Source organism: Lissotriton helveticus, chromosome 4_1 (genome assembly GCF_964261635.1).
Source record: "Lissotriton helveticus chromosome 4_1, aLisHel1.1, whole genome shotgun sequence".
In the NCBI taxonomy this organism is placed as follows: Eukaryota; Metazoa; Chordata; class Amphibia; order Caudata; family Salamandridae; genus Lissotriton; species Lissotriton helveticus.
Window position 1 is genome coordinate 436,146,982 of NC_136063.1, and position 144,179 is coordinate 436,291,160.

A 144,179-nucleotide genomic window follows, 5' to 3' on the forward strand; every position below is an offset into this window, starting at 1 on the left:
ATTTGCGCCCTTGTTTACTGCCCCTCTTAACACGTGCCCAGTTTCCCCTTACTGTTCGGCGAAATGCTGTCCCAATTAATCATCAACAACTCTAAAATCCTGAATATTGGTGACTTTAATTATTGGCCCACAGATGAGAAGGAGAGCACCAGCTCCTCAGACTTCACTGACCTCCTATCCGGCATGAACTGCACTCAACACATACAGTCCGCTACACACGTTAAGGGACATATCCTAGACCAAGTTTGGACCTCCAACCTGGAAATCATCTAACCCCTAATCTGTCCGTGCCCTTGGTCAGACCGCCACATTATTACATTCTCACTGGCCTGCATCCCCCACATAAAACAGGTGCTCACAGGGAATCATATGGCAAGAAGCTGGAGCAGGGCCAATCTCAACGAGTTCTGCACCTTACTTAACGCCCCATTTCCTACTGAATAGGACTCCTTAGATAGTCAGGCTACCAGTATTAAACATTGGCTTGAATCAGCCAGCGACTTCGTCGCACCCTTTAAGCGAATCAAACTTATGCGCCCCCACGACGCCCAGCGATGGTTCTCGGACGAACTAAAAAATAAGAAACCTTTACTCAGGCAGGCTGAACGTAGCTGGAGACGAGACTACGCCCCAGAAAAAAAAGCTCCATTTGTGGCGCTGCTTAAAGACTACAAACAATCAATTCTCCTGGCCAAAACTACATATTTCTCCCTGAAGATCACCAATTCTGCTACCAAGACCAAAGACATATTCTCCATATTTGAGGAGCTCTCACACCCGGACAGAGTAACAATTAAGCCCCTCCCTTCTCAAACTCTCTGTGACTCCTCCAACCTATACTTCATGGAAAAGATTGCCACAATCAAAAGCAGCATCCCTTCCCCCACACCCCCTACCACCCCTGTCACCACCATTAAAAAACCCCAGGTAGTGGACCAAATACCCCTGATGTCCAAGGATGAGTTTATTGCTCTATTAAAAAAGGTTGGTTCAGGCTCCCCCACAGATTGTTGCCCATCTCACATCCTACAAGAAGTCTTTGCCACCTGCCCTAACCCCCCTCTTGCACTCCTCAACAATTCTCCCAGACTAGGCTCAGTTCCCGACTCCTTTAAGATATCTGAAGTCATCCCTATTCTGAAAAAAACCCAATGCTGACCCTTCCCTGATGAGCAATTTTCGTCCCATCTCGCTGCTTCCTTACCTCAGCAAGCTGCTTGAGGCTCATGTCACCAACTTCCTTAGCTCTTTCATTGAAGCAGGTTTTAGGCCAGCACATTCTACTGAGCTAGTGATTCTCTCAGTCATGGATGAACTTAGGAGGGGAGCTGAACATAACATCAGTCAGGCCTTAGTGCTCCTGGATTTGTCGGCCGCCTTTGACACGGTCGACCACAACATCTTGATCGACCGTGTCGGCGACGCCGGCATCCAGGGGTCGGCTCTTAGGTGGATTTCCTCCTTCCTCAGTAACCGACACCAGGCTGTCCGCCTTTCCAACTTCTCTGCTGAAAAAGTTAAGCTGACCTGCGGTGTCCCCCAGGGATCCTCCCTTTCCCCCCTTCGTTTTAACCTGTACATGACTCCCCTTATTCGGTCCCTGCGCGGAAGCAAGGTCACCGCTTTTAACTACGCAGACGACATCCAGCTGGTGTTCGACATTGACTCATCAGATCACTCAATCAACAACTTCCAGTCCACCATGTGCCTCATTAGCGACTGAATGGTGGCCAATCATTTAAAACTCAACCCCGACAAGACTGAGCTGATCCTGACTGGAGGCCCCTCTAACCCGTGGAATTCTAATTTTTGCCCCCCCTCCCCCTTTGTAGGCACTCCCCCCTGCCCTGCTGAATCTGCAAAAAGCCTGGGGGTTATAATCTGTAAAGACCTATCCATGAAGTTCCAGATTAGCAAGTGGTATCATCCTGCTTTTTCCACCTCCGCAGAATTCGAAAGATCTCTAGATTCTTGACCACGGAGGCCTTAACCCTTGCTCTTCTGGCCCATGTCATCTCCCTCATTGATTATGCCAACTCACTTTACGTTGGCATCCCTGCCTACCAGCTCCGCCGTCTGCAACTTGTACAGAACCAAGCCGCCAGACTCATTTTCCACCAACCTAGACACCATCATGTTCGCCCCCTGCTTAAAAGTCTTCACTGGCTCCCGGTGGCCAAACGCTGCGAATTCAAACTAGGCTGCATCACCTTCAAAGCATTGGCCGGCCTTAGCCCAGCCTTCACTTCCTCTTTGATCCACCGCTATCTCCCCTCTCGTAATCTTCACTCCTCCCACTTGGCTCTGCTCACAACTCCCACTTTCAAACATAAGAAACACGGTGGTCTTAGATTCTCTTTTCTTGCCCCCTTCTGTTGGAATTCACTCCCCCTGGAACTTAGATTAACTACATCCTATACCCACTTCAGATCCTGCCTGAAAACTCTGCTGTTCTGTCAGGCCTATGAGTAACGCAATCCCCTCCTCTCACTCCTTTGCTGCTGGTTCTGCTGCCCCCCGTTCACAGCGTCATGAAACCATCAGGTGTAAGTGCGCTTTAAAAATAATTTTAACATAACATAACATAACATAACATAACATAACATAACATAACATAACATAACATAGCATAAAAGAGTGGTGAAAGCAAGCATCCATGCTGAGTTCCTCTCCTTATGTCAATGGGAGTAGTTAGGGAACAATTTACTCGAATACAGGCTGCGGAATCAGTGTTCAGTAGACGGATTCATTGTCTATCGACTGGATGGATGTTGTGACCCCTTCAGACTATCTAAGTCACAGCAAATTGGCGTTTGTGCTCACCATGTGCTCTAGCTGCAGCATATTTGCCCATTTGCTTGGCCTCTCTGTTACCCAAATCATAAAACTCACCAAGCTTAGAGTGTACCCGATTTAAAGTATGTTCATCCTTTGTAAGAGTGTGAGACGTTCAAGACTAGCATTCGTACATTTAAGATGTGGCAGAATACGACGTATTGACTGCAGCATACTTAGCTATACTTAGTCCACAAACATACACTTTAAAGGTGCCCCATACTGTCTCTAAGTGTTCAAGAGATCCCATATTATGTTTATCCTATTGCCTGATAGTAGAAGCAACCTCAGACCTAACCACAGTATCAAGTAGTGATACTGATGGAAATCTCTACAAGAAGTAGAGGAGCTGGGGACACCTATCAGGCAAATACAAATAAATAGAATGGGAGTGGTCATAATGTGTGCATGCTAGGTGTGTGCAAAACGGGATCCAAGATGCTTTATCCCAGGACAGCAGTATTACAATCAAAATAAAAATGTGTATTATGAACTGTAGAGTGGAATATTAATTCAGTACCTTTAGCGTTTCATTGGCTCCATATGTAAAGTAAATGTTCTTGCTCAATTATACAGCATATCTCTTGTGCAGTGGCAGACAGTCTTCTGGGCATCCAAGTCGATCTATTTATTTCATGGTTCAATGCACAATTAACCCTCTCCCCCCTCCTCCATATTAATGTGCAGCATTGAAACCTGGAGCTCACCTGCTGGAGTTCACAATAAAATTGAAAATTATCATAGTTGGGATCATAGGTATGAGAAAAAAGTCCGCTCAGCAAGCACATGATCACCGCTTATCTACCACCGGGGTGTAGAATTGTGTTAACTATACACACACCACATCCTTTTCTGATCCAGAGCAACACATGGGAGCTGAAGGATGCTGTATAGCATTGGTCTCTCGCCTGTGAATTAAACCACAGGCAGATTATTCTGTGAGATGTGTCCAGTGGCGGCTGGTAAAGAGCGGGTGTGACGGAGTGGGGGGTGTATAAAAATAAAAATAAACGTACCTTGTCACCACGCCTCTCCTCCGTCGACTCTCTGCGTCCTGCTGGAACAGAAGCAGGAAGCACACAGTCCCCTCTAAGCCAATCACAACGCTGCTATCAGTAGCGTCGTGATTGGTCTGAGCGCCTTGGTTCAGTGCTCAGACGGGGACTTAGAGCCTGTGCATGTTCTCCAACCACCTGGGTGGAGAACATGCTAAGTGCGTATGACTGTTTGGCCTGTCCAAGACGGCGGGCCAAACCGTCATGCGCACATACAGAGTGCCCACCACTCCTTCCCCTGCTCTGTGAGCAGACCAGCCCATTCCTGTCCCGCTCTGGAAAACTGCCTCAGCAGGGAAAAATAAAATAATCATAACATTGAGTTATCATTTTATTTTTCCTTTTTTTACACTGCTGAAAAGCAGTAGGGCGAAGCTCCTCCGCCTTAACAGAGGAGCCACCACTGTGTGTGTCTTGACTGAACACCATGTTATTAGAGTGTCTTCTCAGATAAGCCAAGGTATTGCGGACCTTCCTATGGGGATTTAATCCCCTAATGTTCCACATGATTAGCCTTAGCAAGGAATTATTAATATATATTGCCATGTCCTGCAAAGTGTTTGCTTCATACTTTTTCTTTACCTTGCCCATCTACTACCTACAATAATCAAATAGTCTACAGTGAGATTATGTTGCACCCCTCCACTTGAAAACGTAACTCCCCGCCACCCTCATTGCAAATCCCAACTAGCAGTAAAAGACATCCCTTCCTAGAACAACCTTTAACAATATAAGGTAAAGTATTGCAGAACACTCTTGTGGTAGAGTTTGACAAGCCCATAACCCTTCATCGCCTGCCGTGGGTCTATAAACCTGTGTGCTCTGTCTTCCCAGTACTATACTAAGTCAAGTAGCGTACTACGTACTGTATTCTATATTCATTGATTGAAGTTTCTTTTAACAGGCAAAAACAGCTAAGCTTCTACTTGCAGGGTCAAATCAGGAAAAAGAGAAATGTCAGTGCCGGAGTTCAGCATTGACCATAGATTACATGCTTTTTGTACAGCGGTGTACCATTCCCTGTCGCTGAGCAGTCTGTCAATGATAGGTGCAGACTGAGATTCTGGAATTGGACTCAGAGCCAAGGAGTGGTGCACTCTCAAAGATCACAATTTCGGTGTTATCAGTGTTAAGCTTTAGGCAGCAGAAGAGCTCAAAGCATTCAGAATGGTTGTGAGTATGGCGTTTATGGGTCGCAGTCCTCTGGAGTTTGTCATTGGGAGCGACAATAGCCTTATGGAGAAATAACTATATTCTGTTTTATTTCTACCTATTATGGAGGTGTTTCTCTTAAGGGGGGGAAATAAATCAATTTAGCCAATGACGCGCTATATAGTATGCATACATGTGTGGGAGGCAACATCTGCTGGAAGTGATATGAGCATACAGTTTACCAGGCTTCAATCTCAGGTGTGATTCCCCCATATCAATTTTTTGATGACATTCTTGACCTGGGAGAGCTCCGAGGAATGCATTAACAAGAGCAACACCCCAAAGAAGTCATTGTAATGGGGAGCAACAATCATCTTTAATATCTAGACTATGTCACACATTTATTTATTGAGCTGTGTTCAGCATGTCACAACATTCTGTTTTTCATGATCAGTGATGTCAGGTTGTCTTGTATCATCATTTCCAGTCTCATGTTAATAAAAAGTCCCAGGTATTTGAGACCCCTTGGGCCCATCTCATGTTATAAGGACAGAGACTGGTCTATGTGCATCAGGACATGGACAAGGCCTTACACTTATCCCAATTGATCTTGTGTTATGAAAATATCATGAACATTGTGAGAAAAGTTGCATGGGCAGATCAGTGCTTGTAGAAAAGCCACAGTGTAATAAATATACTTACTATGCTTGCTAAATTCATCAAAATATTTTTTTCTGATTTTGTAAGATTGGAACCCTTACTAGGTTTGAATTGATGTTGCTCTAATCTTTCTTTACTAATACCTCTAATGTGTCCAATATCTTGTAAGATGCTGGTGGCATGAATTTTTTCAATATCTTTCGTTGTGCTCATTTTGTTTTGTTGTATGAATGTGGACACAGAGATAACAGAGTCAGGACCATCCAAAGGCACAGAATTTTTTTTATCCAAGGACCAGGACTAGGGACAACCATCAGATCTAAGCACATCCAAAACATTAGGACTAGGACAAAAACATGCAGAGGAAAAGGAAAAAGGCAGGAAAAACTTGAAGAGCCAGAAAACCTAATTATTAACATTTCTTCTCACAGTCTAACACAGAAGCAACTAAAGATATTTTGAACAAAGGTGCATAGTTTGTGCCCACATGCAACATACATTTTTTTTTAAACTGAGATTGCTTTGTTTAAATTGAGGAGGTCATTGAGATTATGCCATTTCTTTGAAAATATGATTCCACCAAGGAAAGAACAGAAGACGCCGTATACTTGGAATTTATTAACAAAAGCACATTCATGCCACCAGCATCTCACAAGATGTTGGTCACATTTGAGCTGTTAGGAAAGAAAGATTTGAGCAACATCAATTTCAAACCTAGCAAGAGTTTGAATCTTACAAAATCAGAAAAAAATATTTTGATGAATTTAGCAAACCATCCTAAACTAACTTTCCAGAGAACAGACAAAGGAGGGGCCTTAGTGGTCATGGACAGAACATATTACAGTGAGAAGGTTTCTGAACACGTCATGGATGAAAGCACATACTTAAAATTGGAGATCATGATCCCACCCTGGAGATCACAAATATTCTCAATAAAATATAGGATAATGAAACGGATATGAATTGGATTAACACCAAAACTAGGGCTTTTCTAACAACACCTTTCTCGAGACGACTGAAGTTATACATGTAACTGAAAACACATAAAAATGACACGTCCCCTCCTTTCAGGCTGATCATGTCTGGCAGTGGATCATTGTTTGAACCTTTGGGAAAATATGTTGACCACTTTCTACAACCCATAGTGTAATCTTGGTGCTCATACGTACAGGACACTACAGATTTGTTTAGTTGAGTGGGTTATCCTTGGAGAACAAGGATAATTTGATACTGTGGACTATTGATGTTACCTCGTTATACACATCTATTCCATTACAAGAAGGAATGGAAGCTGTAGAGTGGGCATCACCTCAGCCAACCTCACGTCAAAGCTAATGAAGTATTCCTATTAGAGATGTTAAAGTTTTGTTTGCAACATAGTTATTTCAAATGGCAAGATGATTTTTTTCTGCAAATCAGTGGTACCTCCATGGGTTTTGGGGGTACACCTGTTTATGCTAACATCTTCACTGCAAAGTTTGAACAAGAAAACAGTTTTTTTAGATGTAGCATGGAATGATCATTTGGCATTCTACTGCAGAGACATTAATGATATTTTTTTCATCTGTTAGAACACAGAAGACACTTTGGTCAACAACATGATACTACTGAATACCAATGAAACAAAGAAATGGTACGCAGTTCTTAGGTGAATAAGTTGTCACCTAAATCCACCCGAACAAGTGTGTCTGGTGTAGGAAGTAAAAGCAGGGGCCACAACAGGGTAGAAGGAGGAGGGGAATTCCAAGCTAGGTGTCATGCTTTATCATTTGAGCCTGCTCCTCGTTGGGCCGGCGCTGCAATGCCCAACGGGCACCCTTCACTTACCTTTCTTACACGGTCCTGAAGAATCGCCCTAGATCTCTCCTAGACAACTTGATGGCGAGAAACATGTTGACCACTAGGGAGTAGAGTAGAGTTTCTTGTACCTAACATAGAGAACACACTACCCTCCTTTGTCTTTTAGTCTAGGTAAGGTACCCAACTGAATAAAGCATCATTGAGGAATCCTTGACCTATTTTAAACTCACCTCATGGACATCTACATGAGATTAGGCCCTCTCACCCCCACTGCACCCTTACGGCGGAACAAAAGATCCCCGACAAAGAGCCCCTGAAAGGGTGCCCGTTGGGCATTGCAGCGCCAGCCCAACGAGGAGCAGGCTCAAATGATGAAGCATGACACCTAGCTTGCTGGGCGTGTGAGAGCCCTAGTTCCACAAGGAGGAATTCCCCTCCTCCTTCTACCCTGTTTTGGCCCCTGCTTTTACTTCCTCCACCAGACACACTTGTTCGGGTGGATTTAGGTGACAACTTATTCACCTAGGAACTGCGTACCATTTCTTTGTTTCATTGGTAATTTGGGCAAGTACGCTGGACCTTTTCAAAAGCCCTTTCAACATCTCTGTTGGCCCCCCACATCCCCCTTTTTTTGATAACTACTGAATACCAGGAATGCTCAGATTAAATGTACTCATACAATGAGCAACACCAGTCTGGCTTTTTTGGATGTATGGATTGAAAAAAATAACACAAGTTTGAATACAAACAGTCTCACAGCCTCCAAAACGCCGGGACACTTTTAGCAGCGGTGCACTCCAGGGTCGGAGATACCCTGTGTAAAATATCCTTGCTCACCGAACGCCGAACACCAGCGTTAGTGCACTCCTCCCATACATAAATTACTGACGGCAGTTCATTTCAGTTGAAGAAAAAAGATTTATTCCATAAGCATAAGGATTTAAGAAAATTCCCTACGCGTTTCAGCGGACAACCGCCTTGATCACGGGTAATTTTGTAGTGAAATCAATCGTGAATATATACATGATGACGTGCAACATGAAAGTGAACAAAGAAAGAGGACTACCTGATCAAAATTATGACGGCATCTTATAATGATAAAGTAATGTCGGCGTGCAAGCAACAAAGTAAATGCTTCTATAAATCATACATAACAGCTTTTTAAATACATATAACATAATCGCAAATTGCTTACCCTAACAATCTACTTCCTAGATACAGTAAAATTAATTGTCAAAGTATATCCACGCATCACGAGCATTGTGTGCGACACAGACATCGAAATTGCTTATTTTGCGCGATAAAGCCGCCCTTCTTTGCAGTATTATCGTTAACAATCCATTGTACAAGCCTAGTATAGTTACAAACTGGCATATCACCGGCAAACCGGATTTCTCAAAATAACATTGGTTTCTTGTGCAGACCCAAGTGGGTTATAATGATGTACTGGCTAAACATTGATTTGCACTAAATAGATACCAACATCATGGATCAAGCTTATACAGTAATTAAACCTTTGTGGATCCATACAACATATGGAACAACTCATCACAATATATTACTTAAATGTCAGAGTTACCTTGACTAAATAATCAGCAAATCATCACTTTCTCTGTAAATCTATATTCTGCCCCAGTTGGCTATGTTCCAAGGTCTTGTCTTGCCAAGTACAATAAATTTAGGATTTTGAATGCATATTCACCTGTACAGACAAAAAAAAGTAATAAAGGGCAAAATTAGGCTAACGCAATCAATCTAAAGGCCTCAGTAATAGACAGGAATAGACAGGTAGTAAAGGAAATATTAAGTGTATTAAAAACAATTAAAACAGATGTCACTGTAGGCAGACATAACGAGAGAACTATTGATTACATTTGAAGTTGCCAATTGATTACACACTAACAACAACAAAATTAAAAATGACAAATACTGAATGATGAAGTTTATCTTCCTTAGCCCACCATATCAGACAGCATTTACAGTTTTACCAAACAGTAAGCTCCGAAGTAGACCTAATCTCCTAAATGCCATGATAATTCTTCTTCAGAATTAAGACCCATTGGAATTTTAGTATCCAGCTCTAGGATATATCTGAATTCCAGTTGACGCAATTTACGGATTCTATCTCCTCCCCTACTCAAGCTAGTAACCCTGTCAATAACAAAGAATCTCAGTAAATTGCAATTACTTGTATGCACCTCTTCAAAGTGTCTGGCCACTGGCGATAATTTATCTTTATTTTGAATCTCCCTCATGTGTTCCAAAATCCGTTTTTTTGCTTGGAACATAGTACTGCCTACATATTTTTTAGCACAAGGGCAAATTAGTATGTAGACAAAATAATCTGATTGGCAGGTAAGATGTTTTCCTATTGTTCTTACAGTATCGCTAGTAGAATAGTGGACAGACTTGACGTTTGAGCGAAACTTGCAAGCTTAGCAGACCATGCAGGTATAAAAGCCTTTTACATCATTGGCACTGCTGTTGTTAGTGGATATTTCATTGTGGCATATTTTGTCTCTAAGAGAATCAGCCTTTTTGTATGTTACATCAGGAGCAGAACCTATTGCATCTACTAATGTAGGTTCCATACTTAGTATGTTCCAATGTTTGCTAAGACACTTCCTCACTTGCCAGGAACTAGAATGATACGTGGTAACATACCTAATTGTTTCCACATTCTCATTAGGTTTGGAATTCTGAGTCAATAACTCCTCATGAGTAACTTTACTAGCCTTGAGAAGTGCCTCTTTAATCACTTGCTGGCTGTAGCCCCTCTTCAAGAAACGTTCTGTCATCCAGATCCCTTGTGAATTAAATTCACTGTCTGTACTGCAGTTCCTCCGAGCCCGGAGGAACTCCCCAAAGGGTATACTGCCTATCAATGTCTTGGGGTGTTCACTTTCTGCATGAAGCAGAGTGTTTCCTGCAGCCATTTTATCGAAAGAGTTTGGAAACCAATTTGCCATCTTCAACTTTCACAAAAAGATCAAGAAATTCAATACTTACAGTACTCATTTTACCTTCCAAAATTAAATTGAGCTCATTTGTGTTCAACATTAAGATGAATTTATTAGCTAATGCCTCTGTCCCGTCCCAGATGATAAACAAATCGACAATGTATCGTAGCCATAATTTAACATGGCCACGATACAATTCTTGCGAATTGGACACCTGCTGCTCCCAACTTCCCATAAAAAGATTAGCGAAACTGGGAGCAAAACAGGTGCCCATCGCTATCCCCTGCTTCTGTCTGTACAAGATCTCATTAAATATAAAGAAGTTGTTCTCAAGACTGTTAGAAAGGCGACCCCGGGGGAGGCAGAAGAGGTCGGACTGACCAACCCTAGGTCCACCTCTCCTTCGAGAAGTAGCCGAGCGTTACGGAGGGGCCTCCTGAATGAGGGCCCTCTCCGAGGATCGTACAGCCAAGTAATCACAACACTACAAACGGACACCACACAAGAGATCAAGTTCTTAAGCTTTTATAAGTAGAAAAGGTTGCTGGTTCTTGGCAGTATATACAGATGGATCGAAGGATCCGTAAAGTCTCGGAAAGGGGGGTAGGTAGCGGGACAGTCTAGCTCGGGGCGGAGGAAGGGATACCCTACGCACAGCTCTCAATCCTCGAGCTGGGGGGTTCCGAGGGGTTCGAGCCGCGGCAGCGCCAGCAGGCTTTCAGATGGTTCAGCAAGGTAGGCCGCGGCAGCGCCAGCAGGCTCTCAGATGGTTCAGCAAGGTAGGCCGCGGCAGCGCCAGCAGGCTCTCAGATGGTTCAGCAAGGTAGGCCGCGGCAGCGCCAGCAGGCTCTCAGATGGTTCAGCAAGGTAGGCCGCGGCAACGCCAGCAGGCTCTCAGATGGTTCAGCAAGGTAGGCCGCGGCAGCGCCAGCAGGCTCTCAGATGGTTCAGCAAGGTAGGCCGCGGCAGCGCCAGCAGGCTCTCAGATGGTTCAGGTTACCGGGGATGAGTTCGTCTGGTGTCGGCCGTGACAGCGTCAGCAGGGCTTCCAGTCCAGGACACAACTGACGTCCTAATCCAGGGCTGGCCCAGATATAGGACTGGAGTCCTTTGATGTCCAGACCCTCGCGCCTAGGGGTCAGAAGGGCCGGGATGATGGTGTCCAGACACCCAGCAGGGGGGTGGAGCCAGCGCCCAGGGAGGCCGGAGGGCGATTGAAACCAGGCATCCGGGGACGGCTGGAGGGCCATCGAAACACCCTTTTCTCCGGGATCTGTCGAGTGGCCACTCGACCACCTGGGTGGATGTTGGTGCCTCGATGTCTGGGCTTCGCTGGGGCCTGGGCCGGAGCAGAGGCCACGTGGTCGTGACATGGTGGGCCCAAGATGGAGTCGGGCGCGGCCTCATGCTTAGGTCGTGAGGGGCCCACGATGGGGCCAGGTCGATAGTGGGGGTCCGGGATGGTGGCCGGACCAGCAATGTTGGGGCGTGCAGTGTCGGGCAAAAGGGCTGCCCGATGCTGGGTGGAGGGCCGATGTCGTTCTGGGCTCGCCATGCGGAAGGAGTAGGACCACGCCATGAGGCCGGGTCCAACACGCGTCCCCCCCAGCTGAAGGCAGGGGAGAGTCACCCATCTTCTTGGGGATTCTCCTCGCCGAGGCGGAAGAATCGGGACAGGCCGTCAGCATTGGCGTGGTCGTTGCCAGGGCGATGCTCCACAGTGAAGTCCATCCCCTGCAGCGAAATGGACCAGCGCAGCAGTTTCGGGTTTTCTCCCCGCATCTGCATCAACCACCGCAGGGGCCGGTGGTCGGTCTGTACTCGGAAGTGGGTGCCGAAGAGGTAGGGCCGGAGCTTCTTGAGGGCCCACACCACGGCGAAGGCTTCCCTCTCGATGGTGCTCCATCGCTGCTCTCGTGCCAGTAGGCGTCGGCTGATGAAGGCCACAGGCTGGTCGATGCCTTCGGAGTTAACTTGGGACAGGACCGCCCCGATGCCGTGCTCTGAGGCGTCGGTTTGGACCACAAACTCTCTGCTGTAGTCGGGGGCCTGGAGCACAGGGGCGGTGCACATGGCAGTCTTCAGAGTTTCAAAGGCTGCCTGGCACTCGGGGGTCCAGTGCACCTTCTGTGATAGTTTCTTTGAGGTCAGTTCTGTGAGGGGCCCCACAATGCTCCCGTAGTTCTTTATGAATCGCCGATAATATCCGGTGAGCCCCAGGAAGGCGCGGACGGCGGTTTGGGTGACCGGGGGCTCCCAGGCCCGGATGGTGTCTATCTTTGGTTGGAGGGGAGCCACTTGGCCGCTCCCCACTTGGTGTCCCAGATAGGTCACGGACCCTTGGCCTATCTGGCACTTACTGGCTTTGATGGTGAGTCCGGCCCGCCGAAGGGCCGTCAGGACTGTCCAGAGGTGGGTCAGGTGCTCATCCCAGTGGAGGCTGTACACTGCAATGTCGTCGAGATAGGCGGCGCTGTACTCCTCTAGACCGACCAGCACTTGGTTCACTAGTCTCTGGAAGGTTGCGGGTGCGTTCTTCATGCCGAAGGGCATCACTTTGAAGTGATAGTGGCCATCTGGTGTCGAGAAGGCCGATCGCTCCTGTGCACCAGGGGTAAGGCCAATCTGCCAATACCCCGCCGTGAGATCGAAGGTGCTGAGATATTTGGCGGCCCCCAGGCGATCGATCAATTCATCCGCCCTGGGGATGGGATGGGCGTCGGTCCTGGTGACGGCATTCAGTCCCCTGTAGTCAACACAGAACCGGAGCTCCGGAGCGGCTCCGGGGGGGGGCGGCTTTAGGGACCAGGACAACGGGACTGGCCCAGGGACTGTTGGAGGGTTCGACTACCCCCAGAGCTAACATCTTGGCCACTTCGGATTGGATGCAGGCCCGGACCCGGTCGGGCACTCGAAAAGCTCGGTGTTTTACAGGCGGGCTGTCTCCTGTGTCTACATCGTGGACACACCACCGGGTGACCCCCGGAGTGAGGGAAAACAGATCCGCAAACTGCCCCAGCAGCTTCCGGCAGTCCTGTTGCTGCTCTGGGGTCAGGGAAGAGGAGAGCGTGACCCCTTCGATGGAGCCGTCTTTCGCGGTGGTGCTGAGGAGATCTGGTAGGGGTTCGGAGTCGTCCTCAGCTCCGTCATCGGTCGCTAGCAGCAGGCTCAGTTCAGTGCGTGCAAAGTGTGGCTTGAGCCGGTTAGCGTGCAGAACCCGGAGGGGGTTCCGGGGGGACTCCATGTCCACCAGATAGGTGACTGGGCTCTTGCGCTCCACCACTTTGAAGGGCCCCGTCCATTTGTCCTGGAGGGCACAAGGTTCGACCGGGGACATGACCCAGACCTGCTGGCCCGGCTCGAATTCGATGGACGAGGCGTTCTGGTCATACCAGCGTTTCATCTCCTCCTGACTAGCCTCCAGGTTGGCCTCGGCAAGTTCCCGGAACTTCCGAGTCTGATTGCGGAGGGTCAGGAGGTACCGGTAGACATCGGGTGGGGCCTCTATAACTGCTGTCTCCCAGCCTTCCTTGACCAGGCTGAGGGGGCCTCTGACCGGGTGTCCGTACAAGAGTTCAAAGGGGCTGAACCCCAGGGACTTCTGGGGTACCTCTCGGTAGGCGAACAGGAGGCAAGGTAGCAGGACATCCCCTTTGCGCCGGAGTGGTTCTTCTAAGCCCTGGATCATCCCCTTCAATGTTCTGTTAAATCGTTCCACTAGTCCATTTCCTTGGGGATGGTACGGGGTGGTGAATTTATAGGCGACCCCGCACTGTTGCCATAGGGACCGCATATGCTTCGAGATAAAGTTGGAGCCTCGATCACTCACGACTTCTCGGGGGAAGCCGACTCGGGAGAAGATGCTCATGAGGGCTCGGCCCACCACGGGGGCTGTGATGGTTCGGAGGGGAATGGCTTCGGGATAGCGGGTAGCATGGTCAACCAGGACGAGGATGAAGCGGTGCCCCTGCGAGGTTCGAGGGTCCAGGGGCCCTACGATGTCTATCCCCACTCGCTCAAAGGGGGAAGTCACCACGGGGAATGGCTGGAGCGGGGCTTTGACTTTCCCCCCGCTCTTCCCGCTGGCTTGACAGGTCGGGCAGGTCCTGCAGTGGTTAAGCACATCGGTGCGCATTTTTGGCCAGAAGAAATGGGTCACCAGGCGGCTGTAAGTTTTGTCCTGCCCCAGGTGCCCGGCGAGGGGCACATCATGTGCTAAGTTCAGGAGGAAGTCTCTGAATCGGAGGGGTACGACCAGTACCCGGCCGGCCCCTAGTTCAGCAATCTTTTGCTCACTGTAGAGAAGGTTGTCGTCCCAATAGATCCAGTGGGACCCCGCGGGGTCTCCAGCTGCTTGGATAGCGGCTTGCTGTCGAATCCCTTCGAGGGAGGGGCAGGTTTTCTGTTCCTGCCGGAACTGTTCGCGGGTGGGGCCACCTTCTTGGCGCCATTGGGCGAGTTCTGGGAGGTGGTCCAGCTCGGTGAGATCTTCTTGGTCGGGCCCTTGGGGGCCGTGTTCGGGGTCGGCGTCCTCGGGGACGACGGGCGGCGGAGGGGCGGGCCACTCCGGCTCCTCGGGGGGAGCTTCCCCCGCTGGGGTGGAGGCTCGGGCGGTCATGGAGCGGGTGGTGGCACAGACCCACTCGGGAAGGCCTAGCATCCCCAGGTGCTCTCTCCGTTCGACGTTAGCCCAGGGGGAACTTTCTAGGTCGTTCCCAAGGAGACAGTCCACGGGGGCATCGTCGCGGACAGTCACTTTCAGCACGCCCGACACTCCCCCCCACTCGAAGGGGATGCGGGCCATCTGGCACAAAGTCTCGGAGTTATCTGCGGACCGGACTGGACACAGGACGTTAGGAAGGATCTGTTCCGGGGTCACCAGATGGCAGCGGACCGCTGTCACGCTGGCCCCAGTGTCACGGAGGGCTTCGGTCCGGCATCCATTGATGGTGACCCACTGGCGGTATTTCTGGGTGTTGCCGGGGATCGGGCCTCGGGGGATCAGGTCGTGAGTACCCAGGCATGCTAAGGTCATGGCGGCGGGCTCCCACTCGGCTTGCTCGGGGTTGTCGTCCTCCTCCTCACTCCTTTCTTCACCCAGGGCAGCGGCTGCGATCTGGCGGTTTGGGGGACCGGTGGTGCCGGGTCGCTGATTCATTGGGCAGAGGGGGTCATTCGCATAATGCCCCAGTCGCTGACATCTGTGGCACGTCACGTTCGGGCGGGGCCCCGGTCTGGCTGGGGGGCCCCCTCTCTGGCCCAGGGATGGCAACGTGGAGGTGGGGGAGGACCCCTGGGGGACGTCTCGACCCCGGCTCTGGCCTACTCCGCCGCCTCGTGGTCGGTGGTTCCCCGGGGATCCCCGGCCGTAGTCTCCCAGTGGACTCCGGGGAACTCGGGTGCTCACCCATCTATCCGCCTCGACAGCGAGTTTTCGTGGCTCAGTCAATTTGCTGTCGAGGAGGTGTTGCCGGAGTTCGATGAAGCAGTTATTGGACAGATGTTCCCATAGAATGAGGTTGATCAACTGCTGGTAGGTGGTGGCCTGGCAGCCTCTGACCCACCCCTCGAAGGCTCTGCTGTAAAAGTTCACGTACTCCACCCACGTGGTACCGGGGATTTTCTTGCAGTCTCTGAATCGCTGCCGGTACATCTCGGGGGTGAGTCCGTAGCGAGTGAGGAGGGCGGTCTTCATGTGCTCATACGAGGTCATCTCAGTATCAGGGAGCTCCAGCAGGGCGTCCCTCCCTTCGTTGATAAACTTCCCCCACAGGCCGGCGCCCCAGTCCTTGAGGGGTACTCGATGGGCGGCCATGGCGACCTCGTAGGCTTTGAACCACTGTTGGATGTCGTCGTTCTTATAGTACTCTTTGACGACATCCTTGGGTATGTGCACCTTCGTGTCCACCGGCGGGGGTGAGGTCTTACCCCCGGCGATGGCAGACTCGTTTGCCTTGGCTTTAAGTTCCATTTCTTTGAGGACGCGCTCGTGCTCGAGCATGAGTTTTTTCTCCTCGAGGGCTAACTTCCTTTCTGCCAGTTGGATTTCTCCTTCTTGTCTGAGTCGAGCAAGATCCAACTCGTGGAGCCGGTTCCTCTCTCGTTCTCGGGCGTCTTCGTGGGAGAGGCCCGTGTCTGGGTTTGCGGGTCTCCCTCCCGCTGGGTTCGTCTCGGCCTCCGGGCCGCCGTTCGGGCCCGGGTTATCTTCACTCGGGGGTGGCGCCTCGCCGGCGTCCACCCAGGCCTGCAGGGCCGATTTAAAGTCTTCTTTGGTGCTTAAGCCAGTGGTAGCGATGCCTAGCTCTTTGCAGAATTGCTTTAGCTCCTTGTGACTGTAGTCTTCCATTTTCTCTTTCTGGAATTCTGTGTTCATGGTCGTAGTGGGTTTTTCTTGGTAGTGAGTGAATTACTCTCTGTACGATCTGCGTGGGCTCGGATCCCGGCGCTTGCCACCAATGTTAGAAAGGCGACCCCGGGGGAAGCAGAAGAGGTCGGACTGACCACCCCTAGGTCCACCTCTCCTTCGAGAAGTAGCCGAGCGTTACGGAGGGGCCTCCTGAATGAGGGCCCTCTCCGAGGATCGTACAGCCAAGTAATCACAACACTACAAACGGACACCACACAAGAGATCAAGTTCTTAAGCTTTTATAAGTAGAAAAGGTTGCTGGTTCTTGGCAGTATATACAGATGGATCGAAGGATCCGTAAAGTCTCGGAAAGGGGGGTAGGTAGCGGGACAGTCTAGCTCGGGCGGAGGAAGGGATACCCTACGCACAGCTCTCAATCCTCGAGCTGGGGGGTTCCGAGGGGTTCGAGCCGCGGCAGCGCCAGCAGGCTTTCAGATGGTTCAGCAAGGTAGGCCGCGGCAGCGCCAGCAGGCTCTCAGATGGTTCAGCAAGGTAGGCCGCGGCAGCGCCAGCAGGCTCTCAGATGGTTCAGCAAGGTAGGCCGCGGCAGCGGCAGCAGGCTCTCAGATGGTTCAGCAAGGTAGGCCGCGGCAGCGCCAGCAGGCTCTCAGATGGTTCAGCAAGGTAGGCCGCGGCAGCGCCAGCAGGCTCTCAGATGGTTCAGGTTACCGGGGATGAGTTCGTCTGGTGTCGGCCGTGACAGCGTCAGCAGGGCTTCCAGTCCAGGATACAACTGACGTCCTAATCCAGGGCTGGCCCAGATATAGGACTGGAGTCCTTTGATGTCCGGACCCTCGCGCCTGGGGGTCAGAAGGGCCGGGATGATGGTGTCCAGACACCCAGCAGGGGGGTGGAGCCAGCGCCCAGGGAGGCCGGAGGGCGATTGAAACCAGGCGTCCGGGGACGGCTGGAGGGCCATCGAAACACCCTTTTCTCCGGGATCTGTCGAGTGGCCACTCGACCACCTGGGTGGATCTTGGTGCCTCGATGTCTGGGCTTCGCTGGGGCCTGGGCCGGAGCAGAGGCCACGTGGTCGTGACGTGGTGGGCCCAAGATGGAGTCGGGCGCGGCCTCATGCTTAGGTCGTGAGGGGCCCACGATGGGGCCAGGTCGGTAGTGGGGGTCCGGGATGGTGGCCGGACCAGCAATGTTGGGGCGTGCAGTGTCGGGCAAAAGGGCTGCCCGATGCTGGGTGGAGGGCCGATGTCGTTCTGGGCTCGCCATGCGGAAGGAGTAGGACCACGCCATGAGGCCGGGTCCAACAAAGACAAAATTGTATCATCTGTAATAGCATTTCTGTATGTCTGAGATATGAGATCGAACGAGAACTCAGATACTTGCGGCAAGCCAGAATACCATCATGATGTCTAATGGAAGCGTAAAGGCTGCATACATCTAGGGTAATTAAGATATAGCCTTCCTTCCAGACAAAATCTTTGAAACTGAGGTGGCGAAGTGAGCTAAAGAACGATGATGGACTCAACCCAGATCTGTGACGGAGGTGAGTGTCTAAAAAGTTTCAGCACTCTGTCCATCATCTCCTTGTGTTTGATTTAACTTTCTAAAAGTGGCATTTTTAAAATTGTGATAAAAAATCCGACTTTACCATTTTTCATTTTAATTTCATGGATATCAAACATGACCTGGCTTCCTGATCCCAATCAAAAGTAAACACTTAATAAATGTAATAAGGCAACCTAATGTTATCCTATGGGTAAAATATTAAAACCAAGTTATCATGAAATCATAAACCTGAACCGAAAAAAGATAAAAGTGTGATTCCAGCCCAGGCATATTTGACCTTGCAGGCCTTTAGCATTTAAATTACAAGCCCTCAGTATATGGTATACTTCTCTACAAGGGACCTATAATTAAATTAAATATGCCAATCTGGTGAAAGCCAATCAAACCATGTTTAGGGGAGTTAGCACAATCACTTTAGCACTGGTAAAGTGGGCAGAGGCCTAAGGCTAACAAAACGCATTTTAGCACAAAAATAGAGGTCAGTAGGCAAAATGTTTAGGGGTAGACCACTGTTGGAACTGGCACGTTCTGGTTGGCAGAGGCGAGGCTCTAGTCAGGCATAACCCTCCACTCCTATTAGGGGCAGGAATTTACAATCACTGTATAACCTGTGTGTAGCTTGGCACTGAGAAGTCAGGCTTAACACAGAGGCAATGTGTAAAGCAATGGCACAGCACACAATAATTACACTGAGCGTATATAAAATTAAAATTTGTATTCAACACACACATTAACTAACACAACATGAACATAAATCTCGGCATAAATCACATTTGGAAATATCTCTAGCAGGGCCGGGCCCAACCGTGTTAAAATTGACATCAGTAGTATGCACACTTGGGGAAAATTCCTACAGTACCCCCCAGCAGCTTTATGCAGTGCAAAATGTTGTCTGAACGAGGCCCACCCTAGCAATTATTCTAATTCAATACCACTACTAGGTTGCACCCCAGTTCACAATGATCTCAGAAATGTGTACATACAATATTACAACACTTTTAATAGCCCCGCAGACCAAGGCTGCACGGGTAAAAACCAATGTTAAATGAAAAAATGCTTTTGGCATGGAAATAACATGTATGGTAAAACCGCTGTGCGGTGTCAATTATCACAGGCAGTCACTGCCACACACTTACTCAGCACCGATAAATGCTACAAATATCAGGAAGATCTGTTTGGAGTGCACTCGCACACACACATACACAGCACCCTAGGGTGGTGAACTGATATCCGGGAGGTCAGTTGATAATGTACTTGCAGACCCCTTGCCCAAAGCCCTCCTCCATCCTTCAGGTAACCCTGACTACCCTACATCCATACGCTGGAGAGAAAACCTTCCCACTGATACTAGACCAATCGCGGCAGGAGTGACACTTAGTCAGGATCCCGGGGAAAAGGTGGGAGTAGGTAACAGGCTAATTAGGCAGCAGTTGACAAATGGAGGTTTGGCCTCTACTCTGTAAGCTCAGTCAAAGGATTCCACACTGTGCCTTCAGGCACCAGCCCGGTTCTGCGAAGCTCGGAGTGGGGGTCATGCAGACTCTTGACCTGCTTCCGACCACTTTAAGAATCGTCCTTTAGCCCAGTCAATTACTCTCACCACCCAGACCTGACCCGGGCAATACTACCTGGCAACACAAAGTCATCGGGATGGGTGAGGAGAGGCTAGTTGGTCCTCTGCACTGAGGGCACAAACAGGAGCAATTGATTAATGGGGGATGAAGCAGTGGAGCCTCTAAGTCAGAAGAAGGAGGCTCCCCGTAGACCACAGGTTGATCAAAGTAGTGCCCAGGCAATCAGGGCACTCCGGGAACACGAATCGGCTCCTCCGGACCTCCCTGTAAAGGGAGGCATAACGTCTAGTTAGCTTTAGTATGAGTCGTACCAGACAGCTCCGATCACACATAATGCAGAGTAGCAAACTCAGCACCTCCATGTAAATGAGTCACAAGGTCTGGTGTGTGTTGAGCTGAGTAGCACCAGACCATTCCAGTCACACACAAAGAATAGTTATCAATTCTGTACCTCCCTGGAAATGATGCAAAACATGTGGTGCACGCTGAGCTGAGTTACACCAGACAATTCTGGTCACACACACAGGTGCAAGTTCTGCATTGCCACACGGGGTAGAATGAGGAACTGATACGGGTACTCTCCCACCTCTGAGAGTTGCAAACTCTGCATTAGGCACCGCATACAATGACCATGCAATCGGTGTGTCGCACACAAGAGAGATACCGCACAGTCGACCAAGTGGGCCATGCAGGGTCCCACAATCGATGAATCCGCTCACCACCAACAAGATGCTTATGCATATCAAGGTTGCACGATGCAGGGGCCACACTCCTGAGATGTGGGCAGTGCTTTGGGGGCCCCGCTCCAGGCAGTCCGGTCTCAAGGCACAAAACATAACTCCACGCTCACACAGCACTACCAGTGGGAATCCAGCAGACGAAGGGGGCACTTAAGAGGGCCCCGCTCTCCAGGTGTCACAGGTAGATGGCATAGGTCCCTCACCGAAGGTCTTTGATGTCCCTGAGACCTCCACAAGAGAACAGGGGGCAAGCCAAAAGCACTATTGGAGATCACACTTCAGGGTGTTACAGAGTAGCAGGTAGTCAGCCCAGGCCAGTCACTATTTAGGACGGGCGCATGGTCCCTTCCAATGGCAATAATCCTGCTTGTGCACAACAGATTGCTCTGACAGTGTGCACCACATCGTTTAAGGATCTCCTGTCCCATTTCCCCACAAGTGTATCCCTACCCTGCTGAAATTTGGCACCACTAGTTATACTGTAGTGTGCCTCTGAAGTGGAGGGTGGTTCAGGCGGTGCCCCTTTGAACCACAGGTGTCTCCCCTAAATTTCAGTCCTGTATATCATGGGACCATGGAATGTAGAGGTTAATCTTCAGTGGGACCATGACCTCTTTCTCCAGACTATCCAGCCAGGCTCTCAAATGGCAGAGGTCTGTTGTTCCAGTTGTCTCTGAGGAATGCACAGATGTGCTCCCCCATTCTCCAATGTGGACTAGAATCAAAGTAAAAAGCACATAAAGAGTTTTAGAACAGAGAAATGCCCACTTTCTAAAGCTGGCATTTCTAAGCTAATAATGACAAATCACTCTTTACCAGATGAGAGGGTTTGCCATTGTGAATCCAATGATAGGAAACATTATGAGGCTGCTCCACTGTTCACCACAATTGTAGCTTGAACCATTACCCCATGTTAACTTATGGGAAGAGCGAACCTCATAGGTCATGAAAACACACATGGGTATTGTTCTCTACCTGGTCAGGGAACCCACATGTGTACATGCCCTGCCTTTCACCTTTCACTTGATTCACCCCTTAAGACTTACCCTAGGGGTGCTCTAGTGGTAGTGAAAGGCATCCTTAGCCTTGGCCTATGATTTAGAAAGGCCAACCTGAGCATAGGTATAATTACACACTCAGTGGTCAGCAATGGTAGGCTTGACACGTGTTTAAAAACACCATGGTGCAAGTGTGCACACACAGGACTGCAATGGCAGGCTGGAGACATTTGTTAAAAACACCATATGTGCAAGTGCTCACACTCAGGCCTGCAATGGCAGACTTGAGACATGTTTAACAACATCAGGTAAGCACCACTTCTTAACATGTGTAGGAAAAGTGTGCACACTTTCACACTGCATTTACAGTGGGCAAGTGCCCAGTGCCCTAAGGCCCCTATAAGAGAAGCATCACAAACCAAGTGTTGTCCCACGGGAGGAGCCGACCTCCTAGGTAGGGAAAACCCACATGGAGGTTCATCACCTACGTGGACAGGGAACACTCATATGTATCTGCCTTGCCTTTCACTGACCATTTGCTTTATCCCTCAGGGCTTGCCCAGGGGTGCTCTATTGGTGGTGGAAGGCCTACTCAGGGTTGGCTAGCGAGTTAAAAATGCCAACCCTGAGCATAGGCGCAACTGCGCAGTCTTGATGTCTGCAATGACAGGCTTGATACATGTTTGGGAGACAATTCTGGTGGGTGGCACAATTAGTGCTGCGTCTCACCATCAGACAATGCAATACCTGACCTGGATATGTGGTGTACCTTTTTACAGCTCTCCCATTGGATTACAGTAGGAGAGCATCCAGAGTCCTAAGGGCATGTAAAGAGAATTGGCAAAATTCAGGAGGAGAAAAACAAAACGTTTTAGAGAAATTCCCTAAGAAGGGCCATGTCCAACAACCACCATAAGGCTGACAGGTCTAACACCTGTCAATAAGTAAAATGATTTTATTTTTGCAAACGCATAATTGGGGTCTGAATCAATCCATATTTTATGTACAATAACAGGGAACGACCGTCTCATGAAATTGGCTAATTCACATTCGTAGAGCTTTTAGTGAAACTGCCTTGGTTCTGATGGATTGTGGGAGTAGTTGGTACCAATTATGATGCCTACCCAATTCCTCGTCTACTTTGCTGACTAAGATGGTGGTAAATGTGTTTCTTGAATGAGGGCATTAGAGGTCTTCGAATGTTAATAGTTCAGTATTATTTTTTTCTTTATAAATGGGATAGCACATTTATATTCAGAGAACGTATAAAGACCTGAACAGGGACTGAAATGGATGCATACTGGTGGTCTCGCATTGTTTCTGTATGCGGACATACCATGTGTCATATGTGTGAACAACATAATTGTGAAACTTTGGAAACACTACCCTAGGCCGTGGAGTATGTACACTAATTAACTCACTGGACAAGAGAGAGAGGGGCCCCACAAACCAAGGGGACGGAGCACCATAGCAACAGTACAATCAAATCTTCCCTTAGGAAGGCAAGTAAATACACCTAGAATTCATCAAGCATTCAACTCACAACGTTGTAATAATGTACTCATCTAGGTTATACATTAACAATCCTTCATAAGATCCTTCAACGAATAATAATAATGTTTACAAACAATGAAGACTTCACATTGCAATAATTCAGATGCACCCGTATTGTACTGCGGGGAGGGGTCTATATATACAAGTATATTCAGATGATATACTTGACAACGAATACGGCATTAATGCTCTGTGCGGATTTTATATCTATGTGGTATGGTTTATGATTGCAGCCCCTAGATCTGTGTGGTCAGGTTGTGAATTGAATTCTTGAAGAATCTTAGATGTGTCTGCTTGACTTCCCAGTGGGGAATTAATTTTACTATATGTACAGTAATTTACTGAACAGAGGAAAGCCTAAGAGGCAAGACAAAGAAAGAATGGAGACGGCCATTGAATTAGAACAATTTCTGAGTGCAGAGCACACTTATGCCCTAATTATGGGCGGGCCGGATATATATATATATATATATATATATATATATATTTTTTTTTTTATTTCAACGTGTTTTATTAATTTTTATACACAAACACATTGGCAATTCTGCTACAGGATTAGCATAGGTTCCAATCGCTTTTAGACATTATTATTCTTAGCTAGCCCTACATGTCATTATCAGTGAAGAAGAGAGAAAGAAGACAGAAAAGGGCAGGAAAGCAAGGGGTGAAAGAAGAAATAGGGGACAGGCACCTGAGAGTTGCATTGCTTATTAGTTACATCTGACATACAGTGGGGATGTTGTTACACAGGATGTCATACATACAGGCGCCGAGGGGGCCACATTGGTTGCGACCAGTAGGGCCCAGTTAAGTTCCTTTGATAGGGTAGAGCTTACGTAGGGGTGCCAGGCAGTGCCTCGCCGGTCTGACTCATTTTCATGGGGGCCCAAAAGAGTCAAGAAACGTGTCGAGGGACTTCCACATCCTTCTGGGGGCCGGTTTCCAGGGTATCTCTGACCCCTCCACAAGGGGTTGGAACTCTGAGTTGTGTGGAGTTTCCAGGTTCGAAAGAGTCTGATCACTTCTATGCTTGATAACATCCAAATATCAAATATCGAACCTGCTGAATTTAAAACGGTAACCGAGTATGGTATTTAGGGTGACATGCAGATTTTGGTACAGTAAGCCCAAACTATGCATCTTATTCTTCAAAAGCACCGAACCCCAGGGAACTGGATTTTATCAGTGTGCTAAATATCACCTTCCACCAGTGAACTCGTAATGAGGGTCTATTATTATCCAAATGCTCAAAATAGACCTCCCTGGTCACGGGAGATGTTATTTCCTTATTTTTCTTAAGTTGACAATAATAATCACACTCATACTTACAGAAATGTATATGCATACAGACACACATGCACACTTACATAAAGTAGTGTGGCACATACACAAAGTAATGCACACAGACAACCATGCATGTTAAGTATTGACCTCAGACACAGACAAAGTCACCCAAAGTAATGAACAGGCAGAGTTGCACAAACGCTCACTACTATCTTCTAAGAAATATGGTTATAAATATGTAAAAGAGGGAATATAAAATAATGAATCTCACAAACCAAAAATACAGAGGGTCTCATCTCACATCATGTATGGCACTAATCTTTTCCCCGTTAACAACAAGTATGACCAACACAAAGGGGTCGATTCCGATCCGGGAAAAAGCGCTCCGAATAGCGGTTCGGAGCGTTTTTCCCCGTACGAGTCGTACCCGTTGGCGTCCCCGTACGAATCAGCAAGTACGATCACAATCTAAAGCGTCACTCCTTACGACTCATAAAAAACGCCCGCCGAATCGAAAGTCCATACGAATTGCATTCGGCTGACGCTCGACGCAACGTCCGAATGTAAAAAGAGCGCGTCTCCCGAACCAGGAAGTACGATCCATGTAGAACACACTCCGTACGGCTCTTTTTCTACGAGAGCTCAAAACTACCGTAAAACCACACTCCGGCACGAACCGCACCCCGGTACGCGACAAGCAGGACATGAACGCCATCGTCCGTCTCATCCCTATCATGTACGGCCAACACCTCGTACTTAGAAACCGACGACGGCGCAGAAGGTGAGTACAACAAAATCCAACATACCTGTACGTGTTGCCACACGCGCACATCTCCATTGCACGACTGTCATCTCTGGGTACGTTGGTCCACACACTCCTGCACTTCATCTGTGTAATACGTGCAGCATGTACGCCATCCAGCTGGGGTACGGTACGTCAACGACCTCGGGGTACGGTACGTCACCGCACAACACCAGTGCAATACGGAGGCGTGCCGCACCTACGTCATCGAAGTACGTCACCGCACTTCACCAGTGTCATACGTGCAGCATGTACGCCATCCAGCTGGGGTACGGTACCTCAACGACCTCGGGGTACAGTACGTCACCGCACAACACCAGTGCAATACAGAGGCGTGCCGCACCTACGTCATCGAAGTACATCACCGCACTTCACCAGTGTCATACGTGCAGCATGTACGCCATCCGGGCTGGGGTACGGTACGTCAACGACCTCGGGGTACGGTACGTCACCGCACAACACCAGTGCAATTCGGAGGCGTGCCGCACCTACGTCATCGAAGTACGTCACCGCACTTCACCAGTGTCATACGTGCAGCATGTACGCCATCCAGCTGGGGTACGGTACGTCAACGACCTCGGGGTACGGTACGTCACCGCACAACACCAGTGCCCAGCATCAGAGTGTGTGTGTGGCTAAGACCCCCACCAGTGCCCACCAGTGCCCACCACTGCCCAGCATCAGAGTGTGTGTGTGGCTGAGACCCCCACCAGTGCCCACCAGTGCCCACCAGTGCCCAGCATCAGAGTGTGTGTGTGGCTAAGACCCCCACCACTGCCCACCAGTGCCCAGCATCAGAGTGTGTGTGTGGCTAAGACCCCCACCAGTGCCCACCAGTGCCCAGCATCAGAGTGTGTGTGTGGCTAAGACCCCCACCACTGCCCACCAATGCCCAGCATCAGAGTGTGTGCGTGGCTAAGACCCCCACCAGTGCCCACCAGTGCCCACCAGTGCCCAGCATCAGAGTGTGTGTGTGGCTAAGACCCCCACCACTGCCCACCAGTGCCCAGCATCAGAGTGTGTGTGTGGCTAAGACCCCCACCAGTGCCCACCAGTGCCCACCAGTGCCCAGCATCAGTGTGTGTGTGTGGCTAAGACCCCCACCACTGCCCACCAGTGCCCAGCATCGGAGTGTGTGTGTGGCTAAGACCCCCACCAGTGCCCACCAGTGCCCAGCATCAGTGTGTGTGTGTGGCTAAGACCCCCACCAGTGCCCACCAGTGCCCAGCATCAGAGTGTGTGTGTGGCTAAGACCCCCACCACTGCCCACCAGTGCACACCAGTGCCCAGCATCAGAGTGTGTGTGTGGCTAAGACCCCCACCAGTGCCCACCAGTGCCCACCAGTGCCCAGCATCAGAGTGTGTGTGTGGCTAAGACCCCCACCACTGCCCACCACTGCCCACCAGTGCCCACCACTGCCCAGCATCAGAGTGTGTGTGTGGCTAAGACCCCCACCAGTGCCCACCAGTGCCCAGCATCAGAGTGTGTGTGTATAACACCCCCCCACTGCCCAACAGTGGCCAGCCATTACAACAAAAACCTAACATTCTTAACCACATTACCACCAGGAGATTGACACATGTCAACATAACTATATTTTAACATCATACCACCTCCCAGGCACACAGCAGTCACAGACTTTTTCACACAAACTCAAGTTCAGAAAAGGAAAATAATAGCTTTATTCAGCTGGTTCCAAATATAAAAGCAAATAAGAGTCCTCGCTCATTAAAGGCCAATGGCCAGTCCAAAGATGTCTCTGCAACAGTCTGTGCCTCCATGGGTGTGCACACACCCAAACTTGCCCGCTGTGGTAACTATGGGGGCACCATCTGTGGAATCCTCCGGCACCGCATGGACAGGAGAGGGAAGGACAGGTGGAGTGGGTGCAGGTGTAGTGGATTCATCCACACTGTTATGTTATGTTATGTTATGTTATAATGATTTATTGTGTGCACAGCTACTCCAGCCAAGGAGCGTCCCGGCGCATAGACAAGGAGAAACATAACACAACAGAAAGAGGTAAAACAGAAAAGGGACAGCTAAAACAAAAAAGTTTTTATTGCTCTCCGGAAGGTCATGAGGTCCTCTAGTAGGCGGATTTCAACTGGGAGAGAGTTCCAAGACAGCGCAGCTTTTACTCTGAAGGAGCGACCCCCCATAAGACTGAGTCTGAATCTAGGGACTACAGCAAGGGCTTGGCCCTGAGAGCGGAGGGTGCGAGTGGGGACATAAAAAGAAAGACAGCTGGACAAAATGTCGGGCCTATCCCTCTCAAAATCTTAAAGGTCAAACAAAGGACCTTAAAGAGAATACGCTTCCTCACTGGGAGCCAGTGTAGGGAGCGAAGGACACCCGCCACCGGGCAAAATCTGGGCAGACCGACAATCGCTCTCGCCGCAGCATTTTGAACCCTTTGCAGGCGAGTTGGGGCATCGCCAAAAGTAGATTCAAAAACCTGGCTGCACACCGCAGTCAGTGCAGAAAAACTACCACCTGAACCCGGGGACACATTGGGGGTGGAGGTACAGGCTGTGAGTCAGTTCTATTGGGTGTGTGGATGCGTGTGTGAGGTGTCTCCCCTCTCCCTGGGTGTGTGCCTACTTCCCCTTGAGAATGGGTGCGTGGAGCTTTGAGCTTCTTATGCTGTGTGTGTGAGCTGGGTGTGTCTGACCTGTGGCGTGTGCGAGTATGCTGTGTAGGTATGTGAGAGGCAGAGGTGGATGGGTCTGAAGGATGGGGGGGGACAGATGCTGCTGGGTGTACAGAGCTGCCGTCAGTGTTGACTCCATGGCAGCCACACTCCGACGTAGATCAGACATGGCCGATGACATGCCCTCCATGAACGACACCACCTGTGTAAGCAGTTGTGTATGTCCATGGAGGACAGTCAGCATGGATGTCTGACCTACTGCAATCTGCCGGAGTAGGTCCATAGTCTCAGCACTGAGGGCAGCAGGGGACACAGGGGCAGGGGCTGCGGTGCCGGGAACAAAGGAGACACGGGGTCTAGCACGGACCCTAGGGACACTAACGACTGGGAGGGTGGAGATGGTACTGGAGGAGGGGAGGGCAGACAAAGAAGAAGATGTGACCATTGCTGCATATTCCCCCTCCTCCTGAGAGTCTGACTCGGAGTTGTCGGCATGGTAAGATGTGTCAGTCACATGTCGTCCGGCCTGCAGACTCTCCTCACCCTCCGTGCCACTGCCTCCCTCTGACTCCTCATAGCATGTGGCACTGTCGCTGGGTCCCTCTGCCTGGTCCGTGCCTGTGTCTCCTTCAGATTCAGATGCTGCTGCTGTGGGCAAGGAGAACAACAAAAACATATCAGTCCCCTGTACACATCAGACATATAAGCTACAATACATTTTGCCTCATTTCTAAACATGGCATGCATTATGAGTCACATTACACAGAACTCTGCACAATGCAAAGTCTAGTTGTGGCCAATTGTGAGAGACACAACGCTCAATGTATAGTAGGATACAAGCAAGAGGCAAGGAAAACACTAGTATGAGAGACACAATGATGATCCACAGCCTGACAACAGGATAGCTGATCATGCATCCCAGCTCATTTCCCCACCCTGCCACCCAAACCCAGACCTGGACATGTTTGAATTGCTTACACCTTGTGCCACATGGGAAAAGTCCTGCCTGAACTGAAATCTGATGCCATCCTGGGACATGAATCAAGTGTTACATCACCTCACACTGGCATCACAGCTGTTAACACCCAAAGCCACATTGTGTAGCTGACCATCATTATTAGTTAGACACAACAATCTAAGTATTTTGCGAATATGCACACACGCACTGCCCAGTGTGACTATGCATGAGCCCAAAATATTGCACATGTACATTGTGCACCTGTATCCAACACATGACAAATCGAAAGAGTACCATGGACAAAGGCCACTGAGGCTGACTCGTGCAGAAAACACATGTTGACACTCAGGATACGTGCCAAAGTATTAAGAATGGCAGACACAGTGCACATGTGGTGCTACATGTAATGTACCAACAGGTGTCACAGACCCACCTCCAACATGATGATGTGCAAAGGAAGATGCATACGGAGACATGGCTAAAAGTTTAAAGAAGCTGCTGCAGAAACTGGGACATTCTAATGCCAATGCATGGAGTGCCTGTCTGACCACACCACTCAAACTATGGGAGTGTTACCATGCCTTGGAGCACTGCAGGGAGCATGTGACACATATGACAACAAACAGACATGTACCTACCCCCTACTTGCTGCTGTCCCTCCTGCAACTTCTTATGGAGGTCTGGGAACACCACTTCCAGGACCCGGAGCATGTGGGGGGTGAGGTGGCGGGTGCCGCCATGCCGGCATGGAGCTTCCAGATGCAGCTGGACTCTGGCGATGCGGCGGGTCCAGCACCGGATGTCCTGCCACCTCTTCTTGATGTTTCTGAGCCTCCTGCGAGGCCCCCCTCACTCCTGACAGCCCTGGCGATGTCCAGCCAGATTTCACCCTTCTCATAGGTAGATACCTGTCACAAATGTAAAGTAAAAGAGCATCAGTACACCTGGTCCATGTCCAAAAGACACACATATGTGCACAAAATACTTTATGACGACAGGGCATCGTAGCCTCCACACATTTGCATCATTGTCCAGGAGTATGTGGCCTGTGAGCAAACACGGCTGCAGTACATGCCATTGGAAGGCTACAGATGACATGACGTGCGCTAAACACTCTTAGAGCATGGCACTCACAGAGCAATGTATGCTACATCTGGATGCACTGCAGCCCCTGACACGCTGTCACACACCCCACTACAAGAAATAACCCTCTTGACACAACACTGTACACCCTGGCATTCACACCCAACAACATTGCATCTAAACACCATACATACACAGTGGCCATTATGTCACACGCACAACAGGTGCACACTCCAAGGTATTGCACACATCACTCACCTGATCCCCTGGTCTCCCATACAGCTTGCTGTAGTTTGGCAGGAGGGCATCCAGCAGGGCCTTGTTCTCAGCATCAGTGAATGCAGGTGCCCTCTCCATGCTCAGCAAATCAGGGTCCAGAGGATTCAGAGACAGCAGCTGTGGTTACCACACCAATGTTGTGCAGGCAAGTGCCCTCACACAGCCACATGCTGCCTTATATCTGTGCTGCAGAGGGTCTGTGAGTCCAAGGAGTAGTGTGTGATAGGCCACCATAGTTAGCATCCTATGTTCCATCCAATCACATCACACATAAGGCCATGACACACATATGCATGGTTTGAAAACTGAGCCTGAGCTGAACAACAACATTTGCAACATTGTATACTTTTGCCCAACTGAATTTCCTACAACACCTGTAGGAGCCTCAAAAAACTCTGTATCCATGACAACCTGGTTGCATTTTGATCAGTACACTGTTCCCCTAGATGTTGGCTATGTATTTATTCAAATTCCCACACAAGTACGGTGACATTGCCGTTGCGTATGCAACCCATCCAATGGTGTTACGAGGCGTACACACGCACGTACCATTGGGGTACGCTTGGCTCGCGTATGGCTGAAATGCAATAGGGAAACGAGGCGTACACACGCACGTACCATTGTGGTACGCTTGGCTCGCGTATGGCTGAAATGCAATAGGGAAACGAGGCGTACACACGCACGTACCATTGGGGTACGCTTGGCTCGCGTATGGCTGAAATGCAATAGGGAAACGAGGCGTACACACGCACGTACCATTGGGGTACGCTTGGCTCGCGTATGGCTGAAATGCAATAGGGAAACGAGGCGTACACACGCACGTACCATTGGGGTACGCTTGGCTCGCGTATGGCTGAAATGCAATAGGGAAACGAGGCGTACACACGCACGTACCATTGGAATACAGTGCATCAGACATGCTCGAGTGTACGATTGTGTAGGCTGCATCCCTGTCCTACCCCATGTCACCATTGGGAGAGTGAGTCCAGGAAATCACATAGCAGGGATGTAGTCTACACTCATGTCTAGGATGTGGATGCATACATCAGCATGGCATCCATACATCAGCATGCCCAAGGTGTGGCAGACATAGAAGAAGCACAGGGACTGTGACTTTGTGACTCAGTTGATGTGTGAAGAGCTGGCGAGACATGTCATCAACCATATTTCACATGTGCATCACATGCATTCAACACTTCACACCGGAGTAAAGTCTGCAACATATTGTGATGCACATCAACACTGGAATGCCACACCATTCAGTACAGGGAACTGGCACATGATGACAGCAACATGCCCACTGTCACAGAGGTCTAATAGCCGCTCAGCATGACCCTGTGTGACCACGTCATGTGTGTGCCATGTGCGACATTGTGCATGATGTTAGCATATGACATTTACAGGTCAGTATCATATTACTCACCTTTGAATATCCCCAAGAGTCATCCTGGATATGGCAATTACCGCTCAGCACTACACTTGTGTGTCGGTAGCCATGGCCTGCGGCCCAGCATGTGATGTTGGCGTTGTGTGTGCCGTTATGACGTTGTCTGAGTACTCAGACGTCACCTCTGCGTGCACACGTCAGGAACTTTATTTCACAACACAAGCGCTGGTCCTGTATGAGTGTAAGCTTAGTCATTTTTCAAGTAAAATCATAGTACGTTCACTTCAGACCATTTCACTTGGATTGTCTGACTCCGGACGGTGCCAGTATGGATGTCTGTTTCTAAGCCTGTTAGGAATGCCAACGACTCATATTGGTGACTGACCCTCACCGTTGGTGTCTCCACTGTTTTCACGTCAAGCACAACAACAAGAGCTGCTCCAACTGCTGGGAACACACCTATGTATCCAGGTGTGATTAAACCCACAAGCCGCTCAGACTCCAGCAGTTGGCCCTACACCAATATAGCTCATGGTCTGGACGTAGGACGAGTGCCTGGGCGTGGGTGTTGAGACATCAGAGCCCCTGAATTACACATCAGTCCTCCAGGGCTGAGTCGTCACGTATCCCAAATGAGTCAAAGATAAGTCATCGCACTTCCAAATCCCCACAATGCACGTGCAATGCTGCATGTGATCCGGGTGACACCGGCCATTCGGCTCTGTCAGATTAGCTGCCGTCGTAGCCTGCACCACGACCTCCGGGCCCTGCCCTGCATGTGAAGCAGAAGGAGTCAGTGCACTTCCTCATGTCCATGATGTCCCTCAACCCAACAACGGCCTCCGCGTTGGCTCCTGGCCCAGCGGACCCGTCTGGGGGCACGAGCGCGTCTGGTGAATTGCCCCTGAAGCCATCACTCGCTTTGTCCCTGACGCAGGCGGCGCATACGTCCCGGAACCGCTGGGACAGACAGGATGTGAATGGTCACCCTGGTCCTCGCTGGTTCACCTCACAACCTCACTGGCAACAGTCCCCCAGGTGTCAGCCTTGGTGCCGTTCTTGGGTGGTGCTGTCCCCAATACCACACACTGTACGGCTCCAGCGTGGAGACTGTGCGGCTGAACACCGCTATAAATGCTGCATGGGGAGTAAAACTTCAATGAGCCTGCCGCAGCTCATTACAATGGGTGTTAATGGGTATTTGTAGGGTCATGAAGACCCAGTGGCACGTGAGTGTCAGTCCCAAGACGACAGGACAGGTGGACTGGGGGATGCGAGTGGTCTGGACACCTAGCCTGACACTGGTGATGTCTCTACTCCAAACGTGTTTGTGGATGAGTGGGCAACGTACAGTGTAGTGTTTACGTGGGTGGCCGGAGCCTTGCCCCTTCATCTCCCCGTTGCCGCCGTGAGGACCAACCTCCTCACTTAGGTCCTTCAACTCCACTCACGCTCCGCTGTGCCTCTGCAGGCCGATCTTCAGGAATGTACTGTATCTATATTGGCCAGCATGTACAGGCACGCTGCATGTTTGGCTGTAGATAGGCACGTTGTCAGACGACCACTCCCCTCCCCGGACTGACCATGTTCCCTGTCCTCCCACCCCACCCCAGAGAGCAGGGGCATCCAGGCCCCCAAATCACAGACCACATTCCTGTTAGCTCCGCTGTAGAGGGCATCCAAGAGGAATGAGCACTACGGAAACATGTCTTCATCCTCCCTGAGTCTGGGAGTGGGCTCTTCCTATATCACATGCCTCTTTGTCTGGTACCCACACTCTCTGTGGGACATGGTTGTGTAACTGCTGGCAGAGTGTGCGTTGTAGGTACGGGCAATACTTGGCCACGCCCTTGTAGGATGCCAATCACCCTCACTGTCTTTTTTCCGATGTGGCCTGGAAAGCCCCGACTCACTGGGCAGATTGATGGCATCCAGGGAGGCATATTTGTCAAAAGCTTTTCATGTATTCAAAGTCGGGATTATGCGAATAACTACTGTTCCTTACTGATATCTTGTTACAAAACGTAAGTAACTCGTCCATACAGTTCAGTACATGTGCTGTAGGAGCATCTATGTTGTGTCCTTTGCGTGATGACCTGGTTTGTAATGTACACACACCATGCCCCGTGTGTTAATTACCCACTCATATGTGTGATGGCAGCACATACCATTTGTCAAAAATCAAAGATTTATGATGTATGATGATGGTCATGTAATACTTTGGGAATGTAAACACCGCAACATTACTAAGTCAGAACTGTGCATATGATGGCACATGTGATGTATGTGTGTATTGCTGTCAGCTGTCTGGATGTGCAGACAAGCTGCTACTCACATTCACATGACGTGTGTCACTGACATGATACATTGTCATGCCCACTAAGACCTTTCCATCAGATCGTTTGTATGCATGTCATATCCATTCCACACACCACAGGTCTTTTACTTTTCACGGGGGAGTGGCTGGGAGCTGGCACATGTTACATTAGTGTGTATCCCACGCCACACTCCAAATTGTCTAGATTATTTGAAGCAGTGTTGCTTGTGCCATGTACATTGTTATTGTCTTAGTCAGACCGTTGAAGACATTTTCTATAAATTGTGTATTGCAGGGCACCCCCTCTGGAAAGGCCATTGCCTGACTTGGAAGCCATGAGGGAGCGCAATTGCATCCGGCGGTATCGCTTCAACCGACAGATGATCAAGGACCTGACAGACAGGCTGGAGGCTCACCTACAACCACGCCACAGGTATCCAACTGCGCTGACACCCAAGGTAAAGGTGATGGCAGCCCTCCATTTCTTTGCCACAGGTACGTTCCAATTCACCATAGCTGATGTGGGAGGGATGTCTCAGACTATGTTTAGCTGGGTATTGGGTGATGTATTGGCAGCTATGTTGCTGCACCTGGATGAATTCATTACATTTCCTACTCCAGAAGAGTTGACAGATGTCAAGGGGAATTCTATGCCCTGGGCCGCATGCCACATGTTATTGGTGCAATTGATGGTACACATGTTACTCTAGTGCCACCACAGGCTCAGGAGCAAGCGTATCGCAACAGGAAACACTACCACTCGATAAATGCCCTGGTGGTGTGTCTTGCCAACATGATTATCTCACATGTTTGTGCACGTTTTCCAGGATCGTGCCACGATGCTTTCATCATGAGGCGTAGCAGGGTACCACAGATGATGCTGCAGCTGCACAACCACCGGGCATGTCTTGTTGGTGAGTATACCCTGTCAGCTATGTATGTCAGTATGTCACAACTTCATGATCTGCATCATATTACACACTTATTTCCATGATGTCAATTTGCAGGAGACGCTGGATATCCAAACACGCCGTGGTTAATGACTCCACTACGCAACCCCAGGACAGCTGCAGACCAGCGGTACAACAATGCTCATGGGAAGACCAGGCGGGTGATCGAGCGAACTTTTGGACTCCTGAAGAGCCGGTTCAGGTACCTGGACAAGACAGGCGGAGCCCTCCAATACAGCCCACGCAAGGTGTGTGACATCTTCACAGTGTGCTGCATGCTACACAACATGGCAGTGGAGAAGGCCGTGCCACTCTACCTTGATCCTGATGAGCTGGAACATCCGCCCGTTGAGGATGAAGGCCTTGCCCAGGATGTCAGCGACGAGGAGGGTGAAGATGATATCCGGAGTCACCTCATCCGCAACTTCTTTTCATGATGGTGAGTCATAGCAGCTGTAATCTGAAACATCTACAATAGAGTTGCATGGGTAGCATGCTGTGTATGCAACAGACTGTATGCAAGCTCACTTGGATGTTTGGTGTGCAGTGTCACACAGGTGCAGATGTCATACAACACACATACGTGCTATGTGTGCATTTTGAATGTACAGGTGTACTACAACATCTGGATAATAAACAGGACATCGTCAAAATTACATGAAACAGAACTTGACCCCTTGTGTGCCACTCTCAACCACAGCTCGCCCTGCCTGTTGTCCGTTGGGGTCATCGTGGTCATCCTGCTATTGCTCATCATGATTGCAACGTCTGCCAAATCAACGGAGCATGCATGGACATGTGGAGAAGTCAATTTGGGTAAGGACTCATATGAGGCTGTTTAGCGTTGGTATGTTTTGAAACGTGTGGTACATGTTCATGTGCATGTAGTGAGACCATGGATACATGCAACTACAAAATGTTACTTATTACATGTATGCCCACTCCCATGACAGGATAGTCACCCCATCTGACTGTCATCTGTTGTAGTTAGAGACTCTGGTGAAATCATCCATGTGTGTAGACATTGACACTGCTACATTGCATATACCATGGCTTTACATTGTGTCAGAGGTCACAACCACGGACTCTGTGGGGAATTGCAGCCTCACTGTGTGCATTAGAATGTGACTGGATCCTCTCCTCCAGCTTGTGGGCCAGTTCCGTTTGTTTACCATCAAACCATGTGGTGTAGGTGTGGCACAGTCTATGTTCCACATGTTGAGATAACTGTCCTGTCATTCTGTTTACATGGATGCATTGCCCCTTGTTGCAGTATATCATGTCACTGTCATGTCGTTACCGCAGTGCAGCTCGAAAATACAGCAACACTAGCCTTCACAGTGAGTAGCAGTTCTGTTTTGATTCACATGATGCCATTAATGTTTAGCATGGGAAATGACAATGTTTGGGTGATGCATATGTGATTTATTGTGTAGCACCAGTGGAGTGCGGTCATTCCCATGAATCTCTAGTCCCATGCAGCATTACTGGGCAATGCTAGGGTCTCATTATGTGGCTTGGATCAACATCACTTGCACTTTAAATCTTTTAAACCTGCATATCATGTTTAGCATAGTAATGCACACTTGACAGATCAAAAGACTGGCTACTGAGTGCCTTCATTGCATGTAGATCATTAGCTTCGTCATCATATGTGATACTTACAGCTGTTGTGGGTCAAGTCAAGTTGGGGTACATGGCCCTTATGGGTACCCATAATCACATGCAGACATTACAGTTAGCGTAAGTAGCATTGCCATATGTTTCCATGAGTTTGTAAGGTCAACCTCATCTGAGCCAGTGAATGATTTGTAACAACATAGATCTCATTGCATGGTAGCTCACTTGAGAGCGTAACACATGACTCGAATGGATGACAGACTGTCCTAGGTTTTATGTGTCTGTGTCATAGCATCGGATCTCATGTGATACCATGATTACTCAACTAAAATTGTCTACAGTCAGTAAACTTCACAGGTGTGACTGGTACAGTGTAGCTAATTATGTTTTTGTAGTGTCAGTGACATGAGAATGTACTCCTAATGGTTATTTACCTCTGTTTCAGGTCTCCCTCCCAGCAGTTCCCATCCTCTCCTTCCTTCACCTGATCACCCTTTTGTGTCTGTCGTTTGTACTCAGACCAAGGGGCTATTTGGAGGTGGAACCCTTTGAGCATCACACCACACTGATGAAGTAAGGTACAGACACTCCTTGACAGGCTTGTAGCCAATAGTACTGCTGCATTACAGGTGACATCATTAATAGTGTTATTTGGAGTTCTTGCCAATGCTCATGTATGTTTGATAATGCTCTATGGGCTCCCAATGTAAATAATCATGTTGTGCATGACGTCTGACTTCTACAGATAAATGTGCCGCCTTGATGTCAACGCACATGTCCTTCTAATGTGCATGTATACTATTTAGCATGAAGTTAGCTTATGCTTGTTATGTGTTTACCTGTAAAGTGACCACACGCATGGTGTGGGGGAGGCTAGAATACTATGTTGTGTGTGAGGTAGATGGCTTTGTAGTTGCTTTTTGGCTTTGAACACACTAGCCGTAGTGTACACCTGCTGACGCTGTGTGTCTTGTGCCCCACTTGTCCGTAAGGGCTCTGATCCAGTGGCTGTGATCTTTGGTGATTACTGTGCCATTTTATTTGCTGTGACCCTGAGTGAGGCAGACACTCCTGCCTTCACATACACATGTCACTTTGTGGCTTGCAAATGCCCTTGTGGTATGTGCTTGTTTTGCAAGTTGTCACACCCCTCCTGCCAGCATGTCTTCACTCATTGCTGCTGCTGCATATACAGCCACCATGCCGCACACATTATCCAGGGACACTGAGACCTACAGGATGACCCTCCTTCCATCCATTTATAGAGCATGCTCCTGCCACCCTACACACAGACTACCCCAGACATTCACCCTCCTGCTATCACAATGCTTCTAACTCAGCCATTGCAGCTGCTATGCCTGTGTGTGCAACACATACTGGCACGACTATGGCAGATTCACATGACATTGGGTCTATGTAACACCAGGTCATGTGCCGTGTACAGCACACACACACCTTCCATAGGCACAATATTGTACAGTGTTACCTTGTCAACGCCACAGCAGCAAAAACATAGCTGTCACTGTCAGTCAAGTAGCCACAGGGGAGACAAACCATGACCACGTCTCTTGGGTGTGGTGTGATTTCCCCATTCTGGTGTAGGTATTTGTCAGATGTGGGTAGTTGTTCTGTATGCGTTGCTCCCATTACAGTAGTATAGTACTTGTAGCTACATAGGGGTAGGTCACCTATTCAGGTGTGCTTGTGTAGAGTGCTACAGCCCATTGCCCACAGTCTGTCCTGCCAACCTTGTCCTGTGCGCCATTCATCACATCCACAGTACTGCATCATGCAGACGATAGTTCACATACCTGGGGACACAGTTGTAGGTACTCCCTACGTGGCCAACTACTTTTGTCACACTGATCTGTATACCTCAAAGTGACTCTCCTGGCCCTGTCTGTGATAGCAGTTTTGGGCTCCAAACCCCCCTCCAGCATTTACTATCCCACACAGGTGTGTCTTTCCATCCATGTATCTAGTTGTTAGAATTTTCCCCCAATGTGTGTCCACACTCAGATTCTGATCCAAGTGTGTGGTTGGCTGCTGTTTGTCGGATACCCTTGCATTTCATACATTTGCACACACATATCAATTTATGCTGTGGTTCAAAGATAACTCACCACATGCGTATGAGGATTAGTATATTTATTGGGAGATCTTGTGCAGGGAACGTGAATAAGTGCTGTACAGAAAGGGGTGGAATCCAAAGTTCACTGCCGGAGATGAGATGCCTTACAGTTTCAGTCAACAGAGTCCAGGCCACAGTGCTTGGCATCATTGGGCAGACTGTGACTAGCATGTCCATGTGGGAGAGTCTCATAGGGGATGCTGTTGCACCCAGGGGCAATATGCCAGGTCCAGTGTCCTGGGAGATGTGCATGGCCCACTGCCCCTCAACGTCTTAGCCGTGGACGACCCACCTTTCTTGGGGGACCCTCAGGTGCAGGCCTGGACGATGCATGGGATGCTACGTCAGAGAGTACCTCCTCCTCCTCCTCCTCCCTCCCTGCGGCTGGTGTCACACTTTGCCATGATGTTGCTGGCCTTGTGACACAGGAAGGGTGCTGCATGTTGGCAGCTATCTGACATAGCGATTGGCTCATTTCCCGATGCACCGTCAAGAGCTGAGCCAGACTTGCCTCCACCCGTCCATAATGTAGGTCATGCCTGGCTATTTGCTCTGCCTGCTGTTCTTTCACCTGGTTGAGGGTCTCCACAAGCTGGCCTATCTCCCTGGTGTCCCGCCGGTATGCCTCCAGGATGTTAGCGAGTTCAGGCATACCGGATGCTGCAGCTGACTGGCCAGAATCTCGCCTCCGCCTTCTGCCACTCCCACCACCCTGACCCACACGAACACGGCCTGCGCTTGTGGGCACATCCAATCGACGGGCCCCCCGAGTGCTGCCAGGGTAGAGGTCGTCTGCAACCTCAGGGGCGCCCGACAAAGGGTGTCCCTCATTTTCAGACTGGCTCGATTGTGGATCATGGGCAGGGCTGTGACCTGTCTGCTGGGATGTGGTGGGAATGGGTCCAGTGGTTGGCTGAGATGTAGCTGGTACAGTTGCTGCAGGCGTTTGGGATCCAGAGGAGCCAGGTTGGTTGGGGTCATCCACAGTGCGTTGAGTGGCGTCGCTGTCGGTGGGGTCTGGGTCCTGCTGAGCCTGGGACTGGGATCCTTCTCCCCCCTGGTTGGGGGGGGCACACGTTCCCCTGTGTGTGGGAGAGACAGACACTGTTAAGGCACTATCAAGTGACATCTTGTTTAGTTATCCATTATGAGCATCACAGTTCCACAAGCTTTACATTGTTGACATTGTTCTGTTGTGTATGTAGTGGTAGTAATTTGACATGTACTCTGGGGTATTTTCATTATTCCATTATCTTGACAATAACTGACACAGCCATTGCTGTGTCTTGTATTGGTGGCACAACACATGTAAGGCATTGGTCATGTTCAGGCAACATGCAGGATACGGTGTAAATCCTTATGTCTGCGTCAAGCATGCACAGAGTTTAGATACAGCATGTTGATGTTAGAGACAGAGCATCATTAATTTGCATGACATCTACTACTTTGGATGTATTTTGCTGTACCGTGATGGCCAAACAATGCCAACACCCCTGGACCTGTACACACACTTATAGATCATGGACTTAGAACTTGGCACTACTGTAAGACGCATTACCTTGTCAATACCCATGTCCATGTTGGTACTTCAGTGCATCCACAACATTCATGTGATGGGGCACGTGCATTGTTTGAGCGCCACAATGGACTTGAGCATCTGCAATGTGCATGTATGAGTAGTATGCGTTTTCATATGAGTGAGTGTTTTGTTGTGGTACATGACAATTGGGACAGTGTTGCACTCCAGAGCCTGTCCCCAGGGGATGAGTTTCTGTAAGGCGGGTGTAGGATAGGCCATGGTAGTAGTTTGTGTGTGATTTGCAAGCGTCCATCGTTCAAGATTTGGCTGCCCCCTGATGTTGCATGCTGGCATATTGGTGGTTTTGTCTTCATGCACAGGGTGTGTGACCCAGGGGCAATATGCCAGGTCCAGTGTCCTGGGAGATGTGCATGGCCCACTGCCCCTCAACGTCTTAGCCGTGGACGACCCACCTTTCTTGGGGGACCCTCAGGTGCAGGCCTGGACGATGCATGGGATGCTACATCAGAGAGTACCTCCTCCTCCTCCTCCTCCCTCCCTGCGGCTGGTGTCACACTTTGCCGTGATGTTGCTGGCCTTGTGACACAGGAAGGGTGCTGCATGTTGGCAGCTATCTGACGTAGCGATTGGCTCATTTCCCGTTGCACCGTCAAGAGCTGAGCCAGACTTGCCTCCACCCGTCCATAATGTAGGTCTTGCGTGGCTATTTGCTCTGCCTGCTGTTCTTTCACCTGGTTGAGGGTCTCCACAAGCTGGCCTATCTCCCTGGTGTCCCGCCGGTATGCCTCCAGGATGTTAGCGAGTTCAGGCATGCCGGATGCTGCAGCTGACTGGCCAGAATCTCGCCTCCGCCTTCCGCCACTCCCACCACCCTGACCCACACGAACATGGCCTGCGCTTGTGGGCACATCCAATCGACGGGCCCTCCGAGTGCTGCCAGGGTGGAAGTCGTCTGCAACGTCAGGGGCGCCCGACAAAGGGTGTCCCTCATTTTCAGACTGGCTCGATTGTGGATCATGGGCAGGGCTGTGACCTGTCTGCTGGGATGTGGTGGGAATGGGTCCGGTGGTTGGCTGAGATGTAGCTGGTACAGTTGCTGCAGGCGTTTGGGATCCAGAGGAGCCAGGTTGGTTGGGGTCATCCACAGTGCGTTGAGTGGCGTCGCTGTCGGTGGGGTCTGGGTCCTGCTGAGCCTGGGACTGGGATCCTTCTCCCTCCTGGTTGGGGGGGGGAGGCACACGTTCCCCTGTGTGTGGGAGAGACAGACACTGTTAAGGCACTATCAAGTGACATCTTGCTTAGTTATCCATTATGAGCATCACAGTTCCACAAGCTTCACATTGTTGACATTGTTCTGTTGTGTATGTAGTGGTAGTAATTTGACATGTACTCTGGGGTATTTTCATTATTCCATTATCTTGACAATAACTGACACAGCCATTGCTGTGTCTTGTATTGGTGGCACAACACATGTAAGGCATTGGTCATGTTCAGGCAACATCCAGGATACGGTGTAAATCCTTATGTCTGCGTCAAGCATGCACAGAGTTTAGATACAGCATGTTGATGTTAGAGACAGAGCATCATTAATTTGCATGACATCTACTACTTTGGATGTATTTTGCTGTACCGTGATGGCCAAACAATGCCAACACCCCTGGACCTGTACACACACTTATAGATCATGGACTTAGAACTTGGCACTACTGTAAGACGCATTACCTTGTCAATACCCATGTCCATGTTGGTACTTCAGTGCATCCACAACATTCATGTGATGGGGCACGTGCATTGTTTGAGCGCCACAATGGACTTGAGCATCTGCAATGTGCATGTATGAGTAGTATGCGTTTTCATATGAGTGAGTGTTTTGTTGTGGTACATGACAATTGGGACAGTGTTGCACTCCAAAGCCTGTCCCCAGGGGATGAGTTTCTGTAAGGCGGGTGTAGGATAGGCCATGGTAGTAGTTTGTGTGTGATTTGCAAGCGTCCATCGTTCAAGATTTGGCTGCCCCCTGATGTTGCATGCTGGCATATTGGTGGTTTTGTCTTCATGCACAGGGTGTGTGACCCAGGGGCAATATGCCAGGTCCAGTGTCCTGGGAGATGTGCATGGCCCACTGCCCCTCAATGTCTTAGCCGTGGACGACCCACCTTTCTTGGGGGACCCTCAGGTGCAGGCCTGGACGATGCATGGGATGCTACATCAGAGAGTACCTCCTCCTCCTCCTCCTCCCTCCCTGCGGCTGGTGTCACACTTTGCCGTGATGTTGCTGGCCTTGTGACACAGGAAGGGTGCTGCATGTTGGCAGCTATCTGACGTAGCGATTGGCTCATTTCCCGTTGCACCGTCAAGAGCTGAGCCAGACTTGCCTCCACCCGTCCATAATGTAGGTCTTGCGTGGCTATTTGCTCTGCCTGCTGTTCTTTCACCTGGTTGAGGGTCTCCACAAGCTGGCCTATCTCCCTGGTATCCCGCCGGTATGCCTCCAGGATGTTAGCGAGTTCAGGCATGCCGGATGCTGCAGCTGACTGGCCAGAATCTCGCCTCCGCCTTCCGCCACTCCCACCACCCTGACCCACACGAACATGGCCTGCGCTTGTGGGCACATCCAATCGACGGGCCCTCCGAGTGCTGCCAGGGTGGAAGTCGTCTGCAACGTCAGGGGCGCCCGACAAAGGGTGTCCCTCATTTTCAGACTGGCTCGATTGTGGATCATGGGCAGGGCTGTGACCTGTCTGCTGGGATGTGGTGGGAATGGGTCCGGTGGTTGGCTGAGATGTAGCTGGTACAGTTGCTGCAGGCGTTTGGGATCCAGAGGAGCCAGGTTGGTTGGGGTCATCCACAGTGCGTTGAGTGGCGTCGCTGTCGGTGGGGTCTGGGTCCTGCTGAGCCTGGGACTGGGATCCTTCTCCCTCCTGGTTGGGGGGGGGAGGCACACGTTCCCCTGTGTGTGGGAGAGACAGACACTGTTAAGGCACTATCAAGTGACATCTTGCTTAGTTATCCATTATGAGCATCACAGTTCCACAAGCTTCACATTGTTGACATTGTTCTGTTGTGTATGTAGTGGTAGTAATTTGACATGTACTCTGGGGTATTTTCATTATTCCATTATCTTGACAATAACTGACACAGCCATTGCTGTGTCTTGTATTGGTGGCACAACACATGTAAGGCATTGGTCATGTTCAGGCAACATCCAGGATACGGTGTAAATCCTTATGTCTGCGTCAAGCATGCACAGAGTTTAGATACAGCATGTTGATGTTAGAGACAGAGCATCATTAATTTGCATGACATCTACTACTTTGGATGTATTTTGCTGTACCGTGATGGCCAAACAATGCCAACACCCCTGGACCTGTACACACACTTATAGATCATGGACTTAGAACTTGGCACTTCTGTAAGACGCATTACCTTGTCAATACCCATGTCCATGTTGGTACTTCAGTGCATCCACAACATTCATGTGATGGGGCACGTGCATTGTTTGAGCGCCACAATGGACTTGAGCATCTGCAATGTGCATGTATGAGTAGTATGCGTTTTCATATGAGTGAGTGTTTTGTTGTGGTACATGACAATTGGGACAGTGTTGCACTCCAAAGCCTGTCCCCAGGGGATGAGTTTCTGTAAGGCGGGTGTAGGATAGGCCATGGTAGTAGTTTGTGTGTGATTTGCAAGCGTCCATCGTTCAAGATTTGGCTGCCCCCTGATGTTGCATGCTGGCATATTGGTGGTTTTGTCTTCATGCACAGGGTGTGTGACCTTGTCCTGGTGTTTGTGTTTGCAGTGATCACAGGAGGGACTTGTGCTGCCTACACCTGTGGCCATTGTGTACTACAGAGGTTTACGATATGTGTGTCCTGACACAGTACAGTGTTGGCTGGAAATGGTGTGTGTGTTGCAGGCACTTAGTGGATGACTGCTGGTAATTAGGAGACATCCCTACACATTCTGCTCTATGGTGTTTGTAAGGCCTGTTCAGTGCTTGGGTGCAACTGTGTGTGTGCCCAGGGAGATGCGGTGAGGTGACAGTGGGAGGGAGGGCGACAGAGGGAGAGGGCGACAGTGGGAGAGGGCGACAGAGGGAGAGGGTGACAGTGGGAGAGTGTGACAGAGGGAGAGGGCGACAGAGGGAGAGGGCGACAGTGGGAGAGTGTGACAGAGGGAGAGTGTGACAGAGGGAGAGGGCGACAGAGGGAGAGGGCGACAGTGGGAGAGTGTGACAGTGGGAGAGTGTGACAGTGGGAGGGAGGGTGACAGTGGGAGAGTGTGACAGTGGGAGAGTGTGACAGTGGGAGAGTGTGACAGTGGGAGGGAGGGCGACAGTGGGAGAGGGCGACAGTGGGAGAGTGTGACAGTGGGAGGGAGGGCGACAGAGGGAGAGGGCGACAGTGGGAGAGGGCGACAGTGGGAGAGTGTGACAGAGGGAGAGGGCGACAGAGGGAGAGGGCGACAGTTGGAGAGTGTGACAGAGGGAGAGTGTGACAGAGGGAGAGGGCGACAGAGGGAGAGGGCGACAGTGGGAGAGTGTGACAGTGGGAGAGTGTGACAGTGGGAGGGAGGGTGACAGTGGGAGAGTGTGACAGTGGGAGAGTGTGACAGTGGGAGAGTGTGACAGTGGGAGAGTGTGACAGTGGGAGGGAGGGCGACAGTGGGAGAGGGCGACAGTGGGAGAGTGTGACAGTGGGAGGGAGGGCGACAGTGGGAGAGGGCGACAGTGGGAGAGTGTGACAGTGGGAGAGTGTGACAGTGGGAGGGAGGGCGACAGTGGGAGAGGGCGACAGTGGGAGCGTGTGACAGTGGGAGGGAGGGCGACAGTGGGAGAGGGCGACAGAGGGAGAGGGCGACAGTGGGAGAGGGCGACAGAGGGCGACAGTGGGAGAGTGTGACAGTGGGAGAGTGTTACAGTGGGAGAGTGTGACAGTGGGAGGGAGGGCGACAGTGGGAGAGGGCGACAGTGGGAGAGTGTGACAGTGGGAGAGTGTGACAGTGGGAGGGAGGGCGACAGTGGGAGAGGGTGACAGTGGGAGGGAGGGCGACAGTGGGAGAGGGCAACAGTGGGAGAATGTGACAGTGGGAGAGTGTGACAGTGGGAGGGAGGGCGACAGTGGGAGAGGGCGACAGTGGGAGAGTGTGACAGTGGGAGAGTGTGACAGTGGGAGAGTGTGAGAGTGTGACAGTGGGAGGGAGGGCGACAGAGGGAGAGGGCAACAGTGGGAGAGGGCGACAGAGGGAGAGGGCAACAGTGGGAGAGTGTGACAGAGGGAGAGTGTGACAGTGGGAGAGTGTGACAGTGGGAGAGTGTGACAGTGGGAGGGAGGGCGACAGTGGGAGAGTGTGACAGTGGGAGAGTGTGACAGTGGGAGAGTGTGACAGTGGGAGGGAGGGCGACAGAGGGAGAGGGCGACAGTGGGAGAGGGCGACAGAGGGAGAGGGCGACAGTGGGAGAGTGTGACAGAGGGAGAGGGCGACAGAGGGAGAGGGTGACAGTGGGAGAGTGTGACAGAGGGAGAGGGCGACAGAGGGAGAGGGCGACAGTGGGAGAGTGTGACAGAGGGAGAGGGCGACAGAGGGAGAGGGCGACAGTGGGAGAGTGTGACAGTGGGAGAGTGTGACAGTGGGAGAGTGTGACAGTGGGAGGGAGGGCGACAGTGGGAGAGGGTGACAGAGGGAGAGGGCGACAGTGGGAGGGGGAGACAGGGTTGGAGGCAGGTTGTTTGTGCTTGTTCACTTGCTACACTGCCTTAGTGTGTCACAAAATATTGTATCTCTGGAAGGTGTGTCCACAACATGATATTGTTTAGGAGCTGTGGTCTACTATCTTGTGTGATATTTCCCTATCCCTGTACATTGGGCATGGTGCCTGGGTGAGGCCCTGGGGCATATGGGATGAGAGCAGCCTCCTACCCTCCACCTTCCACCCTTTGTGGGTCCCACTTGCAACAAACCACTTTTAGTTGTGTCCTGCTAGGACTCATGGCCACCCACCCCATGCTGCTGGGCACTGTTGTAAGTCCACCAATGTAACATGTATTTTTTGTACACTCACCAGACTCAACGGCTCCTAATATTCCATGTACTCCCGCCGGTGGCAGCAGGGCCATGACTTTCTCCTCCCAGGGCTGGTATACAGGAGGTCTGCGGGGACCACCACCTCCAGTGTGGTGTGCAGAGGCGTAGTCCTGGTCCATTTTCTTCTTGACCATCCTCCGCAGATCATACCACCTGGCCTGGCATTCCCCCTTGGTGCGCCGGATGGGTGCAACAGCATTGACCCGGTCTACGATCCTCTCCCACAGGTGTGTTTTTTCTGCCATGCTGGTCTGTCGGACCAATGCGCCAAACAGCTGTGGCTCGACTCTGATGACTTCATCTGTAAGTATCTCCATCTCCGGGTTAGTGAACTTTGGATTCTTGGGTGTGGTCATGGTGTGGGGTGTATGTGATTGAGGGGGTGATGGTGTGTATGGATGAGGGTGTGTGTGGTTGTGATTGTGAAGGGGTGGTGTGGGTGTAGATGTGATAGGGTGTATGTGTGAAGGTATGTGGCTGCTATAGTTGGTGTGCTCTCTGTTTCGTTGCAAGAATGGGTATGTTGCAAAGGATGATGGGTTGTATGTGTGGAGCCTTTTATTGGTCAAATAGTGGGTGTGGCTTAATTTGAATTGGTTGTGTGTGTGTTATATGGGGTGGGTGTTAGTGTTGACCTCTGTTTGGCTGTGACCAGGACATTGATTCTCTATGGTCTGTACACAGGAGACATGTTCAGTGTTGTTGTGCCACTTGTTTGCAAAGTCCTTGTGCTGGTTTGGGTGTTGGCGTTATGTGTGCGTGTTGTACTTGGGCGTGCGAGTGACTGGTACGGGCCGTTGGCGGGTGGGGGTGTTAGCGTGGGGGTGTGTGCGTGGGGGTGTGTGCGTGTCATACTTGTGCGTGCGAGTGACTGGTACGGGCCGTTGGCGGGTGGGGGTGTTCGCGTAGGCTTGTTGGGGGGGTGTGCGTGTCGTACTTGTGCGTGCGAGTGACTGGTACGGGCCGTTGGCGGGTGGGGGTGTTCACGTGGGGGGGTGTGCGTGTCGTACTTGTGCGTGCGAGTGACTGGTACGGGCGGGTGGGGGTGTTCGCGTAGGCTTGTTGGGGGTGTGTGCGTGCCGTACTTGTGTGTGCAAGTGACTGGTACGGGCCGTTGGCGGGTGGGGGTGTTCGCGTAGGCTTGTTGGGGGGGTGTGGGTGTTGTACTTGTGCGTGCGAGTGACTGGTACGGGCCATTGGCGGGTGGGGGTGTTCGCGTAGGCTTGTTGGGGGTGTGTGCGTGTCGTACTTGTGCGTGCGAGTGACTGGTACGGCCGTTGGCGGGTGGGGTTGTTCACGTAGGCTTGTTGGGGGGGTGTGCGTGTCATACTTGTGCGTGCGAGTGACTGGTACGGGCCGTTGGCGGGTGGGGGTGTTCGCGTGGGGGTGTGTGCGTGTCGTACTTGTGCGTGCGAGTGACTGGTACGGGCCGTTGGCGGGTGGGGGTGTTCGCGTAGGCTTGTTGGTGGTGTGTGCGTGTCGTACTTGTGCGTGCGAGTGACTGGTACGGGCCGTTGTCGGGTGGGGGTGTTCGCATGGGGGGCTGTTCGTGTCATACTTGTGCGTGCGAGTGACTGGTACGGGCCGTTGGTGGGTGGGGGTGTTCGCATAGGCTTGTTGGGGGTGTGTGCGTGTCGTACTTGTGCGTGCGAGTGACTGGTATGGGCCGTTGGCGGGTGGGGGTGTTCGCGTAGGCTTGTTGGGGGTGTGTGTGTGTCGTACTTGTGCGTGCGAGTGACTGGTACGGGCCGTTGTCGGGTGGGGGTGTTCGCATGGGGGGGTGTGCGTGTCGTACTTGTGCGTGCGAGTGACTGGTACGGGCCGTTGGCGGGTGGGGGTGTTCGCGTAGGCTTGTTGGGGTGTGTGCGTGTCGTACTTGTGCGTGCGAGTGACTGGTACGGGCCGTTGGCGGGTGGGGATGTTCGCGTATGCTTGTTGGGGGGGGGTGTGCGTGTCGTACTTGTGCATGCGAGTGACTGGTATGGGCCATTGGCGGGTGGGGGTGTTCGCGTGGGGGTGTGTGCGTGTCGTACTTGTGCATGCGAGTGACTGGTATGGGCCGTTGGCGGGTGGGGGTGTTCGCGTAGGCTTGTTGGGGGTGTGTGCGTGTCGTACTTGTGCGTGCCAGTGACTGGTACGGGCCGTTGGTGGGTGGGGGTGTTCGCGTGGGGGGGTGTGCGTGTCGTACTTGTGCGTGCGAGTGACTGGTACGGGCCGTTGGCGGGTGGGGGTGTTCGCGTAGGCTTGTTGGGGGGGTGTGCGTGTCATACCTGTGCGTGCGAGTGACTGGTACGGGCCGTTGGCGGGTGGGGGTGTTCGCGTGGGGGTGTGTGCGTGTCGTACTTGTGCGTGCAAGTGACTGGTACGGGCTGTTGGTGGGTGTGGGTGTTCGCGTAGGCTTGTTGGGGGTGTGTGCGTGTCGTACTTGTGCGTGCGAGTGACTGGTACGGGCCGTTGGCGGGTGGGGGTGTTCGCATGGGGGGGTGTGCGTGTCGTACTTGTGCGTGCGAGTGACTGGTACGGGCCGTTGGTGGGTGGGGGTGTTCGCATAGGCTTGTTGGGGGTGTGTGCGTGTCGTACTTGTGCGTGCGAGTGACTGGTACGGGCCGTTGGCGGGTGGGGGTGTTCGCGTAGGCTTGTTGGGGGTGTGTGCGTGTCGTACTTGTGCGTGCGAGTGACTGGTACGGGCCGTTGGCGGGTGGGGGTGTTCGTGTCGTACTTGTGCGTGCGAGTGACTGGTACGGGCCGTTGGCGGGTGGGGGTGTTCGCGTAGGCTTGTTGGGGGTGTGTGCGTGTCGTACTTGTGCGTGTGAGTGACTGGTACGGGCCGTTGGCGGGTGGGGGTGTTCGCGTAGGCTTGTTGGGGGGGTGTGCGTGTTGTACTTGTGCGTGCGAGTGACTGGTACGGGCCGTTGGCGGGTGGGGGTGTTCGCGTGGGGGTGTGTGCGTGTCGTACTTGTGCGTGCGAGTGACTGGTACGGGCCGTTGGCGGGTGGGGGTGTTCGCGTAGGCTTGTTGGGGGTGTGTGCGTGTCGTACTTGTGCGTGCGAGTGACTGGTACGGGCCGTTGGTGGGTGGGGGTGTTCGCGTGGGGGTGTGTGCGTGTCGTACTTGTGCGTGAGCGAGGGGTACGCGTGTGGTATGTGTTGACCCTGCTAGATGCGAGCCGCATATTGCCGTACGAATCATTATTCAAGTGCGATAACTTTGTTCCGTACGATTCGCTGTCAGGCTTCTCGTACAGGATCGTACTTGTGTGTTTGTACGGGCTGGTTACGAATCGTACGGTAGGATTCCCGATGCATGGTCGTACGGATCATCGACTGTGATTCGGACGGTTCGGTGATAATCGTACGGAAATAGACGGGAACGGATCGGAATTCGCAGGTCGGACGTAAAGTACCCATTCGTACGGAATCGGATACGGATGCGAGTCGTACGGCAGAATGTTTTCCCGGATCGGAATCGACCCCTAGGAGATCATCTTAGGACCAAGAACAATTTCCTTTTATTTAAATGTCAAAAACCTTTACCCCAAATGCCAGGATTTTCCCGTCCATTTTAAAGGCGTTGTGCAGAAAGGCCAACTCTTCTCTATTGATGATGTTATGCTTATGTGTGCTGTGTTACTGTAATAGTTTATAAATAATTAGATTATTGTACCATCAAAACATGGTTTTGCAACCAAAGACAAAGGTCAAATAAACTGTTTATGGTCCAGGTGCTAAAAACGATGATTTGTGAGCAGACTAGTAGATAATACAAGTCCTATTAAAAGTCCCATACTAATCCGATGTGGCTGCTAATAGAACTTGTTGTCCCCATGACGATTACCAACGAGACCTGCAGTAAATCCACAGATCTCGGGTCTTTCACCTGGACATTTTGTTCTGAGTCGGATTTACTCAAGCACAATATTACTCCACCGTGGGTCCATTTGTGCGCGAGTAAAAACATTACCTAATGCAAGGCCACTTTTTCAGTTCCTTGTGTTTGTAAATCTGTGGGTCTGTTGCTTTCTGAATAGGATCCATAGAATGTGTACATGGCTTAGAGCATCTCTGATCTGCACGTGGAATGTGGAAGAAGTCCCATTTGAGAAACTTTTCATGGGCCAAGGTGTTTCTATTGAATGCTTTTGGCTGAGTGAGGCGCTGCATTGATGGTAGCTGCTGCTCTCCTTTCTGGAGTGGGGAGAACTTTATGGAGCTCTGTACTGCTTACATCATGCAGCCCCGCCACTCCCAACACACTCTACTAGTCTTGCTCTGTGAATCTTCCCATCATCTTGGCCTGGTCCTCTTTTGGATGATCTACAAAAACTAGTATTTCTGATTTGGTGCAGCAAGGTAATGTGAAAGTTCATAGCTGACTTCCATCCCGTGAAATGGTGATGTCCTACAGAAGAGAGTCAGCTGGTTGGCTCTCAAGGCTGGAAAAACTGAGATCATATTCGAAGGATCAAAAAGTCATTTAGAACTCTTGGAAGTTAAACCTTTGGCTCCTGAGGCTGACAGACTAACCACCGCCCAAGTACCAAGGGTCAGGAATCTGCACATCAGACTCCGCCATTTCCTTGGAGAGAAAGAGAAGAATGAGGGAGGGCGGAAACAATATTTTATCAAGCGCCAAACCAACTTCCCAAAATATTAGCAAGGCCATAAAAACAAATTAAAGGGAAAGGAAATAAGGTCAAATTAACTCCTTTCGTTAAGCAAGCTGCACACTCTGAAGTGTCGTTCAGAATGTCAGCAAGTTGCAGAAAGTGGTGATCAAGTCCAAATCGTAAATTGCTTAAAGACGTCTGGGTCTGGGTTACATAAACTGTCTGCATTTTGAGCATTTCCACTGAGGCAGAAGTGTATTATGTTTTGTGGGGCCATGTCATATTGCGCCATTTTTTTCAGTGGTCAGTGCTGCATTACAACAACAAAAGTCAGTGGGCGAGGTTCACAAAGAAATGCAACATTCTGCAGTCCTAGTTGTACATTAGAGTGACTCACAAAGACATTCAAGAATATGAAGTCCTATGTTGAGATTGTAGGTTCACGAATTCCTGGAATTCCCAAAAGTTGCCAGAAGATTCCCTAGGATACTGTGATAATGGAAGGTTCTCTCGAGCACTCCTGGAGAATTAGTGACATGCCCAATTAGAATAATGCAGAGGCATTCCCACATGCTTGATTGTGTAAGTATCCAAATATGCAAGCAGAACTGTTTTGGATGAACCTGCGTTTTGTAACCTATTCTATTTTTTTGTTTGCACATATAATTTATTTTCCTCACGGAGAAGCCCCTTATCCAATGCCCCCACCGACTTTGGGGGTACTCGCTTTCTACCACAGAAACAGATTTACTCCTGTTTAATCTCCAACCGTTTTCTAGGTAGGTATGATGCGAGTAAAGGTTTGTGATTACCTGTAAACTACATATTTGTGAGTATACCAAAACTTGCAGACCACCTCCTCCTAGGAAGGCCCGCTTGCCACCCGGGGGAGCAGATATACTCGCACACAATATCAAACAAAAAGCTTTACAACTTTCCACACCCCTGGTGCTTACTTTTATAGAATTTAGAAAGTGGGCTTTGTTATTGGGATGTTTGCCACTGAACATACCACCAGCATCACTTAAGTAGTCATAATTAATGGAGGCCTCGGCTCTTAAGCCAACTTTGTTGTATGAAGAAGAGGTCACTCTATTCGTTCATAACTGGGGTTATCAATGGCACTTGTTTTATTGAGTGCAGAGGTTGAGTGACTGAGTGGTTAGGTCTGGATTTCAACCTGGGACCTCCAGGGTGTACACAGATGGGCTAGCTCCTTCAACTAATATTTTAGCATCATCATTTCAGTGTTACGCTCAATATTTGTTTCTAAAAACCATGGGCCTTATTTATGAAGGCCTTGCGCCGCCGGTGTGTCACTTTTAACATGGGAAAAAGTGACGCATCGGTGGCGCAAGGCTTTCATAAATAAGGCCCCATGGTGTTAAAATTTAGCCAGCAACCAGTGCTAGCCTTCTGAGCCCATTCACTAAGATGTTAAACTTAAGTCAGACTTGCTCCTGGAAAAAGTTGTAAATTAACCCCTTCCATGCGTCGGACAGCCGGCGGCCGTCCGACGTCACGGTGGGCGTGTGCGGAGGACGGCCGGGGGCCGTCCGAACCACGCCCACGCCATAAATCACCCGCACCGCGGCGGAATTTTCGCCGCGGTCAAGGGGTTAAGCATGCACACTTTACACTTGATTCACAAAGTGTTAACAATACGAAAACAAATACACTTTAGTGTAGTAGTTTATAAATGTGAAGTGTATCAGCTAAAGTGCGCAATACTCATAGACAGTTTCTAAAGACTGTATATTTTTGGTATTTAAGTAAATATAGAGCACAACAAGAGGCATGAGCTGCAAGTGCACATTATTTTTATACACATCAAAAACTTCACTCCGTAATTCAGTTCCTGGTAGACGTGGCTACTCCTCAACTTCTCCCTTCCCATCCATCAAAAGCCCCTTGTCAGCTATCTTCATCAATCCCTGGCCGCGGCCCTGTGGCAAAGCACCTCAAACTTCTCATGCTTAAAAACTAATAGGCAAGGTCACGTTAGCACTAAAGACAGAAATACAGGAACCCATCAAAACAAGCTAAATCAATCAATAGTCCCATTTATTCCCCCTTCCCATCCTGTTTTTGATCTTGTTCCTCTCTATTTCTTCAACAGGATTGGCATGCTCTTCATTCTCAAATATATACTGTTCACCTCCGTATACTACCTCAGCTTTATGGGAAACAGAATCCGAGACTTGGCCACTTGGTCTAGGAATGTTTCATCATCAGGTCTAGGTCCTCTCTTCTTTACAGAAAACCTACGCCATCTTTTAGACAGAGGAGACACAGTTGCGCTGATTCTACTTGATCTCAGCGCAGCATTCAATAATATTTCTCACACCATACTCATAAAGACACTTACCTCGATGGGCATCGGCGGCCCTGCTTTGAGATGGCTGTCTTTATTTCTCACTCACCGCACATTTCAAATCTTTTCCAACACAGCTACCTCTAAAATCCATGCGTCTCCCTATGGAGTACCCCTGGGCTCGGTACTCAGCCCCCTTCTGTTCAATCTTTATGTAATACCATTGGCCCACATTGCTGAACATGCAGGTCTTACTCTTTTCATCTATGCCGACGACTCCCAGATTGCATTCTCCCTCTCAAACCCTGACCAGGGTTCCACTTCCCTCCTGCAGTCAGGCCTAAGGAAAATTGCCGACTGGATGAATGACAATTTGTTTAAACTGAACGGAGGCAAAACCGAAGTCTTAATTCTAGGTCAAAAACATGACCTATGGAGCTCCAAACACTGGCCCTCGGAGATGGGCACCCTCCCTCTCCCATCTGACCGTGTTCGCAATTTGGGGTTTACCATTGACAACACTTTAACTATGCAGCATCAGGTAAACAAGGTGTCGGCCATCTGCTTTACCATCCTGCGATGGCTAAAAAAAATTATCTGGATGCTGCCCTGCGACACCCAGAAATCTGTGGTCAATGCCCTTATATCTTCTCGGCTGGACTACGGAAATGTCCTTTACCTTGGGGCTAACAAGGTGGTTACAAGATGCCTACAGCTAGTTCAAAACGCCGCCGCAAGACTGTTATGTAAAGGTCACAGAACTGACCACATTTCAGGACACCTCCGTGACTTACATAGGCTCAGGGTGGAGAGTCGTGTCAAGTTTAATACCTTGAGCTACATGTATAAAATCAAATGGGGTACTGCCCCCCGGTACCTGCAATCCCTTGTCCATATTTATACTCATTCACGCTGCCTCCGATCCTCAACCCAAGGCTACTTCAACGTGCCCAAATTCAGACTCGCGAGAATGGGAGGCAGGTCCTTTGCATTTCTAGGCCCCACCCTTTGGAAGCTCTGCCCTTGAGTATCCGTACGGAAACCAGCTATGTCCGATTTCGCAGAGCCATCAAGACCTGCCTTTTCAATCAATAAAACGTCAGTAATTTTGATAACATTGGCGCCCTAGCACACTGCCTATCCAGCACCGGGAAACCCTTTTAGGGTAGCTGTCGCGCTCTATAAGCTAAATAAATAAATAAATACATTTTCTCCATAGCACTGCTCATGCTTAGGGAAAATCAAGTTCTGAGACCTTGTATGATAATTTCCCTTTGTTTCTTACTCTTCTCAAAAGTTACTTTTGTCTTAGATACAAGCAATGATCGCAGGATCACCTTGATCCCCTCGAGGCCCTAAATCAAAAGCAGCATATTATGTCTAGCCATAAACCGTCTTGTACTGCTTCGTTATGTTCTTCGAGCTAAGGGCCTGATTTAGGGGCAGTTGTATCAACCAATTTTTTAGTCGCAAACGCTGCGACTAAAAAATAGAGAAAAGGTATGTATGAAAGAAATCGCATCGCAAAAATTGCGATTCCTTACGTTGCGAGAACATAATTTCTGCGAATTTATTTGCGATGTCTTATTTTGTGATGTTCCATGTTTGCAAAAATCGCAAAGCAGAAATCGCAAACTAAGAAATCGCAATGACATGTATAAAAAATCGCAAATTGCGAATTCGTGAAAATCGCAATTTAAGAAATCGCAATTACCACCAAGTGCATGTAGGTGGTAACCAGTTTGAAAGTATAAAAAGTAACGCACAATGCAACAGAAACATCCAAAATGGCAGGACTATACCTGATAGCCAGGAGGCTGCGTATCCGTGCCCTTGCACAGAGGAGACAGAGACAGGAGCGAATATTCAGACTGCGCATCACGGTGTTCTAGCAGACTGAAGAGGACATTTATGATAAGTACAGGCTGCACCCACACACCATCTTGGACCTCATAGATGAGCTGAAACCTTTTTTTGATATCTAACACAACAAGGGCACCCATACGAGTCAGCACAGGACCTCGGGGAACATATTTTTTATAACAACAGTGGTCCCATGCAAAAAGAATGAAAGAAAACGATCAATATTGACACAATGGAGACTATATTAAGTTGTATGACTTGTCCAGCCGGACAGAGGTCAAGAATTTTTACTATACAATTTTCAAATCACAAAAGATACCTTCAACAATTCATTTAGAGTAGGGCACAAACCTGTACCCAAACGCTTACAGATTGGCATGGTGAAAAGGTAGTCAAGAGACATAGAAAGATATTTAGGCAGAAGCTAAGGATTTCTGTAAATGAAGCAATAACAGAAATTCAATTCACACCATTACAAACATATCACATTAGGTATACATTTCATGGTATATGGTGTTATAAAAGGTCGACGGCGTTTCGATCCCATTTACAAAATCAAAGGGATCATCATCAGGACAAAATGTTTGCCTAAACAATATAAGCCACAATAGCCTAGATGGAAGAAAGAAAAGGAAAAATGTACAGTGAACAAATTAGAAACAGATAGTGGAATTGTATTAAGAAAACCAATACAAGTGACATCAGGTGCAGTGAAATTTAAAAACACTCGCCGTGAAGTGATGGTTGCTCATCAGAAGGATTCGAGCAAAACCGCGAAAACAATCAGGAAGATCTGAGCGTTCGGAAAGCACAATTGTAACCGACCGGCAAGTCACATGCATAGCGTGGTGAACTTGATGACTCGACGTGAAGTGATGGTTGCTCATCAGAGGGATTCGAGCAAAACCGCGAAAACAATCGGGAAGGTCTGCACAATTATAAAGGATCGGCAAGTCACATGCATGACGTGGTGGACGAACAAGGTGGTCGGAACGTTCGGTTAGCTCAATACAAAAAGGGGGCAGCAGGTCACATGCACAACGTGGTGAAAAACTATCAGTGACTCAACATACGGCATGTTTGGTAAAGAGCTGATCGCTTCAATCCGAACTATTGAGTTTCTTTAGGAAAATAAGATTACGTGCATTCTTTGACCAGAACCCAGCTCAACCAAAAACTGCTGTCACCCCATTTCGACTCCCTTCTACCTTTTCCCCAACGTCCAGCATGATCCCCAAAGAGATTCTTACGTTTGAAAAGGTCATCCTAAAAGAAACTACCAACTTAGCCAAAATCCACATGTTTATTCCTTACAATATCTCTCTTGATGAGAAAAAGGGTATTAATTCACTACGTGACAAGAGTGATTTAATTATTAAGCCTGCTGACAAAGGCGGTGGGATTGTGTTGCAGAACATAGACAGCTATAAAACTGAACTATCACAACAAGTTTCCAACACAGATCACTACTGCAGACTCTCCACCAACCCCACTAAAGAGCTACAAGGCTTGATAAAGCAAATTACCTCCGAGGCACTTGAGACTGGTTTCATCTCCAAACACAAATTCAACTTTCTCAATGTAAGTCATCCCAGGACACCGGTTATTTACACACTGCACAAAATTCATAAACGCTTAGATAACCCCCCAGGACGCCCCATCGTCTCTGGTTGTGGGTCTGTGTTGGAACCTCTCGGTCATTATGTAAACTATTTTCTTAAAGATTTTGTACCAACCACAAACTGTTATGTCAGGGACAGTATGTTTATGATTAATCTCACTGAAAACCATCCTTTTGATCCTGATAACGAAACTTTGTGCACATTAGATGTCGAGTCACTTTATACAAACATCCCCCAAAGAGACCCCCTATTTGTCATGGAAAAGATCCTGAATAATCGGCCACGCCCACACCCTGTACCCACTCTGTTCATTATTCAACTTCTGGAGATTTGCCTCACTAGGAACTTTTTTATGTTTGAAAATGATTATTTCCAACAGGTTAAGGGGACATGCATGGGGGCAATTTTTGCCCCTACCCTGGCAATTCTCTACATGGACTGGCTTGAGTGTGATACTATCCTCCCTGCTACCAATCCTTTCCATCAAGGGGTCCATATGTGGAAACGTTATATAGACGACGTCTTTATGATCTGGGGTGGCTCTGTTGAAGTCCCCCCCCCTTTTTGCATTGGTTGAACAACAACTGCAACGGGCTGACCTTCCCTCTAACTCATAGCAAAACAAGTATCCCTTTCCTGGATCTGTGTATCCAACATTAAGATGGCTTACTCTTCACCTCTCTTTTTCGGAAGCCCACGGAGAGAAACACACTACTCAGCTACAGCAGCTGTCACCCAAGAGCCCTTAGGGACAGTTACCTTACTCCCAGTTTCTTAGACTGAGAAGAAACTGCTTTAAAAAAACTGACTACTTTTCTGAGGCGAATATACTTGCAAGCAAACTGAGATTTAGGGGTTACCCTCGACGCCTAGTTAAGAATGCCATGAAAAGGGCCTGGTACTGCCCACGTGAGACATTGCTAGAACCAAGGGCCAAGAAAACATCAGATAAATTGGTCTGTGTCACGACTTTCTCCCCCGTGTCAAATAAAATACGTAACAGTATAAAAAAGAATTGGCATTTTCTCAACTCAGGGGACCTAACACTAGAGACCCCCCTGTTCGCTTTCAAACGGAGTAAAAACTTAAGAGATCAGCTGGTAAGGGCTGCTCTCCCATCTCCGAAAACAGCTAATACCACTTTGAATGACCTATGGTTACTCCCTCCCTTGAAGGGACACTCTAAATGTGGCTTTTGTGTGGTCTGTGACTTCTGTATTGAGAGTAAGGATTTTTTTGTTTACAAAGACACCAGCAATGTACTTAAAACCTTCACAAATTGTAATAGCTGTAATCTGATTTATGCTATTTTTTGCCCATGCGACATGATCTACGTGGGACAAACGAAACAAAAGATCAAACTAAGGATCTCCCAGCACCGGAGCAGAATCAGGTGCAAAACCGCAAATGCCCCTCTTGTTGAACATTTTGTTGAGAAAGGACACTCCGAGAATGAAATCAGATGGACTGTAATCAGCCAGGTAATTTTACCTCGAAGAGGCGGAGATTTGTCCAAAATGTTAAACAAAGAGGAGCTCAAATGGATCCTGAGAACTGACAGTCTGAATTCAGGACTCAATTTACAAGAGGACTGGACCAACTTAATGTAACGTGGTAATTCATCCATGATACTTCAGTACTCGATTTTTATCTTTCTACCTCTGTTCTATAGCTCTCACTGTGCACTGTATTATAGTCTCACTCACCTAAGATGGCCGCCGCCTTGTCCTACACCTATTACTCTCACCCTGATTGGTTGACCAACCTCCAATCAGCTATCTCGTCACTATCGGTGGTTTTCCGATAAACTTCCCGTTCCGCGGCAAGCCACTGCTACAGCCAGGGAAGACATCTGAAGCCCAACCACATGGTAAGTGCAATCCACGGCCCCCAGGCGGCTCGGTGGGAACCTCCGCGGTTGTTTGACTGACCCTTCCTCCCTTTTATCGTTTTCTACCAGGCTCCCTGAAACGCGACCAAGCGCTCCGCTGGCGCGTAACCCCTATTATCCCTTATCACGGGAATGCCCAACTGATTATCCGGCTCTGATTGTGATCATGCATCCCAGACGATTGTTCGCCCATCCCGCGCTACAAATTACGCATTTCTGAACCCTGGCCGGTTGTGTCCTTAACCCTGTCCGGAATCAGTAAGAATTTAGTCCACCTTTCTCACGTTCAGCTCGGGCTGCCCGATCAAGCAAATTGTTTCACCGATTCTTTCATTATAGATGCTGTGATGACACCCACCTTGCCACCCATTTTTGCCTGACCTATATTCTCAGTGCATGCTCCAAGGTAAGCATCCGTGCACCTTGACCTCCCAGCCTGTCGTGACACGATCGGCTCCTTACCAAACACGCCGTATGTTGAGTCACTGATAGTTTTTCACCACGTTGTGCATGTGACCTGCTGCCCCCTTTTTGTTTTTGTATTGTGCTAACCAAACGTTCCGACCACCTTGTTCGCCACCACGTCATGCATGTGACTTGCCGATCCTTTATAATTGTGCAGACCTTCCTGATTGTTTTCGCGGTTTTGCTCGAATCCCTCTGATGAGCAACCATCACTTCACGTCGAGTCACCACGTTCACCACGCTATGCATGTGACTTGCCGGTCGGTTACAATTGTGCCTTCCGAACGCTCAGATCTTCCTGATTGTTTTCGCGGTTTTGCTCGAATCCTTCTGATGAGCAACCATCAATTCACGGCAAGTGTTTTTAAATTTCACTGCCACCTGATGTCCCTTGTATTGGTTTTCTTAATACAATTCCACTATCTGTTTCTAATTTGTTCCCTGTACATTTTTCCTTTTCTTTCTTCCATCTAGGCTATTGTGGCTTATATTGTTTAGGCAAACATTTTGTCCTGATGATGATCCCTTTGATTTTGTAAATGGGATCGAAACGCCGTCGAGCTTTTATAACACCATATACCATGAAATGTATACCTAATGTGATATGTTTGTAATGGTGTGAATTGAATTTCTGTTATTGCTTCATTTACAGAAATCCTTAGCTTCTGCCTAAATATCTTTCTCTGTCTCTTGACTACCTTTTCACCATGCCAATCTGTAAGCGTTAGGGTACAGGCTTGTGCCCTACTCTAAATGAATTGTTGAAGGTATCTTTTGTGATTTGAAAATTGCGTAGTAAAAATTCTTGACCTCTGTCCGGCTGGAAAAGTCATACAACTTAATATAGTCTCCATTGTGTCTATATTGATTGTTTTCTTTCATTATTTTTGCATGGGACCACTGTTGTTATAAAAAAAAAAAAAAGAAACCTTTTTTGGAGCACGTAACAGGCAGGACACAATCAATTCCTACCCATGTGCAGGTATTGTGCTCACTGCACCTTCTGGCCTCAGGGTCTTACATGAAACAAAACTTGATTTTTACTAAATTAAACGTTTTCCCCATGTGATTGGCTGCATTGATGGGACCCATATTGCCATCATACCACCAGCAGCTACAGAATATGTCTTCAGGAATCGGAAAAGCTACCATTCCCTGAACATCCAGATTGTGTGCAATGCCAAATACATAATCAATAATATTGTGGCCAAATACCCAGGCAGCACACATGACTCCTTTTTTTGACATTGTGAGATACATGTACATCTGTGTGCTGGACAGTTTGGAGAGGGATACCTGCTTCGTAAATATATCTCACACATCCATCCTTCCATACATTAGTAATTGGTCAGTGGAACATACACTTACTCTTATTTTCCTTCCATGCAGGTGACAGTGCCTACGCAGTGCGCAACTTCATCTTAACGCCATATTTAAATCCATCAAATGCAAGTGAGAGAAGATACAACAGGGCACACCGGTCAACGCGCAGCATCATAGAACGCACATTTGGCATTTTGAAAAGCCGTTTCAGGTGCATACATAAAAGTGGAGGGGCATTGCAGTACAGGCCTGAAACATATTGTAAGATTGTAACAAGCCGCGCAATGCTACACAAAATGGCAATGAGGAAAGGCGCTGAAATTGAAGTGAGTGACTCAGACACATCGGATGATGATTGCACATCTCCTCCTGGCAGGGCAACAGCAGGAGTAGGAGCAGCGGCTGGACGGCAGAGACGGTCTGAGATCACACAAAATTACTTTTAGGTAAGAAAAAAATGTAGTCTCACAAAATATCTGTATCACAGGTGCTGTGTTTAATCACACTTCACACACCTTATTTGTTTAAAAACCCATAACATGTTACAGCACAGTCATGGCACTGTTCAGTAAAGTAATTTCCAAATCATAGTTTTGTTGCATCACCATTTGAATAAGTATTGTACTGTAGTACTTCACTTTCTACGGTGGCGGCTAGGTGCAGGGCGGTGTTCTGACTGTGTGCTCTCCATTCCATGTGTACTAGCAGCACCATGTCTGCCACTTCTGCGTTTAGTGATTTGCGATGTAGGAGTAGGAGTGTTACTACTCCTGCTACAGGTCTCCTCACTTTCTCCAGAAACCATTCGGGTGCGGGCACCAGAGTTTGCTGTTTGCAATAGCTCAACTGCATTTGTGACTTTATCCAGACCTCTAGCAATATCTTGACTGCAGTGACTCATCTCCCTCTGCATGGTGATGCTGTGCCTTGTGAAGTTTGACATTACTGTACAAAGGAGGTGTACAGCCTTCGTGTAGCTATGCATACGTACATGTGCACGATGAGCAGCCCTGTTTCTTGCTGTCTCTGTGTGCTCCAGTGTAGTACCTAACTTATCTATTGCACCTGCCATCGCCATCATGCCCTCACCCATGTTTCGCTGATTACTGTTTAATTTGGTCAGTGGCCTATTTATGGACTGCAGTGCCTTATGTTGCAGGCACTGCACCTCAAGCATGTCCTGCTCCAGACCTGCGAATACAGTGGGTGTCTCAACATGAACACTACTACTCCTGGACCTTTGTGCTCTGTATGTGCGTGTTCTTGCTTGCAGTTGCTGCTGGCCTAGGCTCTCACCAGGGTCCACTGTGTCGTGGCTACTGTCTCTTGCATCTCCATGAATGTCCATATCATCCTCCAATGGAGGCAGAGGGGGCACATGTCGGCGCTTCCTGCGCACTATTGGTGTGGAGACACGTTCTTCACTGCTTTCCCCTTCATTGCCAGATTCAACATGGATTTGGGATTCCTCTCCCTCTGCGATGTTCCCTGGTTCCCTTGATTGTGCTGTGGATGTAGTGTGGGACATATGAGTTTGTGTTTTGTTCTGCATCTTGGAACAAATGAAGTTTTCTATTTTGAAGTTATATCAATCCTGACACTCTCATTTTGACTACAATCAAAACCACAATGTAAGCCTGTGTTTCATTGCTATCAAATACAAAGTATCTTTCATAAGACTACAACTCCCATGATGCATTGGGATGGTATGTGTATGTTAAGGAGTGTACCTGGACTAAAACCTCTTTGCTCAATGTACCTCTAACTACACTGTGTGCATGCAACACCTAGCTGATTTTATCTTTCTGCCATGCATCTTACCTTGAGCACTGGAAGTAGGGTCGGAGCTGTCAATATCAGCCACTCCACTAACACTCTCAGGCAGCAGAGTGGCCTCCACGAGTTCCTCATATGGTGTTGGTTGCTCGGCAGTAGAAGTACCACCTCCAGTCTTCTGTGCCTCCTTCAACCTTGAAGCCACCCTGTCTTTAGATCTCTGGCGCATATCATACCATCTTTTTCTTAACTCCTCTATGGTACGTGTGGTGACTCCAACAGCATTCACCTTCTGTTGAATATCAAGCCCGATCTTCCTCTTCCTAGGCTCTGGAACCTTCAATGCTTTCTTTCCAAAAAGCAGTTCATGGCTGCAAACCATCTCCTCAATTAAAACCTCCTGCTCCTTTTCAAAAAACTTATGCTTTCTTTTCCTCTTTTCAGCATCCATGCCCTCCTGTGGCCTTTGGGACTCCATTGCAGAGCTAGTAGTTCAGTTCAGCCTCCAAACACTCTCCTAACTGCCACTGGGTGTGGCTCAGGGAAGCAGGTGCAGGTGATCACTCCCTCTTCCTGGTTGTGATGTCATCAACCTGCACCTGCTTTGCAGAATCCCCCTTTTGCGATTTCTTAAATGCAAATTTCGCAATTTAAGAAATCGCAAAATATTCTGTGATTTTTTAGCGATATTTAAGAAATCGCAATTATTTTGCGAACGTTTACATACTTCGCGTTTTGCAAATCTGCAACTGCTAATCACAAAATTTCGCAATTACAGAATTGTAAAACGAATTCTTGATACATCTGCCCCTTAGATCTTGGCGGACAGGTTACTCCGTCACAACGGTGACTAATATCCCGTCCACTGAAATATGAACCCCATTATATCCTATGGGATTTATATTTCGGTGGACGGGATATCCATCACTGTTGTGATGGAGTAACCCATCCGCCGAAATCTAAATCAGGCCCTAAGCTCTGAAGAATCCCCTAAGGTCTGATTCCTCCTCTCCTGAAGGCAACCCAGCAACCTGCACACAAGATGCCATTATCAAAGTTTACTGCTGTTGAGTGGTTTAACTATGATCTGTTTTCTAGTGTAAGCATTGTATTCGGGTGTTTAACGGCCTTCTCTTCTGAAGCCAGTTCCACTGGTTTATTCAGTTGGAAGCTTGCCTCACTATTATTCAGTCTGGCCAACTTCATATCAATGACCACTATAGTTTTCTAAGTTAGGATGGTGTCAGAGTTCTGGGGATCTACCTCTTGATGTACCTACTGTTATTTGTTATGCCCTGAAAGTAAAGAAGTCTGTATTCCTCAGGGCTCCATTATATGTTCTGACAGCAAGTGACATTAGACAGAAATCTGGTTGCAAAACATTAATATTATAGCACCATCTCAAAGGCGGTGGTAAGCCATTTGCAAATAGAAACCTTTTGTAAATGTTGATTCAAACATTGGAGGTAGACATTGATGACATGGACCACTGTCTACTCCTAAAAAAGGGTTGTATACCTTTCAATTTTTTCTAAATGTATGCCTTTTTGCTTTAATGAAAATGGGCTGCATTTAAAACATGAAAAACGGCTTTATTTAAAAGTAATCACAGACATCGTAGTCTGCTGACCCCAGCCGGCTGCTATCTCTGTGATTGAGGCTAACCGTAGTATGTCACAAATTTTGACCTAATGCATGAATATTGATGAGGTAGGTCGAACTCGACCCACTACAATTTGGTATTGTGTGAACTAACCTATTAGTGTATGTGCGTAGGGTGGTTCACAGAATACCAAGGCAACGGTAGAAGTCTGTGCGAAAATAGCATCCACGCACACAGAATCCATTTTAGTACATTCTAAGTAAAACAATCCAAATTACGAATCATTATAAGTTACAATTTACTATTTCTTATGTGGAATTTTTGTACATGAGTCCCATAGTTTATTACAAGAAGCTGAAGAAGGAGCGTAAAATGAAAGTTAAGTGGGTGTGCAAGCTTGTTGAATATGCCTGGGAAAAATAATAGCATGATAACGTTTATACAAGCCTTTTCTGCCCATAAATCAGACTTCCTAGTGGAAAAACTGAAAAACACAAAACCCATCCTTATTCACAAAGGCACAATCAGCATATTTTTGCATGCAGAAGGTCGCACTACCTGAGCTGATTTGTGCACTTCTGAATCAGGGTCACTGGAATTATTTAATTGTGTGGGCATGTCGATTTTCGCATAATTATATATTTGCCGCATTTGCCACATAATCCATCATCTGCTGCACAATCTGTAGATTTTAACAAAATATATTTTTGTTTCAACTCGAACGGTTCAAAAGTTACTAAAAATGCAGCTACATGTCTTACTTTGCAGTGGAAGACCTTTGAAAAGGTTGAACTGGTTACCTTCTGCTGTTTATTGCTATATTTGGGTTTTAAACTGTTCCTGGTGAGGCGGACCCAATGCCCAGACAATGTTAATAAGTGTTAAAATGACAAAATAATGAACTAATACTATCACAAAATGTACAGAAAATGTGCCTTTTCTTTCTGCATAATTTACTTAACACCACTGCAAAATTTGCCCCTCACTTGCTGTATAATTCCAGTGGCCCTGCATAAAATTGGCGGAACTGTAATTTTGTTGGTATTTACTAACTTTGTAAAGCCTTTGCCATACCTAGCACAACTCTTAGCTTACACCCAAAGGAGCGATGCAATGTGGTCCAATACGTGTTGTATAAAGCACCCTTTGTTGAAACCTGTGTAACGGAATATAGATGTCCAAACGGTAACAGGATTCCCATATGAATAAAGACAACAAAACACATGAAATTTCAAAAATATTCTTTGCTTGTTTACGTGGATTTATTGAAATGTGGAAAACCCATATATAGTGGGTTAGGGGTTAGCAGGGGAAGTCAGTGAAGTTACAAAAGTATCTAACTTTCCTTGCTTATACTTGACAATTCTTAGAATCAAGTAAACATTTGTAAATCTATGTATTTGTAAAAGCTATGCATGTGTGGCGGTATTGTTTTCATTTTCTTTTAAATCAGGACCGACATATGGAGAGACTTTTCGATTAAATATCAAGTTAGACTACTACTGGGAGATGCTGGATGAACCTTTGACAAAAGGGCATGGTGGGTGTCCTAGATGATACTTTACTGCCTCAGAAGCATCTCAAGTGCATAAAGTAGAGCAACCGTTCATGGATTTGTTGGAAGGACAGGTGTGCATCCAGGATTATGGCACTTTGGTAGAAGAGAACTTCCATTTTTCATTTGATATATTTATGTATGTGTGTATATGGTATTTCTGTAGTGCAAACCTGGCCAAAGGCAATGGAGTGGAGAGGTAGCTGGGTTGAAGACAGTTATTGCATTGTGCTGAAATGTTCTTTAAAGAGGTGCTGCTTCAACTCTTTCTTAAATTAGAGCAGTTTTGGAGCAGTCCTGGTGGATACAGAGATGTTGTTACAGATCTTGGTTGGAAAAGGCCTGCTGCTTTGTTTCTTCTTTTATATACTTCTATATCGGCACTCTGATAGTGTCTTGGCTGCAGGTGGGCGAGAACCACCAGAGATGGTGAACTTGTATGCAAGATAAATGGGGAGCTGGATATATATATATATATATATATATATATATATATATATATATATATTCACTGAAAAAACCATAGGTTTCACACCAGTTATAGTTAGCTGGAAGTTTTACTCGCATAAAACCATTGAAATTCCCACGTTATAGTTAGTTGGACTCACTATAACTTGCGCGTGCAATGCACTGCTGATGACGTCACATATTACATCACTCATGACATGGTCAGTGACATCACTCATGACATCACTGATGACACCATCCTTGTGACAAAGTGACAGACCTCCTTTCACTGTAATGTAAACTTTGAAACACATATTCAAAAATAGAAACAAATTTTTTTTTAAAAATGGAGATACCCATACTAGTTACAACAACCAATTCAGTAATTCCACCATCTATATACACATCCACTCATTCACCAACAGTTCTATGTAGTCACTCATACATATACTCACTCATCATATATAGTGATACACCTATATATCCTGTTACACAACGACAGTCATCCAAAAGATACTCTCACACATATTCACACATGCAAATAAACTATTAAACATCCATTTATTTACATATACAGCTATACACACACTACCACTTTACTTCTAGGGAAACTTACACATACTTACTCTCTTAAACAATCACTTATAGAAACACATACTTATTTAAACAGGAACTCTTACAATCCCTCACTCTCACATATACTCACTTATTGTAATGCACGCACCTTTGTCTCGGAGGTGTCCTGGATCTTCGCCGCTAAAACCCTGATTCCCCCTGTCACCTCTCGGAACACAGGATTGTACACTGAATCCCAAGTTGTAACTAGGGGGAACACAGGGGAACAAAACAAGGGTAGTAAGGGGAAAAGAAACACGCTTCCTCTCTCGTCTGTGGTCTGTGTAGGACAGTATTTGTCTGCAGCACCTGGATCTATAATAAGACAAAAAATGGGAAACGTGAAAACCAACCCCCCCCCTTTGTGAATCTTCTGTGTTGTGCTATGATGATATAGAAATACAAACTACGGGTACCTTTAGTATTGTGTAACACCACTCGAACCAATATTCAAATATACCCAGGCGAACCTCCTGTGAATGTCTTGAGTGTTTCAGCACACACAGCTTCTGTATATAAGATAGGCGAATAAGGCACTGCTTCCAAAATGCCTACATAAAGAACACAACATATTATACAATCCACTCACCACGTGTCATATTAAACTGCAGCTCTAAATTGAACCACGAGTCACTAGTAAAACACCGGACTCCAAAATAATCAGTTCCAACTTTCACAAAGGAAAATCATAAATCTCCACAATATGAACTTCTACTGTGGCAGACCTTTCTCAAATAAAAAAAAATCAGGAAGCGTTTCAAACTCTTAACTGAATATACGATCCAGAAACAAGCCGTCTAGAATCGCTAGGAAATAGTAACAAGCACTAACCGCCCGAATTCGGGAATCACTGAAACAAAACGCCGGCACCCTACCTCCTCGGACGCCAATCTCAAATACCGACCCGGAACGAAAACAGGAACAGCCTAGCTAAACGCGAAGCACTTCCTACTTCCACGGGGCGGGTTATATTCCGTTTCTCTACCTTGTGCGCATGCGTGCATACTGCGCATGTGCACCAACCTATGTAGCTCCATTTGCCAACCACTGCCAACCACTATTCTCGCTTGTTCAATAGCCATTGCTCGCCAAGTGCGCTTAGCCTATTTCCCCACGCATACGGCAGGCATGACACTTATATACATCAATATTCACATGTACTAGATTAAAACATATGTAGTTACTGATAAATACACTAGTGAGACAGTCATTCACTCACTAACATACACATATACACACTCATCCACCCATACAGTCCTGCACATATGCTGTATTCAAAACATATACAAACAGAGAGTCAGTCATTCATGCATCTGTGTGCTAAGTAACACCCCCACCAAACATAGAGACACTCATATTGATATTAAAAAAAAACATCTAATAACCCATATACCTACACATGTAGCTACTCACCAACCCTTGCAGTCACTTATACACAAAGTGAAACATTAATACATATATTTAAATATTTAAACATTACTCACTAATATTTATTTTTCAGAAAGACACACATTCACTGGATGGTGTCATCAGTGATGTCATGAGTGATGTCACTGACCATGTCATTTAGAATTCCCTGTTTTTTGTTTCTCCCCTTAAAAAATACAAAAAATAAATAAAACTGTTCGGAAAAGTCAAAAAAAGTAAAAAATGTTCAAAAAAACAATAAAAAAATATAAAACAACAAAAAGAATAAAAAAAACAGTTCCTCCAATTTATAAAAAAATGCTAAATTTTTTGGAAACTCTGTCATTCTTTTTTCTCCATGGTACGCTCCCCGGTACACGTACCGGGCGCTCCCCCCGCGTAAATCGGAAATTCTTTTATTTATTTTTTTTGCCCCGCGGGGCCCTTTTATGGCCCCCACATCAAACCTAGGGGGTCAGGGGGGTCTACCCTGCCCCCTTTTGGTTATTTCCCCCTTTGTTTTGCCGCTCCGGACTGTTTGGAATGTTTACAGACACCCGAGAGCCAATCAGCTTTCCGTGCGCAAGTCGGGTAGCGCGCTTATAGATATATATATATTTTTTTGAACCTAAATTACTCAAAATCCTCTGGAGCCCATATCTTGAGACATAGCAAAGGCACATCGGGCTACCAGTCCCTACAATTTTTCCAAGTTTGGTGAAAATCCATTCAGCCGTTCGAGCTGAAAGTGAGTTCGACCGCCCTATGGAAATTAACATGGGGAAAACACGTTTTGGGACCCCCTTTTATCTCGGCCCCGCTTGAAAAATGCCCCCCAAACTTTCAGGGAAGGAGCGGAGCGCCGCGAGGCAAAGTTGAGGAAAATTTCAGGCAGATTCGTTCACCGGCGCCAAAGTTATTCCCAATAGAATGTTATGATTTCCCTATGGAAATCAATCCTAACTATAACTACCTACTGGTGACCGCCAGTAGGTAATATATATATATATATATATATGCAGCTCCAGGAAACACCATTCTGCGAGTCACTCATGTGGCGGGTGCTGCTACGCTGTGGTGTACCGCATAAATATTCACGCTCCAAAGTTCTCCCCCAAGTTCTCCCAACGGGAAGAAAAACAGCACTCTCGGGATCCTCAGCTTTTAAACGGATTTTATTTTCAAGACAGACGCGTTTCGGGAAGCGTCCCTTCCTCGGTGTCTTACAAGAACGCTATGCACGGCGCCATTATTTTAAGAGCCTGTTTCGCATGATAAACACAAGTGAGGGACTAAGCCGCGAATGTTAACATCAGCGCCATCTTTAAGGCTGTTTTCTCACACATTATCGGCATTTCATTTTTTAAACTAAGATAGTTTATCCACTTACATATGTGTGTATTACAATCTTGCCGTGGATCGGCACTGGCAACCCATGACATGGATTGCATCCCCTAAATTTACAAATTGCTTATCATGCATAATTTAACAATATCGTCTGCCCATATCCAAATATTTATATTTCGAGTGAAAATGTATCCTACTATTCGACACGTTTAAAAAGTTCTTCTTCAACTTAATTAGTGTATCAAAGCATAGCAAAAATTACTACCTTTTCAATCTAAGCCGTGGATCGGCTATTGCAGCCTAAATATGGCTGCTATCACTCTCAAATTATTTACATGGGTATATTAGGCAAACAACAGTCCCAATTTTACGGCTCTACTATACAAGTGAAACTAACCACAACAAAAAAAAATTCAAAAATCAAAACCACCACCTTTTAGCCCATCTTTACATCTAACATTTTAATGATCTAGGTTATTAACTTTAGCAGTATCAAGAGAGTCACATGTATGGCATAAGGATACCAAATTCAATGAAGCAACAATACTGTTTATAGTTAACCAGCCATGTGTCACAATTTCATATATCTAAGTTCCCATGCAAATATGAAGGTCACAATATCGTTAGCCCAAATGTGCTGACAGTTCTTCTCCAATATTCAAACCCTCTGGTGCCTTTGTTTCTAGGTCCACTATATAACGTGACTCTAGTCTCCTTAATTGCTGCAATTTATTACCTCCCCTCATTTTGTCAGGCACATAGTCTAAACAAAAATATTGTAAAAGACTCCTATCGCTGTTATGTTTGATGGCAAAATGTCGTGCGACAGGGTAGGAGAAGTCTGTGTTTGCAATAGCTCTCATGTGTTCAAGGATTCTAAGCTTTACTGGGTTGATCGTGCTTCCGATATTTCTCAAATTGCAAGGACAACGTAAACAGTAAACAGCATGGTTGGTTTGACAGGACATAAATGTATTGATCCTTCTACCCCCCTGCAACCTTTCACTTCATATGTTAAGGTACATTTGCTCGAGGCACAGGCTTTACACCTCCCACACGGGAAGAAACCCTTTGCATCCTTCAAAGTCCTAGTCTTTTTTGCCAACGGTTCAAGGTGGCTGTTGACTAGCTGGTCTCGCAATGATCGTGCCTTTTTAAAGGTTATAAGTGGGGTAAGGGGAATATCTGGGCCAATGATGTTATCTGTTTTTAGGACATGCCAGTGTTTCTTTAAAATGGCCCTTAATCTGTTTGATTTAGTAGAATAAGGGGTAATTAACCTGAATTTGCCCCCCTCCCCCTCCATCTCACGGGGTCGATTTTTCTTGATAAAGAGCGACATTCTCGATTGTTTACGTACTCGACTCAATGCTTCCTGTAAGAGATTGTCTTTATATCCTCTTTCAAGGAATCTGCCCACACTTTCATTAGCCGCTTTTTCAAAATCACTGTCAAGATAGTGTATATATATACTAGCAGCCCGTCCCAACGTTGTCCGGGTATGAAATAGAATGTGTGTAATGTGTGAATTTGGCAAGGGCAATTTATTTTAAAATCTCGCGGTAGACAACATTTTTTGTTTCATTAGAATCGGGACGGAGAAGGCCCAGCTGCAGCCCTGGTTGATGTTAGCAGGCGCGTGTAATTGGTGTAGTGATCCGCCGCCTGAGCCCGGCTACAGCCCTGGTTGATGTTAGCATAGCAGGCCCGTGTAATGTCGTTGAATGAGAGAGTTATCAGCCGCGGGTAAATACGTTTAATGAGAGAGTTGAGTGACAGCGAGTAGGAGAGGCTGCAGTAATTGTCCCCGCAAACACGCTCATTTGCGCGTTTCCCCGCTTGAGGTCCAGATGCAGGCCTGTTTGATGTTAGGAGGTGCGTGTTCCCCCGCTTGAGGCCCAGCGGCAGCCCTGGTTGAAGTTATCAGGCGCGTGTAATTAGTGTACTGATACGCTGCCTGAGCCCGGCTAGAGCCCTGGTTGATGGTAGCAGGCGCGTGTAATTTCGTTGAATGAGAGAGTTCAGTAACATTGCGCAGGAGAGGCTGCAGTAACGTTACTTACCACGCCTCCAGCTGAAACCGTTTGTCACGCCCCCAGCACACGGCCACAGCAGGCGATCTTCTGATTAATGTACGACCCACATGTCATGAAGGGCGGAACGTAGCACACGCCCCCAGCGATTCTCATGCCCCCAGCGTACCCCTTGATGCGTCGCAATTGCGTTCACATGGCATGAAGGCCAGACACACGCCCCCAGCGTTTCTCACGCCCCCAGCGTGTCACACCCTCAGCATGCCCCTTGCTGCTGCGCAGCAATGAAATTGGCGCTTGTATGTACGACTCACATGGCATGAAGGGCTGACACACGCCCCAAGCGTTTGTCATGCCCCCGCGTTTGTCATGCCCCAGCACACGCCCACAGCCCACGGTATGATGGCCGTACCACACGCACCCAGCGTTAGTCACGCCCCCAGCCCACGCCAACAGCACAACGCAGACACGCCCACAAGGGACTACTTTCCTGGCACGGTTCTTTTACCTTTTAAATGTATATGGTGGCCGTCTGCATAGCCTATGTCCTTCTGCCGCAACTGCCTTTTCCAACGCTGTATTGGGTGTTGTGATTGGTGCTGTGGCTACTGAGATTACCCGCCTCAAAGGTTTGGGCTCTCTCTTTATAATATTAGTATGGTTTCTGGAAAGCAGGCCTGTAAAATATTTCGAACACAATAAGATGCTGCTTGAATTTATGCAATTCTGTCTGGATAACAATATCTTTCCTTTTGGTAAAGAGTTGTTTAAACAGCTGACGGGTGTGGCGATGGGTACCTGCTCCGCCCCCAGCTTCGCGAATCTTTTCGTGGGGTGGTGGGAGGAGCAGGTGGCCTCGTCACCTGGTAACAAAAAATGGAACGATCTTGTGAAAGGGTGGTATCGTTACATTGACGACCTCTTTATTATTATAGAGGGGTCGGTCGAACTGGCTAAGGAATACATTGAAGTATTAAACAACAATGAGAACAACCTCAGATTCTCAGGAGAAGTTAGCCAAACAGAGGTGAATTATTTAGATTTAACAGTATTTATTGAGAATGGCAGCCTGCAAACTAAACTTTTTCGTAAAGTGACCGCTGGGAATTCCACATTATATGCCACCAGCAGTCATCCTACCAGTCTGGTCAACAGTATTCCGTATGGTGAACTGCTCCAGATAAAGAGGAACAACACCAATGACCAGGAATTCCGTAAAGCCGCTGGTAGCAGCATACAGAGGTTCAAAGCCAGAGGGTACAAAGATGGGGTACTCAGAGGGGCTTGGAGCAAGGTAAGCAGGCTAGATAGAAAAACACTGCTAGAAAATAAACAGGTGAAAACAAGTGGTGGAGAGTTCAGACTTATTACCACATATTCCAGTAATGCTTCTGATCTGAAACGTATCATGCGGAAGCATTGGAATATACTGATGACGGACAACATTATAAAGAAAGATCTACCCTCTCATCCGTTGGTGACTTTCAGGAAAGCTAGGGCCTTAAAAGACTACCTAGTGCACAGTCACCATGAAGAGTCCAAACCCAAACCTAAGTCAGAACCCTTGAAAGGCTTCTTTCCGTGTGGTCGCTGCAAGGCGTGTAAGGGAAGTAAGCGGATTGTACAGTATAGAGTTCCTGGGATTCAGAAACCCAGAAGGATACAAAAATTCCTCACTTGTACCACGCCATTTGTTGTGTACTGCTTGACATGTCCTTGTGGTAGGAGGTATGTCGGCAGTACAACAAATCCGGTGAAACTAACAATTTTAGAGCACCAGAGAGCGATTCAGAATGCAGATGTAAGTTATCCTGTGGCCAGACATTTTGAGCTAGAACATGCACGTAACAGGGACCTGTTATCCTATTTTTGTCTAGACTCTGTCCCCTTAAGTGAGAGAGGGGGTGACAGACTACAGAAACTTAGACGACTTGAGTCGCATTATATAATCGATCTGCAAAGTAAAATGCCTATGGGTTTAAACATGCACGAAGATTTGGGAGTTCATTTAATTTGATTGTTAACATGAGTTTGGTGAATGACTTTGTATATTCTGAATTTTGCGAAGATTTTCCATGAAATTGATTTGGAACATGACTAGAACTATTGATGTAATGTAAAAATTTATTGACATGTACGTAGGGATTGGACCATGGCCCATTCAGGGCAAGATAATAAGCATCGATTGGTTTATGGGTGCAGACATAGATGTATTGAACCTTTTTGTTTGCATTTTATAAGGGTATACCCATTCAGGGTTTAATCTGTTGTTTAAAATCATATTGAATGCAACGTTATAAAATCGAGATGAAAGGATGTTTATCCGATGCATATATTGCAATGATCTTTTTACCCATTCCAAGATGGCGATCATATTTTGTAATTGAGTCCTATCTCTATGTTTATATGTCATGTGACGATTTTAAATGGCAGTAGTTCACCGTGACTGGTGATTCATTACTGAAGAAGGCCGAGTGCCGAAAGCGCGTTCTTTGAATAAAATATGTGTACATACCCTGGGAGTGCTGCCATCTCATTTTCCGCGTGATTGCGGTTTGGGACCTTTTTTGGAGCAGATATTACATGTCGGGTGCACCCCCGACAAGGCAGGCACCAGCCTTCGAGTGCGGGAGGCAGGTGTAAATGGAGCAGTCATATATATATATATATATATATATATATATATATATATATATATATATATATATATATTACCTACTGGCGGTCGCCAGTAGGTATATATAGTTAGGATTTTTTCTCTATGGGTTTTTTGAAAATTCTATGTCTAATAACTTTGGCGTTTGTGGACGGAATTGGCTGAAATTTTCAGGAAAATGGCACATTTTGTTTCTGAGCAGCCCTTGAAAATTTGGGGGGGTTCGTCAAGGGGGGGCCGAGAAAAAAGGGGGGTCCCAAAACGCGTTTTTCCCATGTTAATTTCCATAGGGCGGTTGGCCTCACTTTTAGCCCGAACGGCTGAATGGATTTGCACGAAACTTGGCAAAATTGTAGGGACTGGTAGCCCGATGTGCCTTTTGTAGGTCTCAATATATGTGCTCCAGTGGATTTTGAGAAATTAACGTTTAAAAAAAGATATATATCTGTAACAGCGGACCGGGCAGCGCTCTGGTTCGCGGACTTTTCGCGCAACGGAGCTTTGTGAAGCGAAGCTGATTGGTTCTCCGGCGTCTGTCAACATTCCAAACAGTCCGTAGCGGCCGCCATCTTGTCTCTCGGTAGGATCGAGAGACAAGAGGAGGCCAAAGCGAAGGGGCAAATGACCATAAGGGGGCATAGTACATTGTCGCTCACCCCCTAGGTTTGATGTGGAGGTTTTAAAAGGGCCCCGCGGGGCAAAAAAAAATAAAAATAATAATAATCGAACAGCTGAATGGATTTGCACGAAACTTGGCAAAATTGTAGGGACTGGTAGCCCGATGTGCCTTTGCTAGATCTCAATATATGTGCTCCAGTGGATTTTGAGAAATTAACGTTCAAAAAAAGGTATATATCTGTAACAGCGCACCGCTTCGCGTACTTTTCGCGTTACGGAGCTTTGCGAAGCGAAGCTGATTGGCTCTCCGGTGTCTGTAAACATTCCAAACAGTCCGTAGCGGCCGCCATCTTGTCTCTCGGTAGGATCGAACAGCTGAATGGATTTGCACGAAACTTGGCAAAATTGTAGGGACTGGTAGCCCGATGTGCCTTTGCTAGGTCTCAATATATGTGCTTCAGTGCATTTTGAGAAATTAACGTTCAGAAACAAGATATATATCTGTAACAGCGCTCCGCTTCGCGGAGATAAAATTATATGTGTATTACCTAGCTGTTGCTAACACCAGTTAGCGACGGCTAGTAGAAGATAGCGACCATCTTGGGCCCCACTTTGCATGTGAGTGATATTTATCACTAATGACATGCAAAGTGGGCATGCCAAGATGTTAGCGACTGGAAACAGTCGCTAACATCGCTATCTCCTATTATCAACTTTTGGAAATATTCGAGATAAGGGCGAATATCTCTAAAAGCTACCACCTGCCCTGAGCAGTTCTTAGCCATGTTATCCAATGGGAGGTGGATAACATGGCTAAGAGCATTAGCTCGGTAATGCATGAATATCGCTGAGTTTTCAGCGATATTAATGCATTGCGGTCGTTTTTTATCGTATTTCCGATAAACCTTGATAATAGCAAGGTTTATCTGCGATAATTTCTGACGGTAAAAAAATCGTTGCTAAGCATCGTTAGGGATAAATATCGCTTAACTTTGGTAATATGCCCCAACGTCTGTTAACGTTCGATTCGAAGGAAATCAGGAAGTGTTGAAAAACATTGTCTGCGCCATCTTGTCTTTTTTCAAATGCCACACTTTTGTCGTGCACGGCAGCCATTTTAGATGCCTTGACCAGACCCACTCTGTGCACGCTGTCGATCCTTAGCATGGCTCCCCACCCTCGCAAACATCTCCCCCAGGCAGTGGTCACCCCCGCTCTCTGTCTTATGCATGGGTAATAAACCTCCCCCATCTGCGCTGCTGTTCCCTGAGAATCACACCCTGTGCCCGCCCGACACCTCCCTTTCGCCCTATTCACTACCGCACCCTCTGACACTCCTTTTCCTCTGTGTCCGATTGTCCAGGCTGGTCCTAGGGTATCAGCTAGCCCTGCAGATGTAGTTTATGGCCACAGCTGTAAAGAATCACCCCTCTTCAAAGGAGTTATAGTAGATCAAGGCCCACACTCGATGAGATCCGTCACAGCAGAAGCGTTGCTATTATCTGAAAACCATCCTGTATTGTGATTGGGGAGGGGACCGAGCCTGAAGCGGAAGATTCCAGGGATGACTGTTTGTACATCAAAGTTTTTACAATTATGTGTCACATTAAAAATATATAGCACTCCGACAAAGTAGTAAGATTATAAAACTTTAATAATTTATAAATATATACAAGAAAACAAAAATAGTAATAACATATAAACATTTTTAGGGAAAAACAACGAAGTAGCGGTCGGCTGTGCGAATAGTCCCAACGCAGCACAACGTCCAGATTTCCGGCGTGGGGCGTCGCGGGGGGTGGGTCATCAGTAGCAAACTGTTGTGCGAATAGTTCCAAGGCAGCAGAACGCGCCGAAATCTAGATGACACGAAAGTGATGTCTAGTATGTTGCCACCCAGCAAATAACGGCATGGGGCGTCGCGGGGGGTGGGTCATCAGTAGCAAACTGTTGCGCGAATAGTTCCAAGGCAGCAGAACGATGGCACCAAGGTGATGTCCAGTAAGTTGCCGCACTGGTTTTGGTATCCTACAATGCTGCTCCGAATAACGGCGTGGAGCGCCCCGGGGGAGGCGGCGTGAACGGGCCTCTCCAGGTGGAGTCTCGTCTGTTGTAGTGGGGCGCCCCTTTACCGTTTCAGTTGCCATTCCGTCCGTTTTTGGTCCACTGTGTCAAAAGCCGCAATTCAGCTGAGTTGCGCCCACTCTTGCGGTGCAGCGATAGGCGGCTGTCACAGGACTCTCAAAATGGCGGCAGGCTGTTTCCTTTTTGGGCCTGGTCCACTGAAATGGCCCTGGGACACCTTGGAAATCGGACGCTTGTCTGCTAGGTCTTGGACCTCATTCTCGAAAGCGTCCCCTCCGCCTTGAGAATTCATCAAAAGTTTTGGGGGCTCCGACTCCTGCAGGCTTCTGGTGGGGAGCGGCTGCCATGATTGCTCGCGGAATGACCACGACTGAGCTACGAGATGGTGGTGCTTTCATGCTGACGCCAGCTTCAGTCTGAAACATCCAGAAACAAGGTGGGGCTTTCATCGTTTGGGGAAAAAAAAAGTTTTCATCCTATGAAAAGTGTTGTTTTTAGGTCACATGATCAAGCCTTCCATCATTAGGAAACCAAAAGTAAAATGAACCAATGAAAAGTTTTATAAACAAGTCACATGACCTGTTATGCGGCATAGGGTGTAAAATTAGGAGAAAATACGTTGGCACGTGAGGCGGCGTCAGTAGCGGACCGATGTGCGAATAGGCCGAAGGCAACACAACGCGCCAAGATCCGGATGGCACCGAGGTGGTGTCCAGCAAGTTGCAGCACTGGTGTGGCCATCCTACAATGCTGAAAGTCGGCGTGGGGCGCCCCGTTGGCCTGTGAGTTTGCGTCAGTAGCGGACCGATGTGCGAATAGGCCGAAGGCAGCACAACGCGCCAAGATCCGGATGGCACCGAGGTGGTGTCTAGTAAGTTGCCGCACTGGTGTGGCTATCCAACAATGCTGAAAGTCGGCGTGGGGCGCCCCGTTGGCCTGTGAGTTTGCGTCAGTAGCGGACCGATGTGCGAATAGGCCGAAGGCAGCACAGCGCGCCAAGATCCGGATGGCACCGAGGTGGTGTCTAGTAAGTTGCCGCACTGGTGTGGCCATCCAACAATGCTGAAAGTCGGCGTGGGGCGCCCCGTTGGCCTGTGAGTTTGCGTCAGTAGCGGACCGATGTGCGAATAGGCCGAAGGCAGCACAACACGCCAAGATCCGGATGGCACCGAGGTGGTGTCTAGTAAGTTGCCGCACTGGTGTGGCCATCCTACAATGCTGAAAGTCGGCGTGGGGCGCCCCGTTGGCCTGTGAGTTTGCGTCAGTAGCGGACCGATGTGCGAATAGGTCGAAGGCAGCACAACGCGCCAAGATCCGGATGGCACCGAGGTGGTGTCTAGTAAGTTGCCGCACTGGTGTGGCCATCCTACAATGCTGAAAGTCGGCGTGGGGCGCCCCGTTGGCCTGTGAGATGGCGTCAGTAGCGGACCGATGTGCGAATGGGGCCAAAGGCAGCGCAACAATATTTTCTGATTTGAAGACACCACAAGGCGCTGAGATGCCAAGATCCGGATGGCACCGAGGTGGTGTCTAGCAAGTTGTGGCACTGGTGTGGCCATCGTACAATGGTAAAAGTCGGCGTGGGGCGCCCTGTTGGCCTGTGAGATGGTGTCAGTAGCGGACTGATGTGTGAATGGGGCCAAAGGCAGCGCAACAATATTTTCTACTATATTTTCGGAGTAGAAGACACCACAAGGCGCTGAGATGCCAAGATCCGGATGGCACCGAGGTGATGTGTAAGTTGCGGACGGATGTGCGAATGGGGCCAAAGGCAGCTCAACAATATTTTCTGAAGAGAATACACCACAAGGCGCTGAGATGCCAAGATCCGGATGGCACCTAGGTGATGTCTAAGTTGCGGACCGATGTGCGAATGGGGCCAAAGGTAGCGTAACAAGATTTTCTGTATGGAAGATACCACTAGGCGTTGAGATGCCAAGATTCGGATGGCACCGAGGTGATGTCTAGCAAGTTGTGCCACTGGTGTGGCCATCGTACAATGGTAAAAGTCGGCGTGGGGCGCCCTATTGGCCTGTGAGATGGTGTCAGTAGCGGACTGATGTGCGAATGGGGCCAAAGGCAGCGCAACAATATTTTCTGACTGACACCACAAGGCGCTGAGATGCCAAGATCCGGATGGCATCGAGGTGATGTCTAAGTTGCGGACTGATGTGCGAATGGGGCCAAAGGCAGCGTAACAATATTTTCTGTATGGAAGATACCACTAGGCGTTGAGATGCCAAGATTCGGATGGCACCGAGGTGATGTCTAGCAAGTTGGTGTGGTCATCCTACAATGCTGAAACTCGGCGTGGGTCACCCCATTAGCCTGTGAGATGGCGTCAGTAGCGGACCGATGTGCGAATAGGCCGAAGGCAGCACAACGCGCCAAGATCCGGATGTCACCGTGGTGGTTTCATAGTTGAGAGGCACTTCATCTGCAGTGGGGCGCCGAGATCCGGATGGCACCGAGGTGATGTCTAGCAAGTTGTTGTACTTGTGTGGTCATCCTACAATGCTGAAACTCGGCGTGGGTCGCCCCATTAGCCTGTGAGATGGCTGTTCTTTGGATTTGGGCCTGGTCCACTAAAATGGCCCTGGGACACCTTAGAACTCGGACGCTCGATTTTTTTTTCCTTTCCTGTACATGCAAAAAAAGGTAAATGCCCGGTATGTTACACGCTTCATCTGCCACGATGAACTCTCCAGAGGAACCGAAAAAAAATATAGTTGTGGTAACTATACCATGCATCGTCATATGGAGAGGTGGCACCAATTAATTATAGTGCTGCATAAAAGAGAGATTTGGAGGAGAACCCCTGACCTGCTAGTACATTCATCAAAGAAGTGGCACTGAGAGCTTCAGAGGCAAGGGAAACGGTCCCAAATATTTAGAAGAACTTTGGAAAGATTAAAATGACATGTTTAGATTGTGGTAAATTAATTTCATGTGGGCAGATGAGTGTTACTCTAATAAATACAGCATATGAACATCATCATAGTCGATGGTTGGTAGAGACATTTTGACTATATCCTGGACCTGCCCGTCCTCGCCCAAAATGGCGCCGGAATAAATGGGACTCGTAACTCCTTGTTGTGTACTGGTTGCAGAACCTTGAAATCACGAGATACGTATGCAGTTTTGAAGCACATGGCGGGCGGGGACGAGAATTGATTGAATATTTCGACATCCCTATTGATATTAAGTTCTGATGTGTTATTGATTACTGTACTGTTGAAAATTCGAATTAACGTCACCCATGGTACTTGCCCGCAAATGTATATCTAGATAATTTTATTGTAACTGGCCCTGTCGTATTTTAATTATAAAATGTACGTCCACCGATTCCGTAACTGTTAGACACCTTAGTTTTTGCAACCTAATGGCCCGCCCGTTACGTTCCTCTACAGTGTAAATGTCTATTCATCATATACGATTACAGTTTGCTCCGTGGCAGGCCCACGTGGTTATAGGCTCGTATTTGTATAATGAAATTTTCACAATAAAGGTTTTTAAAAGAAAACATGGTAGTAGTGTATACATTGGTAAAGTTTTTAATAATAGTCACTGTTTTAGAATCATTAAAAGGCAAGTGAAATAAAGCAGACCAATTACATGAAGGGTAAAAGGTATAATACGAAGGAACGCAGTAAAGATAAATGGTCAAGGGCTGTTGTGTTTTCTATTCCTGCAACATAAAGTGATCGATAAGAATCTCATATTCAGGCGTATCGGCGACTAAGACAGCAGGTCGACCCTCTTTTGCTCAACGGCTCCGTCATGGGACGAAGAAACGCTCTTTTTCTCGAAAAAAGAATATATTTTACTTGCAGGACAGTTGTAAAATTTCCGGGAAAGTACATTAGCCTGGAACATTATAACATATATTTAAGAGAAAATAATGTTCGGAAGTAATTAAAAGCGTAATTTTTAGGTGATATGACCAAGGCTTTCATCATTAGAATAAGAAAAGTAAAATGAACCAATGAAAAGTTTTATTAACAAGTCACATGACTTGTTATGCTTACGTTACGCGCTGCGCGCCCCGGATGACTTCCGGATGCGCTAACGCGGCGCGTCATATGACGCATTACGCGACAACGCAGGTCCAGAATATAGTCAAAATGTCTCCACCAACCAGCGGTCGAAACACAACCCCTTTCAGCAGGCTAAATAGTTCTGTTAAATGACAACAGAAAGGACAGGCAACAAGAACCATCAGTCAAAGAGGGGAGGGCTAGTTCTTCTCTACCGGGTTACATTGGGGCGCTACCGGAACTGATCGAATTGGTAGTCTACAGTGTTTCTGGATGTTTCAGACCGAAGCTGGGGTTAGCATGAGAGCAGCACCATTTCGTAGCTCCGTTGTGGCCATTCCGCAACCAATCATGGCAGCCGCTCTTTATCGTTATTTTGGGCGGGGTGGGTGGCGGAGCCGAGCTGTTTTGCAGCCATCATTGTGTGGAGTTCAGTTCATCTCACTAGTTTTGTATTTGTCATGAGGGGTTGTTCCTAATGTTTCTATTTTAGCGAGGTCAAAAAGAGATCCCATTAGTGGCCTACTGATTTTGCTCGATTCCTTTTCTTTTTTTTTTACACGATTTTTCGTTATCTGCAAAGACTAAACAGAGTATTGCGACTCTGTGTTTGTTTGTAAATAGAGAATGAACCAAAGAGAACTAATTCTAAAACAGTAAATACTTGGATAACAATCAATCAAATGGAGAGAGAAGCAGGCACGACGGATTACAACGGGGGCAAAGGCCTGCGTTAACTACCTTTCACTATCTGCAAAGAGAGAGTACTCCTAATAGAAATGAGGGGGGGGGGGCACCATTCAAAGCAGATCAGTGTGCATAAACACGAAAATGTTTTCACTTACCACGTACTTGACATTCGACAGCTTATGATATTTGCTATTAAAAAACCATTGAAATTCACTGAAAAAAACATAGGTTATAGACCATATATAGTTAGGAATTAGCATTTACAAAACCTTGAAAATTCACTGAAAAAACCATAGGTTATAGACCATATATAGTTAGGAATTAGCATTTAAAAAACCTTATTTTACTCACACAAAACCATTGAAATTCCATATATAGTTAGTTGCACTAACTATATATCGCGCACCCGCAATCCACTGCTGATCATGTCACATATTACATCATTCATGACATGGTCAGTGACATCACTGATGACATCACTGATGACATCTCAAATGACATCACTGATGACATCACTGATGACATCATTCATGTGACAATACAATGCATCTCCTCACATTTTAATATAACCTCTGTTTCACCCAGTGTTAAATACAGAGTATAATTTTTGAAACCATTGACACACCAATACTAGTTAATACATACGTACTCACTGATTCCTATGTCTACACACACATTCACTCATTCACCCATACAATCATTCATACATACAATCACTCATCTTTACAACACTATCATATGCACTCATACACCTATACAGACACTCACACTCTGCCACTCATCCATGGAGTTACTCACACACCTAGTCAGTCCTGTAAAGAATCAATCACACTTCCATTTTCTTGTCTATACAGTTAAACATAGAGCACCTTACATTTTCAAACATATAGTAACACATACTTACTTTCTTATACAATCATTGATACAAGTACACATTGATCTGCACAGAGTCACACACCTCCCAGCCAGCCACACACACACTCAGTCTCCCATACAAATACTTGGACAATCAATCAATAACCCATATAGTTAATCATATAGCTACTGATCAACACATGCAGTAGTTTACAGAACAACAGACATAATGATGCACAAATTAAGACAGTTTAGTCACTAACCCATGCACTCAGTGAGACACATTTAATCACTCACTCATACATTCAGTCATGCACCTACTAAATCCTTCGTCCAGACAGTTATACATCTACTCATTCTTCAATATCTAAAACATATTTAAACTTTACAGAAACACACAGTCACTGGATGATGTCATCAGTGATGTCATCAGTGATGTCATTTGAGATGTCATCAGTGATGTCATCAGTGATGTCACTGACCATGTCATGAATGATGTAATATGTGACATGATCAGCAGTGGATTGCGGGTGCGCGATATATAGTTAGTGCAACTAACTATATATGGAATTTCAATGGTTTTGTGCGAGTAAAATAAGGTTTTTTAAATGCTAATTCCTAACTATATATGGTCTATAACCTATGGTTTTTTCAGTGAATTTTCAAGGTTTTGTAAATGCTAATTCCTAACTATATATGGTCTATAACCTATGGTTTTTTCAGTGAATATATATATATATATTCACTGAAAAAACCATAGGTTTCACTCCAGTTATAGTTAGGTGGAAATTTTACTCGCATAAAACCATTGAAATTCCCACGTTATAGTTAGTTGGACTCACTATAACTTGCGCGTGCAATGCACTAGCACGTCTCAGCCCTTTACCTTGCTTTGTGCCGAAGTCCCGGATTTTTGCATCCATTTCGCGCTCTCTCCTCCTGGAGCATGGAGAACCCGGCCTTATGGGCCGAGCGGCGTAGGGCACGCCTAAGATCTCCGAGTTCACCTGCCTCGACCGACAGAGACACAGGACACTCTGTTTGGCGTAGAAAAGTAGTTTTATTAGCTGCAGCTAAGCACAGTTATCTAAGAAGTACCACACAGGTAGGTTCTCAAGAGACTGCCACTTCAATCTGTGGCGCACAGTCTATTATACAACACAAGTTTACAATGACAACTCCCAATATACACAAAACTGACAAATAGGAATAGTTCAAAAACAAGCTATCAGATGTCCAAAACACACCCTCCTTTCAGACCCCGTGTGCTCTCCTCCCATCAGGTTAATCAACACTAGTGCCCGTAATTCAATTTGCAGGTGGCAAAACATGTGTAGAATGCTACAAAAGAAGAGCTGTGTAACAAGAGAACACACAGAGAGAATAGTGAAGGCCAGTTAAATAAGATAAGGATGAGAAGAATGGTGGGACCCAAACAGTGGAGTAAGTCATGGATTAATCAGTCTAGACATGGCTTTGCAAACACGGCCGGACCCTGACATCAGTATTGCACACAAGGACAAAGGTTGCTCCTTGACGAGGAAAACATCGAACAGCTGAAAGGGGCAGAAAAGACAATTTTCTCCGCGTTAGCCGTGCTGCCTGAGTGAGGCAACATAAAATGGCGCCTAAACGCAAAATGCCGGCTGTAGCGAAGCGAAGCTGAAAACTACATAACCTCAGACCCTCCTTTTGCCATACTCAGGCAAAGCACAAAGGAACCAATTTCAATCTGAGTCGATATCAATGGTCATGAGGTCACTAAGATGTTGTTGCACCATCATCTTAATGTGTTCTGTCTGTTGTGCTACTGGTTTGGAGACACAGATTGTGGCACAGAGTCAACAAATAGCTGGACCACACTGTAGACAAAGACAACAAGAAAAGACAATTGCTAAAATCATTCCAAGGAAAGTTAGCACTTTCCATCCCCAAGTGGACAGTAGTCCCCAAAACCATCCCATCACAGACCAATCTTCAGTATCTTGGTGGATAGACTCAGAGATGACATGTAGCTTAGATATGGCTTGGTATACTGTAGGGGCGTTGTCAGGAATATAAATGCAACAACTGGACCCAATCAATTAGCAAACTCCTCCTTTATCTGCAAGTATTATGTCTAACACCATTCTATTCTGTAGAGTCAGAAGCCGATCCGCCTGAAGCTCAGCAGTCAAATTTTTCAAAGCTCCAGAAGTTACATTAATTGTGGCATCAACCACACGGATCAACTGTCTGATATTTTTGCTATTGGCCATCGGACCCCAAAAGGGAAGAAACCCTTTCAGAAAATCCCCTCCTTATTGCCCTGCTGTATCTTCTGAATCTACCACTCCTCTAGTAACTCTCTTCCTATGATAATCAGCAGGAGCGGTGTATGTAGGAGGGAGGAGAAAAGCTACATAACATGTTCCCGAGAAGTGTGTGGGAAGCCATGTATAAGCTTTATCATGACAGATGAAATATGTACCTTGTGAAGCCACTAATGGTGCGGGTGTAGAAGGAGTATAGACATAGTGTGGGAACAGTTGCTTCTCTCTTGCTTAGTTTTGGTATTCTGGCCGTTTATTTGGAAGCACAAACGACCTCTTTGGGGTAGTACCCAAATCGGTGCAGAACTCTGTTGCTTGAGCTTGTCAGTAAGGCTAAGAGTATAGCGAGTTATATTCCACCCATCATACGCTCTCTTTTCGTCCTTGGGAATCTTGATGATATCAGCAATCTTTGCCATAGTTACAATGCCCTTTATCAAAGAACTATGACTGAAATCCATTCCACTCCACCATTATAGGATCCACCAGAAGGGTATCGAAGTAAATTCTGGTATGCATTGGAAAACATAGCCAGATAGGCCCAAGCAGAACCTTCATATGAGAAGGGGAGGACTAGATACGGCATTCCTCTTTGTGTATTATGTGGTATGAGACCACATACCCAACAATCAGTGACATTTGCTATAAATTGGTGCTGGTGTAACAGTTGAATAAACGAATTGTTAAAATATTCCATTCTTCTCATTTGCTCGTGATCTGGGAGTGAGTACAACTTATGCGGTGAAACAGTAGTAGAGGGAGTTAGAGGGACAGAAACGGGAACAGGCACTGACTGCAGGACATGAATAATCCATCCTATGCATGCTAATAAACTACTTAAACCTACTAAAACACATAGGGCTACGCCCCAACGACCAAATAATAATCTCTTATAATGAGCTCTCTTCAACATTTTAATATCACTTCCTTTCCCTGCACTATCCATTACTCTAAAGGCGTCGCTCACGATAATCTTCCTTAATCACTTGGCTGTGATTGTTAGCCGTCCTATGACACTGCAAGTCCTGTTGACCTAGTCACTATTCAGGTCACAGCTCAAGACTCCTACCGTGACCCTGCAACTTGATGGATAAGGGAAGGAAAAACTTTTCTTTAGTAACAGAATTTAAAAAGTGAAAGTCAAAATTAATTGTCCTTAGGGGATCTTTTCCTCAAATTATATCGTTTCTTTCCAAGCGTTGTCTGGTCCTGGAATAAATGTTCGGGATCTGTTGTATCGAGTTTCAGATGAACGGGTACAGCTTCCTGTAGAACATCATCGTCCTCTTTCTCCGAGCTAGTCCAATCCAGGTGTGCACTGCTGAACGGCACAAAACTGGGTACCTGCTCAAATTCACTGTCACCAATGCCTTCTCGGACCCACTGGTCATATGTCAAAGGCAATGGTACCCTTTTGCAGTGCACACCGTGGATCCAATTTTTCTTCCCCAGGACCTTGACAGCTGTACGAGTTGTAAGCAGAACTTGTCTTGGAGGCCCCCAGCGAGGTTCCAGGTTCTTTTTTCTCTGGTAATTTTTCAGGCACACCCAATCCCCAGGCTGGATGGTGTGTCCGGGATCTGAAGAGGCCTCTGGTAAAGCGTTTTGGACCTGTTGACGAATAACATGCAATTTAGTGGTGAGATCATGCAAATAGTCAACCAACAGTGGGTAGGGGATATCTGAGTACTTTTTGGGTCTGGGGACTCCCCAGACATTAGCTGGGCGTCCAAACACAATCTCGTATGGGCTAAGCCCCAAACGAGAATGAACAGTTGTTCTAGTAGAAAGGAGTGCCAGAGGCAAAGCATCAGGCCAAGAAAGGCCCGTGCTGGCCTGAATCTTTGCTAGCTTAAGTTTGAGAGTGCCATTGTAGCACTCTACCAAACCTGCTGACTGAGGATGGTTTGCCGCGTAGAATTTCTGTCTAATGCCTAGACCTACACACACCTTTTGCATAATTTCACCAACAAATTCACTTCCATTGTCACTCCAGACAATGCGCGGCAAACCAAACCTCGGGAAGAATTCTTTCAGGAGTATTTTTGCAGTGGACAAAGCAGTGTTGTCCTTTAGGGGGTAGGCCTCTATCCATCTGGAAAAGGCACAAACCACCACCAGGACATACTTGAGATTATTGAAACGCTCCATATGGATGTAGTCTATTTGCAGTACCTCGAATGGGTACGTAGGGGGTGCAAAGTGACCTGCTGGAGTTGGAGTTCCCTTTCCTGGATTGTGCATCAAACAAACAATGCAATGTTTTCTGCACATTTAGGAATACCAGCATTCTGCCATACTGGAGCTAAAAGCTTACATATACCCCGTGCATTAATATGGGCTGGTCCATGGGCCATAGTAACTACAGGCAGTACATGCGCATCAGGTAACAACCATCGTTGATGCTCTGACAATTCCGTCCAACATCCCGTACTATCCAACATTCCTATACTTTCTCTCCACGTACTTAATTCCTTCTCAGTGGCCTCCTTCTGGATTGCTTTCACACTTTCCACTGTGTCCTCACACATACCAGCTTCTGCAACCCATCTAGCAGGCCCTGCAACATACATGCGACTTCCAACATTCCTCGCTGTTTCCTTCGCTATCTCATCTGCAAACGCATTTCCTTGACCCACATCATCAGTAATCTTTTTATGCGCACTGCACTTCACAATCGCTATTTGAATAGGCAGGGCAAGTGATTCGAGAAGGTCAGTTACCAACTGACCATGCTGTATCTTGGTTCCGTGGGAGGTAAAGAATCCTCTTTCCCTCCACAAACGACCAAAACTATGGGCGACGCCAAATGCATATTGGCTGTCGGTATAGATAGTCACTCTCTTCTCTTTCGCCAACACACATGCTCTTGTCAACGCAATCAATTCTGCAGCTTGCGCTGAATTATGTGGAATGCGTGCAGTTTCTACCACTGTATACAACGTCGTTCCTGCATAAGCAGCTGTTGTTTCACCATTAGGGAGCTTGAAACATGACCCATCTACCCATAGGATCCCATCCGGATCCACAAGTGGTGTGTCCTTAAGGTCTATTCGACCCTGCGTTTCTTCTTCAGTGCGAAGAAAACAATCATGCTGATCTTGTACATTGCTAGCATCCAAAGCAGGCAACAATGTTGCTGGATTCAGGACATTACATCTTTTTATGTGTATGTGACTAGCCAGAAGTGTCAACTCGTATCCAGACAAGCGAGCACTCATTAAATGCTGCGGTTTCGTCCTATTAAGAAGAGTATCTACTGCATGTGGCACCATAACATTAAGAGTATGATCTAGCACTAGTCCAGCGGATTGATGAATAGAAATTGCCGCTGCTGCTGTTGCTCTAAGGCAACTAGGTAATGCCTTAGCTACTGGATCTAATGTTGTGGAAAAATAGTGACACGGCCTTTGTTTGTCGCCAAATCGTTGCGTCAATACTGATAATGCGCAACCTTCCCTTTCATGCACATAGAGTGTGAAAGGTTTACTGTAATCTGGAGTACCCAACACAGGAGCGGAACACAAAGCAGTATGCAAATCAGAAAAACTATTTTGACATTCATCAGTCCAAGGCAAAGGCTGGGGCGTGTCTTTAAGTGTAAGTGTCAACAGTGGTTTAGCAAGAAGGGAAAAATTTGGAATCCACTGTCTACAGTAAGAGGTAATGCCTAAGTAAGCACGCACTTCTCTTTGTGTGGACGGTACAGGCATTCGTGCAATTGCATGACTACGTTCTGGAGTCAATCGCCTTCCCTCCTTCCACAAGAGATGACCTAAATAGGTAACCTCTTGTTGGCAATATTGTAACTTGGAAGACGATACCTTATGATGTGAATCAGACAAATGCTGTAAGAGCGATACAGTTGCTGCTTTACAAACATTTTCAGAATCTGCAGCGATCAACAAATCATCCACATATTGGATAAGAGTGGCACCTGAGGGCAAAGAAAAGGTATCAAGTTGTGACTTCAAAGCTTGACTGTATATTGAAGGACTTTCACAATAGCCTTGGGGTGCACGCTTAAATCGGAAGCTGCGGCCTCCGAGAGAGAAGCCGAAAAGATCCCTACTTTCTTCGGCAATGGGAATGCTAAAGAAAGCATTTTTAAGATAGATCACTGAGAACCAACCTGCTGAAGCAGGAATCATGGTAAGCAAAGCTGTGATATCCGGCACAACAGGAATTTGAGGGACAACAATTTTGTTGACCTCTCGAAGATCAATTACAAAACAATACACAGGTGGTTGAGAGGGATCAGTACGTTTAAGAATAGGCAAAACAGGACTATTGCAAACGTTTCCTCTAGTCTCTTCAACCACACCCTTCTGAACCAAATCATGAACAATGGCCAACAAAGCTCTCTCACCATCACTGGATATTTTATATTGTGGAACACGTGGCATATTAACATTGTCTTTAACAGTAATGACATATGGTGGAATGTGCAACAAGCCAACATCATTTGGACCCACAGCCCAAAGTGTAGCGGGAAGTGAACGCAACTCGGGTGGTAGCTGTTCTTTAGATACATACATTGGAGAAGTCAACTTATCACCTAAAGTAAGTTGCACACCAGAGGGTGAACAATACAGCGTAGCATGTAAACGTTTCAGGAGGTCCAAACCCAACAAATTTTCTTCGCATCCTGTTGTTAAGAGGAGTGGAGCTTCCAAATCGTAGGGACCAATAGAAATGGGCAAAGGACAAGAGATAGGATTTGAAACTGGGGCGCCAGAGAATCCTACAGAAACATTTGTTAAGCCAGACAAAGGTGCCCCAGGGAGTTTAGAATGCATTATAGAACTTCTCATAGCACCAGTATCCAAGAGGAATGGTTCTGTAACACCTAATGCCATAACATTAACATAAGGTCCTTCCTGATCTACTGGAACTGATATGACTCCCTTACTTTGCCTATGGCTGTCCTAGCTAGTATGGAAAGCATCGTCCCCATTATCGAAACAATAGTCATCATTGTAGTATTGTGCAGATTGAGAATTCTGCTGATCAAAATAATTCGTAGAGTCCTGAGAGGGAGAGAGACGTCGTTCCTGAGGTGGCGCACCATGACCCCTTCCTCTGGATATGGATCGAGAATCACCACGACCCCGTGGCGCCAATGATCCACCATACCGTTGCAATAAAATTGGACAAGTATTCTTAAAATGACCATCTTCCTTACAATAAGCACACTGGTTGGGGCCCAATGGAGCTCGTGGAACTGAGGGGACTGGTTTCTGCAACAACCTCTGAAACTGCAGGGGCTGTGAAAATGAGGGCTGAGCAGAAGGAGGGGGATAAGCCTGTTGCAGAAGGACTTTTGTTTTCAAATCTTTAGTCTTTTTCTCCGCTTTCTCCTTTTCCTCCTTATCCCTATTCTCATATAATTGAGCAGTAGCCAATATCTGAGCAGTGGAAGAAACAGCCCAAGAACTCTCTGATTGTTTTAATTTATTCGATAATTCTGGAAGTAAATTAAAAACAAATTTGTCTACGAACAATCGTTGTCCACCTTCAGTACTCATATCCTGTCCACTATGGTCGATGAAAGTCTCCTCAAACCGAGTAAAGAATTCAGAGACACTTTCATCCGTCTTTTGCTTACACGCCGCTAACTTATCCCAATTAACACGCATCGCAGGCATTAAAGTTTTCATCAAGTCTATTATTTTTCCAGGCAATTCTGTGATCAGGGCATCCGGTTTGGCCCCACCTACTCGACCTGCATCCGCAGCTGTAATGGCAGCCCAATCACCAACTAGAGCTATCGCATGATCCTGCCTACGAATCTTGGCCCATATTGCTTGTGGGACTACATTCCCCATGAGTAAGTCAATATCTGCCAAATTCATAATGCAGGCGTCAACAGTCTGGGACAGCTCTTTATAATACCCAGCGGGATTCTTACGAGGGTCCGGCAAAGACTGTTTGAGTGCCAATACTTCTGACCTTTTCCAAGGGTCATGTACCCAAATACGTTGAAAGTGAGCAGGAATACCTGGATTAGCACCTGCTTGAGGAACCTCATCTCTCCATATCGGAGGAACTTCTCGCATAGGATATTGTGCCGTCTTACGACGAACCGCGGGATCAGGCTCAAGAGAATTTTGAGAGAAAAGTATAGATCGAAAAGCAACAAGTGTCTGAACAGCATGCTCTACAGCAGGACCCACAATAAGTCCCTTGTCAAATTGATCCTGTATGTCGAATAAATCCTGAGGAGGCGAGTCTAGATCTATGTCTCCCCATTCCTTAATCAGAGTATTACACATGACATCAAATACATATCTCTGTGTGGGCGCGTTCCATTGAAGGAAAGTATCTAAAATATCACGTGTATTATACTGTACACGACTCATGATCCAATTATAAGCAAGGGAATCTAATTTAGTCCGTTCTTCCAAAACTGGAAATTGACTACGAGATTGCCTCCTAGACGAGGCAGGAGAGAAGAAAAGAGGTCCAAGAAAAGGTGACAAAAGACCTGAGACAGTGTCGACTAAACGCCGTCAAGCTGCAGGGGAATCTGACACTAAAACGGGGGACAAAGTATTCTGTAAGACAGAAGAGGAATCTGTAGCAAAAGAAACGGCAGATGGAGAAGACTGAGGCACAGGAGATTGGGGTACCGATATTGCTGGCAGAGGGGGTTGAGGCGGAATCACAGGGACAGGCAACTGTGCAGGAAGTACAGCAGCTGCATTGGCAGCGGGCTGTAATGGCGGTGCATTAGCTCCTAACACATAATGGCGGAGGTAATGTCAATAAATGGGACATGAAAGAATCGTCATCAGGAGTTTTACTCTTTGATACCGTAGGCAATACAGGATAGCATCTATCTATTGCCATGCGATGTTGTCTTTCTGAAACCTCAATCGCTTGCTCACCTTCGTCATTTTTAAATTGTTGGGCAGCCTGTAGAATCGACATACTCTGTTCTTTCTTATCTTTCTTCATTTGCTTAATTTCTTTCTGTTTGGCTTCCTTGCGCCATAGGCGAAAGGAGTTAAACATTGCCGGCCGGGCTTTTCTCTTGAATAAAATCGCTTCCAAATTATCCAATATGTCTGGCTCAAAGGACCCATTTTGTGGCCATTGCAAAACACCGTCCTTTTTAGTGTAACGGGTCCATATTTCACTAAAAACTATAGGACCCAGACCGTGCTTTGAGTAAAGTTCGTAAGTAGGAGTTCCAACTGGAGGAATTGGACAAGAATCCTCCAGTCGGGAATCCGCAAAACAACCACAACAACAACATTTCTTAAACTTACTAAATCCAGGCATTTTGTCCTTACAAATGTCAAGGGATTTTCAGACAATAGAGTCCCAGCACAAACGTACTTACCCCTTGGCTTCGGTTAGCGCGCTAATCGAATAACAAAATACAAAAACAAAGAGAGTGGGCGCTACCCACAAATACTTAACTAAATGCTTTTCTCACACCAACAGATGTCCGTCTATCGTCTCGCGATACCAATCATCACCAAAGGGCCAAGGCAGGGCGACAGTCAGGGCAGCAGTCGTCAGCAGCCGTCGGGAAGGAGTAGCCATGCTTCAAAAGACCTTCGGTCCACTTCGACATGCAGGGGTCGCTCACGTGGTTCGTGAAATCCTCCGGAATTTTCTTGCGAAGCTCCTCACGACTCTCGGGCAAAACTACTAGCGCTGAAGTCGCCCACACGTTGGGCCGCCAATTGAAGAACCCGGCCTTATGGGCCGAGCGGCGCAGGGCACGCCTAAGATCTCCGAGTTCACCTGCCTCGACCGACAGGGACACAGGACACTCTGTTTGGCGTAGAAAAGTAGTTTTATTAGCTGCAGCTAAGCACAGTTATCTAAGAAGTACCACACAGGTAGGTTCTCAAGAGACTGTCACTTCAATCTGTGGCGCACAGTCTATTATACAACACAAGTTTACTATGACAACTCCCAATATACACAAAACTGACAAATAGGAATAGTTCGAAAACAAGCTATCAGATGTCTAAAACACACCCTCCTTTCAGACCCCGTGTGCTCTCCTCCCATCAGGTTAATCAACACTAGTGCCCGTAATTCAATTTGCAGGTGGCAAAACATGTGTAGAATGCTACAAAAGAAGAGCTGTGTAACAAGAGAACACACGGAGAGAATAGTGAATGCCAGTTAAATAAGATAAGGATGAGAAGAATGGTGGGACCCAAACAGTGGAGTAAGTCATGGATTAATCAGTCTAGACATGGCTTTGCAAACTCGGCCGGACCCTGACATCAGTATTGCACACAAGGACAAAGGTTGCTCCTTGACGAGGAAAACATCGAACAGCTGAAAGGGGCAGAAAAGACCATTTTCTCCGCGTTAGCCGTGCTGCCTGAGTGAGGCAACATAAAATGGCGACTAAACGCAAAATGGCGGCTGTAGCGAAGCAAAGCTGAAAACTACGTAACCTCAATCAGCGCTGGTCTGCCATTACAGGCAGTGGGATCCTTTCGCGGCCGAGCAAAGCCGCTTCATATAAATTCAAAAAGGTTGCCCCTGAGAAAGGATTCCACAAGCAAAATTCATAAATCCTTTTTATTTGGACTCCATCGGCTGGTAACTGGCAGCGTGCTCATAGCTACATTCAAGTTATTACACCAACACCAGACGCGTTTCTGGAACTCCTGTCCCCTTTATCAATGGTTGTGTGCTGTGTGCCAAAGTTTGTTCTATTCCATTGCACTTAAATATATCACAAAGTCCTGCCCTATATATGCACACCATCTATATTTCTCACTTTTTGGTAGCAGAAAAGGCCACTCTCTTGTCTACCTAGCCCATTGAGAGTGTGTGTATGTATCTGTATATATGTGTGTGTGTGTGTATACGTCCGTGCCTTCTCCTATGGTTTTTTCTATGGGAGCTGGATGGAGTGCATATACACACACACACATATATACAGATACATACACACACTCTCAATGGGCTATATATATATATATATATATATATACATATATATATATATATATATATATATATATATGTATATATATATATATATATATATATATATATATATATATATATATATATATATATATATATATATATATTCAATGAAAAAACCATAGGTTTCAGGCCTTATATAGTTAGTAATTAGTATTAAAAAAAACTTGCAAATTCACTGAAAAAACCATAGGTTTCAGGCCTTATATAGTTAGGAATTAGCATATAAAAAACCTTTGAAATTCAATGAAAAAACCATAGGTTTCAGGCCTTATATAGTTAGGAATTAGCATTTAAAAAACCTTTGAAATTCACTCAATAAACTATAAGTTTTAGGTGTGTTATAGTTAGCTGGACATTTCACTCATACAAAACCATTGAAATTGCTCCTATATAGTTAGTTGGACTACCTATATTTCGCGCACCCGCAATCCACTGCTGATGATGTCACATATTACATCATTCATGACATGGTCAGTGACATCACTGATGACATCTCAAATGACATCACTGATGACATCACTGGTGACATCATCCAGTGAATGTGGTTTGCTTCGTTATTTAAATATGCATTATATAGAGCAATTTGCATTGACGAATGAGTGGATATATAAAAATAAATATTTGGATGGAGGATTTAGTAGCAATGTAATTGACTGTTTACTTTAACAATGTATAGTGTCTCACTAAATATAGTGGATAGTGACTAAACTGTGTGAATATCTGTATCACTTTGTCAGTTGTTGTGTAAACTGGTTCTCCAGTTGGTTACTAGCTATGTGAAAGTCTAAATTACTTATTAATTAGTTAACTGAGTATTTGTATTGGAGAGTGAATGTGTGTGTGGTTCGGTGGGGGGTGTGTGAGTGCCCAAAGGTGTGTGAATAGTTGATTCAGTAGATATATGAAGTTAAAACTACATGTTATAATAGTTGTTTGGGTGAGTGAATATCTTTATAGGAGTGGTGATGAGCAAATATATGTCTCTTTGGTGTATTTCCAACAAAGTAGAAAAATAAAAGGCAGTGTATATGTCAGTTTATATGTCAGTTTTTGTATATAAATAAGTATTCATAAGACTCAATGATTCTGTAAGTGACTATATGGATGACTGTATACTTGTAATAATTATTTTATAATACAGTAAGTATGACTTACTATGTCAATGAATATATGAAGTGGTGTTTGTATAAGTGTGTAGCTAAGTAAGTATGTAAGTATGATCCATTGTTTGCATAAGTGAGTAGGATAACTTCATATTTTAATAGGTTGTGTGCTGGTGTGTAATGACGATATAGGTGTATAAGTATTTTTGATATTGTTCTATTTTTCATTGACAGCATGTATGATTGAATCTACACGTAAGTGATTAGATGTGTGTATACATCTAAGAATCACTGAGTGGGTTTTTAGATACTTGTATTGCTGTGTCAATGGATTCAACTATGATACTCTGTATTTTACAAAGAGTGATGAAAGATTTTACTAGTGTATGAAAAGGTGTATGTGATTGTCATGTGGATGATGTCATCAGTGATGTCATCAGTGATGTCATTTGAGATGTCATCAGTGATGTCACTGACCATGTCATGAATGATGTAATATGTGACATCATCAGCAGTGGATTGCGGGTGCGCGAAATATAGTTAGTCCAACTAACTATATAGGAGCAATTTCAATGGTTTTGTATGAGTGAAATGTCCAGGAACTATAACACCCCTAAAAATTATAGTTTATTGAGTGAATTTCAAAGATTTTTTAAATGCTAATTCCTAACTATTTAAGGCATGAAACCTATGGTTTTTTCATTGAATTTCAAAGGTTTTTTAAATTCTAATTCTATTAGCGGATAACGTTTTATATATATTCAAACGTTTTTTAATGCTTATTCCTAACTATATAAGGCCTGAAACGATTGGTTTTTTCAGTGAATTTCAAAGGTTTTTTAAATGCTAATTTCTAACTATAAAAGGCCTTAAACCTATAGTTTTTTCAGTGAATTTGCAAGGTTTTTTAAATGCTAATTCTATTAGCGGATAACGTTTAAATATATTAATATCCTAGTGGGACCACCTGAGCAGCCCTAGGAGGGTCAGGGTGTTTCTACCCTGCCCCCTTTTTGTGTTCTACACGTTTGTTTTTCTGCTTTCTTGTGCCTCAGTCTATTAAGGCCCAAGATGGATGCCAACACTTCCTGGTTAGAAGTGTTGACAGACAATGAGCATGCAGCTTTCTCGGGAAGGCATGCTGATTGGCTGTCACTGTCTGTCAACACTAGCACAAGATGGATGCCAACACTTCCTGGTTAGAAGTGTTGACAGCCAATGACCATGCAGCTTTCTCGGGAAGGCATGCTGATTGGCTGCCACTGTCTGTCATCACTCCAAACCAGGAAGTGTTGGCAGCCATCTTATGCCTTGTTAGAACCAAGGCACAAGAAAGCAGTGAAACAAAGGTGTGAAACTCGCAAAGGGGCCAGAGTAGAAGCACCCTGACCCCCTAGGCCTGCTCAGGGGGTCCCACAAGGACCCACAAGGCAAAAATTAAAAACATTTTTTTTTTGCCTTGGGGGTCCTTGTGGGACCCCCTGAGCAGGCCTAGGGGTCAGGGTGCTTCTACCCTGCCCCCTTTTTGAGTTCTACACATTTGTTTTTCTGCTTTCCTGTACCTCACTCTACGGAGGCACAAGATGGCTGCCCACAATTTCTGTTTTAGATTGTTGACAGACAGTGGCAGCCAATCAGAATGCAGCTCGTGCACGTAGGGGTACGCACGTAAGCGTACCGTACGCGTAAGCTTAGGAGTAAGGTGAGCTGCTATAGATATATATGTGTTTTTGAAGTTAATTTTCATAAAAACCACTGGAGCAATTTTCACCAAACATAGCAAAGGCACATCTGCGTACCAGTCCCTGCAATTTTCCCATGTTTGGTGTAATTCCGTTCAGCGGTTCGGGCTGTAGACTCGTCAGACCGTCCTATGGAAATTAACATGGGAAAAACACGTTTTGGGACCCCCCTTTTTTCTCAGCCCCCACTTCACGAATCCCCCCGAAACTTCCAGGGAAGGAGCGCAGCGGAGCTGGCCAAACTTTTGGAAAATTACACGCAAATTCCTCAACCGGCGCCAAAGTTATTCCCAATAGAGGGTTGCGGATTTCCTATGGTAGCCAATCCTACTATATATACCTACTGGCTATCACCAGTAGGTAATATATATATTAACAGGTGAGATAACAACGCCAGGGGGAGGAGCAGGCCCTCGACCAATAAGAGGGCGGCAAGACGGACATTCGTAATTTTGGAAGCCTCCTGGATACTTGGGCGCTGACGAAGGCTTATACATAGCCGAAATGCATTCGCCATATCAGAAATAAAAGCTGCTTCCAAAGTCTTCCCCTTGTGGTCTCTGCTCTCTCGTAAGAAGGAGTTTTCTTTTCATATATATATATATATGCACTCCATATCTTTTTATGCAGGAAGGTAAAAATTACTATTCCCACTCCAGTCAGTGTGACAGTAGGGAAAGCGTTGGATAGCGTAGGGGGTAAAAATTACTATTCCCACTCCAGTGAATGCAACAGTAAGGAAGGCGTTGGATAGTGGGAGGGTAAAAATTACTCATCCCACTTCAGTGAGTGCAACCATAGGGAAAGCTTTGGATAGCGGGAGGGTAAAAATTACTATTCCCACTCCAATGAGCGCAACAGTAGGGAAAGCGTTGGATCGCATAGGGGTAAAAATTACTATTCGCACTCCAGAGAGTGCAACAGTAGGGAAAGTGTTGGATAGCGTAGGGGTAAAAATAACTATTCCCACTCCAGTGAGTGCAACAGTAGGGAAAGTGTTGGATAGAGTAGGGATAAAAATTACTATTCACAGTCCAGAGTGTGCAATAGTAGGGAAAGTATTGGATAGCGTAGGGGTAAAAATTACTATTCCCACTCCAGTGAGTGCAACAGTAGGGAAAGCGTTGGATAGCGTAGGGGTAAAAATTACTATTCCCACTCCAGAGAGTGCAACAGTAGGGAAAGTGTTGGATAGCGTAGGGGTAACAATTACTATTACCATTCCAGTGAGGGCAACAATAGGGAAATTATTGATTTAATAATTAAATAAATATAAATTCATTATCAATACCAATAAAATATTATTTAAAAATAATTACAATTACAAAATATGTAATAATTAATTAATTATAAATACCAATAAATATTATTTATTTAAAATAAATTACCTATTAATAATTAATTAAATTAATTTTCAATACCAAAAATTAATAAGTAATAAAAAACATTTAATAATTAACAGTAAATTAATTATCAATACACAAAATTAATTTCAATAATGACTTAATTACAATTCAATTACTTCCCACCCTATTACCCTATAAACCCACAACCCGCTCTGAATAAAAAATTAATAGAATTAATGTAATTTTCAATTAATAAAAATGAATTACCAATTAATAAAAATGTATTACCAATTAATATTTAATTAACAATAAATAAATTATTAATACCAATAAATAAGAATACATAATTACTTAATTACTATTACATTACTTCCCACCCTATTCCCCTATAAACCCAAAATCCGCCTCAGCACTAAAACCAAAATTATATTAAAAATAATTAATAATTCCTAAAAATTCATATTTAATTTACTATAATTAAATTACTTCTCACCCTATTCCCCTATAAACCCACAACCCGCTACGGAATTAAATTACGCAAAAATTAAATAACATAAAATTCATTACTGTAAAAAAATTCAAACATACATTACAAAAATAATACATACTTTTAACAAATATACTAACACTTAAAATACTATAAAATTTTTTATTTTTTTTAAAACTGTATTACAACTGTCGATATCACTAACTTCAATATTATGAAAATCAATATTTCTTACCTGAATTTCGATATTCTGCACCACTATATTTTTGCAATTCGATATTCTGTACATTCTATATAAAAAACTTGATATTCTGTCCAGTCGATATATTTTTTTCGATATTGTGACTGTTCACCTGTAAGGGTACAATGTATAGAGGTAAACATGCCGGACCAAAAGTGTGCTATGAATGTACACTGAGTAAATGTGTCTACAGTAGTACATTATATGGAGGACCCTGGGTTCCAGATTCGTAAGCCCAGGCCTGCCTAGTGAAGACATGAAGAGAAGAAGAATCCCACTAGACAGATTTGCTCATTGCTGCATTCCTTTGAGCTGGGTAAGACACACACTGAAGAGAAAAGGAAGAGACTCCCTTTACACTTCAGAAGACTGCTCTTTGATTCAGTGATAGATCACAAGGAAGGGGCCTGGGCACATTTCAAGAAGAGAGAAATGGAGCTGATAAGTAAATCATAAGGAGTAGGGCTGGGGGTCTTGGATTAGCCTTCTGATGCACATATCACTGTGGTTGACATCCAGGTGTGAACTCGGTTCACTCCAATGAATTATTTTGTGACAATTAAGTATGGGTGAAATTTGCGAATTCGCGGTACGCGAATTTGTGGTCCGCGAAACTGCGAATTTGCGGGTTTTTTTGTGTGTTCACGGGGCTTTTTGCGTGTTCGTGGGGTTTATTGCGTGTTCGCGGGATTTTTTCAGCGCAGCTACCGCGAGGTTACCCATGCGGTCGTACATGGGCTAGTTGCATGCTCGCGTTGTGCAACTGCGTGTTCGTGTCCGTTTTTGCATGCTCGCGGACAAAAAGTCTTGCGACGAAGCAAAAAATCCGCAAGCTTGCGAATTGCAAATTTTTTGACAAATTCGCGTGATTCGCGGAACGCGAATTTGTCAAAAATTCGCAAATTCCGCGAGCGGAACGGATTTTACGCCCATGCTTAGAGACAATCAGCTTATGAATCATGCCTACTGTGACAGACATCCTATATGAGGGAGGAAGAAAGAGAGAAGTGTCCACTTCAAAAGATGCATAACTCCAACATAAAATAGCAAAGCAAAGACTCAGACCCTAAATTACATTTGGTGTCTGGAACAGGACTATAAGAAGGGGAGATTGAATCCCTAAAAATATGTCATCTGCCAAGCAGCCATATGAGCTGCGTGAGAAAAGGAAGCTCTGAAATGTGTCTGCCTGTGATTAGGACTGGGGGCCAAGGCCTGTTAGTCTCCCTTCTGGGCGAGGGAACATTCCCCAGGACGCCAATATCACCTCCCCTTGAGCACCATCACCTGCCTGCTTGTCAAGACCAGTGTGCCCTGTAAGTGAGATGAGAGTGTTGAAGGGAGCAAGATCCAGAGGGGAGCCCTTCATAATGATTCCCAGAGTGAGGTGTGAGGCTGTGCACCGATCCGGCTATGGCCTGTGTGCATTATTGTTTCTGTGACCCTCGAATGCCAGTAGAGCGCTGCCTTATTCTAAGCCATACCAGAAGCACTGTGCGGGAAGCACCAGGCCTCATCACTGCCCCACCGTGACCCCATTTGCCAGAGGGGGTCACCGGTGAACTGATTTTGGTCCATGAGCTTAAGACTTGTGACTGCTGTAATCGGCAACCCCATATTCCAGGAGGGGCCACCAACGTGAAGGCGATTGCTTAAGGAGAGTTTTTACCGGAATCATGAGTACTGCAGCAACCCCGTATGCCAGGACGGCTGCCAGGACCACTTTGACCAAGGGTTTGTGTCATCGCCTGAACCAAATGAATACTGCAGTGACCAGCGGGACTAGCCCTCACACTGTGATCTGCATCTGAAGAAGGAAATGAGATGCAGAGGGAGCTGAATAGCTAGATGGAGAGACAAAGGAAAAGCTAGACGAAGGAAGTGAAGAAGGGATGGGGAAGAATGGAGGGGAAGAAGAAAGGAGGGAAGCATGGACAGAATGAAGAGATTAGAAAGGAGGAGAATGGGGAATGAAGGGAGAGAAGGGTGCAAGAAATATTTGAGTGCAAAAATGCTTATGAAAAATGAATATGTCCTAGTGTAATGTAACTGGTGCTCATGTAAAGTGGGTCAATACCTTGGGGTCGTGTTCGCGCTATACAAAACAAAAAAATTATCCCCGTTTCTAAACTTGATAATAGTGTTTAAGATGGCATGGTAGTGCTGGCGCTGCTGCTCCTACAGCTCGGGCTGCACTGTCTGCTATGCATGGGCAGTGGTAATGGGGTGTGGGCAGGGTCTTGGCATGTATTTACCAAACAATGCTGTCTGTGTTTGAAAAAAATAATGCTGTCAGTAGTGTATGTTGGTTTCTGAGCAATGGCAATAGAAGCAACCAGTGTGTTTTTCAATTTTAAAAATTGTGTGTTTAAAAACATTAGCTGTGCGCATAGCTGAAGTTAGTTTCCAGTCAAAGAGCGCTGAAAGTTGAGCTTTAAACATTCTGCGGTGGTCGAGAGAGGGACTTGGAAGAAGGTCCATATTACAATGGTGTGGGACAAATGCGATCATCACATACACACTGACCTTGTGCATCCCTGAACTCTTCCAAAGACAAAGGCAGCGTCCCGAGAGTGATGTGTGCGGCCGGCATGGCAAAAGTGAAAGCGTGCGGAAAATAAAAAGGAGCGGGTGCCATTCCCAAAGCAGCATCCCGCAATTGGTGTGCGTGTGCTGTGTGAGTTTGAAAAAAATAATGCCGTCAGCTTTGTGCGTTGGTTTCTGAGCCATTGCAATAAAAGCAACCAGTTTGTTTTACAATTTAAAAAAGCATGCTTATAAACACCAGCTGTGCACATAGCTGAAGTTAGTTACTAGTCAAAGAGTACTGATAGTTGAGCTTTAAACATTCTGCACGGGTCGCGAGAGAGGTTTGGAAAAAGGTCCATGCTACAATGAATGCGGGAGAAACGCAATCATCACATACACACTGACCTTGTATATCCCTGAGCTCTTCCTCAAGGGCAGCGTCCCGCGAGTGGTGTGTGCGGGAATGTATGATGTTACAATGCATACTTTTACAACGCATACCACACAACGCATTTTTTACAACACAAATACCATTACAACGCATACCTTTAGTACGTGTACCATTACAACGCAAATTCAATAAAACGCTATAAAAGTGCCATCACAACGCAAGACAATACTCCGCATACCATTACTACGCATATTTTTTTTTTTTTTTTTAAATTGTAACCTTAAACCTGGTACGGGATGCAGGGAAAATAGGGGTTTTGGGTGGAGAAGTGTATTAAAGTGGTAAAGCCAACTGAGCATATATTTTTAATAAAACAAACATTGAAAACATAATGAATACTCGGGTAGTAAAATTAATACTCGTGTATTAAAATAATACTCGCGTAAAAATTAAGTAACAAAAAAAGTAAACATAATATTTTTAAGACAGAAACAGAGCACATAAATTTTCAATACAATACAGTAAATAAAATAACGACATAAAAAACTCCATCTTTCATAATAATTATTTATTATTTATTTTATTATAAAGTTTTGTATAGCGCGAACAAGACCCGTGGGTATCAGAGCGCTTAACATAGAAGGCATATGAGAAAGACATATATATACGACAGTTATACGGACAACAAATATGAGGTAGATGATAAATATACAATATACGTGTGCAGTTAGCGTTGATAGTCAATGGTGGGTGTACTTCTATCTTAAGTAAAATGTAAAAGCAAGTCTGACAGTTAGGTCATGATCAGAATAAACAAACAAAAATAAAACGAGCCACCATTTTCTAACCTTGCAGATGCCGGAGTCCTACAAAAGTTTTCATGTAACAAAATCGAACCCTCTGCAAACAAAATGGAGGACTCATCCCAAATGAACACATGATACAGACACTTTTTTTAACAAATAAATTAAATTATACCTTCTCACATCAAATAAATCACCTTAAAAAAGCAATTAAAATTAGTATTTTTATGTAAATAATGGTTTTACACACCCAAAACTATAAATACAGCTGATCCACCATTTTTTTTTTGTCCTCATTTATCACCTTGGTTTCGAATGAGGTCACCGTCTGGGAAACTACAATCTGTCTCAGGTTAACAACCAGGCAGGGTATGGTTTTAGTCGCCTCTAAATGGACCGATACCCTCAGATATGTTCTGTCCTCAGGGACCATCAAATAAGAAACCAAAAAGAGAGTGCTAACACTACCTTAGCCAGCAAAAGGTGCAAGTACAACCAATACCTCCCAGAAAGTAAATCCGGGCTCTTCGGGTTAGAAGCACCATTGGTGAGTAATCATCGGACCAGGTAAAACATTTTTTTTTTAAAACCCGTTAAGTCAATGCCCCCAATCCAGCTGGTGCCAAAATGCTCTCTTAGCTGGGTTACCAGACCTTACTAGATCAACTCTAGACACTTGCAAAACTGAAATCTGCCAGTCGATGTGTGAGGGCGGAACAGAGTCTTTCCACTTTTTGCAAATCTCTCTACGGGCAAGTAGAATTAAATGGAACAGGAGACTTTTTGCTTGCCCTTGAACCTCGGCCGAAAGCCCAAAGATGACAGTGGAAAGGTCTAGAGTGATTTGACTTCCTAATGATTCAGAGAGAGTGTGGCATATGGCATCCCAAAAAGGAGTTAAGCGAGGGCACTCAAAGAACATGTGGGCATCCGCAGCCGCTGGTAGACCACATTCAGGACAAACCACAGGGATCCCTTGTGAGAATTTTGAGAGTCTGAGGGGAGAATAGTAGGCCCTGTGGAGCGTGAACAAATGGTTTCTGCACAGCCACGCTGGCTAAACAAGTTCCCACAAAACTTTGAATGAGCTGTTCCACATATCCTTTACATTATGTCCCGGCATAGTAGGTCCCCAAAGCTGGTCTGGTAGCAAAAATTCCCCATCGAGTTCCTCAATAATCAAATTGTACCAGAGGGAGACTTCCTTTTTAGCCGGTGGATTATCTACCAACTGGGATACTAAATGACTATAGCCTCCAATAGGAAATCTATTTGCCAAGGATGGCCTAGCCAAGAAGGATTGAGTCCACCCAGCCATTTGCATATATTTAAACCTTGATAGGTTAGGACCCACTCTATCTCTCAGACACTCCCACGGAAGCAAACTACCCTCTGAATATAAGTCCCCCCAAACTAGCATCCCTGCCTCCTTAAGCGGAGCCACCAATCTATCACCCAGCCACAAAGGGCTCTCAGGAAGACCCCAAAGAGGTGTCCTATAGCCATAGTAGCTAACTTTTAAGTTGACCATTAACTTTGCCCACATTTTTGTTAAGCCCTGCAAAATCTTCAGCATAATTTTTTTTTTTTACTTTTGGTTGCCAAATTTAAACAAAAAACCTGACTGGCTAAGACCTTCCCCATCTAGCAAAGCTAAGAGCTGAGCTCCCACTCCCGAATCCACAGGCATCTTTAAAAGCATTCTGACATGCGAGAGTTGAAATGCCCAGGCGTACAACTGCAGGTCAGGGGCAGCCAACCCCCCTTTCTCTCTGCGTCTCCTAAGTTTCTTCAAGGCAATCCGCGGAAGATGCCTATTCCAAATAAAGGAAGAGATATCCGCCTGTAACTTCGCTATTATGGAGGGGTCAAAATAAAGAGGGATCGTATTGAATAAAAAGGAAACTTTGGGTAAAATGGTCATTTTGACCAAGTTAACTCTCCCTAAAAGATATAATGGTAGTGATACCCAGGATCGCATTAACAGCCGGCAATGCTTTGCTACTGCATAGAAGTTAGAGGCTACTAAATGATTTATGTCCTTCGTAATGTTTAAGCCAAGATATCGCATAGAAGTTCCTGGCTGTATGCTGATTTCACAGAGATCATCATTCCAAATCAAAACCTCGGTTTTTGAGGCATTTACCTCATACCCTGATACTTCCCCGAACTCCTGTGCTACCTTCAATGCTGCTGGAAGTGCGGTTTGTACATCCGAAGAAAGGATAAGCACATCATCCGCGTAGAGGGCTACCTTACGCTCCCAACCCTCATACGAGAAAGGCTTAATATTCATGTCATCACTCAAGCGTTGCGCTAAGGGCTCGATATACAAATCGAATAGGAGAGGGGAGAGAGGGCAGCCCTGCCTCGTCCCCCTGGAGATGTTAAAGGGGCCCGATAGCGCTCCATTAACCAATACCAGAGCAGTAGGGTTTTGATACAGAAGACCTATGTCTCGCCGAAAACCCCTCCCAATATTAAATATGGCCAGGGCCTCTGACAGGTATATCCAATTTACCCTGTCGAAGGCCTTGGTGGCATCCAGAGTTACCGCAGCCAGGGGAAGGGATGCAGCAGTAGCCATATCTATGGCTCCTATTAAATAATATGTTAATTCATACAGCTGGTGTCCTTTTATGAACCCCTTCTGATCCTGGTGAAGCAACTCGGGAGCAACCCCTGCCAGCCTCCTTGCCAAAACAGTAGCAAAGATTTTGTAGTCTACATTTAAGATCGAAATTGGCCTATAAGACCCGCAAGAGGAGGCAGGCTTACCAGGTTTCAGAATAAGAGTAATGGAGGCACTGTTCCAAGATTCTGGGGGAGGCTGACCGTCCATCAAAATTTGGTTAAATAGAGTGACAAGAGGTGGTGTTATTTCATGTTCTAATAACTTAAACATTTCTGCTGCTAGACCGTCGGGTCATGCTGCTTTCCCTTTCTTGCCTCTTCGAATAGCTGCCCTAACCTCCTCCTCAGAAATCTCACTATCCAAGAGTATACTTTGATCAGCAGACAGGGCCGGAAGGGAGATTTTACTTAGCCAATGCTTAACTAGATCAGAATTGATGGATTTATCTTCATGGTATATTTCCTGAAAAAACTCTCTAAAGACTGAGCTTATGCTCTCATCTGATGTAATTATGGAATCATTTTCGGCTATTGACACAATGTTTTTACGAGCCTGGTCTGTTTTAGCCTTCCAGGCCAACAGTTTCCCTGCGCCTTCCCCATATTGGAAGTGGGCCAATTTGCTGGCTTCCCATCTTTGCTGAACGCTCTTACTCAGAACTGAACCCAAGTGTGCTTTTAAACCAAGCAACTTATCCTGGAGTGATTTTTTGGCCGTCTCCATAGAAGCAGGCAAAACATCGATATCTGATTGAGTTTTAGCAATATCTATCTCAATGGAAGCAACCTCCTCCCTATATTGTTTAGAGCGATAGGAGACTTTGCCTGTAATAAGCCCCCTTAGGCACGCCTTAAGAGAGTCCCAAACTACTCCAGACGCTGCTGAACCAACATTTATGATCATAACATTTTGGATCTCGCTCTTAAGATAGGAGACATCATCAGGCTGTGAAAGAAGAGAGCGATCAAAAGACCAACCTCTAGGGGAGATGCTAGGAATCCCCTTATACTCCATGAGTATTGCAGAGTGGTCAGACAGATGTAAAGGGAGGTACTTTATAGATTTAACAGCATCCGTCAGACTCTGGCTTATCAGAACAAAGTCAATTCTGGATTTATGATGGTATTTATAATTTCTAAAGGAAATGCCCTGTTGCTGTCCTGACCTTAATCTCCAAATGTCCATGTATCCATATTGTCTCATGGATGTGAGCAAAAAGGACCTTGATTTAGAAAGGGCCACCGGACGACTACTCGGGGTTTTGTCCAGGAGAGGGTCCAAGACTATATTGAAGTCGCCTGTCCAAATGGTTAGTTCAGGACATGACAGAAGGTGGGTAAAAATAGCCTCAAGTGAAGAGGGATCATCAATATTAGGCCCATAGTAACCAACAAATGTATATTGGACCCCAGAGATGACAACTGTGGTAATAACCCATCTGCCACCTGGGTCCACGATCTGGGCAACTAACCTGGCTTTAAGCTGTTTTTTAAAAATAATTGATACCCCTCTGATGTTAGTATTCTGTGAGGAAGACACCGCGAAGTCAATCCATCTATTTTTCTTCACTAAGGCGAGAGATTCAGCATGCTTCAGATGAGTCTCCTGGAGTATAACTATCTGTGCCTCCGAGTCATGCAGATACTGTAACATTTTATCGGCTCTCGGTTTGGAACGCAGGCCATTGACATTCCAGGAAATGACTTTAATATACCCCATAGATTCTGATCCAAGGCCTAGCTAAATACACCAGCACATGGAAAATAACCACTCTACACCTTTGCAAAACTGTTAACAGTTCAGACAGCAACATATACAATTGAACTAAAATCAAATGAAAAATGAGGAACTTTTTGTTTTTAACCCCCGACCCCTCCCCCCTCCTACCTCTGTGACCCCCCACATTCCTCCACCCATCCCCTGGAGAACCCTTGCTTTATCTAACCGGAACAGGTCCAGTAGATAGCACCCCTCCCCGCGCTCCCGCAAGAACTACTCCAACCCCAACTCTAAGTGCATAGTGCAATGACCTGGTATTATACAGGATTATAATAAACTCTCTCTTAGGATGGTAAAGATGAGAGCACAATGTGCTTGTTAAAATACCCCTCACACACTAAAAAAATCCTTTAGTGTCATGCTTCATCATGGGGGTCTTCCCGTCCCTCTACGGGGCGGGGCGTGCTACGACCTGACGAACTACGCGGGAGCACTTTGAATGTGACAGAGGCTATGTGACAGTGCAAGGTGAGTGATGTCAGTGAAGTGTAGGGACCTATTTATGTGTGGGTGTTAAAAAGACTAAAAATTCCCTGGCTAGTGGAAAAAACCGATTTATTCACTTCCCTAGCTGGGAACGTTAAGAAGGGGGTTTTGAGGTAGAGCGATTAGCTTGCTACCTGGTCTACATGTTTCGTAAGCAGTCCCCTACTGCTTACTCATCAGGACCTTCTAGTGGCCCCTACTAGAAAATGCTCGGTTACTAAATATAATATGCCTACAGTCCTAAAAACTAGCAGCAAAAATCAGCTGATAGTTTTAGCTTCCGGGCATGAGCTGGCCCAGGGGAAGCGAGATAAAAATTTATCAAAAAAGTGGACCTTGTTGCGGCCTCTGTAAAGGAAATGGAAAAAAGGAGAGAGAAAAACACCAGATTTATACAATTGTATATATAATCTGTCATTCAGCACAAATTATTGACAGTGCCACTGGTCTCACTATACGTCCATATCAGCCTATTTGATAAAGAATATACATAAAACTTTATGAGCAGAGATGCGGTGCATTCTACCATCCCCTAGTTGTTCGTTTGCACTTGCTGACCGAACATCGTGCGTGTAGCCCGATACAATTAGGGCTGGCTTGTGTCAACACACACATAATCATAACTCAATGCACACATCAGCATCACACAGGGTTAAAATAAGAGGGACCCGATTCATTCGAGAGGAATGTTCAATTCGAAAAGTGTTATTCAGAACAGTCATTCAAAATCGCTGTAGGGCACACAAAAGTTTTTGATACATACTACTTTGGCACACGTTACGTGCCCCATGAGCTGACAGACGGTAGGTGTTCCCCACGGTAATCTGCAAGAGAAAGCCGCGCCCTTAGCGTAAAATACACAAACCAAAGTAGTTCGTTTTTAATTATTAGCTTCTGTCTAGTGGACCAAGTTTTTAAAGACTCATGGTCAAAGTCTATTACTCACAATTTCCGCATAAGTTCACTGCCTTACTCCTACCCGTGCTGCCGCTCCGAAGAATAATGGGGTCTTGTGCTCGGCAATCATATAAACTCCGCGTTGCGCTGTCATCACGTTTGGTGTGTGATGACAAGACTAGCACGCTGACCTAAGATGGCCGCCGTTAGCGGAACGTCGGGTGGTGCATTCACGGAAGTCTTTCTTCCGTATTTACTCTTTAAAAAGGATCGTATGCCTCAGAATATTTATTTCTATTTGCTATAACTCCATGATTATTATTATAATTTCTAAATATTCGGTTATGTCTGGTTGTAGAATTAGTTTGGGTAATGATTGAGGTTGCTGACACTAGTGTGAAGTCAATACACATCGCGGATTATTTTAGGGGCTGAGTAACAATGTAGAAAATAAAGAGGCTTTTACCTAGGTGCTCCGAACTTATATATTGTGATCAGTGACTATATATACCTGTAACAATAATGCCACGGGAAAGATTACGTTATTACATGGTATTCATAGACAGTATGTGTCGTTTCCATGACGATGTCGCTCAAAGAGAGGTGGCATCTCCCATGCTACATGAGGAGCTATGCTCCTTAAACGAGACAGAAGAACTACCTTAATATTGGTCTGCAATCTGTAAGTTTAATCAAAAGCAGGTGCCGCCCCTGTTGGGGCTCTCATAAAGAGGCCAGGGTTAGTAGTAAAAAAGGGGGGTACCTCTCAATGGGGGATAGGTATGCATGATCTACAGCTGGCCCCAAGGTATTTCATCGTTCAGCCCATGCTTGTTAGATTGGACACGGAAAACCCACCTTTGTTCTTTTTCCAGTAGGTGTTTCTCATTGTCAATCTGCTCTATCACAGTCCAGGTAATGTCCTCAGGTTTATGCCCACTTTCAAGGAAGTGGTTGGTTAATTTTGTACTTGACTTCCTGCATTTAATTGTGCTCTTATGCTCACCTATTCTTGTCTTTACGGCCCTGCTCGTCATACCGACGTATTCAAGGTTGCAGGGGCAGGTGATTAGGTATACAACATTGGAGCTGTTGCAGTTACTGAAGCTTCTCTGCTCCCATTTCGTCCCATTGTTGAAGGTTAGTGTCTTACTCTTTTTGGTAAGGCAACACACCTTGCATCCACCGCATGGGTAGTGTCCTTGTACAAAACTGGAATTACCTTGGGCATTGACCCTATTTTCCTTAGGTCTAGTGTGTACCAGTATATCTCTCACACTCTGTGCTCTTATGTGCGAAAACATGGGTTTCGGAATCTGAAGACCTCCGCTGTTAAGAATCTTCCAATTCTTGTTGATGATCTTGGTTACTTGATCAGAACTTGTGTTATACGTGGTAACACATATGGGTCTCTGCTTTTCCACTCTTTTTGCTTTATCTTCGAGGAGACTCTCTCTGCAGTTGTTCCTGGCTCTTTTGTATGCTTTATCAATAATCCGCTGAGGGTAGTTTCTAGTTTGTAGTTTCTCCCGTAATTCGTTGGACTGTGATTTAAAATTGGCAATTTCTGTGCAATTCCTGCGGAGGCGCAGGAACTGTCCGTAGGGTAGATTGTCCCTCAGATGTCTAGGATGAAAGCTTTGGTACATCAATAGACAGTTCTTGGAAGTGCTCTTGAAGTGTGTTGTTGTCATCAATCTGCCATTTTTCGGGAAAATGTTCAAATCAAGAAATACCAGATTGTTATTGGTGGTGACACTGGTGAATTTCAGGAACTCGTCTTGGGAGTTCAGCCATGTAAGAAACTGCTGAGCGGTCCTTTCATCTCTATCCCAGATGATAAGGATATCATCGATGTACCTTTTCCAGGTCATGATGTTGTTTCTAAATGGGTTACTGGAGTTCAATATCCTAGTTTCCTCAAGATGGTGCACATAGAGACCAGCTATGCTTGGAGCAAATGTGCTCCCCATGCTGGTCCCATGTTTCTGGAGGTATAAGGTGCCGTTATGTTCAAAAAAGTTCTCCTTTAGTGCCAAAGAGCAGCATTCCATGACCACATTTCGTGGGGTTTGATACTCCCAGTCGTCTTCAAAGAGAACATCTTCGATTATTGCCAGGGTTTCATTGTGTGGCAGGCTGGTGTAAAGGCTCTCTACGTCACAGCTAATTAACAGCTGTGTATTCGGATCAAATGACACTTCCTCAAGTAAATTCAGCACATCTTTGGTGTCTCTAAGGTAGGTAGATGTCCTCTGTATCATACGTCTCAGAAATGCATCTGCAAATCTAGAAACTGGTTCAAGAACCGACCCGATCCCCGAGACGATTGGTCTTCCCGGGGGGTTCTCTAGGTTCTTGTGGATCTTCGGTAGGATGTACAGGTAAGGAGTTCTCGGGTTCTCTTGACATAGAAACTCCCCTTCTTTTCTGGTGATCCAATTGTGAGACAATGCCTCCTCTACCATCGTTTTGATTTTGATTATTATTCTCTCGGTAGGGTCGGTCCGTAAGAACTCATAGTTTCTTTCATCTTTCAGTAATCTTGTGCACTCCTTGTCGTATTGTTCTTTATTTAGTAACACAGTTGCACCCCCCTTGTCCGCTGGTTTTATCACCACTTCTTTGTTGTTGCTCAATTCTCGAAGTGCTTGTCGCTCTTCATTGGAAATGTTTTGGAAGACTCGTTTCTGCATTGGGTTGAGTTCTTCAAGATCCTTCATGACCGCTTTTTCGAAGGTCAGAAGCTCAATAGGGAGTGTATTGTTCATAGGGGTAAAGGTAGATTTTGGCTTAAGTCCCGTATCTCCTTGTTCGGTATTATCCTTCTTGTCTTTAAAGAAGATCTGGAGTTTCAGCCTTCTTATAAATTCCTGAATTTCTTTACAGAGGTGGAATTTATCCATGTTGGCAGTGGGGACATATCCTAAGCCTTTCTCTAGTACTCTTTTCTGTGATTCAGATAGCTCCGTGCCGGTCAGGTTTACCACTAGGCTCATTTCTGATTCTTGGACGCCCCTGTCATACTTCTGGTTGACACTCTCGGGGTTCCTTCCTCCTCGATGTTCCAATGTACAGAGGTGCCTCTCCGGTTCCTCCCCTTGTTTAGTCCTTGGCGCGCGCCTAAAAAAGGAGCCGATTGGTCAAAATAGCTATAATCTTGTTGGTATCCCCATTGTGGGAAAGGGCCATTTGGATGTTGAAAGGGCGGTGGGCCATACTGTTGTTGGGGGTACATCATAGGCTGCGGGTAGCTGTTCCATCCCCGCATGCCACGGTTGTTGGGTCGTCGGAAATTTCTTCGTGTGCCCTGGTATCTAGGGCTTTTGTTGCCACTAGAGTTCGAGCTGTTGGATCCAGCATCTGATGAATCATCATTGGAAATATTATCACTCGATGGTTTGTAATTGTCTTTTATATAAGGGTAGATCTTCTCTTTTGTCCACCTACTGGTGTCTTTTTTTAGTTTCTCATATTTACTTTCTTTGAGAGTTATTTCAAAGTCATTTAATGTCTTGTTTAGTTCGTCAAGATACTTTTTAAGATTGGCCGGAGATTCATAGTTCTTGAGACGTATCTCTATTGCTTGTATCTCCCCTTTTAAATCAGTTGCTAATCTGCTTGCCGTCTTGATGATAAGTACAATCCAATCTCGTGTACATCTCCACGAGATTTGGGACCAATCGATTTTAAAGGTTTTATCTTCAAGAAATATAAATGGTTCATTCCGAACTACAAGGCCTGATGGAGCAGTATTGACCTTCAAATACTCAGACATTAGTAACCCATGGATCGCAGTTTTTATCTGGGTTCTCCTTAGTTCCTCCAGTTCATCCCAGTCACTATTTTTTGTGGAGGGGCACCCGGAGTTGAGTCCTTCAAAAGTCCCTAGAGTGGCCATTAGATTAGAAATTTCGTCCTCAGTGAATGCGAGGCCTAGATCGGCCATTCTTTAACAAGAAATCAGGGATCCCTCTATCCTCCCTGCGTTAGATACCGTGAAATGCAGAATCACAAAGTGGTGTGGAGAAACGGATCCTAGTCAACTTCCGCAGCTGCACGCTGCCAATAATTCCAAAACAATAGAGGAAGTGTAGAGGTGTTGACAGAATCACCCTCCAATTAGATATACATAAACAAAGAGATTCTATCAATGTGTGGTGGTTTTAATTTTTAATTTTTATTTTTACATGTGGATGGTGAGAATAATAAACTCTCTCTTAGGATGGTAAAGATGAGAGCACAATGTGCTTGTTAAAATACCCCTCACACACTAAAAAAATCCTTTAGTGTCATGCTTCATCATGGGGGTCTTCCCGTCCCTCTACGGGGCGGGGCGTGCTACGACCTGACGAACTACGCGGGAGCACTTTGAATGTGACAGAGGCTATGTGACAGTGCAAGGTGAGTGATGTCAGTGAAGTGTAGGGACCTATTTATGTGTGGGTGTTAAAAAGACTAAAAATTCCCTGGCTAGTGGAAAAAAACGATTTATTCACTTCCCTAGCTGGGAACGTTAAGAAGGGGGTTTTGAGGTAGAGCGATTAGCTTGCTACCTGGTCTACATGTTTCGTAAGCAGTCCCCTACTGCTTACTCATCAGGACCTTCTAGTGGCCCCTACTAGAAAATGCTCGGTTACTAAATATAATATGCCTACAGTCCTAAAAACTAGCAGCAAAAATCAGCTGATAGTTTTAGCTTCCGGGCATGAGCTGGCCCAGGGGAAGCGAGATAAAAATGTATCAAAAAAGTGGACCTTGTTGCGGTCTCTGTAAAGGAAATGGAAAAACAGGAGAGAGAAAAACACCAGATTTATACAATTGTATATATAATCTGTCATTCAGCACAAATTATTGACAGTGCCACTGGTCTCACTATACGTCCATATCAGCCTATTTGATAAAGAATATACATAAAACTTTATGAGCAGAGAAACGGTGCATTCTACCATCCCCTAGTTGTTCGTTTGCACTTGCTGACCGAACATCGTGTAGCCCGATACAATTAGGGCTGGCTTGTGTCAACACACACATAATCATAACTCAATGCACACATCAGCATCACACAGGGTTAAAATAAGAGGGACCCGATTCATTCGAGAGGAATGTTCAATTCGAAAAGTGTTATTCAGAACAGTCATTCAAAATCGCTGTAGGGCACACAAAAGTTTTTGATACATACTACTTTGGCACACGTTACATGCCCCATGAGCTGACAGACGGTAGGTGTTCCCCACGGTAATCTGCAAGAGAAAGCCGCGCCCTTAGCGTAAAATACACAAACCAAAGTAGTTTGTTTTTAATTATTAGCTTCTGTCTCGTGGACCAAGTTTTTAAAGACTCATGGTCAAAGTCTATTACTCACAATTTCCGCATAAGTTCACTGCCTTACTCCTACCCGTGCTGCCGCTCCGAAGAATAATGGGGTCTTGTGCTCGGCAATCATATAAACTCCGCGTTGCGCTGTCATCACGTTTGGTGTGTGATGACAAGACTAGCACGCTGACCTAAGATGGCCGCCGTTAGCGGAACGTCGGGTGGTGCATTCACGGAAGTCTTTCTTCCGTATTTACTCTTTAAAAAGGATCGTATGCCTCAGAATATTTATTTCTATTTGCTATAACTCCATGATTATTATTATAATTTCTAAATATTCGGTTATGTCTGGTTGTAGAATTAGTTTGGGTAATGATTGAGGTTGCTGACACTAGTGTGAAGTCAATACACATCGCGGATTATTTTAGGGGCTGAGTAACAATGTAGAAAATAAAGAGGCTTTTACCTAGGTGCTCCGAACTTATATATTGTGATCAGTGACTATATATACCTGTAACAATAATGCCACGGGAAAGATTACGTTATTACATGGTATTCATAGACAGTATGTGTCGTTTCCATGACGATGTCGCTCAAAGAGAGGTGGCATCTCCCATGCTACATGAGGAGCTATGCTCCTTAAACGAAACAGAAGAACTACCTTAATATTGGTCTGCAATCTGTAAGTTTAATCAAAAGCAGGTGCCGCCCCTGTTGGGGCTCTCATAAAGTGGCCAGGGTTAGTAGTAAAAAAGGGGGGGTACCTCTCAGTGGGGGATAGGTATGCATGATCTACAGCTGGCCCCAAGGTATTTCATCGTTCAGCCCATGCTTGTTAGATTGGACACGGAAAACCCACCTTTGTTCTTTTTCCAGAAGGTGTTTCTCATTGTCAATCTGCTCTATCACAGTCCAGGTAATGTCCCCAGGTTTATGCCCACTTTCAAGGAAGTGGTTGGTTAATTTTGTACTTGACTTCCTGCATTTAATTGTGCTCTTATGCTCACCTATTCTTGTCTTTACGGCCCTGCTCGTCATACCGACGTATTCAAGGTTGCAGGGGCAGGTGATTAGGTATACAACATTGGAGCTGTTGCAGTTACTGAAGCTTCTCTGCTCCCATTTCGTCCCATTGTTGAAGGTTAGTGTCTTACTCTTTTTGGTAAGGCAACACACCTTGCATCCACCGCATGGGTAGTGTCCTTGTACAAAACTGGAATTACCTTGGGCATTGACCTTATTTTCCTTAGGTCTAGTGTGTACCAGTATATCTCTCACACTCTGTGCTCTTTTGTGCGAAAACATGGGTTTCGGAATCTGAAGACCTCCGCTGTTAAGAATCTTCCAATTCTTGTTGATGATCTTGGTTACTTGATCAGAACTTGTGTTATACGTGGTAACACATATGGGTCTCTGCTTTTCCACTCTTTTTGCTTTATCTTCGAGGAGACTCTCTCTGCAGTTGTTCCTGGCTCTTTTGTATGCTTTATCAATAATCCGCTGAGGGTATTTCTAGTTTGTAGTTTCTCCCGTAATTCGTTGGACTGTGATTTAAAATTGGCAATTTCTGTGCAATTCCTGCGGAGGCGCAGGAACTGTCCGTAGGGTAGATTGTCCCTCAGATGTCTAGGATGAAAGCTTTGGTACATCAATAGACAGTTCTTGGAAGTGCTCTTGAAGTGTGTTGTTGTCATCAATCTGCCATTTTTCGGGAAAATGTTCAAATCAAGAAATACCAGATTGTTATTGGTGGTGACACTGGTGAATTTCAGGAACTCGTCTTGGGAGTTCAGCCATGTAAGAAACTGCTGAGCGGTCCTTTCATCTCCATCCCAGATGATAAGGATATCATCGATGTACCTTTTCCAGGTCATGATGTTGTTTCTAAATGGGTTACTGGAGTTCAATATCCTAGTTTCCTCAAGATGGTGCACATAGAGACCAGCTATGCTTGGAGCAAATGTGCTCCCCATGCTGGTCCCATGTTTCTGGAGGTATAAGGTGCCGTTATGTTCAAAAAAGTTCTCCTTTAGTGCCAAAGAGCAGCATTCCATGACCACATTTCGTGGGGTTTGATACTCCCAGTCGTCTTCAAAGAGAACATCTTCGATTATTGCCAGGGTTTCATTGTGTGGCAGGCTGGTGTAAAGGCTCTCTACGTCACAGCTAATTAACAGCTGTGTATTCGGATCAAATGACACTTCCTCAAGTAAATTCAGCACATCTTTGGTGTCTCTAAGGTAGGTAGATGTCCTCTGTATCATAGGTCTCAGAAATGCATCTGCAAATCTAGAAACTGGTTCAAGAACCGACCCAATCCCCGAGACGATTGGTCTTCCCGGGGGGTTCTCTAGGTTCTTGTGGATCTTCGGTAGGATGTACAGGTAAGGAGTTCTCGGGTTCTTTTGACATAGAAACTCCCCTTCTTTTCTGGTGATCCAATTGTGAGACAATGCCTCCTCTACCATCGTTTTGATTTTGATTATTATTCTCTCGGTAGGGTCGGTCCGTAAGACCTCATAGTTTCTTTCATCTTTCAGTAATCTTGTGCACTCCTTGTCGTATTGTTCTTTATTCAGTAACACAGTTGCACCCCCCTTGTCCGCTGGTTTTATCACCACTTCTTTGTCCACAAGAACCTAGAGAACCCCCCGGGAAGACCAATCGTCTCGGGGATCGGTTCGGTTCTTGAACCAGTTTCTAGATTTGCAGATGCATTTCTGAGACCTATGATACAGAGGACATCTACCTACCTTAGAGACACCAAAGATGTGCTGAATTTACTTGAGGAAGTGTCATTTGATCCGAATACACAGCTGTTAGTTAGCTGTGACGTAGAGAGCCTTTACACCAGCCTGCCACACAATGAAACCCTGGCAATAATCGAAGATGTTCTCTTTGAAGACGACTGGGAGTATCAAACCCCACGAAATGTGGTCATGGAATGCTGCTCTTTGGCACTAAAGGAGAACTTTTTTGAACATAACGGCACCTTATACCTCCAGAAACATGGGACCAGCATGGGGAGCACATTTGCTCCAAGCATAGCTGGTCTCTATGTGCACCATCTTGAGGAAACTAGGATATTGAACTCCAGTAACCCATTTAGAAACAACATCATGACCTGGAAAAGGTACATCGATGATATCCTTATCATCTTGGATGGAGATGAAAGGACCGCTCAGCAGTTTCTTACATGGCTGAACTCCCAAGACGAGTTCCTGAAATTCACCAGTGTCACCACCAATAACAATCTGGTATTTCTTGATTTGAACATTTTCCCGAAAAATGGCAGATTGATGACAACAACACACTTCAAGAGCACTTCCAAGAACTGTCTATTGATGTACCAAAGCTTTCATCCTAGACATCTGAGGGACAATCTACCCTACGGACAGTTCCTGCGCCTCCGCAGGAATTGCACAGAAATTGCCAATTTTAAATCACAGTCCAACGAATTACGGGAGAAACTACAAACTAGAAACTACCCTCAGCGGATTATTGATAAAGCATACAAAAGAGCCAGGAACAACTGCAGAGAGAGTCTCCTCGAAGATTAAGCAAAAAGAGTGGAAAAGCAGAGACCCATATGTGTTACCACGTATAACACAAGTTCTGATCAAGTAACCAAGATCATCAACAAGAATTGGAAGATTCTTAACAGCGGAGGTCTTCAGATTCCGAAACCCATGTTTTCGCACAAAAGAGCACAGAGTGTGAGAGATATACTGGTACACACTAGACCTAAGGAAAATAAGGTCAATGCCCAAGGTAATTCCAGTTTTGTACAAGGACACTACCCATGCGATGGATGCAAGGTGTGTTGCCTTACCAAAAAGAGTAAGACACTAACCTTCAACAATGGGACGAAATGGGAGCAGAGAAGCTTCAGTAACTGCAACAGCTCCAATGTTGTATACCTAATCACCTGCCCCTGCAGCCTTGAATACGTTGGTATGACGAGCAGGGCCGTAAAGACAAGAATAGGTGAGCATAAGAGCACAATTAAATGCAGGAAGTCAAGTACAAAATTAACCAACCACTTCCTTGAAAGTGGGCATAAACCTGAGGACATTACCTGGACTGTGATAGAGCAGATTGACAATGAGAAACACCTACTGGAAAAAGAACAAAGGTGGGTTTTCCGTGTCCAATCTAACAAGCATGGGCTGAACGATGAAATACCTTGGGGCCAGCTGTAGATCATGCATACCTATCCCCCACTGAGAGGTACCCCCCCTTTTTTACTACTAACCCTGGCCACTTTATGAGAGCCCCAACAGGGGCGGCACCTGCTTTTGATTAAACTTACAGATTGCAGACCAATATTAAGGTAGTTCTTCTGTCTCGTTTAAGGAGCATAGCTCCTCATGTAGCATGGGAGATGCCACCTCTCTTTGAGCGACATCGTCATGGAAACGACACATACTGTCTATGAATACCATGTAATAACGTAATCTTTCCCGTGGCATTATTGTTACAGGTATATATAGTCACTGATCACAATATATAAGTTCGGAGCACCTAGGTAAAAGCCTCTTTATTTTCTACATTGTTACTCAGCCCCTAAAATAATCCGCGATGTGTATTGACTTCACACTAGTGTCAGCAACCTCAATCATTACCCAAACTAATTCTACAACCAGACATAACCGAATATTTAGAAATTATAATAATAATCATGGAGTTATAGCAAATAGAAATAAATATTCTGAGGCATACGATCCTTTTTAAAGAGTAAATACGGAAGAAAGACTTCCGTGAATGCACCACCCGACGTTCCGCTAACGGCGGCCATCTTAGGTCAGCGTGCTAGTCTTGTCATCACACACCAAACGTGATGACAGCGCAACGCGGAGTTTATATGATTGCCGAGCACAAGACCCCATTATTCTTCGGAGCGGCAGCACGGGTAGGAGTAAGGCAGTGAACTTATGCGGAAATTGTGAGTAATAGACTTTGACCATGAGTCTTTAAAAACTTGGTCCACGAGACAGAAGCTAATAATTAAAAACAAACTACTTTGGTTTGTGTATTTTACGCTAAGGGCGCGGCTTTCTCTTGCAGATTACCGTGGGGAACACCTACCGTCTGTCAGCTCATGGGGCATGTAACGTGTGCCAAAGTAGTATGTATCAAAAACTTTTGTGTGCCCTACAGCGATTTTGAATGACTGTTCTGAATAACACTTTTCGAATTGAACATTCCTCTCGAATGAATCGGGTCCCTCTTATTTTAACCCTGTGTGATGCTGATGTGTGCATTGAGTTATGATTATGTGTGTGTTGACACAAGCCAGCCCTAATTGTATGGGGCTACACGATGTTCGGTCAGCAAGTGCAAACGAACAACTAGGGGATGGTAGAATGCACCGTTTCTCTGCTCATAAAGTTTTATGTATATTCTTTATCAAATAGGCTGATATGGACGTATAGTGAGACCAGTGGCACTGTCAATAATTTGTGCTGAATGACAGATTATATATACAATTGTATAAATCTGGTGTTTTTCTCTCTCCTTTTTTCCATTTCCTTTACAGAGACCGCAACAAGGTCCACTTTTTTGATAAATTTTTATCTCGCTTCCCCTGGGCCAGCTCATGCCCGGAAGCTAAAACTATCAGCTGATTTTTGCTGCTAGTTTTTAGGACTGTAGGCATATTATATTTAGTAACCGAGCATTTTCTAGTAGGGGCCACTAGAAGGTCCTGATGAGTAAGCAGTAGGGGACTGCTTACGAAACATGTAGACCAGGTAGCAAGCTAATCGCTCTACCTCAAAACCCCCTTCTTAACGTTCCCAGCTAGGGAAGTGAATAAATCATTTTTTTCCACTAGCCAGGGAATTTTTAGTCTTTTTAACACCCACACATAAATAGGTCCCTACACTTCACTGACATCACTCACCTTGCACTGTCACATAGCCTCTGTCACATTCAAAGTGCTCCCGCGTAGTTCGTCAGGTCGTAGCACGCCCCGCCCCGTAGAGGGACGGGAAGACCCCCATGATGAAGCATGACACTAAAGGATTTTTTTAGTGTGTGAGGGGTATTTTAACAAGCACATTGTGCTCTCATCTTTACCATCCTAAGAGAGAGTTTATTATTCTCACCATCCACATGTAAAAATAAAAATTAAAAATTAAAACCACCACACATTGATAGAATCTCTTTGTTTATGTATATCTAATTGGAGGGTGATTCTGTCAACACCTCTACACTTCCTCTATTGTTTTGGAATTATTGGCAGCGTGCAGCTGCGGAAGTTGACTAGGATCCGTTTCTCCACACCACTTTGTGATTCTGCATTTCACGGTATCTAACGCAGGGAGGATAGAGGGATCCCTGATTTCTTGTTAAAGAATGGCCGATCTAGGCCTCGCATTCACTGAGGACGAAATTTCTAATCTAATGGCCACTCTAGGGACTTTTAAAGGACTCAACTCCGGGTGCCCCTCCACAAAAACTAGTGACTGGGATGAACTGGAGGAACTAAGGAGCACCCAGATAAAAACTGCGATCCATGGGTTACTAATGTCTGAGTATTTGAAGGTCAATACTGCTCCATCAGGCCTTGTAGTTCGGAATGAACCATTTATATTTCTTGAAGATAAAACCTTTAAAATCGATTGGTCCCAAATCTCGTGGAGATGTACACGAGATTGGATTGTACTTATCATCAAGACGGCAAGCAGATTAGCAACTGATTTAAAAGGGGAGATACAAACAGTAGAAATACGTCTCAAGAACTATGAATCTCCGGCCAATCTTAAGAAGTATCTTGACGAACTAAACAAGACATTAAATGACTTTGAAATAACTCTCAAAGAAAGTAAATATGAGAAACTAAAAAAAGACACCAGTAGGTGGACAAAAGAGAAGATCTACCCTTATATAAAAGACAATTACAAACCATCGAGTGATAATATTTCCAATGATGATTCATCAGATGCTGGATCCAACAGCTTGAACTCTAGTGGCAACAAAAGCCCTAGATACCAGGGCACACGAAGAAATTTCCGACGACCCAACAACCGTGGCATGCGGGGATGGAACAGCTACCCGCAGCCTATGATGTACCCCCAACAACAGTATGGCCCACCGCCCTTTCAACATCCAAATGGCCCTTTCCCACAATGGGGATACCAACAAGATTATAGCTATTTTGACCAATCGGCTCCTTTTTTAGGCGCGCGCCAAGGACTAAACAAGGGGAGAAACCGGAGAGGCACCTCTGTACATTGGAACATCGAGGAGGAAGGAACCCCGAGAGTGTCAACCAGAAGTATGACAGGGGCGTCCAAGAATCAGAAATGAGCCTAGTGGTAAACCTGACCGGCACGGAGCTATCTGAATCACAGAAAAGAGTACTAGAGAAAGGCTTAGGATATGTCCCCACTGCCAACATGGATAAATTCCACCTCTGTAAAGAAATTCAGGAATTTATAAGAAGGCTGAAACTCCAGATCTTCTTTAAAGACAAGAAGGATAATACCGAACAAGGAGATACGGGACTTAAGCCAAAATCTACCTTTACCCCTATGAACAATACACTCCCTATTGAGCTCCTGACCTTCGAAAAAGCGGTCATGAAGGATCTTGAAGAACTCAACCCAATGCAGAAACGAGTCTTCCAAAACATTTCCAATGAAGAGCGACAAGCACTTCGAGAATTGAGCAACAACAAAGAAGTGGTGATAAAACCAGCGGACAAGGGGGGTGCAACTGTGTTACTAAATAAAGAACAATACGACAAGGAGTGCACAAGATTACTGAAAGATGAAAGAAACTATGAGGTCTTACGGACCGACCCTACCGAGAGAATAATAATCAAAATCAAAACGATGGTAGAGGAGGCATTGTCTCACAATTGGATCACCAGAAAAGAAGGGGAGTTTCTATGTCAAAAGAACCCGAGAACTCCTTACCTGTACATCCTACCGAAGATCCACAAGAACCTAGAGAACCCCCCGGGAAGACCAATCGTCTCGGGGATCGGGTCGGTTCTTGAACCAGTTTCTAGATTTGCAGATGCATTTCTGAGACCTATGATACAGAGGACATCTACCTACCTTAGAGACACCAAAGATGTGCTGAATTTACTTGAGGAAGTGTCATTTGATCCGAATACACAGCTGTTAATTAGCTGTGACGTAGAGAGCCTTTACACCAGCCTGCCACACAATGAAACCCTGGCAATAATCGAAGATGTTCTCTTTGAAGACGACTGGGAGTATCAAACCCCACGAAATGTGGTCATGGAATGCTGCTCTTTGGCACTAAAGGAGAACTTTTTTGAACATAACGGCACCTTATACCTCCAGAAACATGGGACCAGCATGGGGAGCACATTTGCTCCAAGCATAGCTGGTCTCTATGTGCACCATCTTGAGGAAACTAGGATATTGAACTCCAGTAACCCATTTAGAAACAACATCATGACCTGGAAAAGGTACATCGATGATATCCTTATCATCTGGGATGGAGATGAAAGGACCGCTCAGCAGTTTCTTACATGGCTGAACTCCCAAGACGAGTTCCTGAAATTCACCAGTGTCACCACCAATAACAATCTGGTATTTCTTGATTTGAACATTTTCCCGAAAAATGGCAGATTGATGACAACAACACACTTCAAGAGCACTTCCAAGAACTGTCTATTGATGTACCAAAGCTTTCCTCCTAGACATCTGAGGGACAATCTACCCTACGGACAGTTCCTGCGCCTCCGCAGGAATTGCACAGAAATTGCCAATTTTAAATCACAGTCCAACGAATTACGGGAGAAACTACAAACTAGAAACTACCCTCAGCGGATTATTGATAAAGCATACAAAAGAGCCAGGAACAACTGCAGAGAGAGTCTCCTCGAAGATAAAGCAAAAAGAGTGGAAAAGCAGAGACCCATATGTGTTACCACGTATAACACAAGTTCTGATCAAGTAACCAAGATCATCAACAAGAATTGGAAGATTCTTAACAGCGGAGGTCTTCAGATTCCGAAACCCATGTTTTCGCACAAAAGAGCACAGAGTGTGAGAGATATACTGGTACACACTAGACCTAAGGAAAATAAGGTCAATGCCCAAGGTAATTCCAGTTTTGTACAAGGACACTACCCATGCGGTGGAAGCAAGGTGTGTTGCCTTACCAAAAAGAGTAAGACACTAACCTTCAACAATGGGACGAAATGGGAGCAGAGAAGCTTCAGTAACTGCAACAGCTCCAATGTTGTATACCTAATCACCTGCCCCTGCAACCTTGAATACGTCGGTATGACGAGCAGGGCCGTAAAGACAAGAATAGGTGAGCATAAGAGCACAATTAAATGCAGGAAGTCAAGTACAAAATTAACCAACCACTTCCTTGAAAGTGGGCATAAACCTGAGGACATTACCTGGACTGTGATAGAGCAGATTGACAATGAGAAACACCTACTGGAAAAAGAACAAAGGTGGGTTTTCCGTGTCCAATCTAACAAGCATGGGCTGAACGATGAAATACCTTGGGGCCAGCTGTAGATCATGCATACCTATCCCCCACTGAGAGGTACCCCCCCTTTTTTACTACTAACCCTGGCCACTTTATGAGAGCCCCAACAGGGGCAGCACCTGCTTTTGATTAAACTTACAGATTGCAGACCAATATTAAGGTAGTTCTTCTGTCTCGTTTAAGGAGCATAGCTCCTCATGTAGCATGGGAGATGCCACCTCTCTTTGAGCGACATCGTCATGGAAACGACACATACTGTCTATGAATACCATGTAATAACGTAATCTTTCCCGTGGCATTATTGTTACAGGTATATATAGTCACTGATCACAATATATAAGTTCGGAGCACCTAGGTAAAAGCCTCTTTATTTTCTACATTGTTACTCAGCCCCTAAAATAATCCGCGATGTGTATTGACTTCACACTAGTGTCAGCAACCTCAATCATTAGCCAAACTAATTCTACAACCAGACATAACCGAATATTTAGAAATTATAATAATAATCATGGAGTTATAGCAAATAGAAATAAATATTCTGAGGCATACGATCCTTTTTAAAGAGTAAATACGGAAGAAAGACTTCCGTGAATGCACCACCCGACGTTCCGCTAACGGCGGCCATCTTAGGTCAGCGTGCTAGTCTTGTCATCACACACCAAACGTGATGACAGCGCAACGCGGAGTTTATATGATTGCCGAGCACAAGACCCCATTATTCTTCGGAGCGGCAGCACGGGTAGGAGTAAGGCAGTGAACTTATGCGGAAATTGTGAGTAATAGACTTTGACCATGAGTCTTTAAAAACTTGGTCCACGAGACAGAAGCTAATAATTAAAAACAAACTACTTTGGTTTGTGTATTTTACGCTAAGGGCGCGGCTTTCTCTTGCAGATTACCGTGGGGAACACCTACCGTCTGTCAGCTCATGGGGCATGTAACGTGTGCCAAAGTAGTATGTATCAAAAACTTTTGTGTGCCCTACAGCGATTTTGAATGACTGTTCTGAATAACACTTTTCGAATTGAACATTCCTCTCGAATGAATCGGGTCCCTCTTATTTTAACCCTATGTGATGCTGATGTGTGCATTGAGTTATGATTATGTGTGTGTTGACACAAGCCAGCCCTAATTGTATGGGGCTACACGATGTTCGGTCAGCAAGTGCAAACGAACAACTAGGGGATGGTAGAATGCACCGTTTCTCTGCTCATAAAGTTTTATGTATATTCTTTATCAAATAGGCTGATATGGACGTATAGTGAGACCAGTGGCACTGTCAATAATTTGTGCTGAATGACAGATTATATATACAATTGTATAAATCTGGTGTTTTTCTCTCTCCTTTTTTCAATTTCCTTTACAGAGACCGCAACAAGGTCCACTTTTTTGATGAATTTTTATCTCGCTTCCCCTGGGCCAGCTCATGCCCGGAAGCTAAAACTATCAGCTGATTTTTGCTGCTAGTTTTTAGGACTGTAGGCATATTATATTTAGTAACCGAGCATTTTCTAGTAGGGGCCACTAGAAGGTCCTGATGAGTAAGCAGTAGGGGACTGCTTACGAAACATGTAGACCAGGTAGCAAGCTAATCGCTCTACCTCAAAACCCCCTTCTTAACGTTCCCAGCTAGGGAAGTGAATAAATCGTTTTTTTCCACTAGCCAGGGAATTTTTTGTCTTTTTAACACCCACACATAAATAGGTCCCTACACTTCACTGACATCACTCACCTTGCACTGTCACATAGCCTCTGTCACATTCAAAGTGCTCCCGCGTAGTTCGTCAGGTCGTAGCACGCCCCGCCCCGTAGAGGGACGGGAAGACCCCCATGATGAAGCATGACACTAAAGGATTTTTTTAGTGTGTGAGGGGTATTTTAACAAGCACATTGTGCTCTCATCTTTACCATCCTAAGAGAGAGTTTATTATTCTCACCATCCACATGTAAAAATAAAAATTAAAAATTAAAACCACCACACATTGATAGAATCTCTTTGTTTATGTATATCTAATTGGAGGGTGATTCTGTCAACACCTCTACACTTCCTCTATTGCTTTGGAATTATACAGGATTATACAGGATTCTTAAAAGTTAAATTTCATCTATTGCTATAATATTAATCAAACAATTAGTGTATGATTAAGATAGCAATAGACTAAGCTAAATTAGACCAAGCTAATCTGTATTTTGATTTTAACTTTCCTATATTAAATAGATCATGAAACGTGCTCTCTCATTTTTTTTTCCCCAAAAATTATTATTATTATTATTTTTTTTCTTATGTGTGTTTTTGTTTTTTAATCTAACTCGAGGAACTCTTACTTTTACTGCCCAGAGATAATAACAACTCATCCGCTGCCTGCAAAGATCTTATATTAAACATTTTGTTATTGTGCATGACTTTTAGGGCAGCAGGAAACATCAGTTGTGCCGTAGCACCCAACCCCCTAAAAGCCTCCAGTTCCCACTGCTTTTCCAGTGTAACTCTTGAAAGATCGGACCTTATTTGAAAAGTATATCCCTTTCCTGCCAAGGATTTTTTGTTTCAAGGCCAGATTAAGACTATGATCTTTAAGAGAGTATGTATGAAAGTTAACCAAAATTTTACGTGGTTTAGACCTTTGGGGGTTGCGTCTAAAAGGGTCCCGATGGACTCGTTGGATATCAAGAGCAAGGTCTTCCACTGATTGGTCTAAAGACAAGGACTCCTTCAGGAGGTGAATAACAAATTGCTTAATTTCAGACCCTGCTGTTCCGTCAGGGACGTTGAGGATGCGGATATTGCTCCGTTTTGCATTGTTTTCCAAAGTTTCCATTCTGTCTGCCAGGTCCATATCCGCCCTTTTAAGCCTAGTGATGTCATCCTTGGCCTGGTCCAAATGGACAGGTAACACAGCTACTGTTTCTTCCAATTTCCCTGTTCTCGATGTGAGACCATCAATTTTACCATCCAAAGATTCGCAGTAGTTCCTGATCTCCAATTGATTGGCCGAGGATTCCTCGAACCCCTTTTTTTATATCTAGCGATAGAGAAGAAAGCATGGCTGCCAGAGAACCTGCAGGGACGCCGCCCTCATCAGGCTTGGCTATGGAGGCTAGAACTGGAGTCCCCTGTTCTTGTGAGGCTTCCTGAGCATTGACCTTTCCGGGCCCCCCTGGAGCTTCAACAGGTAAGCCTTGGCCAACAGATGGAAGAAGCGCCGAGTGCATAGTATCGGAGATCCCGGGCAAGTCTGGCAAAGAGATAGTTTTTTCGACCGTAGAAACGGAAACAGGTAAATCAAACAATGGCTGAATATTTTGGACAGGTGGAACAGAAGAGCCAATTAGCACAGAGGAGGCAGCAGGATCGGAGACAAGAGCTGGATCAATTAAGGAGGGAGCTGTGGTTGAAGCTAGAGCTGACATATCTGACATGGATCTATCCTCCGCAAGATCTAGCACCTGAGGAATAGCCTTAAAGTATGAGCGGAGAGAGGGCATGATTTTTGACCCCACACCCAGGACCACTCCAAGATTCTTAGTGGCTTTGGCAGATATTAGCTTCTTGGTCTTTACCTCTGTAGACAAATAGGATGAGTTCTTTTTTTTAACTGGATCTGATCTTTCTGGAGGACTGCTGTAGTCTTTAGACTCAGGAGCAGTTTTTTCCAAAGCCTCTTTCTTTTTTTCCCACGCTTACTCTTTAACTTACAGCCTTTTAAAGGTGACTGAAATGAATCAGGCTGATAACCCCCTGGGGGAGTATGAATCAGACCGAGTTGAAACTCACAGTTTTTTATTTCCCCCCTTCCTCACTGCGAATTGCAGAGGGTGCCCCACTATCTCCCTCCACAATGTCTACAAACGGAGGCTTAGATAAAGGATGTTTTAATCGCACCTCGTTCTTTTGAGTGCCGCTGTAAGTCTTATCACCGGGGGGGTGCACGAGGCTTCGTGCCTTCCTGCCCCTTCTCAGCTCCAGGGCGACCACCGCCCACCGCCGCAGCCCCGGGGAGACCTGAAACTGCCGCGGAGACAAAGGAAATCCAATCCTCCCAGGATCGCTGCTGCAAACTGAGCCAGCCGAACGGTAACCTCCGCTGATTGGATCCGGCATGCGGAGGAAAGACAGACTCTTCAGATGCCAGGAAAAGAAAAAACACAAACGGACGCCAGAACACGCTATGTGAGTAACTCAAAAGGATATTTACCCCTTCTTGCTCTACACTGAGTCTTCGGGTCTTCACATGCTGAATTCCGGGCCAAATCACTGAGTCTGCCGAGTGGAGCAGCTCATTGCAGGAGCGCGTTCACGGAGCACCGCAGCAGGTCAGCCGACTGCCGCCATCTTCTCCCGTCCCCAAAGGCATTTCGCTGATCCACCATTTTAAAGTCAGTGGTCAGATGACTACGAGCGAGAGCAGACGCATTTTACGCCACTGCTAATGTTACCACAGAAATACCAGAGAGCAATTTCCTTTAAATTTATTACAAAAAACAAGTAAGATATCCTTAAATTTTATTATTATAACAAAAAAAAACCTACTTTAATCAAATATACTAATACACAGAAATTATGTGTGCAGTTTCAGACAAACTTGGGAGTGAAATAATTGAAGAGCCGAACATATCAAAGCCCAAGAAAACATTTATAGTAAGTGCATTAATATGTAAAATTGAATTTTCGAATAATTTTTGGCTAAAACAAAGTCAGATTAAAAGAACTATTGTTTTCAGTATAATATTTCTTAAAAAGTTTGAATCGGAAAACAAATTATAAACCACTTTACCATTAATAAACAGAAAGAAATAAACCTTATTTTAAAAATATGATACTGAAAAACAATAACAGAAATGTACTAAACCAATTGAGACTCTGTAGTAAAACATTTATCAAGCAAAATAAGCATTAAAAAAATGTTTTTAACAAAACCTACAAAAAAAGGAATAATATTTAAAAACATAACGACCTATATTTTGTATATTCTGAAACAGAAATTGAAAAGAAATATCACCTGCAAATTGACCGTGAAAAGAAAGCAGCAGAAGATTTCTTTCTACACAAAAAACCATCTTCCATACTTCCAAAGACCAAACCTTCAGGTAACTATATTTCTGAAAACTTTTTAAATGTCATGTAACCCATATTCACCAGAAAGAGTAACACCTGTCGATAAAATATGTACTGCATTTTGGATAATAAAAATTTAAGACAAATAATTTTGAAATAATAAGACAATTAATAACAAAACTGTCAAGCAATATATCCATGAAAAGCACCTTTTTTTAATTACAAAAAATAGGGAATTATTTAATAGAAAATCAACAGTGTATATATTTTTTTTTTACCACAGATATCTTCCTAACACATCAAAGCTGCACCTGAAGAACATCTTCATAAATAAAAGCCCCAGCACTAAGACACCGAAAAAGCAAACGTAAAGGTAAATATATTTTGTAAAAACAAATGTTAGAAAAGGAACTGTTTTTCACTAGATAGAATAAATCCTTTAATTGAACTTTGAACTGCCTTTTGTGTTTAAAAAAAATAAGACTTTCTTGTCAAAAAATGTTTTCATCACAAAACTGTCATGCATACTAACCCTAAAATGAAGCACTTTTAAAATTCCAAAAAATAGGGAATTAATAATGTATAAACCAACAGCCTATATTTTTCTTATTCTACTACAGATTTCTTCAAAAAGAACTCCAAAACAGACACTGCAACAAAACAACCTACATACAACAAACTATCCAAAGAACAACCTCTATCTTAAAGACAACTTAAAGTTAAAGAACAAGGTAAATATAATAGAGCCATCTTTTTAAAACAAATCAAACCCTTTTTCTACAGATAGAGGAAATGTAAACTAATAAATCAAATGAAATTGCACAATATTGATAAAATTGAAACAGTAATTATTTTCAACATCTTTTACATTTTTTTTTTACATTTCAGAACATGTCAACTGATACAGCAGCCAAATATATATCCAGCAGCAAAGGAAACCGTCTCCCACAGCATGCAGGGTATATTTATTGCAACGAGAGAATTTCAGAGCCAAGGAGACATTGGAGGTGCGTGCAATACTACTCATCCCATTGCAAAGGCAGAGCGGTGACTCTGGGTGACACAGTTGTTAAAACATCTGAGCATAACCACTGTGCCTCTGCAATGGAGATTGAAGTTAGAGAAACTATTAACGAAATGAAGGATATTGCAAGCACCTCCAATGACTCCTCTGGTTCTATATTGAGGGAGGTTACTCAGCATGTCCCATTGTCACGTTGCTAGCAGTATGCCCGTTATACCTAATCTGAGACAAATTATTCAACGTAAAAAACAGGCAAGTAACCTACAAAGAGTTACACCACAAACATTCTCTGACATTCTAATTCCTCCTGAACTCTCTCTTTCTATTTCTAACGAACCTTTCATCCTGCATGACAACCAAAACCCTCAAAAATGAATAATTATCTTAAGCACAGCTCGTAATCTAGCCAAGTTAGAGAATAATTATATTTGGATGATGGATGGGACATTTAAAAGCACGCCTCATCCTTTCACCCAAATATACACTATTCATGCTAAAATAACCATACAGTAGTGGCCCTAGTTTACAGTTTGCTACCTGATAAACAATCCACAACCTACACTGAACTTTTAACAGTGGTTAAATCTAAAACATCGAACAAAAGTCCTAGGAAAATTATTATTGATTTTGAATTTGCAATGATAAATGTTATTACCAAAACGTACACGGATACCCAACAGCTCTTTGCTTTGTTCCTCCTGATAGTGTAGACGAGTACTACACTGCAATTACAGAATCTGAAATTTTTACAACAAATAAAGAAAAATTGGCACCCCAGTTAAATTATTTCGAAGACACATGGATTGGACATCTAAGCAGGTCGGGTCGCAGGAGGAAGCCACGTTTCCATGTGGAGTGGTGGAACTGCTACACAAGCTGCTTAGAAGGAGAAGCAAAGACAAACAACGCCATAGAGGGATGGCACAACTCCTTCAACCACACAATTGGAAAACCACACCCTAACTTTATCATTTTTTGGAATCTTTGAGAAAGGAGCAAAGTTTACAAGAAATGAGAATGTAACAAGCATTAACAGGTAGTCTGAACCCGCGCATCTCTAAAAGATCAAAAGAAATGTCTGAACGACTATTGACTGCATTTCAACAATTTTCGTTGTGTGTGGCTTCCGACTACCTGGATAATGTTGCACACATACTCCATTACTAATACACCCTACACTATTACTATCCTGTTTTGCCCTAAATTAAATTTCCACATATTAAAATTGGCATTTCTTAAAAGATTTTTTTTTAATTTAAAGTTGGGTCACCTTACCTTAGATATATTCTTTTTTCTTCCATTTTCTTCTTTAATCCGATCCAAAGCCATGCTTGATTTTTATTCCAATTTTAGCATCCAGTACAAAAAAAACAATAAAAAAAAATCTTCTTTTTCAAAATCTTTTTTTTAAAATCCCATTCCATAAAAAAAGGTACTCTTTTTGAAAAGATCGATTTACAACACAAAATCCAAGAAAGTAATTCTTCTCCAAATCGAAACTATCTTCTACTCCCAAAAAATCGATGACACATTTCATCTTCTTCCTGTACTCGAAATCAGCAATCCTTCAAAAAATATTTACTAAGATTGGTATCCATCTTAAAAAACAACCCAAAAAACATTCCATAGATGTGTTTCTCGATTCCAAAATGATTCCACGAAAAACGATCAATTTTTTCCTCTCCAAATCCAATGTTCGTAAATCGATCTTCTTCTGTGTCCGATTTTTCAAACGTAAACAATGTTCCAATAATACATCCAAAAAAGCATTGTTTAACTATTTTTAAAGTAAATTAAAACAAGCATTCCTTTTCTTTTCAAATGATAGTGAAATAAACACGTGAACCCGACGTGGACATAAACTAACAATCGGGGACATGCTGAAACATAAATCGAAACTATAATTTCACTAATCTAAAACTCCCTCTTCTCTCCTTGCAATAAATATCACTCTATGCATGAATTACTTAAAATAACAAGTTTTTAAACTTTCCTACCTGAGCACAGGTCTCCTTGCTTCTGCTCTGTTCAGCGACGCTCCTCAATATGGCTGCCTACGTGATTGACGTTCACGCGTATACGTCATCTCAAGCTGCAAACAAAGAAAAAGGACAATTATTTTTTAAACTTTATTTATTAAAACAGTATATTAAAAATATTTGTCATAATTTAAAACAGTATTGAATTTTTTTTTCAAAATGTTCAAAAAATAATACAAATATTTTCTTTTCTTAAATAAATATTTTTTTTATTAAACTTACAAAAACTGTGTCGTACTCCATTTTTGTAATATATTAATTTTAAATATACTATGTTCAAATTTAATTTGACAAAACTATATCTTTTAAAAATATTATTCTTACCTTCAGCATGCTCCCTTTTCCTTGTATTCCAACCCCTGTTACCCTCCAACAAGTTTCCTATTTCAAAGACGCGACATTCAAGTAGTCAGCTATGGAAATAAAAAAAGGACATAACTTTACATTGAAAGCAATGTAAAACTGTAGGAACTAATATTAAATTATTATTTACAATTTTTTTCAGACCGCAATTTAAGTTAAAATTGATCAATTAGTAAAGGAATGTTTCCTAAAAATGTTTTTAATTTACCATTTAATATTAAACAATTTAATAAATTTTTAAAGAGGTGTGTAAATTTAGGGTAAGTTTAGGATGGTGTAGGGGTATAAATTACTATTCTAACTCCAGGGGGGTGTAGTAGTAGAGTAAATGTTGGATAGTGGAGGGGTATAAATTACTATTCTAACTCCTGGGGGGTGTAATAGTAGAGTAAGTGTAGGTTAGTAGAGGGGTATACATTACTATTCTACCACCAGGGGGGTATTAAAGGAGGATAAGTGTTGGATAGTGGAGGGGTTTAAATTACTATTCTAACTCGAGGAGGGTGTAAATGGAGGTTAATTGTTGGGTAGTGAAGGGGTTTAAATTACTATTCTAAATTCAGGGGGGTGTAATAGTAGTGTAAGTGTTGGATAGTGGAGGGGTATACATTACTATTCTTACTCCAGGGGTGTGTAAATGGAGGGTAAGTGTTGGATAGTGGAGGGGTATAAATTACTATTCTTACTCCAGGGGGTGTAAATGGAGGGTAAGTGTTGGATAGTGGGGGGGGGGGGTTAAATTACTATTCTTACTCCAGGGGGGTGTAAATGCAGGGTAAGTGTTGGATAGTGGAGGGGTATAAATTAGTATTCTAACTCCAGGGGGTGTGAATGGAGGGTAAGTGTTGGCTAGTGGAGGGATATATATTACTATTCTTACTCCAGGGGGGTGTAAATTGAGGGTAAGTGTTGGATAGTGGAAGTGTATAAATTACTGTTCTTACTCCAGGGGTGTGTAAATGGAGGGTAAGTGTTGGATAGTGGAGGGGTATAAATTACTATTCTTACACCAGGGGGGTGTAAATGGAGGGTAGGTGTTGGATAGTGGAGGGGTATAAATTACTATTCTAACTCCAGGGGGGTGTAAATGGAGGGTAAGTGTTGGATAGCGGAGGGGTATAAATTACTATTCTTACTTTCTGGGGGGTGTAAATGGAGGGTAAGTTTAGGATAGTGGAGGCGTATAAATTACTATTCTGACTCCATTGGGGTGTATTAGTAGGGTAAATGTTGGGGGTTTAAATTACTATTCTAAATTCAGGGGGTGTAATAGTAGTGTAAGTGTTGGATAGTGGAGGGGTATAAATTACTATTCTTACTCCAGGGGTGTGTAAATGGAGGGTAAGTGTTGGATAGTGGAGGGGTATAAATTACTATTCTTACTCCAGGGGGTGTAAATGGAGGGTAAGTGTTGGATAGTGGGGGGGTTTAAATTACTATTCTTACTCCAGGGGGGTGTAAATGGAGGGTAAGTGTTGGATAGTGGAGGGGTATAAATTAGTATTCTAACTCCAGGGGGTGTGAATGGAGGGTAAGTGTTGGCTAGTGGAGGGATATATATTACTATTCTTACTCCAGGGGGGTGTAAATTGAGGGTAAGTGTTGGATAGTGGAAGTGTATAAATTACTATTCTTACTCCAGGGGTGTGTAAATAGAGGGTAAGTTTAGGATAGTGGAGGGGTATAAATTACTATTCTGACTCCATTGGGGTGTAATAGTAGGGTAAATGTTGGATAGTGAAGGGGTATAAATTACTATTCTAACTCCAGGGGGGTGTAATAGTAGGGTAAGTGTAGCATAGTAGAGGGGTATAAATTACTATTATAACTCCTGGGGGGTGTTAAAAGAGGGTAAGTGTTGGATAGTGGAGGGGTTCAAATTACTATTCTAACTCCAGGTGGGTGTAAATGGAGGGTAAGTGTTGGTTAGTGGAGGGGTATACATTACTATTCTTACTCCAGGGGGTTGTAAAATGAGAGTAAGTGTTGGAAAGTAGATGAGTTAAAATTACTCAAAATAAATTTTCATTAAAAAAGTTAAATTTTTTTTATTTTAATACTTGCGTATTTAAAAAATAGTACTAGAAAAATAATCAAGAAATAAAATAATAAAATAATTCCTTGAGTATTAAAATAAATACTCAAGTATTAATAAACTCATAAAATTAAATTTAATTCAAACCTTTTTAAATAAAATAATTTTAGAGTAAATATAATACATTTTAAAAATTGTAATTCTTATAATAGTTAATTTTTTATTTTTTACTTTAAAAAATAACTTATTTCATTAATAATTTACTTAATAATGTACTAAATACTGTAGTATTAAAATTAATACTCATAAATACTGTAGTATTAAAATTAATACACGGAAATTAATCAAGTCATGAAAAACTATTTTAAAAAATGATCTACTCAATATAATAAAAACAATTTAAGCTAAACTGTTTTAAGAAAATTATTATTGGGTAAATAAAATATAATTAATATAATCAAAACATTTTAAAATGAAATAAATACTTACCCATATATACATTGTAAAGGCATGCGTTGTAATGACATTTGCGTTGTAATGGCATGCGTTGTAAAAGCATGCGTAAAAATAGGTCTTGCGTTGTAAAAGTTGTGTGGTAATGGTAATGCGTTGTAAAAGTTGCGTTGTGATGGTTGTTTACCGTGTGCGGCCACCGTAGTGAAAGAGAAGGGCGCATGGCGCACTGAAAATAAAAAGAAGGAGCAGACGTCAGTACAAAAGCAGCATCCCGCGAGTAGTGTGTGCACGCTGCAAATGAAAATCAGCAAACTCGGAGGGGTGGTGGGGGGAGTGCAAAGACAGCATAGGGAGAGAAGCTTAATTTACATAAAACCAAAGAGAACAAGCAGCAAGCGCATCGCTGCTCGTTCCCATGGCATTACTCCATGGGAGTTAACTTGTGAAAAAAATGTGGGACATGCACCAACCATTAGCCATTCGCAAGATATCATTTTGAATGACACAGGCAACATCTAATCCAAAGCGGTGGGAGAAGTCAGACCCCACAAAATGCATACAACATATCACCCGTCAGCTTGCAGTGTCTAGGCTCGACCTAAAAAGGGCATGCTACCAACAAGAAAAGTCCTCTGTGGGTAAATGCAAGACTGAGTGAGCTGTAGTAAGAGCAAACGGCTGCCAATTCAACTGTCAAATATTACCAGAAAAACAAATATGTATTGTATTGTATTGTAATTGCATTTATATAGCGCTTACTACCTCTGAAGAGGCGTCAAAGCACTTTTTCGGCGGGTAGCACGCTACTCCGGGACCCATTGAGGATTAGTGTTGAATTAGTATAGTGAAACATGCAAGTACATTTTAAGTGGTGGATAGGTTAGTCAGTTATTTGGATTTGGAATGATAGCAGAAGGATAGCGGAGAAAAGGGTTTGTATTTATATAGCGCTTGTTACCACCTGATGGGGGTGTTGAAACCTGCTATTCAGGAAGCGCATAAAGGATTAGTGGTGAATTATTATGGTGAAGTATGAAAGTATTTTCAGTGGTGGATATTAGTCAGTTATTTGGAGTGAGAAGGATAGCGGAGGGATAAAAGGGGAAGAAAGGTTTGCATTCATATAGCACTTGTTTCCCCTGATGGATGTTGAAGCTCTTTTCTGGCGAGAAGAACGCCTCTCCGGAACTCATAAAGGATTAATGTTGAAAATTAATATAGTAAAATATGAAGTAATTTGAGTAATGGATATGTTATTCAGTTATTTGGGTAGAGAAGGGTAGGTGACAGGATAGTGAAGTGAAAGAGGTTTGTATTTATATAGCGCTTGCTACCCCTGATGGGGTTTTGAAGCGCAAGTAGCACGCTACTCTGGAACCCATCAGGATTAGTGTTGAATTAGTATGGCGAAACATGAAAGTAATTTTAGTGGGGGATATGTTAGTCAGTTATTTGGATTGAGAAGGGTTGGGGAGGGGTAGAAAAGAGGGAAAAGTTTAGAAAGGTTTGTTTTGGGGGATCAGTATAGTAAAAGAGGTGTAAGATGATGCAAGGAGGGTAGAGTAGGAGAGAGTCTAGAAAGGGTTATTTTGGGGATCATAGTAGTGGTATGGGGTTAAATGAGAGAGTGGATGTAGAGGATATATTGAGCGAAGTATAGGCTGAGAAATAGGGAAGTGCATTGGAAATGCTAAATTAGAAGAAAGTGATAAATAAATAGATCCAAAAGTACATTGAAAGTATATAGATGCATAATGGAGGTATGTATATTGGGCAGCATTTCTGGCCCTGGTCCATCTCGAACAGGCTCAAACAGGCAACTGCCCTTGTCCTCTCCGCCCTTAACAGGCTCAAACAGGCAACTGCCCTTGTCCTCTCCACCCTTAGCCTCAAAGCCCGGGCTGAGAAGCCCTAAGCCTGGCCTTTCATAGCCCTAGTAATCAGGTGACCCCGTCAGCCAATGGGAACGCTAGCCCTAACAATATCCAATCACAATACTAGCTCTAAAAATCTAGAACCAATAGGAGACCAGGACCTTACAGCCAATCTTAGCCCTAGTCCAAGCACCCAATCAGTTCAAAAACCCTAATCTCTATGTACAATAGAGGCTCTAGCCCTACCAGTAGTCCCACCCCAAGTCCAAGCAACCAATGGCACAGGAAGCCCCTGTCCCTACTTCCAATAGAAAGCCTAACCCTATTCTTAGTCCCACAGACAGTCCAGCAACCAATCACACCAGAAGCCCTAATCGCTACTTACAATTAAAAGTCTAACCCTAGCCCCAACAACCAATAACACAGGAAACCCTAGTCCCTATTTCCAATAGAAATCCTAACCCTAGCCCCAACCCTAAATTTAATCACAGACCCAGAAACCAATCAGAACACTCAAATACCCAACCAATGAGGACACTAACCCTAATCCAATAGAAACATCAGATACTACCACCAGTCAGTGTACACATGTACCAAACAATATCAGACCATATAAGGTCCCAGCGACCTCAGACAAGGTTTGGTGGTATATACATATACATACATATACATACATGTACATACATACATACTGCTGCCCCAGAGCTAGATTCCTGATATAGGAAGTGCTTCCAGTGTTGTGGTTATGACCATAGTCTTGCCCAAATGCAACTCTTACCTAGTTTCCAATCCCATTCCTGTCTGTAGTGACTACTGGTACTGTGAGTACCACAGGTTGGGAGGCAGCCTTATTGTTTCGGCTTATGGAGTAATTGAATAGGACTGCATTTGAACAAAAATCTCCCAGTATCCCTCCCTGATTGTTCTTGACTCGAAATCCTGACAGTCTATTAGTTCTCCTAATATGGGACGCTCTAGTCTGGAGTCTCCTGTTTACTTCCAAAGTGGTAGGCCAACTGGGAGATGTGTTGGGCCCCTCAAAGAGTTTCCAGATTTGGCAATTGAAGCTCTCAAGATGTTGTTGAGACAGAAAGCTTGGACATTTTCAGCCTTGAATTATGCTCACCCCAAATACTTTGCTTCATGACAATGTGTATCTAGGTAAGCAGTAGGCGGAGAATACAAATACGGAATGCCTCAAACACATAGTTAAATCTGGGTGCAACTTTCCTTTGGATAGTCTGTAATTCAGTATATCAACTTTGTCTTTGCCATGGTGTTGTAGTCACTCTCACTAAATTGCCCTTATAGCATAGTGCTTCAAACACCCACTTTTATTTGAATGTTATTTCACCTATTGAAGGAGTGCTTATCTCAAATATTATCTTATATTCAGAGTAGGTTGAGTTCAGTCATCAAAGCTATCAAAGATGGCAGCAATGAATTATTGTACCTTTTGTTCAACAGGTCATCATCAGCATGCAGCATTAGACTTAGCTTGCATGTTTGGGTCGTAATGCCCTTAATTTCCCCAGGACATCCTATTCCAGCTGCAACAGGCTTTCGAACTAAAAGAAAGAGCAAGTGTGACACTTGAGATTCCCTGACGAGTGCGTCCATGTTTGCTGTAGCCTCTGGATGGAAATGTTGCAGTTGGCAGAGCCACTTTGTCCATTGTACGGTCAGTTTACTTTGTTGATAAAGTTTTGGCCAATGCCAGCTCTTTCTCTAATTTTAGGCACACTTAGCCCGATTACACATGATCAAAAGCCTTCACCATTTCTAATGATATGATCATTGTATTCTCATGATCATCCCTCAGTTTCCACAGAAAATGAAGAAGTGTACAAAGATGTTTTTGGATGATCTATTTGGTACACTGCCCGCAGGCTTTCTATAAAATGGTGTGACCCGCTCTGGCCTGCTGACTAGGATTTTTACTAAGGTTTTTATTCCGGAATGAGCAATGAAACCAAGCTGGGGGTCTCTGCCTGGTTTGAGGATGAGAGAGATGTTGGCCTTGCTGAATTCCTGCAATAGTGAGTTTCTGCTTTTTGCCAATCTGAAAACTTTAGGTAGAATAGGTACGACAGTAGGATCAAAAATCTTGTAAAATTATTTTGGGAAGCTGTCCTCGTCTGGTACCTTTCTTGTACTCGTAGTTTTAAGTGGATTCAGGTTTCCAATATTTTACAGTCAAGTTGATCCTTCAAGTCTGGAGTAAGAGGAGTAAGTTTAGATGTAGAAGGAAACTTCTTTCCCATTTGACTGACGCAGCGACCTCAGAGGAGTGTAAGGCAGAACAAATGTGGCAAACCAGTAATAGCTGTCTGGTGTGTAAAACGCTGGTTCCGAGAATATTTGATAGCAGGCATAATTGACCTTGCCTGTCTCTGTTTCAGTTGTAAGGCCAGAAGCCTACCTGCTTTCTTCTCTTTTTCATTGTGTGTTTATTTAATATGCAGTCTGGAATATTCCACTTCCATTGTCAATAGAGAATTTAGGCCTTGCGTTACTTTGCATCTCTGAAGCATTCCATCGGTTGAGGATGGGCGTTACCATGCATTCATTAATGGATTTTGATGCAATCCTAGATGTACTTGGGCACTACACAGTGTGCCAGCACTAGGAGCCGGCAGAAATGAGCCATTTCTTAGTAGATATGGTGCATTTCTGCTGTCTCCCTTTCACGCAGTGCAGCAACTTAGCTTTCTCCCCTGTGTTGCATGAACAATTAGTGAATATTGTAATTCTGTAGGGTGAGGGAGCATGAGCTAACAGAAGGCAACCTTTCCAGTGATGGAGGTTGTCACGGTTAGAACTTCATCCTTGACCAAGGCACTCTGGTTTATTACATGAAAAACCTTTTGGGCTGACGGTTGCTAGTGTTGCACACCTTCTGGTGCCCTGAGCACTAACCATCAGTCCCCGGAGTGAGGAGGGGGAGTCTGGGTTGCGCAGCAGCATGTTTGAGGGCCTTGGACTGGTCCTTAATTGGTGTACAGGGTTCCTTGGGTTGAGTGTCTTGGAATTGGAGCACTCTGGCACAAACATGTGTGACTTCATGGTCTCACATTGACTTTCACACAAGTGAGGAATGTCATGTTATAAATACTTGATGCGCCTTAGTGAATTCCTTGATAAGTTTATAATGTGTCCTTATGTTTTCCAAAAATATTTAATGTCTTCTTTGGTTGGGTGTGGGACAAGGGGGCACTCCTCTGAATTCAGCAGCCAATGAAAATTGAAGTCCCTGAATGGAAATGAGCGCACTTTAAGTGGCTACATTTTGAGGAACAGACCCGTCCTTCTCCCATTCACATATACTTGACCTGCCTGATAGAGTGGCATTTCACTTCCGGTTGGCTAAATGTAGTTTTCATTTGGTTAGTAGCTAATACTATCCCAGTTATTGCTTTTGTCAGTAATTAATGAAAAGCTGAATTGTTCGTGTCTCTGGGTTACTATGCTGCCTGGGTTTTCATGGCCAGAACCTCTTCCTCCAACAAGGAACACTTTTTCATCATGAACATTTTAATAATCATCCCGAGAGATGTGGATTATACATTACTCAGTGTGTGCAGGGGGTTCCTTGGGTTAAAACGGTGGTAAAATGGGAGCACTCTGGCACAACACACTTTGGCTACATAGCCTCACATCTTTTGGCACACAAGAAAAAAATTCCTTTTATACACATGTGATATGTCTTGATCATTTTCTTGTCACGTATTCAAAAATGTGGACTTAGATATATTTAAAAAATAATTTTTGCACATGTGATTGCTCTTGAAAATTAAGTTATAAAAGGAAATTAATTCAAGCTAATTCATAAAATGTTTAAATTGGAATTATAATTTACGTCATTTACAGGCAGCACATTTTCAATTGAAATGGGCACTACATCACTACATTTTGCATATACATTTTTATTGGCAAAACTACATTGTACACCTATGCTTATGTGCAGAAATCGGGGTTCAGCCGATCTTGCAATAGATCTGCTCCATCGGCCCCCTGGTACTCGGAGGCCTTAAGGACACAGAAACAACTGTGCAGGAGCAAAGAGAGGCATTGGCGAAGAGACTATTCCAAAGAGGCCAAAACCAAGTATAAAGAAATGGTGGCTAAATACAAAATTATGATCAATGAGGCCAAGAACAAGTTTTTCTGCGAAAGAATTGAACTATCTAAAAACTCCAATAAGGCACTGTACGAAACTACCAAGCAGCTAGCAGGCTATTCGCCCAACTTACACCCACCCCCCTCCCAACTGCTCTGCGATGCTCTGGCCAACTTCTTTTTTAGCAAAGTTAATGACATCTACTCGGCCTTTGCCAACTATGCTAAAACCTCCACTAACCTGTCTCTTGCCCCCTGTACCGGCCCCACGCTCCTCCAGTTTGCAGATGTCTCCACATCCCAGATCACGGACATCGTGTCCTCCATCAAAGCGGGTTCTGCTCTAGACCCATGTCCCCTTAAAGTTCTACTCCCGGTTTTTGAAGTGGTTCTTCCTGCCATCACCACTATCTGTAATACCATGATAAGAACAGGCATCTATCCAGTTACCCTTAAAAAGACCCTCATAAAACCCTTGCTCAAAAAACCACATCTCGACGTGGAAGAACTTAAGAGCTACCGGCCAATTGCTAGCCTCCCAGCCTTGGCGAAAATTGCCGAAAAGGCATTGAATTTCCAACTTTTAGCCTTTATAGAGGAACATCACTTGCTTGATGATTCCCAGTTCGGCTTTCGTCAATACCATGGGACGGAGACGGCCTTGATCAAAGCCGCGGATGATATTAGAGCCATCCGTGACGCTGGAGGAACAGCAGTTCTTATACTGCTTGACTTGTCAGCAGCTTTCGACACGGTCGACCACACCATCTTGATCGACCGTGTCGAAAACATGGGTGATCAACAAAAGGCCAAGAAACTCCTGGCCTCCTTCTTGGCAGAAAGGACCCAGGTGGTTACTATGGGACCTTTCCATTCCTCCACCTTGTCGCTGCCATGTGGAGTACCCCAAGGCTCATCCCTTAGTCCGACACTCTTTAATATTTATGTGTCGGACCTTGCCAATGTCATCCGAGCTCACGGGATGAGCCTTACCTCCTATGCTGACGACACCCAGCTGGTCCTCGCCATCAGGAATGACGGCCAAAAAATAGCAGATGATTTCAATTTGGGCATGCAAGCCATAGGGAATTGGATGGCCTCCAATTGCCTGAAATTGAATTCCGATAAGTCCGAAGTAGTCATCTTCGGACATCTGACCCCGGAATGGTCTTCCCGCTGGTGGCCACTGTCACTGGGTCCCCCTCCTGCACCTGTGAGCAGGGTGAGGAATCTGGGAGTCATTTTCGATGACCGTCTCACTTTTCTCCCACATGCCAATCAGATTACCTCCTCTGCCTTTCATAAATTGAGACTTATTAAAAAAATACTTCCCTTCCTCCCGGCTACAGCTGGCAAAAGCCTGATAACGTCCCATGTTCTGTCCACTTTGGATTACTGCAACGCACTGTTTCTAAACACACAAGAAATAGTCCTTAATAAAATGCAAGTTATCCAAAATGCAGCTGCTAGGCTCTTGGGACGAGTCCCCAAACATCATTCGGCGTCAGAAACTATCAGAGAACTTCATTGGCTTTCCATCAGAAATAGAATAACATTTAAAACTCTCTGTATAGTTTATAAGGCTTTGCACAACCAGGGACCAGCCTTTCTAATCCAAAACCTCACTCCCTACCGCCCCCCCAGATCTTTACGATCCTCCAATCTACACGAGCTCGTGGTACCTCGTACCAAACTTGTGTCTTGGGGAGACAGAAGATTTCTTGTGTCAGCACCTAAACTCTGGAACACTCTGCCACATGCCATCAAAACTAGCCCTTCTCTCTGGTCTTTTCGTAAACAACTCAAGACCTGGCTTTTTAATCAGTAATCTCGACCCCCCCCTCTTTGGTTAAATACGGCAGATATCCTAGCGCCGAGATGCCCAAGGGCCTTCGTTCGCGCTCTATAAATGTTGTAAAATAAATAAATAAATTTGTCATTTGTGCATTACCAAGCAAATTGCCTTAATTGTTTTGATCATATTAAAATCTTTGCTTCCATCACACTTCAGAGTTACAAAAAATGTGCTTTATTATTGCTTTCCTAACTGCTGAAGGTGTACAGTTTATTTACAGGTATCCACCTTTTGTTGTGTGTTATAAAACATGACATCCTGCTTCCTTTCCTTTCACACTCTCTGTCCCCTAGCAAGATTGTCACATAATTCAATTTCCTTTCTCTGACTGTAAAACGAGAAGAGTTTGTAAACACCAATTCCCATGTTAAAAGAAATAAGCAGCAATTTATCAGAAGACATAGCCTGGCATTTGACCTCTGTCTTTTAAGCGCAGCAAATGTGACAAGATAAATTCATAAGTTAAATGCATCTTTATTTATTGCTTGGCCCTTCACGACTCATCAAAAATCGGCAGTTTGTCACGGCTTAAATGCAGTATTGTATCCCTCCACCTAATTTTAGGAGCAGCAACCACTGCAGGGGTGTTGGCTAGAAAGCTGTCAAATTTGATACGGAATTAAAACCCTTCACTGCGACATAACACTCACATTAACTGTGGGAGACCAGGGGTCAGAATTACATTGCAAATCATTGTGATTTTTCAACCACCTGTCAAAAATATAAGAATGCCTGAAAAGAATATGGTTACCAAGGCTTCCTCCAGTCCGTCGTTAGTGTCACTCATATAGCTGCCTCGGGAACAGTAGGGCTAGGGCGGTACCCCCCTGAGACGAATACCATTGCGGAGTTTTTTGTCGTAAAATACAGCCCACCCCGCAACTTGATAGAATATCAACAGAGAGCTGCACTCAAAGCAGGCAGGCACCTTCAAGCTCAAACCCGGTGCCTTACCTACCGGCCTAGGCCTCAACCATCAAAACAGGAATCCTTTCAGTCAGTCACCTGTTAGCTTATCACCTTTGTGACTAAAGTCCACCGCATTTGCTTTTGAAAGGTTTCGTTTAATTAACTGGACACCAGTCGGTGCATAAAAAGGCCACTGAGGGGTTTACGTTCTGCAGTATGTGGAGAAAGGGATCAGGGACGAATGTAATTATGTGGTAATTAATTAGTCATCTCCCCACTGGCAACCTCCACACACTGACGGGAAAAGGCCCAAGGACGGGCCACCTGCTAGGCAAACTACCACGTATGCCACTTAGGGCTCCCCTGCCCAGAATGCCGCACAACGGGGGCAGGTTTCACATGAAAGCCTCCCGCGCGGCCGCCTCCCACAAGGTGTGGTGCCTTTCAGATCAAAAGCCAGCGCAGGAAGGTGGGTTCATTTGCAACACAACTGGAGTGACAGGTGACAGAGGCTCGGGGGGCCCACCCAGTTATTATGGTGTAAACACAGGCCAGGCATGTCATGACGTTCTAGCTTTTAGAAGGGTACTGCTGTGAGACCCCTGGGTGCTACTTGCCTCTCCTCCCCCAACTCTAAAATACAATCGCAGGCGAAAACGTTTTTTTAGTATGCAATACAAATACTTTTGCTGCAACAGCACACACGTATTAGGGATATAGCTACTAAAGAAGAAAAGCCAAAGGGTTTCGTTAGCTCATTTATATAAAGTTAAAGCCTCAGAACTAAAACAATTAAATAAAGCAGCACATTCATAGTTAACAAAATGTATTATTGTCCAGAGTCCTTTATTTCACAATTAAATGAGGTCTGCTTCGGTACACTCTTTTGATGCAATAGCCTCTGGAAGGACATGAACAACAATGCCCAAAATACCACCTTTGTAAAGAACCATGAGGGCATATTTTTGGCATATTTACAAGGGCATTGCGCCACAGAAACGTCACTTTTAATGACGTTCCTGTGGCACAATGCCCTGCTCCATATTCACAAGGTGGCGTTAAGCCACTTAGCATGGCTTACACCCACCTTTTAAATATGCTCCTTACTGCAGTAGTCCGCTGCGGCAAAGCGGCGGGCAATGGGGGTTGCTGTGGGCGTTCTCCGCCACTCATTGCTTAGTGATGCTGCAATGGGGTGACTCGTTTTTTTGCTGTTTCTGTCTGTGCTGGATTCTGCAGCACACATAGAAACAGGAAATCGCCATTAGTGATTGTTCATGTGGAAGACGGCCCACCTTCCTGTACATAATGGGTTCTCACAAACTTTCTCTCGGGGGGATTTGGGCAAATTTACAGTGTGGTTTGTGGCTTAGGGCCGCACTGGTGGGGGCGGGGTCAGTGGGGGAGGGAGGTGGGTCTAGAGCAAAATAAAAACTGTGACCATGAGGTTGAACACAGGTCTCTGCAGCGGACGCCTTCGTCCACTGAGCCACCTGACCTGGTGCGCACACACACACACACCCCCCTCTATCTCTCTCTCTCTCTCTCTCTCTCTCTCTCACACTCGCTGTCACCCTCACTTTGACTGTCTCTCTCTCTCTGTCTCACTCCCTCTCTCTCTCTATCCCTCTCTCTCACACCCTCTGTCACTCTCACTCTGACTATCTCCCTCCCTCCCTCTGTCTCCCTCTGTCTCCCTCCCTCTGTCTACCTCCCTCCCTCTGTCTCCCTCCCTCTCTCTGTCTCCCCCCCTCTCTGTCTC